The sequence below is a fragment of the Xenopus laevis genome, chromosome 3L (genome assembly GCF_017654675.1).
Source record: "Xenopus laevis strain J_2021 chromosome 3L, Xenopus_laevis_v10.1, whole genome shotgun sequence".
Classification (NCBI taxonomy): Eukaryota; Metazoa; Chordata; class Amphibia; order Anura; family Pipidae; genus Xenopus; species Xenopus laevis.
Genome location: NC_054375.1, coordinates 61,529,322 through 61,673,500, shown reverse-complemented (window position 1 = coordinate 61,673,500; position 144,179 = coordinate 61,529,322). Strand labels below are relative to the sequence as shown.

The window sequence follows — 144,179 nt, the reverse complement described above, 5'->3', positions numbered from 1 at the left end:
ATCTGTTAAAGAAATGCATTTTGCAGTGGTGCTCTGTAGGCCTCATGGCTCTGTCTTTGCAAATGAACCTTTTCTAACCTCAACATTTAGCAAATTTATTTTTATTCGGAATGCAGTGTGTAAAGTGCATACAATGGGCCACTATGGAACTAGTATTCATTTTTAATAAAACAAATTTTATTAATAAAAAATTTAAAAATTGGATACAATTGTATGATAGTTTATGGTCTATATAAAACTTTACAGCTGCTTTTAGTCTGAATGCCAAATAGTTCTATGAATAATTTTAACCTAACAAATATTCAGCTGGGATTCACATACCATTTATCTATCATAACATCTTTTATGTGTGATCTTTCGATTCTTGTGGCATAATAACACAAATAAACACAACAGAAATCCCTCACACACAGACTACTTAATAGATGCAATCACACTGTAATTAAAGCAGGTCTTTTCTCTGAAATGTTAAGGGCTGCTTGAGCAGGGTCATCAAATAATAAGATATGTTGTATGCAGATCCACTCTGGTCTTAAAGTTTATGCTTTTACTAAATAATGAACTGACATCAAAGTGCTATTTAGGTGATCCTTTGTTGCTACAATGATTATAATACTTTACCACTTACTTTATTATACTACTGGAGAAACCGCAGTCAGACAGGTTCTGCTACACAATTAAGACCATCAAAATTCTTTTCTGGTGGTTATTCTCGCTCTTTTTGAATACAGTTGCTTTTATCACCTTCTTTAAACTGCTAGTCTTGCACTCCTGTGTCTAAACTTGTTTCTGTAATGGATTGAGAAACTGATAAATAATTCCATGCATATTAATTACTGACCACTGGCTACGCACTTATGTGGTCTGGTGAGAAAATGTATATAATATATATAATAATAACATTGTAACCAGGGGCATAACTGCGGCTGCAGGGGGACCCAGAAGGTATAGGAGCCCCATGAGGACCTAATTCATATATAGTTTCAATAAATATTGGTAAAACAAGTCAACCTCTTAGCATTTTGGGGGCCTGAAAAATAATTGGCTGTGGAGCCCAGTAATATATAATTAAGCCACTGATAGTAACATAGTAAGTTAGGTAGGAAAAAAAGACACACGTCCACCAATTTCAAACTTTTATGTCTATATATAACCTGCCTAACTGCTAGTTGATCCAGAGGAAGGCAAAAATCCCCATTTTGAGCCTCTCCAATTTACTTAAGAGGGGCAAAAATTTCCTTCCTGACTCCAAGGTGGCAATCGGACCCATACCTGGATCAAATTGTACTATGAGCTAACCCTGTATTCAATAAAAAGAAAAATGCTGTATTGTGGGGAAAAAAAAACGTGGTAATTGCGCTCAAAATCCATGTCATGGCTTCAGGACCAAAAATTGCTTTCTAGTGATATGTGAGCCTTGTGTGTTGTGTTATTTTACATTGGTTCTTCATTGTGGTCAGTGGCATCAAAAGCAGTTGCCAGGGCCCCCCAGCAAAAAAAAATTAGAGCCTGGTGCACTCACCTGCCCTTTTCCTACCTCCATACCTTAGCACCGCCCTAAATCTTAGGCCTTCATTAAGGCACAGTTGAGTTCAAACTGATTCAGATTTGCTTCACATTAAATAAATCCGGTTAATCATAGCAGTAATTGTCTGACAAACTGGCCACACACCTGCCATGAATGGTGTTTATTTTACAGAAACATTTGTTTTATTGTTTGCTTTCAGTTTTTTTGTCTGGTTCAGTGAAGGGTCAGTGTGCAGAAAGAAAACTGTTCTGAGAAACCAGTTTTCAGGCTCGTGCCTGATCAGGGCAGCTGCATTCATACAGCTAGGTGCAAGTCTTTTTTATGTGATGCAATTTGTATGTCAATATTTCATCTAGGTAGCAGAAGAACAGCCCACTCAGTTATATGCACTGCAAATAACACAATGATCTTTGAAATACCAGTGCCATTTTGTTTTACTGATGCTACTGGCATTGCTTTTGTTATGAAATTGACTTTGTTGGAAGGGTCAGTTATACAGTCTAAGTCACAAGTTGTGTAACCAATAAAAGCAGTAGAAAGCACATTTCTGAGACCATTATACCCAGTCCTGGTTTCACAGCTCCCTGGCTACATTCTAACTAAATTTGTCCTCGCCACCCCTTTCTTTATTCATAAACTTACATCCTATTCCTTTTTCTATAACTACCCATTTTGCTTCTGCTTATATCATATTACCACTGTTTTCTATTATTTTTCCATAAAACATATTTTTCCTGTCTGCTGTCTTTAGGACCCTCTTCTCTCATTATAATGAAATAATTCCATATTCCCTCAGCATTCCTATTAAAGTAATATAAATATTTTACCTCTGCAGACACACTGTACAGCATTACAAACCTCCCTGCTCATTATAGAAAGGCAGGAGAGCTCCACCAATCAGCATAGGGCATGGCAGGAATGATTTGAGAAATAACATTCTGCCCTTTACTACTAAATATATTTATGGATTTTGAATTAGATACATTTTATTTTAATGGATTATTGCAATTCTTTTCATTCCCTTTATTGTTTTTATACTAAATGTTGGTAGGACAAAAAATACTGTGTACTAAGCATGCTTGTTAAGGGAAACATAGCAGCAAAGGTCAAAAAGGATTAGTTTGATAAGCATATATTCATTGGCATGTTAAGCCAAAGAAAATCCCATTGTGACAAAATTGTGCTTTATGCCAAAAAAAGAAGGTCTTTGCTTGACTGTATTAAAGGTTGTATTCTTTATTTTAAATACTGACAGTATCCTCCAAGATCTAAGGGAACTTTAAATGTTGCATTAACAAAAATAGCAAAATATGGAATATTTATTTTATCAATCAGACGTTAAACAAAGTTTATATGAAATACATTATGTCTGCATCTGCCTTCATAAAATGAATTGAATGAAACAACATGGTCAATAAAACAACAACATAGCTTTCTTTAGGTGGTCTCCATGGAGAACAGCTATCGAACGTTATTAGTAATAAAACATGATAATTGTAAGTGCGGTGCTTTAACTAAAATGTATAATCTGTATTACACTGACTCTTCACCAGTAAACAAAATTTCCATCTACAACAACTGAGAAATATATCTGTCAGCAATAATTTTTTGCAGTCCCTCTTGTATCAAGGCCAGGTGAGGACTTTTTAATGAACCCTGACAGATGACAAATGATCTGTAACCTAAATTGCTGCTGACTGGTATATGTGCTGGCTTGCTTACTGAACTCGTGCCATTGTTGAAATCAGGTCAGATAATGCAATAATTAAGGTGACAATTATGTCTGCAAGAAACTGAAGGAGCAAAGAAGGTTCTTGGTGATGATTTCTGAAAATGGTTTGAGTTTGAAGTAGCTGTTTATTGAATTTATTGAATGCAAATATTTCAACATATCCCCTGCATAATACGTTTTGGGGTTGATAGCATGGATGTATACGCAACCTGGTCGCAAGTATTTAAAGGGCAGCGTCTGTAAGTCCTCTTACAGATCTATATAGTTTAAGGGAAACTGTTAGAGGTAATATACACACGTAAGGTTGTTGCTTCTTGATTCACCTACTTATTAAAACCACATTCTATATGAATGATCAGTTCCAATGCATATGTAGCATGCAGCATGCATATTACTAATTAGACCTTAAATGTATTTATTTCCAAATATAGTTTCATAATATATTAAAGCAGTGTTTCCTAATTTGGGGCTGCCCCCCCTAAAGGTACCTATAGCTATTGGTAAAGGCCAGTTAGAGTGCGATTCAGAGAAATGTAAAATTGTAGAAGCTAAGCTTAAATGTATGGGACCTGTTATCCTGAATGTTAGAGACCTGGGGCTTTCCTGATAATAGATCTTTCCGTAATTTAGATCTTAATACCTTAAGTCTACTAGAATCATGTAAACATTAAATACACCCAATAGGCTGGGTTGGCTTCCAATAATGATTAATTATATCTTAGTTTGAATCATATACAAGGTATTGTTTTGTTATTACAGAGAAAAAGGAAATATTTTTTTTTAAAATTTGGATCATTTGGATAAAATGCAGTCTATAGGAGGTGGCCTTTCTGTAATTTGGAGCTTTCTGGATAAAGCGTTTCCGGATAATGGATCATATATATATATATATATATATATATATATATATATATATATATATATATATATATGTATATATATATATATATATACATATGTATATATATATATATATATATATATATAAATCTGGTTGAGACTTAAGGTAAGACATGCTTTATAGATACAAAAACACATATAATAGCAGGACATTCAGAGATTTATATGATGAACTTTGTGCTATATGCTCACAGGCATAAGGGTAATATACTAATCAGTATAGGAAAGTAATAATATAATTTGGTTTAGACTAGTATTTTTACTTAATAATTATATAACATATAGTATTAGGAAATTAAGTGTTTTATGGTTGTTCAGTGTAGAAAACTTTAATGATTCACAAATATAAATCACTACCATCTAGTGCTAAAGGTTTCCTTTTAAGTCATGGATTCAATTTAAGCCAGGTGTTGAATATGTGCTGGATTTGTATCAGTTAAATGAAAATAAAGGAAATGATAAGGGCAAATCTTAAAGGTAAAGGCCACCTTTGGAGACACTCAAATCTGTTTTACTAATGGTTCCATACACACAGGTGCAAAACAAAGGGTTTACATATGGCTTTCAAACAATAAAACGGTCTTAAATTATCCATGTGAAACACTTAGAACGTTAGGTGGAATTTTAACTGTGCATGCTGATTATGTTGCATATCTAATAAAATCAATTACCCTCCTGGCATGTAAGATCACTCAAACATAACACGGAAGAAAAACAGAAGTTTAAAAAAGAAATTGTTTTGAAGCACTGAACAAACGTGGTTCTGAACAAAATAATTTAAAAAAAAAGCCACAGATCTGAAGGTAGACTTTTGAGGTCTTCAAAGGGTAACAACCAAAGAGTCACTACTGAATAGAACTATGTCATGCTTGAAGTGATTAAAAGTTGCATGGCCCTCAAAAAAGGGTGCAGTTTCTCATGTAGGTTACACAGAATTTACCAGCATGCAGCATCAGGAAAACACAAATTCAGTAAAGTTTGGATTTTACTGAACGTTACCTCTTTCACAAGAGTTGGCTTTGCTATCTCAGACCAGGCAAAGTGATATAAAGCAGCAGGATCTTCCTCAATCTTCTGTCACAGACATCAGATCCTGTGTCCCGAAAATACATTAAAGTTCCAAAAACGCTGGTGACTTTTCCTTTTTTGAAGCGGAATTGACTGCAAAAGCCCTGACTTGAACTTTTTTTGGATAACCGGTTTTCTCCAGACATTTCATAACATATGGAACATTCATTTTCTAGTGGGCCCATGTGTCTTTATTAAGGTTCCCTAGACATTTGTAATAAAAAGTGGTAACTTCAAGCATTTGCAGCAACATTTATAATAAAGACCTCCATGCAACTTTAAATTACTCGCTGTATGCAAATTGACCTAAGCACAAGATCACTAGTGAATTTTCACAAGGCACAAATGAATGCTATCTACACTATGAAATGCTCGCACTGCTGAAGTAACGCTAGTGAAAAGTCGCCAGCATTCTTCGCCCAGGGTGCAACTTCGCATATTGGCGTAGTAGTATCGAAAATATGCTCCTGGAGATGTGGTGCGATGTGTGCGAAGCCGGTCACTGGCGACAATTCTCCCTTTAGTAAATCTGCCCCTTAGACTTAGATTCACCCACGGATCAAATATGCTGAGAGGATACTGAATGGTTTGGTTCATAGGGAAAAGCTATAATGTACTGATCAGTTTGACTGATCCATGGTGGCAGTTATGCTGGTATTCAGCCAATTCCTGCTTCAGTGGCCACTCTCAAGCTAGAGATTATAGGCAAATTGGATATGATTATTCAAAATGTCAAAACCATATACAACAATTGCAGATCAGCCTACCTATACTTCTGTAAAACTGAAATATATAGACATGGGAATTAATAAGTGCCAAATTCAGAGTACCAAAGAACTGAAGTTCTTGGGTTGAACAGCTTATAGTTTCATTAGCTAAATGTATGTGTAATGCTTGCCACCGTCCCCAGGACGCAAGTATTAAGCGTATTATAAGGTTAGTTCATCAAGCGTCTAGAAAAACTATTTTCTGCATTGGCATTACTTGTACAAAATACTGAGCAAGGTTTTTGGTACTACTGGTATTAAAAGGAACAGCAACACCAAAAAATGTTTTAATGAATTAACATATAATACTGTATATTGTTAGCATGCACTGTTAAAAGCTGTGTGTTTGCTCCAGAAAGACTACTATAGTTTATATAAACAAGCTGCTATGTAGCCATGGGAGCAGTCATTCAAGCTGCTGGAAAAAAGGAGAAAAGGCACCGGTTACATAGCACAGAACATATAAGCCCTGTCCAATACAATGGTGTTTTATCTGTTATCTGCTGTGTAACGTGTACATTTTCTCATTTTTTCTATCTTGAATGACTGCCCCCATGGCTACACAGCAGCTTATTTATACAAATATAGTAATCTTTCTGAATCAAACATGCTAGTTTTACCAGTATAGAGCAACAGTACATTATATTTGAATTACTTTGATGCACTGTTCCCTCAGACTAATGGTGTTAGTGCATATCAAATTGAGTATCATTCTACTAGCATCTTTGAAATCCAGAGGCAAGCAGTGCGGAGCTGCTTAGGCCAAAAGGAAAATCCAGCTTGCTAATCCTCAATTGCATCTACAAACATATTCTTTTTTGAAAGATTAACAAAACATTTGAACACAAATACTGGGGAGTACATGTGGAGCTTTTCATGCTCAAAACTATCATTTCTCCTCTCGCAGCTGTTGGACATTTTATAAACTCTCATTACTGTTTATTTCTATTGATGACTGTAAAAACAGTAATGGTACAAATACAATTTATATTGTCTGACATATTTATATATATGTTTATTCTCACACTGACCGGTTACCCATAATTCCTAGGTGAGATTATGTTGGCAAACTTGACTTTTAGCATCAGAGTGAGTGAACAGTAACGTCAAAAAATAAGTGTTTTAAAGTAATAAAAATATAATGCAGTGCTGCCCTGCACTGGTAAAACTACTATTGTTTATATAATTAAGCTGCTGTGTAGCAATGGGGGCAGCCATTCAAAGGAGAAAAAGCTCAGATTACACAGCAGATAGCAAATAAACTCTGTCTGTCTAATGGTGTTATCTTTTATCCATTAGTTATCCTGTGCCATATAGCCGTTTTTCAATTTCCGCCATTGCTCCACAGCAGCTTGTTTATATGAACTATAGTAGTGTTTCTGAAGCAAACGGATCAGTTTTACCAGAGCAGGCAACAGTACATTATATTTTCATTACTTTAAAACACTTACATTTTTTGGTGTAACTGTTTCTTTAAATAGTTAGAAAGTAATACAATGGGAAAATGGATATTTTAATGGCATTCAAAAAAGCTTAAGACAAAAAATAGTGGGAAATGAGGAATTTATTCACTCTATGAAAGAGCAGACAGTGGATCAAGCATTGCAAACATATCAACTTTCTAATCTGTCTGCGGTCTCTTATTTATTGTTTAAAGGCAGTCAGGCATCCAATGACCAGTGCATGCTCTGCCCCAACTTTTCACTCTCTTTGTAAACCTCTCTCTGCGAGACCTGCAAGATCACATGTGATTCACGAAAAAAATAAATAATTTATGAATTTTGATGTATTATGTACCATAGTAACCACCAACTCATAATGCATTTATTGCTAGATATACTAGTTTAACTAGTAGTTAGCAAGTATGTTAAAATCAAGTATCAAGTTAGTGAGCCCAAAGAGCAAGCCAGGGACATGTGATGGGAGATGTGGTTTGAAGGGGCTGGAGACAGGGAATTAGGGGTATGGTATATATGCAGAAACATGAAGAGGTGGTCAATACCTCATGGACAGATGGAGTGAAGACAGTGTCCAACCCTCTCTTCCCTTTTAAGTAAGTTTTGTCGTGGCCAAAGGTTTGGTGGCATGGTTGGGCTCCCCTGGTGATTAGGCAAAAAGGGGTGAAATCGTTTTAGCGGCAGATGTGTTCAGTATGGGAAGGTTTGGGACTAGGTTTAGGGGAGAAACAGCCAGAGTAGGCAGAGTAGACATGGATTCTTAGAGTGGATGCCTAGTCACAAGCTTGGTATTGGGTTGATCAGGTTTTAATGTTGATGTTAATATCAAGTTAATATTAAGAATCGTAATTTTTGATAAATGTCATGCAGCCTTCAGCAGCTAATTGTTACGTATACTTGTTTAGCTTACTTTATGTATAAAAGTTGTTAATAACAATGTTGATTACTACTAGTTTTGGTAATATTAATAAATTAAGCTGCATCATTTTCATCTTGGGAGAGTTTGTGTGGGGCAGAAGGGTAAAGGCCATAAAAAACGACAGCGTCAATAAAAACTACATTTATCACAGTTTTGAAGACTCTCCAGAGTTCCTTATGTTATATGATACTGCTGTGGAGATGGCTACTCCATGTGTCTGTTGAAGAGTCTGACTATTTAAGTCAATTGGTGGATTACTGAGGAATAAATTCCAGTCTTCAGAAGGGTAAAGGGTTAAGGGCAAATATTTCAATCTCCCCTTATTCATGATAATTATTTTAAATTTTCATTATGATCATGATTATTTTAAAAAAGCTGACAATTACAATTAATGATCTGAAGCTGAGATTTCCTGTTTACATTATAACAAAATCAAGGCCTGGTTCAATATGATTTATATTCAGGTATAATTTATTTCAAATATTGCTTAATGATAAGCTAAGACTATGCATGTGTAATGTTTTTGGCAACTTTCCTTCCCTTGCGTCTCCCCCAGGCAATATTGAGTGAGCGTGGCTTTCATTTCCCAGACTCCTTATTCTCAGGGCATGCCGATATATTCTTCCAAAAAGTTGTAATTAGCATGATGTGCATCACTCACTATTATAAACAGTTGTTAGGTGCCAAAAGTTCTTAGAAAAACGATATATATATATATTTATTTATTCGTCATAAAGCCAAACAGTTTACTTGGCTATGCAATGTATTTAACAAAAATACTAGTAACAGTAATGATTACTCACAACCATCTGTTTATACCACACAATATTAGAGTGCTCAACCTAGTGCAAAATCCTGAAGGACCAGGTGCTCAGCAGCAATTAACCCAACCTGCCACGGGTCAGGAAAATACGATACAAAGTCCAATGACTGCAGCACACTGTTAGCTGTTTTTTTTTTTCAACGTTGTGGTTTTATTAGCTCAATTGTGCAAGTAGACAACCATCTGTTTATTAGTGCTCCTACTCTCTTTCTCTCGTAATAGAATGTACTAGCCATAGTGCTATCTGCACTCTACACCTTTTCCCAGACTAAAGATCCAACATGAGGGGTCAGATTTATCAAGGGTTGAATTGAAAATTTGAATTCAAATTTTATTTTTTTATTTTTTTATGGTCAAAACTCTCAAATTCAAATTGTGAATTATCCAAACTCGATTCCAGTTTTAATTCGAGATTTACTCTATTATACTATGGCCCATTAAGAATTTGACTATTCTCCACCTAAAACCTGCCGAGTTCATGTACAAGTCAACGGAACAGGTCTAGGGACCAATTTGGATATTAGTAGCCTTCCTGACATTCAAGCTTTTTTCTGAGAAAAAACTCAAATCGAGTTTAGTCGAATTTGATTCAAATTGATTTGAGTTTTCGAGTCGGTAAAATTAGGGAGATTTTTAGATATTCTAAAATAAGAAACTTAGTCTTATCCTTAAAGGGATCCTGTCATCAGAAAACATGTTTTTTTTCAAAACGCATCAGTTAATAGTGCTACTCCAGCAGAATTCTGCACTGAAATCCATTTCTCAAAAGAGAAAACAGATTTTTTTATATTCAATTTTGAAATCTGACATGAGGCTAGACATTTTGTCAATTCCCCAGCTGCCCCTGGTCATGTGACTTGTGCCTGCACTTTAGGAGAGAAATGCTTTCTGGCAGGCTGTTGTTTCTCCTTCTCAATGTAACTGAATGTGTCTCAGTTAGACATGGGTTTTTACTATTGAGTGTTGTTCTTAGATCTACCAGGCAGCTGTTATCTTGTGTTAGGGAGCTGCTATCTGGTTACCTTCCCATTGTTCTGTTGTGAGTGAGCAGTAAAGAGTGATTGAAGTCTATCAGAGTACAAGTCACATGACTGGTGGCACCTGGGAAACTGACAATATGTCTAGCCCCATGTCATATTTCAAAATTGAATATAAAAAAATCTGTTTGCTCTTTTGAGAAATGGATTTCAGTGCAGAATTCTGCTGGAGCAGCACTATTAACTGATTCATTTTGAAAAGATTTTTTTTCCCATGACAGTATCCCTTTAAATTCTTTCACAGGATCTGCCCTATGCACAGCCATGCAAAAATGACACTGGAATCTCTTCTAACAACTCTACCCCAGATAAACACCCATTACTCAGATAATATGTATCTCCCTTCTGTCTTGAAATGCTACATATGTTGAGGGGACTTCATAAAGACATTCTTCAGGATTCCTGGACATTTAGATTCCTTTAATTCATACAATTATATTTGTTAAAGTAGCCTGTGCAAATATACTAACATACTGTTTGGGATTCTTGACACATTTCTAACCAAATGTTACTGAACATCATGTAAGTAAGAGAAAGCTGTTTACTACAACTTTTTACTTCCACTACAATAAATGCTTGCTACAAGTTTCTACAAGAGAAAACTTCAAGCGATTTTTGGAGACTGAAGTGACACATGAGTTTTACCACCAGTGATTCACATTATTGTCTATGGGAAAGCTTTTACTGGTGATTACAGGAGATTAGTCGCCTGCTGAAGCAGATATTGATCACTATCGATTAATCTCCTGGTGTGCCATTGCCTTTGTAGGATAACAAGTTAAACAATAATATTCTTAAAACTCCATCAGATGTTTATTTAAGGGCAATGACACACCAGTAGATTAATCACCAGTGATAAATCTCTGCTTCTGTGGGCGACTAATCTCCTGTAAAAGGTTTCCCATCAGGAACAATGTGGTAAAACCCACAAGTCACTTCAGTCTCCCAAAATGGCTTGAAGTTTCCTATTGTACAAACTTGTAGCAAGCTTTTATTGTAGTTGATAGTAAACAGCCTTCTCTTACTTACGACAATAAATGGATTCAGGAGAGTATGGCCCTAATGTGATAATACATTTCTTGAGCATCTAAACCTACAACTTTGGATAGAAATAAAATATTGCATAAGGCAATAGAATTAATTTTAATGTGTTATTGCAGTTTTTTATATTGTTTATGCTCTTATGATTTTATACTGCATATAAAATGGTCAAAAGGTTTTGAACTATGTTCTGTGAGAGCAAAGTGTTACGTCTATGGGCCTCTAAAATAAATTTAACAGTGGCAAGGTGTGTAGTGCAAAACACATGGAGCTTTGCACCTGTTTTTGTATTTTGCACCTTGCACCAAGGCTGTAAATGAAACTGATAATCTTTATACTGGTGCCTGTGTCTGGTGTATTATTTAGCAACAATGCATTATATGACTCAAAGCCATATCATACAGGTATTATATGGATGGATGTCCAGTATATAGGAAAGTGTTGGAAAAGAGTGAAGTTAAAGAACTGTAGCCCAGCCCAATTATAGTCCAGCAGCATCTGGAGACCCAAGGTGAAGAAATGGTGGTCTGTAGTGTGTGTGTGTGTGATTCTACAATATTATAATGTTTATACAAATATATACCTTGAATGTGACCTACATCAGTGTAATTTTTATATCTTACAAGTATGCATGTGTGTGATTTCTAAAAATTGTCTCAAAAGCCTCTGAAGGAGGAATATTTCTTAGAAAATGCCTGTAACTGTGATGTATATTAAAGGTGTTACAGATGATACCCTGGTTGGTTTGGGGGATTAGATTCAGCTGATGCAACCTGCACAACCAACTAATGCATCTCTAACCATCCATTCTATTCAACTGTTGAAAGAGTGTTTTATGCAGATAAAAAAGTGCTTTGTAATGCCTAGCTAAAATTATATAAAAGTGTGGGACTTAAACACTGTAAAAAGCCCATTTATCAAATCTGCACAGGTCTTTGTTGCCTTATTTATTAATACACTTTCCCGAGAATTACGATTTTTTTTTTGGAATTTCAACCCAAAACCCGAATTTTTGCAGAAAACCCCAAAAACTTTGGTTTATTACACGAAACCCAACGCAGATCAAAAAATCGTTGCAACTTCTCCCATTGACGTCTATGCAACCTCAGCAAGTCTATGATGCCGGATTTTCGGATTCTGACTTTTTCTATCCTCAGGGTATAATAAATTCTGAAAAATGTGTGTTTTTTAAAAAATTTCGATTTTATACAAAAAAACACAATTTTTTTGGATTTTTTACATTTGAAGTTTCGTAAATAACCTCCTAAGTGTAATGTGCACCTTCAATGAGCTTCTCTTAGTTAACTTTTTAAACCTTTGAAGGAATCTTCCTTTCTATCAAAAAGAAGCAATCCTGTGCTGTTGTATGGTTCCAAATTCAGATTTTAGCATATACATTCAGGTAAGTAGGGACTGAATTAGTGTTCAGCCCTTGTAGAGAGGACACCATGGAGGTCAGTTATAAATACTGGGCAAATATGTACCTGAGCAGTAACCCATAGCAACCAATCAGTGATTCACATTTTCAATCGGCTGCAGGTAGAACAATGGAAGCAAATATTTGATTAGAAGCCATGGGTTACTGCTTAGGTGCAAAATTGCCTAGAGAGTTAATATCAGTACTGCTTACACAAACTCATGGTAAATTGGCTAGACATTGACTAGCAGGTAGTGCAGTGTTTAGAAGGAGCTTACATGTGCACAATCAGGTTACAGTGTCAGTTTAAAACACTTTGTGAATCATATTGCCCTGAGGTATTTGTTACAATGCCATATCATTTTATCTGCATTGTATTTTTATTAAATTGACTCTTTAAGCTCATGTTGTGACACACTTAAATCATGAATTTATTCATAAGAAACAATAATGAGCAGAATTTAATTGCTGTGCTACTACAAATTTGCCACCTTTCTAGGGAGTTCCCAGTGGGACACAAATAATCACAAATGTACTCCACTTATTTCACACCTCATGAACATTCTAGAGACATTGGAAAATACCTAAATCTTTATCTAGCATTAAAGGGAAAGACGCCTTTTCTCTGATCTAAGATCAATATCAATTCAAAATAAATATAGGGCAATAAAATGCTAGAGGCTATGAAAGTGTCTACACACTCTATTTAAGGGGACTCAGTGGTTTTAATGTTTACTTAAATTGTAATTGTAATTATGTGAAATTCCATGCAACACATGGATAAGAGTTTTCCAGTAGAGATGTCGCGAACTGTTCGCCGGCGAACTTGTTCGCGCGAACATCGGGTGTTCGCGCTCGCCGGAAGTTCGCGAACGTCGCGCGACGTTCGCCATTTTGGGTTCGCCATTGTTGGCGCTTTTTTTTGCCCTCTCACCCCAGACCAGCAGGTACATGGCAGCCAATCAGGAAGCTCTCCCCTGGACCACTCCCCTTCCCTATAAAAACCGAAGCCCTGCAGCGTTTTTTCACTCTGCCTGTGTGTGCTGAAGAGATAGTGTAGGGAGAGAGCTGCTGCCTGTTAGTGATTTCAGGGACAGTTGAAAGTTTGCTGGCTAGTAATCGTTTTGATACTGCTCTGTTATTGGAGGGACAGAAGTCTGCAGGGGTTTGAGGGACATTTAAGCTTAGGTAGCTTTGCTGGCTAGTAATCTACCTTCTACTGCAGTGCTCTGTATGTAGCTGCAGTGGGCAGCTGTCCTGCTTCTGATCTCATCTGCTGACTGCTGCAATAACAGTAGTCCTTGTAAGGACTGCTTTTATTTATTTTTTGTTGTTTTACTACTACTACTACTACTACTACTATAAGAGCCCAGTGCTATTAGTCTAGCAGTGTTGGGGAGTGGGACTGGTGTGCTAATCTGCTGCTCCTAGTAGTTCAGCAGCCAAATGGCGAAAAATTACTATTTTCAGCATTTATATGGCATATTTTTTCTGGCAACTGTGCTTCAGTGGCTGCGTCCAAAAAAACTGGGCAAACAATGCCTACAAGGTCAACGTATGGCAGTTGTTTAAAGAGAACAGTAGATTACTAGCCAGCAAAGCTACCTAAGCTAAAATGTCCCTCAAATCCCTGCAGACTTCTGTCCCTCCAATACAGAGCAGTATCAAGCAGATTACTAGCCAGCAAGCTTACTATCATCTGTCCCTGAAATCACTAACAGCTCTCCCCCTACACTATCTCTTCCAAGCACACACAGGCAGATTTTTCAGATACATTTTTGCCCTTGATCCCCCTCTGGCATGCCACTGTCCAGGTCGTTGCACCCTTTAAACAACTTTAAAATCATTTTTCTGGCCAGAAATGTCTTTTCTAGATGTTAAAGTTCGCCTTCCCATTGAAGTCTATGGGGTTCGCGAACCGTTCGCGAACCGCTCGCATTTTTGCGCAAGTTCGCGAATATGTTCGCGAACTTTTTTTCCGACGTTCGCTACATCCCTATTTTCCATATGAGTTCCTGAGAATTTAATATTGAGAAAAAGAAATAATTAGCTTTAGGACTATGGATGTGTTCAAAGGTGCATGAGTAACTTCTATTTCACATACAGGTATGGGACTTGTTATCCGGAATGCTTGGGACCTGAGGTTTTCTGGATAACAGATCTTTCCATAATTTAGGTCTTCATGCCTTAAGTCTACTAGAAATTCATTGAAACATTAAATAAACACAATAGGCTGGTTTTGCTTCCAATAAGGATTAATTAAATCTTAGTTGGGATCAAATACAAGCTACTGTTTTATTATAACAGAGAAAAAGGAAATCAATTTTTAAGAATTTGGATTATTTGGATAAAATGGAGTCTATGGGAGATAATTCGGAGCTTTCTGGATATCGGATTTCTGGATAAGGTATCCTATACCTGTACTACATTTCTACATGTGGCAGTGCTATTCTATATTTACAGAATTCTGTAAAAAATTATATTCATAAATCTAAAGACCAAAGGGAGGCATATTGGATATTTACTTTGAAGACACACCTCCCCCAAAGGTTAAATCATGATTGGGAAGTATCATGCTTCCTTTAAATATTGTCACTATGTTCCTCTTTCTCCAGTTGTTGTGTTGAGCGTTAAGGCAGATATTCACATGTAAAGGACATGATTTGTAGTTTGTAAATATATATGGTAACAATATATTTTATTGCTGGTTTTAATAGATGTTCGTATATAAGGCATAGAGCAATTACTGACTCCACCTGAAAGACACTTTCCTACTTTTTGGTAACAAAAAAATCCAAAAACCTGTAAAAGTCTGAAAGGTTGAAAGAGGGTCCAATAGGATGAGTGCAGCTCCCATTGACTTCTATGGGACCTCTGTATTAGAGTTTTTCATGGTTTTAACACTGCCTGAAAAAAAACAAATTTTTATAGAAAAATAAGATTTGTGAAAAAAACAGACATGACCATTTTAGTAAATCTACCCCTTTATCTTATATAAGGCTGATCATAAATACATGCTTGTCTACAGTATATATTGCAAATAAGAATTCTACATCTGGATAGGAACTCTTTATTTCTGGTTTTCTTCCACCTCCCACCCATATTACCTGACCCATGTTCTGCATGCTCCTTCTCTAGCTTCCATTAGTCTCTTTCTTTGTCAGTGGTGTAACTAGATATTACTGGGCCACCAGGTTGACCTGTTTTACTAATATGTATTTAGATTGTATATGAATTAGGACCTCATGGGGCCCCTTTACCTCTTGGGCCCCCCTGTAGCCACAGGGTCTGCTTGCTCTGTAGCTACGCCCCTGCTCCTTGTCTAGTTGAATATCACATGAGTGTCTTGGATCAGAATGTCTTTTTAAAGACTTTTTTTAAAAAAAAAATCTATAATCAGCAGTATATTCTTATTGTTTGGGACTTTTGACTTGTTTCGACTTGTTAGGGACCTTAGCCACATTTGAAGCAGTCCAACGTTTCAAAAGAAAGGACACTCTTGCACACCACATATCCATCAGAGTGCTAATCAAGACTCATTTTTATTGTATCCATTAAAAATCATATTGACTTGTATGTTTTGTGCATTTGGCATTTAACCATAGGAACCACATTGTAATTGATGGTATAGAAATAAGGAGACCTGGTAGACATGATTGTTTACTCTCAGTTGCAAAAAAAAAAAAAAAAGGCTTTATGAGGGGCTCATACAACAACAGGAATGCTAATTTTTCATATAGTTTATGAAAATCAATGTCTGCAAGTCATAACTGGTTTTCATATTAAAAAAATTATGATTAGAGAGAAAAGCAGACAAATAGCAAGTTACGTTACACGTTTATATATTTTATATTGTTGCTAAAAAAGGGTATTTTCCACCAAATGTGTCAGGTGAGAAATGAATAAATATGGTATTTAATGTATTAAACATTTACCTTTTTTTTTCTGTTCGCACATAAGGGGAATACAATGCTTTGGCTGTATGAAGAATGCACCTTTTTACGTAGTTCTGCTTGTTATTTAAGTCACCGTGCCAAAGACCATTTTTCCCATGACTCATTTTCAATGCTTCACTCCTAATACACATGCAAACCTATAGTGCCTTTCATTCCTTTTGTAACTGTAGGTTTCTGTAATGTGGTATGTGTTTGTCTAGTGTTAACCCCTTTAATTCTGATGCTTATTTGAAGATAAAAGAAATGTTGTAGTTCAGACAATCAGGAATCCCTGTCAGACTATGTTGTACATGACTTTCATGCTCTTATCCCTTCAGGGGCTAAAAAAAGAACAAAAACTGACTAAGCAGCAGAATACAGACACCTGTCTGGAGATGACCCCACTGAGTATTTTACATAAGGACATTTTACAACCATAGTCAATGTAATATCTCAAAATAAAGTGGATAATTCTCATGTCAATTGGTTTGGTCTTTTACAGAAGAAAGAATTAATACAATTTATTTGTAACACAAAAGGAAAATGTTGCAAAACATTCTTAAATATTTATTTAAGGTTTAAGATTTTAATTGACAGGCTTGTTTCCATCATTTACATGTACAAATAATGTGAAGTAATATATGTTGTGTCTGGGGTTTTGGGCAATTTCACAATGTTTTCAGAGCTTTCGGGTGAAAACTCCAAAAATTCGGAGTTTTCGGGGAAAATTCACGAAAAAATCTTGAAAATCTGAGCTTTTCCCGCAAAGGTAATTTTCGGGAAAATTTAATAATAAATAAGCATTTAGCGGTTAGATCGGAGTTTGTAGCAGCCGATATTGAAATAAATTCGGACCTTGATGAATAACCCCCATAGGGGCAAATTAACTAAGATCCGAAGTTGCGCATTCAACAGCTTAGCCACACTCCGCCGCACTTCGCCAGGCGTAGTTTCACCAGCACTACGCAAATTCACTAAAATGTGAAGTTGCGGTCAGGGAGGCGAACGGTTGCGAAGTTGCTCTAGCATTAATTCATCAAGCAAAGCGAAGTTACGCTAGCGATGCCTACGTTGCATACGGCGGCAAGATAAAGTACAATGGACGTATAAGTTGCAGCAAATACATTACACTACACAAGCTGGGAAAGCTTCATAAAATAAAATAGAGTTGTTATTTTGCCCTATACCTGTTCCCTACTGTATAATTTAGGTGCCATATGTTAGGAAATGTAGGGGGGAAAGAGGGTACCCCCAAAAAAATGTACGATCTTTTTCAGCCTATCACCCTTAAAAAGGAAAAGACGCCAGTGTCTTTTGGGACTTAGAAAAAATTTCAACTTTTTTTGAAGCAAGCCCTATCTACTTTATTGCACTTCGCCTGGTGGCGAAGACAAGTCTGGCGCAAGAGGTAACGTTCAGTAAAATGCGCAAGTTAGTGAATTAGCGTAGTTACGTCCCATTCGCCATTTGCCTGGCGTAAGGGTGTGAAGTAACGCTAGAGTAGGTCCACTTCGTTAGCAAATTTACGCCAGCGCCCGTTAGTAAATCGGCGAAGTAACGAATTGACGTCACACTGGCGAATTTGCGCTAGCGTTAGCCACTTCGCGCTTTAGTGAATTTGCCCCTAAGTTCTTATTGGTTGCCATGAGCTATTGGACAGAAAAAAGGTTTTCTTAACTAATATGTCAACATTTCATCGAAAATTTGTAGAATCATATAGCATAGTTAAAAGTACCCTCCTCCATCACAGTTTTCGCAGCATGTATTTTTTTCTTTTTTTATTTAACCCGGGACAGACAAATTTCCACATTTTCACAACATTTCCAACTCCCTATACTTCATTTCACCCCCACCCAAATTAATATCACAAAGAGTGCCATGGATCAGAATGTCTTTTTAAGTCTTCAAGCATTATAGTGGAGATTATCATACTGATTATACTACTACTATACTATTTTGCCAATATCGGTGCTAACCTTCACCAGCGCTATTATCCAGAGCAGAACATTAGAACTTTGGACTGATTCGGATTTCGAATTTTTTCCATGTAGATGACTGACCAGAACTATGTTATGGTTATACCACTGATGATATTATTAATACAGGCCCTAATAATTGCCACTGGATGTTCTACAATGACAGTAGTGGTAAACTTATCAAGCAATCCTACACCAGGAAATTGTCAGAGTGTGTTACAGATTGAGCACAGTAGACTGGCTCTCTATGGTTGTCCAACTAGAGGCCCTTGAAGCAGATGTTGCGCTTCAAGAGATTGTGATGGCAACCAACATGGCAAATGTCTCTAGAGACCTTTCTGCATGGCATAGTTTGTTTTATAATAGTCTATCTCTCCCCCATACAAATTAAATTAAAGATAACTGGTCCATGTCATTTTAAGTCTTGGACAACACTGATCTAGACATGTACCTTCGAAGCTTATAATACCCCATGTCTATATATTTAAATAGATAATCATCACACCTTTTCCGAATGAAAGCAATGATGTGGCATGCTGTGTCATAGTACGTAAAACATTTATAAATGCCCCTTGCAAGTACTAAGATTATATAGGTGGCTAAAATAGCAAAATTGTGCTAATTTACCCAGCATTTGTGTCTTTTATGCTTATTTAGAAACCCAAGGCATTCCTGGTTTCTTAACCTTAACTCCAGTGTAAGGTGCACATCACAGGATAGGCAGTAAGTAAAGGTCTCCCATCCACCCTGCATCTGCCGGCATTCCCTAACTAGCACCTCAGATTGACACACAAGCTAGAGATAGGTGGAGTTTATATAGGGTACGTCTACTTGTCTCCCACTCTCCGCCTCTCATGAATACCCACTGCCAAATGTTAATTTGTTGATACTAGTGATGGGCAAATGTTTACATCAGGCATGGATTTGTTTTGAATTTCGGCATTTAGCCACCTGCTAATGTTTTCGTGAAACTGCGGTGAAAAAATCAGCACGACAAAATTGTCTGCGGCATAAAAATTGTTGCGCGTCAAAATTGACACCTGTCAAAATTATTTTGACTCCCATTGACGCCGTTTCACAAATTTTTTTTTGGCGAAGTGAAACTGGATAGGTTTACCCATCACTAGTTGATACAATTTGCATTAACTTTAATGATTATTTGTAGCAAAATCCCCTAAAATCAGGTCCAAATCAATAGATTCAAGTAGACCATTGTCCCTTCTGACTGATATGCAGTTTCACAAATCACCTTTCTGAAGATAATAACCTCTGTTGTGAGGTTCTGTAACTTATAGTTATACCTCTGCCACAATGAGGGGGACTAACTCTAATAAGATTTGGGGTATATAACCATTTCCTTTACTAAATATTCCTGCCTGATGGTGGAATTTTTAGGTGACAATACATTCTCTTGTCTCTTGGTAAATCAAAATGAATAGGGAGTAGTGAGAGCTACAGAAAATTTCAGTCAGTTTATATCACAAATCTCTCCCTGTTTTACAAGTATAAATGAGAGTACATGTAACAGAATAAATTGGGGCCTCTGCTCAGTGTGAGTAGATGCTGTTTTTTTAATTTCCATTTGCAGCTGTTTTGTCTACCAAATCATTATTGTACCCATAAAATCTTTATATTCTTCAACAAGAAATAACCATGTAGGGATAATAGGTTTTTTATTTTTAATATTCACGTTGATTATTTAACTTTGATTCATTTGAATAATATATTAGAGGGGGAATTATGAATAATAAGAACTGAAATTAAAAACCCTTTCTACTGGGAAGGAAGATCTGGGATAAATATTTAGAAATAAGTTAATGTTTGATCCATGAGGGTACAGAAAGAAAAGTCAAACTTTTTGCGCTGTTTCCTTTAAAGCAACATTATAAAAAACACACATGGACCCTTATGTGGAAACGACGCATAGATTACTTATTAATGAAAAGTCTTTTAATTCTGCAGATACTTAAAGGTGCCAGAATATTACTAATACTAATATTACATATTGTATATACTAATACAGTATTACATTACTATGAAAACAGTGACAAACAGAACAAGTAGTGATGGGCGAATTTTTACAATAAAATTTGCCGGCGAAAAATCAGCGACAACAAAAAAAATTGTCACGCTTCAGAATAGTCGCTCTTATAAAAATGGTATTGTATAAGAATTATATTGTCTTCATCGCGTTTTGTGAATTTTGCAATGATTTGCGATTTCTTTGCCATTTTCGGTGAAACGAAATTCCACTGATTTGCTCATCAGTAAGAATAAGCCAATGGAAGATCATTTACTAGCACTGTCAGACTGGCCCATCAGGATACCAAGAAAACTCCCAGGGGTCCCAGGCGTTTGTCTTGTGTGACTATACCATGGACTCAATTTTTATAGAAGAACAATGATCATAAATGGAAAGAAGAATAGATGATAGCATGTAAGGAATAGGGATTAATAGAATAAAGAAGGTGAACAAAGAGAGGGTGGGCCTGCAGGCTAAGGTTCAAAGAAGGTGAACAAGAGAGGATGGGCCTGCAGGCTAAGGCCTGCAGGCTAAGGTAGGTTTGAAGGTGGTACTTGGAAGTTGGTGATGGAAGGATGCTAGCAAAAGTAATCCATACCAAAGTTGCGGCCCATTACAGAAAAGGCCTACAGGCAACAGAGATCTTAGTATGAAAGGAATGAATGAAAGGCATTCTTTAATAGATTAAAAGTGACAGACAGGGATATAGCATTTTTAAGACCAGGAATTGTGGTAGCCTCTGAAGAATGATCATTGTAACAGGCAAGGTTTTTTAGGGACAAGCCAAGAGAATATTTATGTTGTCCTACTGCCTTAAGAATATTTTTAATAGGAGTAATACTCATTCCTGCTTTCCATTGATGATTAAAAGCAGAGGAGAGTAACACAAAGGGGGTTATTTATCAAAGTCCGAATTTATTTCAATATTTTCTACTTCTACAAACTCCGATCAAATCCACTTGGGTTTTTTACGCTTATTTAGTATTAGATTTTCACTAAAATTTGCTTTGCGGGAAAAAAAAACAGATTTTCAAAAATTTTTCAGATTTTATCATCCGATTTTCACAACTTTTTCAGAATTTTCATCCGAAAACTCAGAAAACTTCGGGGTATAACACGAAACCCAGCGCACATCAAAAAATCATTGGGACTTTTCCCGTTGACTTATATGCAACCTCGACAGGTCTGAGATGCTGGATTTTCAGATTCGGACTTTTCCGTCCTCAGGGTTTAATAAATTCCAAAAAATTTCAGATTTTTTAAAAGTCAGATTTTATAAAAAAAAACACAAATTTTTCTTGATTTTTGCATTCGGAGTTTAGTAAATAACCCCCAATCTTTGAAATGTGGCTGCATTCATCTCAATTACACATAGTCATACTGTCCTGTTCGCTGATCTCATCAATGACATGAGGTTTTTGGGGATGATCACAATTAATTCTGCTATGTAATTAAACTTTGACTGAATGACATCAGCCTTGCATTGTTATTTTAGACAGTAACACATTAAGGGGCAGATTTATCAAAGGTCGAGATGAATATTTGAATTGAAAAATTTGAAATTCAAGCTAGTTGTACTTTGACTAGGGAATAGTCCTAATGAAATTCAAATTTGAAAAAATGCGTTAATTTGAATATAGAGATTTATCATGTACTGTCTCTGCCATCTAAAACCTGCCGAATTGCTGTTTTAGCCTATGGGGGACCTCCTAGAACCTATTTGGAGTCAATTGGTGGAAAAATCAAAGTTTTTTGGGGGGAAAAACTTTGAATCGTATTTTATCGAATGTGATATTCCTTCAGTTGGTCTTTTTGAATTCGAATTTCGAAGTTTTCTCAAATCGAAAATCGACCCTTGATAAATATGCCCCTTAATGTGTAGGGATGTAGCGAACTGCCGATTTGGTGTTCGCGAACGCCGTTCGCGAACACCGGCAAAAAATGTGAACGTTCGCGAACAGTTCGCGAACTTCGAACACCCGCTAAAATCGTTCGAATCGAACGATCGAAGGATTTTAATCGTTCGATTGAACGATTTTCATTCGAATCGAACGATCGAAGCATTCGATCGAATGCTTTTCATTCATTCGAATGCTTACAATCGTTCGTTCGATTTTTAGCGGTCGAAGGAATTCGAATGGTCGAATGGTCGAACGATCGAACGCGAACTCAAAATGCGAACGTCGCGCGACGTTCGCGAACATTCGGCGGACGCGAACAAGTTCGCCGGCGAACAGTTCGCTACATCCCTATTAATGTGTAAGGGTATGCATACATATTGTTTTTTTACATTTATTTATTTATTTATTTATTTATTTATTTTTACAAGAAAAATAAATTTAGTTATATAGAAAAAGCATTGTAACATCTGCAGCCCACATTAGACAGGAATATGATTGAATCATTTAAATATTCTAAGTGACTCAACAAAGCTTGAAAAGAGTATTTCTCATGCTCGGAAACATGAGGTCATGCTGTAGGGATGGACAGCAGGAAATAGACATAATTGAAGGAACTAAAAGAAAGAGCAGTGGTCAAATTAATTGCAAATGGAAGTAGTTAAAAGTAACACACTTAGAATATAAAAGTTAGAATTAAGCAAAAAAAAACAATGTTACAATTTGTCTAAATTTGCTTTTAACCTTTCATTTTAATTTAATATAGGGCATGTTCATATATAAATGTTGCCTAAAATGCTACATTGAAAAACAAATAAACCAGCATTATAGAGTATGGGACAAACAAAACTTTTATATTTAATTATTTTAATTTGTAGGAACATGTTGGGAAATATATAAAATTGCTGCAAAATTACAGTTACCAATATTTTCCACTGGGGAGGAAGAGATAAAAGATCAATGCTGTTAAGTGAAAGCTAAGAGAATGGTGATGAAGGAGAGTGCATTAACATTGTCAGATGGGACAGTTAAATCATTTAGAAAACATAAGGACCACAGTTTGTCAGAAGACAATCAGGTTAGCTAAAATATATAATCAAGTCAGCTATAGATAGAGTGGCTAACATTTACTAATAAAAGTTACACCCATGCAAATAGAAAAAATTAGGTTATTTTGTATCTGCTTGTACTGATTCTGGCACACACCCTCAATGCACAGAAACAGGATTTCCATTACAGACAGTTATTTTGGTGAGTGAGCTCTAATACATCTTGTGGGCAAAGGGTTCAACACCCCAAAGGATGTATTAGACCTGTCAATCAAAAATGTACGCCGCCTCCTGCATAAAGAGACAGGTTGCTAAGAGGGAAAGAGTGATGAATAACTTAATACATAAACTGCACAGAATATTTAATTTATTAACCTTTCATTTATTTATTTAACATTAACATTTCATTTTAATTATAATTTACTATATTTACATTTTATTTTTGCGATAGATCACCTTTTAAGTAAAGTCTGCATTCATCTGCCATCATACCATTAATGAGCTACAGGGAAAGATACTGGTTTAATTCTGTTTATATGGTAATGATCAAACACAGTGAAGAAAAGATGGTGAAACTATAGGAGTAAAATGGAGAGAGGGGAAAGGGATTGAAGGGTTACTCCTACTTTGCTTTTATATGAATCATAGAAATAGCATAGTTAGCTACTACTAAGGTATAACCTAAAAGCTCAGTGTTTTGCTTTTCACCTCTAAGAATGACTCATTGTTCCCTTAAAGGTATAGGATATATTTTTAGCTTTATTATGTATTAGTTTAATTTGTAAAAAGAGATTTTTCTAATCCAGTTGATTTGTCAATTTCAAGTGGCAATGAATTACAAATTTTTCAACAGCCAGAGGCTCTCATGGGATATTTGTACAGGTATGGAACCTATTATCTAGAATGCCCAGAACCTGGGGGTTTCTTAATAAGGGATCTTTCCGTAATTTGGATCTCCATACCCGAAGTCTTCTAAAAAAATTATTTAAATATTAATTAAATCCAATAGGATTAATTATATCGTAGTTGGTATCAAGTACAAGCTACTGTTTTATTATTAAAGAGAAAAAAGAAAAACATTTTTAAACATTATAAATTATTTGCTTAAAATGAAGTGTATGGGAGATGGCCTTTGTGCATCCAGTTTTCTGGATAACAGGTTTCCGGAAAAGGTAGTTGTTCGCAACCTTGATTATTTAGCTAAACAGCTTCATTTTAATTTGGGTGGACTTCGTGCCTCCTGATATTATTTCAGAATGTCAAACCTAAATGTAAGGTTTCAACTAGGTATGCTGTTTATCATGTTGTGTATAATCCTACATGAAATGTTCAGCAAACATTATAATAATCAAGGTGTAAGCTTAGTGTAAAGAGCTTTCTAAAGCTTGTTTCAGCAGTTACATCTCATGATCTGAGCAGAAAGATGTTAGCACAGCTATTGCAGTCATGGTAATTTCACTCAGTGACGCATTACCCTCTGCATTTATCTTCTGTATCTGCTCCAGGGAATATTACTCAGCATGAGAACCCGTTGTTTCAAATTATACCAGCATATTTAGTAGAATTTACAAAAGGCTGCTAAAATATTGGTTGAAACAAGATTGACCAGTTTCAGAGGCAATTATCCAGGCACTGGTAAAAGACATATCACTTTTGATTGAAACTGGGTTTATCAACAATCTAGTCTGTATTTAGAAATCTGATGCAATTGCTTTGCAAATTTCAGCCTTGAGAATATAGCTCAACTGACTTTTATAAAAATAAAAAATAAAATTTAGCAGCACATGAACAAAAAAAAAAAAAAACATGGTTTGACAAGGAAACCAAAGAAGTCTTCTGTGTTATGCCTGCAAGGCAGGTGTCAAAGTGAGAGCATGGCAGAGGCTATAGTCTGCAAAATTGGCCCTTTCCTTACCTCTTGCCCTATGCCTGGTGGTAAGAACAGGTCTAGCTTGTGCACCTCACATCATATCCCTCATAATGTGCACAAAGCAGCAACTTCCTTGGTCAGAAGCATTTTGTGAATTAGAACTAAGTGCAATAAATATGGCTGCTTGCACCTATTATATGCACTTTGCAGCCTACCCATTGCCAGTAAATTAGCCCATACATATTCATGACTGGCCTCTGCAAAATAAAACTACAGATATTTCTAAATACAATTATACATACAGATTTGATGTATGTGCACAGTAAAAGACAAGGGTGTAAGAAGACTTACTTGGTGGCCCTTCCTCAGCTTCTCCAGCGTACCAATTATCACATCACACATAAAAGTCACAAAGCAATATGACATCATGACACAGTGCAGACTTATTTAAAGTTTCCAAGCACTGCATTTCTTGCCTGGTTATCAAATTGGTCCCTTTTGTGTATGCTGGCTTTTCATTCATTTATCTGTTTGACTCCTGCCTGTTCTGACTCTGCTTGCTTGCTGCCTGACCTGACTTTCTGCCTGATTCCTCACTACAGTTCATTTCTGTCTGTTCTGTCATCCTCTTTTTACATCTTTGGCACCTCAACAACCTCTCTCCACTCTTACATATTCCTGTCACCATTTCAAAATAGCATGGAGCCACTATGGGCTGTTTGTAGGTTGTTATCTACAATTGACCTTCTCATCCATGACACAGGGCTTTTTCATTTCCTTTTCCATTTATGTACTTTGTTCCTTTTAGTTTTGTGGAATGTATTTGTCACCAAGGACATCATTTACCCAGTGATGTACAGAATCAAGAGCAATTCCAATGCATGTAATGAGAAAGATCAAAATATAATGAGTTCTCAAATGATTTCTTTTGTTTTAACTATTTAATGTATTGTTCTGGAATTTTTTTATTTTCTAAACTAAACTGTGATTTTGTATACAAGATCCCACTTACTACAGTAACAGCGCTACCATTTAATGGCCATACTAGAAGATGATGAATAGGATGAATAGGAAATGTTCTGAAAATATGTATGTGATGAAAATTAATATTAGCAATAACAACATATAGTTAGCACATTACATTTAAAGAAATTCAAACTGTTCAAATTTTCAGAACAAATAGTCATAGTAAATTACTGTGTACCTCATGCTAGAATTTACCCTGATGCTTATTTATAAAAACAATAGTAGTGTTTCTGAAGCAAACACATCAGTTTTACCAGTGCAGGACAACACTACATGATATTTTCATTACTTTTATTGTTTGGTGCTGCTGTTCCTTTAATGAGTTGATGTGTTACCCTTTAAAGAGGTTATATATTTTACTGTGTGTTATTGGGTTTTGCTGATCAAAATGCATACATTTTTAATTTGTTAAAAATTTTCTGGATAAGTGATATTTGGATAAGTGATAATATTAGTGATATTAGTGTTTCTGAAGCAAACACATCAGTTTTACCAGTGCAGGACAACACTACATGATATTTTCATTACTTTTATTGTTTGGTGCTGCTGTTCCTTTAATGAGTTGATGTGTTACCCTTTAAAGAGGTTATATATTTTACTGTATGTTATTGGGTTTTGCTGATCAAAATGCATACATTTTTAATTTGTTAAAAATTTTCTGGATAAGTGATATTTGGATAAGTGATAATATTAGTGATATTGGCAAAACACACAAACAATTCTTTGGTTTCTCACTTAAAATAATAGTTTCAGTAAATGCACACCAAACACATTTCAATAAAATATTGGCAAAACCATCCAGTTACTTTTTATAATGAATGTAATAGGAAATACTGAAATTCTGGGAAAACACATTACCTGGTAACTTACATATCAGAAAGCAAACTGATCTTTGCAAAATACAAACATATAAGATACAATAAGTTAGGGAACAAACTATTGTTGCTGTAAGGTTGCCTAATCAACATTGGTTTCACAGTAGTAGATAAAAAAATATAATTTCTATGTACATATATCATATACAAACATCCACATACAGTATAACACATAATCAATTTACTATATTGTGCATGACCGTACATCTTGATGTCATTATCCTCTGTTAAGTAAAATGAATATTACATTATGTCCATTTCCTGTGTCAGATAATTAATTCTAAATGTTCCAATTTCCTGTATGGTCAGGAACAAGTTTACAACCAGTGGCTGCTGATTATATGAGCACCAATAATTATTTCACTTTGCCACTGATTTGCTATCAATATAAAAAATATTTGCATAGGTAAATGTTTTCCTTTCCGAAAATTAACATCAGATGAAGTAGTAGTAGTAGTAGTAGTAGTAGTAGTATTAAAAATTATAACTTTGCTACTGGTCTAGTAACCCATAGCATGTACTGGTCACTGGTTGCAATGGGTTACTAGACATGGGGAAACATTGGCGTTTTATTATATTACCCTGTCAAAGTGTTATCTGTTCCTGACATCAGGGTATGTCTCAACCTGCTTCTGCTGATATTCTACCATACTACCATAGAACCCCCAAAAAAGGCCATCTTACAGGTTGTCACCCTGAGGTACTAAACAATAATCTTGCTCACAATATCGTTGTGGCATGGTAAAATCACTAAGACAGGGCAGATGTTAGAACCATGGCACAATGGTCCTTTAAGGTGACTTTTTAACCAAAATATAGTATTCTCTTTTGGGCAGGGTGACTACATCTGGTGGCACATAATTCAAGTAGATAAGCTATTACTACAGTACTAAAAACAGTATTTTGCTAGTCCTTTTATAATAGTGAAACATTCATTCTTCACTTTTGTTTTCAAAGTTTTATGCTGTGTTTTGGCTTAAACTACACAGAGTTGGAAAACATGATGTGTTTCACACTAAGGGGCAGATTTACTTAAGAGTGAAGTGGCTAACGCTAGCGACTTTTCACCAGCATTGCCACCCACAGGGACATCGCCAATTCACTGACAGGTACAGGTGCCAATTTGCTAGCGAATGGTTCCGTCGCTAGCGGTCATTCACTCTGGCGAACGAATGTTACTACCCAAATTCACTAAAATGCGGATTTTACTGAACGTTACCGCTTTCGCCTCAGACCAGGTGAAGTGCTATAAAGCAGCTAGATCTTCCTCAATCTTCTGTCACTTACATCATATCCTGTGTGCTGAAAATGCATTAAAGTTAAAAAAAAACACTAGTGACAAAAAACACTTTTCCTTTTTTTACACTAGTGACAAAAAACACTTTTCCTTTTTTTAAGCAGGATTCGCTGCAAAAGTCCTAACTTACTTTTTTGGGTAAGCGGTTTTCTTCACACATTTTATAACATACAGATGCAGCCACTTTGGTTTGTCTGTTTGACACAGAATAACTAAACACAGATATCCCATTTATCTCATTTAACACAGAAAACTGTGTCACAACAACCCATCTAATTAAAGCATTCACCATTGTGAACAATGGAGCTTTGGTATGCTAATGAAAAAGGTTAAATGCATTAAATGAGTTAAGATGACTTAAGATAACACAGTTTCTTCAATTACCCCTGAGTCATGACGCATTTAACTCACAAATCCAAGTGGCTTCATCTGTATATACATTAATTTTACAGTGGGCTCATGTGTAGGGCATTCTATTGCTCTCTTGTCTTTATTAAGGTTCCCTGGGCATGTGTAATATAAACCGTTAACTTTTGCAGCAACATTTATAATAAAGACGTCCATACAACTTTAAATTTCCAGCCCTCTGCAAATTGACCTAAGAGCAAGATCACTAGCGCATCTTCACTATGAAATGCTTGCATTGCTGAAGAAACGCTAGCGAAAAGTTGCCAGCGTTCAATGCCCAGGACGAAACTTTGCATTTTAGTGAATTCATATCATATTTGCGTCTGGCGAAGTGGTGCTATGGGTGCGAATCTGATGCTGGCGAAAATTTGCCTGTTACTGAATCTGCCCCTAAGTTCTAGTCTATTAGCACTGGTCTTGTAATAATGGACATTTTTTTTAGCAGCTGTAGACCATTGTGCCATATTCCTGCATTGTAGTTATTTTTTAATTGCAATAACTGAAATTTATACTGTAGCCCTGTGTTTTTCAGCTGATACTATGCCTTCTTGAAAAGTGAAATGGTTTGATCTTCAGATCTGTTCATAATTAAGAGATAAAAAAAAGTTTGTATGTCCCTGTGCTGATATTATACCTCTGTTTAAATACAGATAATGGAACTGGATTGTGCTTAGCATGATACAAAGGGAGAAAAGCAATTGTTGGTTTGTAAGTCAGTGTATAAATGCCAGGGCAAGCTGGTGTCTGAATATATTGATATATGCATGCTATAATAAACTTGACGGCTAATATTGTTCATTCATGTCAACATTAGTATTGATATTGTCATAGTTGCTAGTGCTTTATTTTAAAGTTATTAATTAAAAAATGCTGTTATCTTTGCTCACACAAACATAACAATATTATGAACTATTGTGACTGAGTTTTGGGTGAATAAAATATAGGCACAATAGCCAGGTATATTTCATAATCACTGCCTGATATTTTTGTGCATGTACAGTAGTATATTAATGCTTATTTGTACAACTTATAGAAATGGCAGAAGGAGAGAATTCCAGGTCCGGGTTTTTGGGAAGGCCACAAATGCCCTAGGGCAGCCAGATTTTAGGAGCTGCACAGTGCCTAATTGCATTCTAATTTTCTTGTAAGCACTGGGGACGTGCAGTTCTTCAAATCTCCTGTGTGCCTAATACAACAGTGCTCCAACAGAAACCTGATCATGCATGCACATTCACAGGAGAGGGGAAACCCTCTGGCCTTGGGGTGGCCAAATTAGAGAGGTCTGGAGATTTCTAGTGTTTATATCTATGCCAAAACATTGAAAATCAACTTCCATTGCCCAAACTGAGAAATGCCTGATAAGAACTGGTCCTAGCATTTCAGCAAATTATTATAGGAAACAGTAGAAATATATTACAGGTGTTTAGGCTCAATGGCATACGGTGTGTTTTAGGACAGACATTTTGTTGCCTGTAGCGAGCACAATTACCCATGGGTGACCCAGTGGGGAAACAGAGACTGCAAACTCAGAAGATTTTGGCTAGTGAAACCAAAAAATCAACTTTTTTTAGGAGACCAGGCACCACAGTACTATAGTACTTGCAACTGAAAACTGATTGAGTGTTACAAAATGCTCTGTATCACTATTTGAATGGCAGGAATAAAAATGATTTTTTTTTCATATGTGTTAATTGAAATTCTATCTTGTACTGCTTGTGAAAATATGATTTGATCATACAACAGTGTATTTATCTGATGTATTCATACCAGCATTAGCCAGCTTGGTAAGATCAGGCCATAGAAGTTCAAGAACTACTAAAGCTTGAGAGCACAGATAGGCATGGTGGCATCTATATATTGAAGAAACATTGATTGATTGGTTTTATCATTTCACTCGATTTTATTGTTTATTGTAGTAGATACAACCCAAAGGAATGCATGGCAAAAATCTACTATTATATTACAACCTTGCTCTTGTAGGAAACATTAAATTCTTCTTGCAGGTTGGAGTTTTATGTGACATGTAAAAGTTGTTTAATTATATGCATGTTGACAGGTGCTGAAAATATAAAAGTGCAGTTTTGCTGACTAGAGATGTCGCGAACTGTTCGCCGGCGAACTTGTTCGCGCGAACATCGGGTGTTCGCGCTCGCCGGAAGTTCGCGAACGTCGCGCGACGTTCGCCATTTTGGGTTCGCCATTGTTGGCGCTTTTTTTTGCCCTCTCACCCCAGACCAGCAGGTACATGGCAGCCAATCAGGAAGCTCTCCCCTGGACCACTCCCCTTCCCTATAAAAACCGAAGCCCTGCAGCGTTTTTTCACTCTGCCTGTGTGTGCTGAAGAGATAGTGTAGGGAGAGAGCTGCTGCCTGTTAGTGATTTCAGGGACAGTTGAAAGTTTGCTGGCTAGTAATCGTTTTGATACTGCTCTGTTATTGGAGGGACAGAAGTCTGCAGGGGTTTGAGGGACATTTAAGCTTAGGTAGCTTTGCTGGCTAGTAATCTACCTTCTACTGCAGTGCTCTGTATGTAGCTGCAGTGGGCAGCTGTCCTGCTTCTGATCTCATCTGCTGACTGCTGCAATAACAGTAGTCCTTGTAAGGACTGCTTTTATTTATTTTTTTGTTGTTTTACTACTACTACTACTACTACTACTATAAGAGCCCAGTGCTATTAGTCTAGCAGTGTTGGGGAGTGGGACTGGTGTGCTAATCTGCTGCTCCTAGTAGTTCAGCAGCACCAACTTTAATTTTTTTTTTTAATATTCATTTTTTTTTATTTTACTTTTTTTTATTTTACTACCGCTGTAGTAGTGTATAAGTTGACCTTTTAGGCATTATTTGCCCTGTAGGCATTATTTGCACACTGTTTTCTTCAACCCGCCATCTAGCTGTGTGACCTTGTTCACATTCTGTCTAAATATCCATAATATTACCGTCTCCAGAAAAAACACCGGAGTGACTTTTTTCAAGCAGCCATAATATATTTTACGTAATCCGTATCCACCGCTGTAGTAGTGTATACGTTGACCTTGTAGGCATTATTTGCACACTGTTTTCTTCAACCCGCCATCTAGCTGTGTGACCTTGTTCACATTCTGTCTAAATATCCATAATATTACCGTCTCCAGAAAAAACACCGGAGTGACTTTTTTCAAGCAGCCATAATATATTTTACGTAATCCGTATCCACCGCTGTAGTAGTGTATACGTTGACCTTGTAGGCATTATTTGCACACTGTTTTCTTCAACCCGCCATCTAGCTGTGTGACCTTGTTCACATTCTGTCTAAATATCCATAATATTACCGTCTCCAGAAAAAACACCGGAGTGACTTTTTTCAAGCAGCCATAATATATTTTACGTAATCCGTATCCACCGCTGTAGTAGTGTATACGTTGACCTTGTAGGCATTATTTGCACACTGTTTTCTTCAACCCGCCATCTAGCTGTGTGACCTTGTTCACATTCTGTCTAAATATCCATAATATTACCGTCTCCAGAAAAAACACCGGAGTGACTTTTTTCAAGCAGCATTCATATATTTTACGTAATCCGTATCCACCGCTGTAGTAGTGTATACGTTGACCTTGTAGGCATTATTTGCACACTGTTTTCTTCAACCCGCCATCTAGCTGTGTGACCTTGTTCACATTCTGTCTAAATATCCATAATATTACCGTCTCCAGAAAAAACACCGGAGTGACTTTTTTCAAGCAGCATTCATATATTTTACGTAATCCGTATCCACCGCTGTAGTAGTGTATACGTTGACCTTGTAGGCATTATTTGCACACTGTTTTCTTCAACCCGCCATCTAGCTGTGTGAGCTTGTTCACATTTTGTCTAAATATTGATAATATTATCGTCTCTAGAAAAACCACTTGAGTTACTTTTTTTCAAGCAGCATTCATATATTTTACGTAATCCGTATCCACCGCTGTAGTAGTGTATACGTTGACCTTGTAGGCATTATTTGCACACTGTTTTCTTCAACCCGCCATCTAGCTGTGTGAGCTTGTTCACATTTTGTCTAAATATTGATAATATTATCGTCTCTAGAAAAACCACTTGAGTTACTTTTTTTCAAGCAGCATTCATATATTTTACGTAATCCGTATCCACCGCTGTAGTAGTGTATACGTTGACCTTGTAGGCATTATTTGCACACTGTTTTCTTCAACCCGCCATCTAGCTGTGTGAGCTTGTTCACATTTTGTCTAAATATTGATAATATTATCGTCTCTAGAAAAACCACTTGAGTTACTTTTTTTCAAGCAGCATTCATATATTTTACGTAATCCGTATCCACCGCTGTAGTAGTGTATACGTTGACCTTGTAGGCATTATTTGCACACTGTTTTCTTCAACCCGCCATCTAGCTGTGTGACCTTGTTCACATTCTGTCTAAATATCCATAATATTACCGTCTCCAGAAAAAACACCGGAGTGACTTTTTTCAAGCAGCATTCATATATTTTACGTAATCCGTATCCACCGCTGTAGTAGTGTATACGTTGACCTTGTAGGCATTATTTGCACACTGTTTTCTTCAACCCGCCATCTAGCTGTGTGACCTTGTTCACATTCTGTCTAAATATCCATAATATTACCGTCTCCAGAAAAAACACCGGAGTGACTTTTTTCAAGCAGCATTCATATATTTTACGTAATCCGTATCCACCGCTGTAGTAGTGTATACGTTGACCTTGTAGGCATTATTTGCACACTGTTTTCTTCAACCCGCCATCTAGCTGTGTGAGCTTGTTCACATTTTGTCTAAATATTGATAATATTATCGTCTCTAGAAAAACCACTTGAGTTACTTTTTTTCAAGCAGCATTCATATATTTTACGTAATCCGTATCCACCGCTGTAGTAGTGTATACGTTGACCTTGTAGGCATTATTTGCACACTGTTTTCTTCAACCCGCCATCTAGCTGTGTGAGCTTGTTCACATTTTGTCTAAATATTGATAATATTATCGTCTCTAGAAAAACCACTTGAGTTACTTTTTTTCAAGCAGCATTCATATATTTTACGTAATCCGTATCCACCGCTGTAGTAGTGTATACGTTGACCTTGTAGGCATTATTTGCACACTGTTTTCTTCAACCCGCCATCTAGCTGTGTGAGCTTGTTCACATTTTGTCTAAATATTGATAATATTATCGTCTCTAGAAAAACCACTTGAGTTACTTTTTTTCAAGCAGCATTCATATATTTTACGTAATCCGTATCCACCGCTGTAGTAGTGTATACGTTGACCTTGTAGGCATTATTTGCACACTGTTTTCTTCAACCCGCCATCTAGCTGTGTGAGCTTGTTCACATTTTGTCTAAATATTGATAATATTATTTTCTCTAGAAAAACCACTTGAGTTACTTTTTTTCAAGCAGCATTCATATATTTTACGTAATCCGTATCCACCGCTGTAGTAGTGTATACGTTGACCTTGTAGGCATTATTTGCACACTGTTTTCTTCAACCCGCCATCTAGCTGTGTGACCTTGTTCACATTCTGTCTAAATATCCATAATATTACCGTCTCCAGAAAAAACACCGGAGTGACTTTTTTCAAGCAGCCATAATATATTTTACGTAATCCGTATCCACCGCTGTAGTAGTGTATACGTTGACCTTGTAGGCATTATTTGCACACTGTTTTCTTCAACCCGCCATCTAGCTGTGTGACCTTGTTCACATTCTGTCTAAATATCCATAATATTACCGTCTCCAGAAAAAACACCGGAGTGACTTTTTTCAAGCAGCATTCATATATTTTACGTAATCCGTATCCACCGCTGTAGTAGTGTATACGTTGACCTTGTAGGCATTATTTGCACACTGTTTTCTTCAACCCGCCATCTAGCTGTGTGAGCTTGTTCACATTTTGTCTAAATATTGATAATATTATTTTCTCTAGAAAAACCACTTGAGTTACTTTTTTCAAGCAGCATTCATATATTTTACGTAATCCGTATCCACCGCTGTAGTAGTGTATACGTTGACCTTGTAGGCATTATTTGCACACTGTTTTCTTCAACCCGCCATCTAGCTGTGTGACCTTGTTCACATTTTGTCTAAATATTGATAATATTATCGTCTCTAGAAAAACCACTTGAGTTGCTTAGGTAGCTTTGCTGGCTAGTAATCTACCTTCTACTGCAGTGCTCTGTATGTAGCTGCAGTGGGCAGCTGTCCTGCTTCTGATCTCATCTGCTGACTGCTGCAATAACAGTAGTCCTTGTAAGGACTGCTTTTATTTATTTTTTTGTTGTTTTACTACTACTACTACTACTACTATAAGAGCCCAGTGCTATTAGTCTAGCAGTGTTGGGGAGTGGGACTGGTGTGCTAATCTGCTGCTCCTAGTAGTTCAGCAGCACCAACTTTAATTTTTTTTTTTTTAATATTCATTTTTTTTTTATTTTACTTTTTTTATTTTACTACCGCTGTAGTAGTGTATAAGTTGACCTTTTAGGCATTATTTGCCCTGTAGGCATTATTTGCACACTGTTTTCTTCAACCCGCCATCTAGCTGTGTGACCTTGTTCACATTCTGTCTAAATATCCATAATATTACCGTCTCCAGAAAAAACACCGGAGTGACTTTTTTCAAGCAGCCATAATATATTTTACGTAATCCGTATTATCGTCTCTAGAAAAACCACTTGAGTTACTTTTTTTCAAGCAGCATTCATATATTTTACGTAATCCGTATCCACCGCTGTAGTAGTGTATACGTTGACCTTGTAGGCATTATTTGCACACTGTTTTCTTCAACCCGCCATCTAGCTGTGTGACCTTGTTCACATTTTGTCTAAATATTGATAATATTATCGTCTCTAGAAAAACCACTTGAGTTACTTTTTTTCAAGCAGCATTCATATATTTTACGTAATCCGTATCCACCGCTGTAGTAGTGTATACGTTGACCTTGTAGGCATTATTTGCACACTGTTTTCTTCAACCCGCCATCTAGCTGTGTGACCTTGTTCACATTTTGTCTAAATATTGATAATATTATCGTCTCTAGAAAAACCACTTGAGTTACTTTTTTTCAAGCAGCATTCATATATTTTACGTAATCCGTATCCACCGCTGTAGTAGTGTATACGTTGACCTTGTAGGCATTATTTGCACACTGTTTTCTTCAACCCGCCATCTAGCTGTGTGTATTATCGTTTCCAGAAAAACCAACTGAGTTTTTGTTGTTGTTGTTGTTTTTTTAAAAATAATGCCAGGCAAAGGCAGGCCGCCACGCAGAGGCCGTGCTAGGGGCCGTGCTGCTATGCAATCCTGTGGCCCTAGCAAATTGCCCAGTTTTAAAAAGCCAATGACCCTGAACTCCCAAAATGCTGAAGAGGTAGTTGACTGGCTTACACAGCACACCCCATCCTCTACCGTTTCTAACTTTACCACAACATCCTCCTCATCCTCCACTGCTATGGCCACCCCACGTAACACTTCCTCCACCACCGGTGCCCCTTCTTCACTGGGGTCAGAGGAGTTATTTTCCCATGAGTTTCTTGAACTGAGTAATGCGCAACCATTATTGCCAGAAGAAGATGAAGGAGATGAGGACCTTACACCAGATTTAATTCTGGCAGAGAACACGATAGAGATGGACATAATGAGTGATGAGGAGGAGGTCCCCGCTGCTGCTTCCTTCTGTGATGTGTCAGAAGAAATTGATGCATCTGAGGAGAATGATGATGAGGAGATTGATGTTTTGTGGGTGCCTAGTAGAAGAGAGCAAGAGGAGGGTAGTTCAGATGGAGAGACGGAGAGTCAGAGAGGCAGTAGGAGAATAAGACTTAGAAGAAGCAGGGAGGACAGCCCGCAGGGATCAGTAGGGCAACAACATGTATCGGCACCTGTGTTCAGCCGGCCAACGCACCCGCCATTGCCGCCAATGCCGCCAACTTCTACTGTTACCGCCAGATCGCACACTTCCAAAAAGTCAGCAGTGTGGGATTTTTTTAATGTGTGTGCCTCTGACAAAAGCATTGTAATTTGCAATGAGTGCAGTCAGAAACTGAGCCTTGGTAAGCCCAACAGCCACATAGGTACAACTTCTATGCGAAGGCACATGAGCGGCAAGCACAAAGCACTTTGGGAGCAACACCTCAAAGGCAACAGGCAAACTAAAAGCCACACTCCTTCTGGTCCAGCATCTTACTGCTCTACCTCTGCTCTCCTTGACCCGTCTGAACCACCCTCCACTCCGCCTTCCACCTTGACCACCTGTTCCCATTCCCAGTCATCTGCCACCAGCCAAGTTTCTGTGAAGGCCATGTTTGAGCGTAAGAAGCCAATGTCTGACTGTCACCCCCTTGCCCGGCGTCTGACAGCTGGCTTGTCTGCACTCTTAGCCCGCCAGCTTTTACCATACCAGCTGGTGGACTCTGAGGCCTTCCGCAAATTTGTAGCAATTGGGACACCGCAGTGGAAGGTACCCAGCCGCAATTTTTTTTCTAAAAAGGGAATACCACACCTGTACCAACATGTGCAGAGCCAAGTTACCGCATCTCTGTCACTTAGTGTTGGGCCAAAGGTCCATATGACTACTGACGCATGGTCCTCCAAGCATGGTCAGGGCAGGTATGTCACCTACACTGCCCACTGGGTGAACTTGGTAATGGCTGGGAAGCAGGGAATGGGTAGCTCAACAACAACAGTGGAGTTGGTGTCACCGCCACGGATTGCACGCGGTTCTGCCACCACCTCTACTCCTCCATCGCTCTCTACCTCGTCTTCTTCTTCTTCTTACTCTGCTGCTGGGTCCTCCTTCTCCTCCTCCACACCTGTGCACCCCCAGCTCCCCCTAGGCTATTCGACGTGCCAGGTACGCCGTTGTCACGCTGTCTTGGGGATGACGTGCCTGGAAAGCAAAAACCATACCGGATCTGTACTCCTGTCATCTCTGCAGTCACAGGCCGATCGGTGGCTGACCCCACACCAACTGCAGATCGGAAAAGTGGTGTGTGACAATGGAAGCAATCTGTTGGCAGCGTTGAGACTAGGCAATTTAACACATGTGCCCTGCATGGCACATGTGTTAAATTTAATAGTCCAACGTTTTGTCTCCAAGTACCCAGGATTCCAGGACGTTCTCACCCAGTCCAGAAAGGTGTCGGCCCATTTCAGACGTTCCTACACAGCCATGGCACGCCTTGCTGACATTCAGCAGCGCTACAACATGCCAGTCAGGCGTTTGATTTCTGACAGCCAGACTCGCTGGAATTCAACGCTCCTTATGTTGGAACGTCTGCTGCAACAACAAAGGGCCGTCAACGAGTACCTTTTTGAACTGGGTGGTAGGACTGGATCTGCACAGCTGGGGATTTTTTTCCCCCGTTACTGGGTGCTTATGCGCGATGCCTGCAGGCTCATGCGACCTTTTGAAGAGGTGACAAATATGGTCAGTCGCACCGAAGGCACCATCAGCGACCTAATACCCTTCGCTTTCTTCCTGGAGCGTGCCATGCGACGAGTGACAGATGAGGCTGTAGACCAGCGTGACGAGGAGCTGGAAGCGCACGATTTCTGGTCGGAATCACCAGAACGAACCCAGGCACCTGCTGCAACGCAGGGAGAGGTGCCAGAAGTGGAGTCAGAGGAGGAAGGTGGCTTTGTGGAGGAGGAGGAGGAGGACCAACAGGAGCAGGCTTCCCAGGGGGCTAGTGGTGACCTTTTGGGGACCCCTGGTCTTGTACGTGGCTGGGGGGAGGAGACCGTGGATGATGCAGTCCTTGATAATGAGGAAGCGGAGATGGATAGCTCTGCATCCAACCTTGTGAGAATGGGGTCTTTCATGCTGTCATGCCTGTTGAAGGACCCCCGTATCAAGAGGCTTAAGGAGAAGGACCTGTACTGGGTCGCAACGCTACTAGACCCTCGGTACAAGCATAAAGTGTCAGAAATGTTACCAACATACCACAAGTCCGAAAAGATGCGGCATTTACAAACCAGCCTGCAAAACATGTTGTACAATGCTTTTAAGGGTGATGTCACTTCAGGAACTCATCAACATTCCAGGGGCAGAGGTGCCAGTAATCCTGCCACGAGCACACCTGCAAGGACAAAGCCCTTTGGCCAGTCTGTAACGTCAGACATGCAAATGTTTTTCTGTCCAAGGCAGCGCCACAACCCTTCTGGATCCACCCTCAAAGAACGCCTCGACCGGCAGGTAGCGGACTACCTGGCATTAACTGCAGATATCGACACTCTGAGGAGCGATGAACCCCTGGACTACTGGGTGTGCAGGCTTGATCTGTGGCCAGAGCTGTCACAATTTGCCATGAACCTCTTGTCTTGCCCAGCCTCAAGTGTGCTCTCAGAAAGGACCTTCAGTGCAGCAGGAGGGATTGTAACTGAGAAGAGAACTCGCCTAGGTCACAAAAGTGTCGATTACCTGACCTTTATTAAAATGAATGAGGGGTGGATCTCGGAGGGTTACTGCACGCCGGAAGACTTGTTCTGACTTCTATGCAGCTGTCCTTCTCTTCAAGCCTCATGACTCCACACACAGCTGTCCTTTAGCGTCCTCCTCCTCCCTCCGCCACCGTTACAAACTAGGGTGCAAACCCTACTGGTTTAATTTTTTCTGGCCTCTGTGCTTCAGTGGCTGCAACCAAAAAAACTGGGCAAACAATGTCTACAAGGTCAACGTATGGCAAAAAATGACTATTTTCAGCATTTATATGGCATATTTTTTCTGGCAACTGTGCTTCAGTGGCTGCGTCCAAAAAAATGCATATTTTCTGCATTTATATGGCATAATTTTTCTGGCCTCTGTGCTTCAGTGGCTGCAACCAAAAAAATGCATATTTTCAGCATTTATATGGCATAATTTTTCTGGCCTCTGTGCTTCAGTGGCTGCAACCAAAAAAATTTATATTTTCAGCATTTATATGGCATAATTTTTCTGGCAACTGTGCTTCAGTGGCTGCGACCAAAAAAATGCATATTTTCAGCATTTATATGGCATAATTTTTCTGGCCTCTGTGCTTCAGTGGCTGCAACCAAAAAAATTTATATTTTCAGCATTTATATGGCATAATTTTTCTGGCCTCTGTGCTTCAGTGGCTGCAACCAAAAAAATGCATATTTTCAGCATTTATATGGCATAATTTTTCTGGCAACTGTGCTTCAGTGGCTGCGACCAAAAAAATGACTATTTTCAGCATTTATATGGCATATTTTTTCTGGCCTCTGTGCTTCAATGGCTGCGGCCAAAAAAACTGGGCAAACAATGCCTACAAGGTCAACGACGTTGACCTTGTAGGCATTGTTTGCCCAGTTTTTTTGGCCGCAGCCACTGAAGCACAGAGGCCAGAAAAAATATGCCATATAAATGCTGAAAATAGTCATTTTTTGCCATACGTTGACTCAACGTATATGGCAAAAAATGACTATTTTCAGCATTTATATGGCATATTTTTTCTGGCAACTGTGCTTCAGTTGCTGCGACCAAAAAAACTGGGCAAACAATGCCTACAAGGTCAACGTATGGCAAAAAATGACTATTTTCAGCATTTATATGGCATATTTTTTCTGGCAACTGTGCTTCAGTGGCTGCAACCAAAAAAACTGGGCAAACAATGTCTACAAGGTCAACGTATGGCGAAAAATGACTATTTTCAGCATTTATATGGCATATTTTTTCTGGCAACTGTGCTTCAGTGGCTGCAACCAAAAAAACTGGGCAAACAATGTCTACAAGGTCAACGTATGGCGAAAAATGACTATTTTCAGCATTTATATGGCATATTTTTTATGGCAACTGTGCTTCAGTGGCTGCGTCCAAAAAAACTGGGCAAACAATGCCTACAAGGTCAACGTATGGCAGTTGTTTAAAGAGAACAGTAGATTACTAGCCAGCAAAGCTACCTAAGCTAAAATGTCCCTCAAATCCCTGCAGACTTCTGTCCCTCCAATACAGAGCAGTATCAAGCAGATTACTAGCCAGCAAACTTACTATCATCTGTCCCTGAAATCACTAACAGCTCTCCCCCTACACTATCTCTTCCAAGCACACACAGGCAGATTTTTCAGATACATTTTTGCCCTTGATCCCCCTCTGACATGCCACTGTCCAGGTCGTTGCACCCTTTAAACAACTTTAAAATCATTTTTCTGGCCAGAAATGTCTTTTCTAGATGTTAAAGTTCGCCTTCCCATTGAAGTCTATGGGGTTCGCGAACCGTTCGCGAACCGCTCGCGTTTTTGCGCAAGTTCGCGAATATGTTCGCGAACTTTTTTTCCGACGTTCGCTACATCCCTATTGCTGACGGGGACATGGCATTGTTACTGAAGTATTACATACATTACAATTGTCAATGAATAAGCAGATAACAGGAGATGGACCTAGATTGCACTTGGAATGTAGAAGTAGATGGAGATAAAATCATTTCAAATAATGACAGCTAACAGGTTACATAACAGGGGCAATAGCTTGACATTTCTTACATTTAAGCAGCTCATATTTTAATAACTCTCTTAACCTCCTGGCTCTTGTTGTTTAGGAGAAACCTCCAGGTACTCTTGTTTCTTTTGCTAATGTTAATTGTCCCTCTAGGAATGAATTGCTGATATGTGAATAAGTCTGATATTGCAGTGAAATCAATCAAAGCTTTTAAATAATTCTAAGTTTCATATGCAATGCCTACTCAAGCATTCTCAATCTTGCTCAAGGTAAGTGCGACTGTACGCCGATTATCTTCCGCAACTGCCTTTATGTGCAGAGCCAACTAAAAACTTTATAGATCGATAGTTTCATTATTAACATGGTAATAAAATTTTAGAGTTGAATCATAACAGGCAGACATTATCATCTACATGAATACATATATAGAGAGACACATCCATAGAGCAGTCGTCTTGCAAATGTGTATTAACATAGCATTGCACTGCTCATGTCCTATAAAAATGCATATTCATTATATTAGTTTATTCGTCAGTAAAAAATATATTTTTTTAACAAACTGAGAAGTGTTAAGATATAATTAACCTTTATAGAAAACAATTATATGTTTAGGCAGTTTATTTACACACAGGGGTGTGAAAATCCTGCCCACTGGGCACTACCTTCACATATTTGGTGAGTTTTCTCATTAAATTGAGTCCCTTGTGGACTACCAGTAAGAAAACACTTGTATTGGGGTCACCCCTGTACTCTCTATCCTTCTTTGACAGATTGCTCAGCCTCCTGGCTTTCCTCAGTGTCTCAATCAGACAGACCCTGTCACTTGGTCAAAGGCTCCCTCTGTTTCTAACAGTGGCAGGTAGCACCCCCAGCCCCTCTGGGAGTTCTTTACATAGGCTAGTAGCTTATTTATATACTGTGCTAATATTTTCAATATGCTGGTTGAACTCAAGTTGTAGTAAGATGCAATTGCTTTTTACAACGTGCTACGTTTATCAACATGCTATGATCAACTGATCACAGTATAACTAATCTGCGTGTATCTAAAACAGGTTTAAAACAGGATTTTATGTCTCATCTGCTGCACCCATAAGAATGCAACAGTTCATGAATGTTCAGGATTTTTCGAAAAAATGTCCTCCATTAGCAGCCAGCAAGTTGGGCAAAATGTAAGTAAAAAAGTAGGGATGCACCGAATCCAGGAGTCGGTTCGGGATTCGGCCAGGATTCGGCCTTTTTCAGCAGGATTTGAATCCTTCTGTCCGGCCGAACCAAATCCGAATACTAATTTGCATATGCAAATTAGGGAGGGAGATGGAAATTGTATGACTTTTTGTCACAAAACAAGGAAATAAAAAATGTTTTCCACTTCATGAAGGATTCGGGAGTTTCGGCAGAATCCAAAATAGTGGATTCGGTGCATCCCTATAAAAAAGCCTTAATAAATGGGAATGATGAATCCGAAGATCTAATTATCACATATAAAACATGTTCTGTAATGTTTAATTGGTTAGAAATTAGAAGGTTAATTATTAGAAGTTTAATTGTGAAGCACTAAATAATAAATGGTCAGATTCTATGCACTATATGATCAATTTCCATTCTTTCAGGTATAAAAAAAGGAGACAGAAAGATGACTCTATCACAGAAGTTAAATATGATGCTTGGAATGTTTGGATTGCAATAAAACTTGACATTGTTTTACTTTACACAATGAAAGACAGTAGTAAAGAGCTAACCACTTGACTCTGCAATCTGACCCACTCACTCTTAGAATATTAATAAGCTGCTGGAATGCCATTGATTGCTATATATTCTGCTAAATTAGTTTTCCTTTGTGGCCTTGTAGGGTGGAAATAACATAGTAAAGTGCATAGGGAAAGATCTGCAATTAATGGTACTGACGGAAGGAAATGGGAAGAGGTAGAGATATTGGTATGACAATATACTGTCTTTCCTAACAACAGCTAATGTGAGTGTAAGTACGATGTGTGCCTGCTATACAGTAATCTAAGAGCAAGCAGATATTAAGGTGGCCATACATGGACTGAGAGACAAAGTAGACAGCTTATTGCCCAGTGTATGGGGCTCTCCGATGTTCTTCCACAGGGTTAAAATTCCCGTTAGATCAAGGACAATAACTTACGTTGTACCTGCGTTAGCCCCTCCTGTAACTATTCAAGATTTTGATTTAGACACGTCATCCATTGTATTGGTCAGAAAGTCTCTTCTGAGGAGCAGAGATTCAGAATAATTGTTAAAACACTACACATTTTATGGTTCAGTTAAATGCTTAAGGGACAGAAAAACCATAAAGTAAAACATTTTTATTTTTCACATTTAGGAGTTTTTTTAGTAGCTCTTTAGCAGCATATGCCCTGTTTTATATTAGAAAGGTTTTTTTTATTCTGTAGTCAACTGCTTTATAAACATGTGCCTTTTAGCCTAATTTCCCATTAAATAGCTGCTCACATAGCTGTAATTCAGCTTATTTATATAACCAGTAATCAGTTTCAGTCTGGGGAGCCCACTGGGGGCCCACTGGGGTCCAAAACTCTAGTTATGTGCCGGCCTTAAACCTTCATTTCGGGAGGGGGCAGGTTAGGGTTGGGTATGGGTCGAGAAATTCTCAACCCGTACATCACTATGACACTTGTATCTCAACAGCTGAACACTGGCGATTTCCACTAGCATTACTTCGGCAGTGCAAGCATTTCATTGTGGAGTTTCGCTAGCGTTCATTTCTTCCTAGCGAAACTTCGTTAGTACTCTTACACTTAGGTCCATTTGAATAGGGCGGGTACATAAAAGTCGTATGGACGTCTTTATTAGTGAGGTTGATGCAAATGCTTGAAGTGGCCACTTATTATTACAGATGTCAAAGGAAGCAAAATAAAGACAAAAGAGATCCTCTAATGCCCTAAAAAATGGGCATGCCCCTCAGATGTCTGGAAAAAAAATGTTAACACAAAAATCTTTGATAGTTAGGACTTTTGAAGGCAACCCCGCTTTAAAAAAGTAAAAGTCACCAGCGTTTTTTTTACAACTTTTATGAATTTCTGGCATACAGGATATGATGTCACTGACACAAGACTGAGGAAGATGTAGCTTCATTTTATCAGGTCGCCTCCTCTAAGGTGGGTGAAGGAAACTCTGCCGAAAGAGGTAACGTTCAGTAAAATTCACACTTTGGTGAATTGGTGGAGTAACGACCATTCACCAGAGCGAAAAGTCGCCTGGCGATAGGGTGCAAACATACTCTAGCATCAGTCTCTTTCACTAGCGAATTGTCCTCTACTCCTGTTAGTAAATTGCCGATGTCCCTGCTGATGCGATTTCTGGTAAATTGTCGATAGCCTCTGTGGCATTTTCCTAACTAGTGCTCTTAGTTCCCTATGATAAAATGTAAACCTCAGCAGGGCGTAAACACCTATATTAAAAATGACTTAGGTTTGATGATGCTCTAAATAGTTGCTTCAAGGAAAATACACCCTGTTTTTTTAGATAAGATCTCCCTACTGTTTATATTCATTTGTTCAGACATTGAAGTATTAATGAGGTGACTGGTTAGAAACATAAAGCATGATAGATATTTCGATATAAGGACTTTCGAGATAGACCTGCCTGTTTTTGCTGCCCTACAGACCCATACAGACTATGAAGATAAGCTGCCATATTGCTTGGTTGTGATAGCAATTAGTGATGGGCAAATGTGCCCCTTTTCGCTTTGCTAAAAATTCGCTAAATGGTGAAAATTCGCAGAAATGCATTGAAGTCTATGATGCACGACAAATCTTTTCACTCATTACAGTCTGTTGGTGTCATTTTTGCGGCGAAACTTTGCAAAAAATTTTGCTCATTACTAGCAATAGCAATAACTGTAGAGCTAAAATTAGGGCCAGAACAAAAAGTGAAAGTTCTGTTGTAGCAATGGGTCAATTGAAAACCAGTTCTGAAAGGAGTGGTTAATATGTAATTAGTGATGGGCGAATTTGCGCCGTTTCGCTGAATAATTCGCAAATTTTGCGCGAAATTCGGGAAACGGCGAAAAATTTGCGAAAGGGCGCCAGCATCTCGTCTTTGACGCCGGCAAATTTTTGCCGCAAATTTTCGCGGGCGTTTCGCGAATTTATTCGCTGACGGTGAATCACGCAAATTCGCCCATCACTATATGTAATAGTAAAATCATTCAGGGCACACTCTCAGTGCAAACAAAGCCAGAGGGACTTTAACATAAAGGGGCAGATTTATTAAGGATTGAGTTGTATTTTCCTTGAAAATTGAGTTTTCACGGTTACTTTTTGGTCAAAAATCAATTTTTCTGGTTAAAAAAACCTAGAATTTTTCAAGATTTATTAAACCCCGACCCTGGAAATAGGTCCCTTGAACCATTTGAAGATGTTAATAGCCTTCGTGATGTTTTTTTCAGGTTTCTTTCCCCAAAACTCGATTCGATCGATTCAAGTTTTTTTTGCTGAAAACTTGATCAATTCGAGTTTTTGGGTTGTTAACCCCGAACTCGCTGATCGAGTTTTTTCCAATCAAGTGTATCCTTAAATATGAAACTGTCACGATCGGCACCCAGAATCCAGAACCAATGCTAGGCTCCCTGGTCTCGGCTCTTGCTTCCTCCTTTAACAGCCGCCTTTCACCTTGGGAGGAGCCCTCGGCTAATTGGATGCTGCCAGGTCTTGATAAGAGAGGAGCCAAGCTAAGGATTCTGGACGAGCAGAGGGGCATGATCGTTAAATAAAAGTCTTTGGGCAGAAGGTCACAGTTCAAAGAATATATGTAAAGTGTAGTCCAACAGGCTGGGACTGTGCGGGCGGAATTCAAGCGAAGTCAGACAGGCAAGGGTCAAAGCCGGGAGTACAATCAGAATGGTCAAGACAGGCACTGGTCGGAATACGGATATCAGAATAGTCGGTTTATTAGGCAGAGGTTCGTAGTTGCGCCAGCGTCCGCTTCACCACACTTTGCCGCACTTCGCCACACTTCGCCAGGCGTATTTTCGCTGCGCAAATTCACTAAAATCTGAAGTTGCGCTCAGGGGAAGCGTAAGGTTGCGAAGTTCCGCTAGCGTTAATTCGCCAAGCAAAGCGAAGTTACGCTAGTGATGCTTAATTTACATACGGCGCCAAATTGAAGTTACAATGGAGGTATATGAAGCATCACTACACAAGCCTGGGAAACCTTCAAAACAGCAAATAAAATTTTTATTTTGCCCTACACATGTGCCCACCGTCTAGTTAAGGTGCCATGAGTTATGAAATGTAGGGGGGAAGGAGGGGAGCCCCAAAAAATTTTTCGATCTTTTTCAGCCTATCACCCATATAAAAGAAAAAACGCCAGCGTTTTTTGGGACTTCGAAAAATTTTTAACTTTTTTTGAAGCAATCCCTATCTACTCTATTGCACTTCACCTGGTCTGAGGTGGCGAAGGAAGTCTGGCGTAAAAGGTAGCGTTCAGAAAAAATTACGCTTCAGTGAATTTGCGTAGTTACGTCCGTTGCGCAAATTCGCCAGGCGTAAGGGTGCGAAGTAACACTAGCGAATTTACGCCAGCGTCTGTTAGTGAAACTGCGAATTAACGAAAATGCGCTAAGATAGCGAATTAACGCTAGCGTAAGGCGCTTCGTCCTTTAGTGAATTTGCCCCTCAGTCTTTTGACTTCAGTGATTCAAATTCCTCAAAATCTGAACTGAGTCATTCAAATCAGAAGATTGAGTTGGTTGATTACATTTGGCCTCTGATAATCTAAAATGTGGGGATTTTAGTATTTTACCATAATGAATAAGCCTCCACCAGGCTCCAGGTTGCACTTTTGTTGATAGCACTTGTGTACATTATTACAGTATATATGGAAGTTCTGCACCAGAAAGTACTTACATACAGAATTCTTAAGTCTGTTTGTGGGTCCTGCAAAGTGTACTTTTTCTGGGGAGCTGCAATCAAAATAATTATACCGCATCCACAGCATTGAATGAAAACTCTGTGCTTTGATAATCATATGCTGAAAAATAGTGTAAGTTTAGAAATCACATTAAAGTTTTAAGTAGTTCATGCAAATGAATATTTGCTCAGTGATTCTCTCAAATTATACCAATGGCAGCACTTAAAAGAAAGTATGGTTAAAGGGCCAGACCAAGAAGTAGTGCCTCCCAGGCAAGTACCTCTTCCTATTATCCACTCCCACTTTCCTGCCACTTGTCACAACCCATCCTAACCATCTCACTGCCCCCCCCAACTTACTTGTGGGCTGCTCCAATCTCTTCTTTAGGACATTTCAGTCAGAGTAGACTCGGGGCAGTGGGAGTGGAGGGTACATTTAGAAATTGCTTTGTTTTTTAACTGAATATGATCCCTTGTATAGTATTTCCTATAGAATAGTATCTATGGGTATGAATATAATCAGGAACAGTTAAGTTGCCAACCAAAATAAAAATTATTTGCAAGTCAAGAATAGCAATGCCACTTCCAAAGTCATTGTTTTATCTGCAGCACAACTAAAGGTGATGGCCATTATTTTATAATTATTTAAAAAAAAAAAACATTTTAATGGATAACTGCTGACATTCCAATTGTAAATCTTCAAGTGCTCTGATTACCTGCAAGTTGGTTTAGACCAGTGAAAAGATAAGATGCTACAGGTTGGTTCTAGTTCTATTCACTTTAAACTGAATCCAATAGAAAAAATGCTGTTACAATAGTATTGTCCCATAGGACACTTCTGCAGATGGAATTAGCTAAAGGATAAGAATATTGTCTTGAGTGAAGCAAGCTATGGAGGGGAGTGTATTCCCATTGACAGTGCTGGCACTAAAAATGTGAACAATATAAATCACAGTGCAACTAGCTTTCCCTATGAGGTTGCCTGAGACAGGCAAAGGCAAAGGTATCCCTCACCACACCATCACTACGTGGGCCTCCTGCTAGAAATGCAATGAATGGACCAGGCTGAATCAGGACCACCAAGACAGCTCTCAGTAATGTGTCACCATTGTTTTATAGTGTACTTGTCCTATATGGATTTCTAGTTTTCAAAGACTGCAAACTGGTAAATGTTAATCTAAATCTTCACAGATTGCACCTCTGCCTGAGGGATAACTAAAACAATAGCACATTTAGTAGCTAGTTCTGCTCCTTTTCTCTCAGGTCATCTGGGAGTTTGCTTAAAATGGATTTCTACAGAGAATTTAAACAAGATGGTGAGTGGTAATCAGGCAAGAAGTTTGCTTTAGGGCCTACACAAGTAAGTTCTACAAACAGAAGCACATATTACGGTTGTTTCATGTAAAATAGGTCATTTTGACCTCTAGTTTATGAGTGAATCTCTTTGCTGCAAATGTCTTTAGGGTCTTAAAAACTGTAAAAGTGAAAAGGAAACTCCTTATCTTGTAATTATGGTATAGAAATGAGTCTCTAGTGCTTCCTTAATTACACATATATCCTAACCACAAAAATAGCACAAGCTGCTTGTCCTGTTCAGTACAGTTGCTAATATATTTAGCTCCATTTCTTCTTAAATTGTTTGCATAAAGCGTCCCCATAGTATTATAGGAATGCATTGGTGACAAAAATATCAAGTGTCACAGTGCAGGGATTGGGGAGCATAAGAAAAAGAAACTGTGGAAAAAGATAAAGTAACATTAGGGACTGAGCACTTGTGCTTATTTGCATGAGAGCAGCATCTCAACAAGCTGGGTGTATAGGCTCATGCAGGAAGCCATATGCAACTGAAAGGGCCTCTCTTGTCATGGCAGAATCAACACAGACCCAGTCAAGTTTAAGAATTGATTACAATTTTAGTTTATTTTTAAAAGTGTCAGCATTATACTCAGTCGGGTTACATTATATCACAGGTTTATAGCAATATATAACTACCAAAGAGAATGAAGAAAGCATGTGGCAATAGTTTTTTTTAGATCTTGGTTAATGATGGGTCGAAACGCGAATTTTGACGCCTGTGTCAATTCTGATGCTCTTGTCAATTTTGATGCTGGCGTTAAAGTAAATGCGCATCCAAATAATGGTTTTGACGCAAGCGACTTTTCCGACAAGTGTCCAAAAATTTTTGACACTGGCGAATTTTTCACAGCAGCTTGCAAATTTATTAGCCAGCGCCGAAACGCGGACATTCGCCGCAAATTCACACCTGGAGGATTTATTCACCCATCACTAATCTTGGAAAGGCCATAAAGTAGTACAGAGTAGTCATTAATGTCTTAGTAATGCAGCTCTGCCATGTATTGGAACAGTGCAACTGCAAATACATCCAAGAACAGCATAATAGGAGAAAACATAGATATGCAGGTGTGGGGCTGATAACTGGAAACCTATTATACAAAAAGCTCAGAAATTTTCAGTAATTTTCAGTTTTTGATTGTGTGATTTTCTTTTTCTATGTCATACTAAAACAGTAACAGTACCTTGATGGTAACTAAAGCAACATAAATCCATATTAGTGGCAAATCAATGCTATTGGGTTTATTTAATGTTTAAATGATTTTTAGTAAACTTAAGGTATGGTGATCAAAATTATGGAGGAACCCTTCAAGCATTCCAGATAAAAGATGGGGGTGGTGGGCATAGCGATGCCCAGACCCAGGTGTTGCCAGTTAGATGCTTCATTAAATATCAGTGGATATGCTTCCACATGAGCACACACTAGAAAATGCTTTCATTTCAAGATGCAATATGATGCTGTTAGGGCTCTAGCAGGCCCCAATGGGGTGCAGGCCCAGGTGTGTTTGGACCCATCTGCACCCCCATGATATGTTGTTCATCCATTCCTGTAAGAATGTTAAATGGTAATTCAGTGCAAATGAAACTGCTTCCTACTGCAGCCGGGAGTTCCCTTTTTTTTTCATTAAAGCTGAGGTGTGTGCTTCAATAAAGTGCAAAAGGTGTGTAAAACCATAAAAAGTGCTCCAATACAAGGACACCTTTTAAAGTGAAACTGCAGCTCTAATTCCCAAACCCCAGCCAAAATGCCTGGAGGAGCAAGAGTCTTGAGCCCTCCTTTGTGACAAGGCCAGTGCACTTGCTGCACAATATAGACCACTCTGAGTGCACAATGAGATTCCTGGGATTCTAATGCGTTAACAGGTCTGAGCAGACGGAGCAGGCGTGGCTTCCCCTAGTGCAGGAGGAGGGAATCCTCGCATATATCCAGCTCTGCTGAGGATCAGAGTGCACAAGTAAGGAGCTGCCTGCTCACAGAGACATTTGCCAGGACACTGACAGAGAAGCAGCCCTGTGATTCTGAGATTATTTCTACAAGAGAATCCAATGCACGGATTAGTTGAAATATGCTGGGGCTCCAGAGCAGCTAAGGGGATAATAGACAAGCTACCTAAATTGGATTGCTTTATCTTTTCCTTATGAAGAAGACAAAAGTAAGTAAGATGGAATATTGTATGTCTCAAAAGATTTATGATTGCTCCTGGGGAACCTTGAATGGGGCATAGGACAGAGCCACTTACTGGAGAAAAGCAAGTTGATGGCCTTTAATAATTTCTCCACTGGCTGTAGTCATGCAATTTATAAGTGCTAGCCGAAAGTTTAAAAAGGGGTCTTACAACCCAATACAAAAAAAAGGTCATTCTTGCCAATGACATTAAATTCATTGAACATTTTTAGTGGTTCTAAAGTTATTTGTAAATGCAATTGGTATAGTCAGCAAAATCTGTCTGGTTGTGACTACTATAGCAATGTAGCGGAAGCCAGCTGATTAGCAGACATGGCTGGAACTGACTACTGTTACATTGTTTCAAGTGTCAGAAACAGGACTGGAACCCTTTAATGCTTACATACCCAATTAGGAGAATAGAAGTAACAGTATGCATCCCTAACATGCTGTAACATGTGCACAGGGCAAGGGTTGACCTATTGTAATGCTGCTTTTCTATGTGCAAGTCAGGACAACCAGGTTTGCACTGGCTAAGGGGCTAGTAGCAGCCAGTATTGTGTCTGCGCAGTTGCAACTGGATTTCTACAGTGCATTTTTATTAGACACTTTGTAAGACAATAAAGTTCATACTATCCAGTTTCTAAAAGAAACTTTGCAGCAGTGTTCAGTGGATGCACTACACACCCTCACCAGTGCGTTTGTGTGTTCTCCCTATTGTGTACGTTTCCTCTCATGCGTAGATTGTAAGCTCTTTGGGCAGTGATCTGTTTGTGTTTCCTTTGGGAATTTGCAATACTGTTCTGCTGTTGAGATGACACAATACACGCTGAATTATGTATTTGCTTATTGTCTGCTTTACTTTTTGTTGGTCTCCTCTCTCTCATAAATAGTAAGCTCTTCAGACAAAACACTGATGTGCTCTAGAATCTAGAATTTAAATTCATTACAGTTTTACAGAGTACACTTTTGTTTACACTTTTATATTCCTGTAGCACTTGTTTTATTTTGATTGTAAGCTTTTTGCACGAGTATCAGCTTCTAGTTCCTTTTTTTTGATTTGACTGGTTTTGCCAAATCCCGTATATGTCTGTAGGTAAACCTAGCACTACAGATAACCTTGTGGCATGTTTTAGAAAAAGAGTGTTCAAGCTTCAGTCCTCCAACAGCTCAGCCAAAACTGAAGGAGTGCATTTTGGCCACCCCTGTTTTTGTGACCGCTGTGGTATGGGCTTGCATTTGGCAAGTAATTGGGAACTTGCAGGGAGCTGATGCTTGAAAGGAAATCTGTACAAGTGAACAAACTTTGAAGAGTTCTTGTTTATTCCAAGGAATGTATATTATTTGCTCTTGATATAATTCTTTTTTTTTATTTATTGGCTAGGCTCCTTCTGTACTTGCAATAGGCTGCAGGCATTATGACATTGTAAATCTTAGATTGTGAAAGAGCTGCACACGCAATAAATGCTATTCAGTCTGCCTGATCCATTCACCTGCAAGCTTAACTGCATTGTGTAGACAGAGATATGCAAAGTAGATTGTAAATAAGAGGGCAGAGTAGATTCCAAACAAGAAACTCACTCAAGGTGATCCAGGCTGCTATAGTCCTTACAGCCTATTGCACACTGCAGCTTAAAACTCAAACTCTGTTCGAGTTAAACAAATGATAGTTCACAGAATCCATAGATTTCAGAAAATATGCCTCTGCCTTTTTATTTCTGTACGTTGTCTGTATAGCAGCATTCCACAGTTCAATAGAAAACATTCCTTTTTCATGAATACAGTTCTGTTTCACTTTATTTAAATGTTCTGCAAAGCATTGGCTTACACAGTCTTATCTTTTAGCTTTATACTTATTTATTAAGTTGGGTAGATTTGCCATACTGCTTTCCCTGTCAAGGTTACATGAAGTATCATCTATGAAACAGCTCTCTCTAGTGACCAAATAATGTCTAGTGATGATAAAGGGGAAGTTGTGCTTACCACTAATATTTAAAACCATTAGGGGGGGAGCAATATATATATATATATATATATATATATATATATATATATATATATACACCTTTTTACTGGTCATTCGTAAGAAACTGTCATCATCATCATCAGACTTCTCAATGTCCTTTTAACAGTAAAATAGGAAATACAATGGAGAAAGGGCCTTGCTCCTGAGTGTCTGTGAGCTCTCAAGGGTAGCTAAAAAGTAACTTAGGTATGCGATATTTATAACATGCAAATCTAATGGCTTTCTTGCCTCTGCCTGCTGTAGATTGTGCAAAGTGATATACCACTGGCTAGTTCCGGACTGAACTCGACTGAAGCTTTTCTCCCGTGACCAAGGCATTTTATCTTACCTTTTGTGATGTCTCAGTGATCATCATGCCCGAGGCAGGTAGCTGCAAATCGTGGAGTAATAAAGAGATTTTTGCATTTAATTTGTCTTTTTAGAGTGGTAAAGTGAACATTCACTGTGCAGAGTATTAAATATTTCAGGTTTTCGCCTAATTTGCTCACATCAGCTTGTCAATTTTCTCTGGCAGCAGATCTGAACACAGTAAACATTTTTAAAGATTTTAGGTTTGGAATAGGTGGCCTTTATAACTCAAATTGCAGCAGAACCAACTCATATTATTCCCCCCTTCCACCAAAGAAGCTGCTGGGAGCTGCAGTACTTCAACAGCTGGAATACTCCCAGTGCCATACATGTAGATTGCAAGCTCTTCTGATCCTATATGTTTGCAGAAGAAGCACTATTATAGAAAGAGTACATGCAGGTCCTATATTATGCACATGTAACTGTTTCAAGAATATTACTGGCATGCAAGCAGGTGTGTTAGCACAACACTCACACTTGTCCCAACAATATTTCTTCTATTCTTATTGTTGCCAAAGATTACTAGATCCCTGCTGAGATGCCGAATGAACGGCTGATATACACGCTTGCATTTCTCTGGAATACTTATCTGACAGCTAAGTTTACTGCAGTATTTTAAGAACTGGGAAAAAATATCAAGAATCCCCCTGTAAAATTGTTCTGTGGCTTAAGGTATGTTTTAAATAAACAAACTGAAGAGCATGTGATGAGACGTGGCTACTGCATGTTTATAGAAAACCTTGATTTATTGTTTCAACTGATACACGATAAAATTCAACACACTGCTGTATTTGTAAACCTGCTCTTTTGGGAATTTTTACAATGGCTTAAGGTAAATGTTCAATGGGTTTGTTGTTTATTAAAATGCAGGGAGAGGTACTACCAGTCATCAGTCACATGGGTGCATAACGTTTGCACAGGGGAGCCAGTGGGATCACTTTGAAGTAGGGTAGGATTAACATTTTTTATGGTACATTCAAAACTCATCGCTTTATGGGGGTTACCTTCAAAAGTGGCACGTGTCAGAGGTGAGAGGTAAAATTCACCTCCGGTCTTTAACAATCACAATATATTCTCCTCACATCTGCTGGTTGACCTCGTGTGTGGAATGAGTTAAACTACCAAATCCAGCTTTGTGGGTGCCAATAACATTAACAGTTATCAAAGTTCCCAAGTCGTATTCATATTCTTCCAGAAGACAAATGAGGTGCATTGGAAATTGGCCAAATGTGTGTATCAGCAAGGTCATTGCAGTGGCATTCTAATCTACCAATCATTCTGAAATCAAAGCTGACATTTCACCTACAAATGTAACTTTGGGAAGTAAATGAGGTTTACTGTGTATTATGGAATGTTTCCTATGATTTACTAAAGTGGTTGTTTCAATTAATTGTATCCATATTTCATTGAGTGGTTCAATGGCTGTATGCACCATTGTTGGCTGATAGGGACATGGGTTACTTATGAAACATGTTAAAAATATGAAATAAATATTTAATGTTGAATTTCTTTAAAAAATGTGTTGTAATTTAAAACAACACTGGTATTTTAAATTGATAATGCACAGGTATCATGTATAGGTATGGTGAATTGTAACAATACTGGTTGTTTACAGAGACACTTATTAATAATATCACCTTAAGGGAATTTTAATCAATTGGGGTTCAATTGTATGATGGGATGCTCCTTTTAAGATTCTATTTTTCATGCTGTTGTACTGGAATGTATGTAATTAATTGTTTAAAATAAAAAAAAAAAAAAAATAAAAAAAAAAAAAATGTGTATTGAGAGTGTACTGCTATATGTGCTTGCTATATATTATAGTACTTACACAATATAGTAGATATGAATACGGATACAGAATTTATATGCATATATATATATATATATATATATATATATATATATATATATATATATATATATATATATAATTTATACAGTGGTTTATTTAAATTAATTTGCCTAATTGTAGACGAAGTACTTACAAATCTACCCATGTCAGTAATTAGGTAACAAGGGTATGTTTAAACTCACATAGTTGGCTTGACGTTATGCAGGTTGCCATCATTTGTCAGATTTGGTTACCAAAATAGAGATAATTTATAAACTGCAAACTGCAAGCACTTTATCTTGCAAAGAACTAAGGACTTTTTTCCATCAGCAAGGTTTGGGCCTTCTTGCAAGCGTCAAACTAAGACTCACAAACGTGACCTTTGCAGCTCATAGATATGTGTTTAGCATACATTCTGTACCTAAAATGTTTAGTCTTACTGTCACATTTTAACACAGGTATCCTCTATACCATTTCCAAGATTAGTAAAAGACTAGTCTGTGCAATGCAAAAACCCTAAGCTTGTGGGACATCAAGACTCATAATTCTTCCCTATTGGTTTATACTGCTATGTCTCACTTGTTTGACTGTTGAGTACATTTAATGCTCAGTTTGAAACCATGGATATTTGGTGCTTGGTTGTTCCTGTTGGGAAAATTAATGTTCCTGCCTCAATATGTTGATTTTGTGTTGTACTGGCTAACAGATGTTGTGACTGTTAGGATCATAATGTATTTACTAGTGATGGGCTAATTTGTCCCGTTTAGTTTCGCCACGAAATTCGCAAATTGAAATGGTTGAAAAATTTTGACGCCGGCAACAACTTTGGCACCGGTGACATTTGACGCCCATTAAAGTCAATGGGTGTCCATTGAAAATACTTTGACGCCAGCGAATTTTCAAGGCAAATTTAATCGTAGATGGCGAATTGCGGAAATTTGTGCCTGGCGAATAAATTCGCCCATCACTAGTATTTACATACTGTAGTTGCAGTAATTGTAAAACTAGTATACATAGTGGAATGCTAGATGATGGGCTTGATGCAGTTTTTGTTTTTGGTTGACATATATATTGTTCATTGAAAGAACTGGTTGAAGAATCTGTAACTCTGTGAATTGATTCAAATTGCTTATTTCAACGGTTTACCTGGATCACCAGAAATAGAGAGCTGTCCTAGAAAGTAATGTAAAATGTGGATTTGGGGCAGCTGGGTGGTTGAGAATAAGTATTTCCACGATTATATGATGATTCAGTTGCCTCTGAAATTCAGAAGCAGAATATTCCTCATGACAGACAGGATAACATTTTTTTATTATTAGGTGTAATAGCTCATTTCAGTACTGTATTGGAAATAACTTTAGCTTTGATGGGCCTACTGTTCAGCACTGTACTGTAATATTGGCTGTTCCATTTTGCTCATTATTCTTTTGGCCAAAGGTATGGGATTAAAATAAAACATACAGTTATTTAAGAAGCTGTAATGAATTTATAAAGAGGAGTGGTATGAATAAAGAGTATAGATTTGTCTGGTTTACAAATAAGGTGCCTTCACCTGCCATCACCATACATACAGCTACAGCCAGGCCTCTGCTATTTATCAGTCTACACAGATGCCGTTCCAAAGCTACACCTGATTTTTAGTGCAAAGCAGTTTAAATGAATCCACCAACACTAATTGCCATAAAAAAAGACGCACATGGTCTGAATTGAGTTTCAAAATTGCCCTTAAGTAGGCTCTTAGTCAAACCCTATATAACATTTCCGAGCCTTTGTCAAGTCACTTGTTGACCTGACTTTTAAGATTCTTTGAGACTGGTTTCTGGCAATTTGCCATGTGTTAGTGTGTGTTGACCTTTGTGATTTTCTGGGAGAGAGACGACTTGTGTAGTGGGGCTGCTTAGTTTAGATCTTTTTCTAATTGGAAAAGTGGTGAGGTCTAGAAGAGTGTGGGCAAATCACAAAAGTCAGTGATGGATTTCAAGTCATCAGGAGCATGAACTCAGACATCTACTGATGGATTCCATTTTTCTATGCTAGGTGCTTTATAAATAAAATCTTTTTTCAAACCCAGAATACAAAATATTGTGTTTTTGCCACTGAGCCTACTAAGTATATATATTTTTTATTTTATTAAAGCTCCTTATGAATAAACATCAGTATTTTTCCGAGGTGTACACCAGAAACTGGCTTCATTGTGCATCATTCATATGGTGTCAAGGTCTACCGTTGACCAGATAAACTGAAGTCTCTAGAAACCTGTGTAAATATATGCATTTCAAAATGTTACTAACACCCCTTGCACCCCCAACATTTCTGACTTCAGAGTAGCCCTCTAGGGGTGGTCAGGAGTGGCATAGAACTATCTTGGCTACTGTAGGCTGTACAGGTAACACCCTTAAAGAAGCTAGCAAAGGGATAATAATGATATGATTTTACCTCCTAATGTTTTAATTTGACAAATTCCAGTGGAAAATAAAAATTATGATATACTGAACAAATTAAATTAAGTTAAATTGATTTGTTTTTTCACTTGGAAAACAGGTTATGAAAAAGAGTAAATGCTCTATAAAGAAGATTTATTTGACCCTAATTAGCTGTAAATTTTATTCATTAACAGGAATTTAACTATGGATTTACGCATGACTGAGGTCACATTATTGTGCTAATGCCTTTTTCACAGCCTATGTTACATATTAAGTACTTTTAAGCATAACCAGATCATGGGAATAGTCATAAACAAGAATGTGCTGGATACTAACACTATAAAATCACCTTTAGAAGAAGTATATATTTAGGCTAAGTAGCTAAAAGAATAAAAAGCTCATATACTGAAAGTCTATTATATATGCTATATGTGTTTTGCTGGCTCCCTGGACACAAGTTGTATGACTGAGCTACAGCTCAGCAGAGAAGAGTAGAGACAAAGTCAAATTGCTGTTGGCTTGCAAACATTTACAGTTGTTACCGACACTGTAGTTTGAAGCACATGCCCTGCCCATTTTATTCATTGTAGATCTTATCAGTTTTGAAGTGGATGCCAAGTTTGCACTGGAAAAAAAATGACAGGGAAAGATGAATTGGCAGTTTAGCCTCCCACGCACACAATTCAGATGAATGTCAAAGTCTTTTATCTAGGGTCTGTTACTAATACATGGAAACATATGAAGCCTTTAGAGATGTGTTTTACAGTTTATAGATTACCCATGTATTTAATGCTTGATCTTAACAACCACCACTAAGTAATTAGAATATTAGAATAAAGTTTTTTCAATAATGTTATTTTGCATCGATCTGAAAAATGAACCTAGCAGTATAAGGGTTACAATGGATAGTTGCAGTGTTTATATTACACTGTATTGTCTTAGTTGCATGCTCCCAATTTGCATTGCTCTTCAAATCAGGCATCCAATGCAGCATCTGCTACTCTGTCTGAGCTACATAGGCATCAGAAACAGCTTTTGCCTGAAAAGTAAACAAGAGTAGGCTAAATAATGCTGCATTGTTATTCTAAGTGCTTGTAATATTAATAGCTGCTAAATTGTTTATTCCAGATAGCCCAGTTTCACAAGAATGTATTGTTTAGTGTTGACACTACAAGAGTCCCTTTGGAGCAAAACTATTCCTTTGATTTAGGTAAAGTATTTGTTTTCAATTGGGTGTGGTACTTTATTGTTATTTTCCCAAGAGGAGCTGTAAGTAGCCATAAGATATTGATCTTTTCCTGTCGGTGGACGAGCCAGAATATCCACCCTGAAGACAGCATATCGTTCAAAGATTCAGCATTTACTTGGAGAATGTATGGAAAGCTTCTGTGATATCAAAGGGATAGTGTGACCATAAACAAACACATGGGTCTGGAAAAAATTAGAAAGGTTCCCAAATGTCAGGGTCAAAAGTTATCAGTCAGAAGGAAAAAGTTACTTATCTAATTAAAAAAAGGAAAACTCAATAAATTGCTTTCTGTGAACTGGACTTTGACTTGGCAAGATTATGGGGAATATGGGATTGCTAGATAATCAAATGAAGCAGGCTTCCGCATTGCCTACAGAATAAAATACGAGCAATAAATATGATGCAAAAAAAATTGTTTCTCCTGTGGTTTTGTTGGCTAAAGAGTGAAGATTCTGCAAATCCATCAAAGTTAAATCCTTTGACTTCGAATATTAAAGTCGAAGGATTTACCGCAATTCCATTGATCGAACGATTTTCCTTCGATCAGAAATTGCTAGGAAAGCCATGGGGACCTTCCCCATAGGCTAACATTGGTGCTCGGTAGGTTCGGTGGTCGAAGTTTTTTTTAAAGAGACAGTATTTCGAATGGTCGAACGATTTTTAGTTCGAATCATTCAATTCGAAGTCGAAGTTGTAGTAGTAGTCGGAGGTCGAAATAGCCAATTCGATGGTCGAAAATAGCCAACAAAATACTTCTAAATTCAAAGTATTTTTCATTCCAATCCTTCACTCGAGCTAAGTAAATGTGCCCCGTAGTGTTGCCCTGCACTGGTAAAACTGATGTGTTTGCTTCAGAAACACTACTATAGTTCATATAAACAAGCTGCTGAGTAGCAATGGCGGAAATTGAAAAAAGGTTATATGGCTCAGGATAAATAATGGATAACAGATTATGTTCTGCAGAGCTTATCTGCTATCTGCTGTGTAACTTGAGCCTTTTCTCCTTTGAATGGCTGCCCCCATTGCTACACAGCAGCTTATTTATATAAACAATAGTAATGTTTCTGAAGCAAACACAGCAGTTTTACTAGTGCAGGGCAAACACTGCATTATATTTTTATTACTTTAAAACAATTTCATTTTTTGATGTTACTGGTCCTTTAATGCAAAATAACACAAATAAGAATTATAGTATTCTTTAAGAGATGTTAGCCCTGACTCCTGAATATACAGAACAGCTTGTATTTGCTGCACAATAAAGCCAGAAATCAAACAATGCTTACTGGTACTACTGACAGCTGCTATCTTGCTGTTTGCATCTACAGTTTCTGAACAAAACAATGATTCTAAATACGTGCATTAGAATTTCCTTCTGAAATAACCCCAAAGCAATATTTACCTGTTTCACAAACATTCCTTTCATTACCCTGTCAACCACTTGCCTTTCACTGACAATTAAAATGTTCTTTCCCCTTTGCTTACCTAAAGTCAGAGAAAAACAAATGTATGTACAGGACTTGAAGAGCCAATTCTTGCCTGTGTAGCATTTGTTGGTCTGCTAGACTGTATAGAGCACTCACAAATAATGCTGAACTGGGGCCCTTCATGTGTTTAAAAGCAGCTCCCAGCATCCAACAGTAGCTGAATGTTAAAGCAATCTAAACCCTAACAAGACGCCAAATTAAACTGTTATGCCCCAGAAATGTAATCTTCTGTGCTTTCATGAATAATGCAATGTTACTTCTTTTAAAAACATTTAACAATAACTAGAACATTGAAATAAAAAATGTTATAACATCATAGGACCACTGCAGCCTGGTAAGATGCCTTGGTCAACTATCTGAGACAATAAACAAGCCACTCATGGCTTCACATTGGCCAGTTCAATTGCAATTAGCTTGACTAACCTACTGACCATACAGTCAGATTTTCTTGTGCTTGGCCAAGCATATAGATGGTCAAATGGAAAATGCTGTAATTGTACATGCCAACAAGAGTAGCACAAAGGGGTTGTAAGGGAATCTGTCTTCTTCCATTTTGGATCAGTTAATTATCACCTTCTATGACACTTTTCAGTCTGTACAAACCAACTTGGGAAAGCGTGATTGTCATTGGAGAATACCACCCAATGGCTTCATTTACCCCTAAATGGGCACAGTAGGAATAAACATGTGTTTTAATTACAAACACTCAACATATGCAGAGGATTCTGGGAACTGAAGTTCACAACAGCTGAAGAACCAGCTGGAGAATTCTGAGTGTGATATCCTTGCTAGAAGGGGTTTAACATATGATCCAAGTGTGGCAATTTAATTCTAGAAATAAGAGAACCATGATAAATGAATAGTTCTCATTTAAGAACTGAATAAAAAGTGAATCCAGTTCACAGTAAAGGCAAAATAAGTAATCAGTTACAGAGTTCCACTGGGGGGAGGGGGCTACGAATGAATAAAACCAGATGCACCATAATGGTTTCCATCCCAATGAGTCTCTTCTCCTATTGCCTTAAAATGCTCACTGTTATACCAGTCTACACTTTGCCTTAAAGATACTGTTGCAAAAAACACGATTTGCTACAACTGTATCTGTAGGAGTTCAGCTAAAAACAAACTAATTAAAAATATATGAATCCTTTACACTTTGTAAAGCTACAAAGGCAATGACCAAAGCAGCATCAAAAATGTCTATTTTCCAGATAGACAATGACTAATGTCACTACTAGTAGAGCTGATTATGCAAGAACCCCAACAGGTATCAATATTGCATATTTTGTGCTGTTTACTTACCACCAGGCAATAAATCAAATGCAAGGTCACCAAGGAAGTGTAGCTATGAAATCTCAGCTATTTTCTGCTGCTGTAGTAGTAAATCATTTGTGCACCAAGCCTTTGATAAAAAGGAAAGGAAAGCAGATAAAGTATCCACAGAACAGGAATGCCAACCTTAGGGGCAAATATACTTGTATTTAGATACATATAGCTTTAGTTTTATGGAGCTACTGCATACACAATGTATTTTTACAAAGCCGTTATAGCACAAAAAAAAACATTTTACATATTAACTAAAATGTATTTACACACGCAGTAAAAATGTTTACATCATACATGCTTAGAGAGAAATGAACACCAATATATAACCAATATATATAATGTGGTGTAAAAAACAGGGTTTTATGGTATAAATCTGATCTAACTAAACTTGAAGTTCAGACATACCTCTACCATTTATGGGAGTCTTTAGAATAGAATTCTTTGCCTAGCAAGCATGTAATATTCACAAGTTTAATAAACGTGTATATACCTGACAAATGATAGAATATTAGCTGAAATGTATTTGTATTAGTTATTGCATTATTTTGTCCATTAGCCTGCTCCCATGAGAAGCCAATTAATTATTTTGCTGAAAGCTAAAAAGGGCTTTGCCTTGGATATGTGCCAGGAGACCAACATCAGCAGTTTCACCTAGTATCAGTGTGATTACTCTGGCAGTCATGATAGAAGTGCTTAATTAAAAACTGACCCCTGAATCGGGTCTGTAAAATCCCACCATTATCAAGAAATAGTGGCACCTGAAATTTTAAGGCCTCAAGCTTCATGTGTTGTCATAACTACAGTTCAACCCTGACTGCAAGTCTAATATTTATGATGTAAATAAATTATATCTCAATTCTTTTGCACATTAATGCTTCCTCAGTGTATTAAATACATATGTTAATATCAGAACAAGAATACATATATTATATAAAATACTATCAAATATAGTCTACTTTATATATTTATTTAATCGGTCATTTATCCTCCCATCCTCCCACTGATTGTTTAAAAATTTTGCTACAATGTGTGTAGGAGTTCCATATCATGGCCTGTTGGTTTGTCGGCTTGTAAAACACTATCATAAATCTCTAAACTAAGGGTCTTGTGTGGTGGGGGAATACATGCTTAGCTAGCAAGGAAAATCATTCCCATTTTCCAAAAGGAGCACTATCTGTAAAGGCAATTTAACTGATTTTATAGTAGTAAATTGAGTGCTAACCCCCAAGAGGAATATGTCTTGGAATGGAAAGTAAGTGTGGGTTTGCGGTGAGCTTAATAAGTACCCTGGACAACGTATGCCCACTGGAGAAAGAGTGACATTAATGAGTGTAATGGCTTGTTCCAGATGACTTCAATTACACAAGCAGCTCTGTCTTGGCTCATTTTATTTAACAAATCCTGTATCTTTTTTCTGTGCTTGCTACCCTGGGAATCCAGATAGGAAGTGCATTCCTTACACTGCATTTTAAATGTTGTATAATCTCTGCTCTTCATATGGAAAGAATGAGGGCTAGCAACAGCAAATATAGTTTTATTCATCACAAGGATTATATCTCACTTACAGAATCTACATTTAAGATTATAGGTGTAGAAGTGGAAACATTTTAGGGAAACAATCAATAGTTGCTTTGGCTGGAAATACAGGTTGCCTGACACAACAAAGGAGAATGATGAATGGAGCATGCCATATCTGCATTGATTTTCAAAAACCATTAGCAGATTAAGGGTTGAAAATGTGCCATGATATGAGTGTGAGCATTACACAAAACATATTTGACTGGATTTGCATTTTTTTTTAATTCTATGGTTGCTAGTAGGTTTTGAAAAACCCAAGACATTACGACAGCTTGAAACATTTTACAGGATCTGATTCTAGAACCTTAGAGGCTAACCTTCCCCTTCTATCCACAGTTGTCCATCTGGGCCTTAAGCCAGTTACCTGCACGTTAATGATAGTCAAATTCAAGATGATCAACCCTAGATAACTAGAAGACTGGTAACTAGAAGACTGTTAACTAGAAGACACGTAAGCATGGATCCCAATTAAATCCTGGTAGACCATATCCAAAACCAGTGAATTTGGATATATGGAATGTTTAGCCATGTGAAGCATTTGGATTCAGAACATCTTTTCATCTTGTCTATTCTTCTTTTTAAAAATTCATCAGCATGTATAATCAGTATCATCAGCATGGATTTGGTATCCGAACAACCAACCAGTTCACTAGTCTATATGTGTGTGTGTGTGTGTCTGTGTGTGTGTGTGTGTGTGTGTGTCTGTGTGTGTGTGTGTGTGTGTGTGTGTGTGTAGCTAGTAACACTCTTTTTTGACTTGCACATGATTCCATGTTGCAATGTGTCAAACACTATAGCACATAATAATCAACTTGTATACATGAAGCACTGATTTGTTTTTACAAAAGAAACCCAGACAAAGAAATGAGGCATCAAATATATCAATGTTTAATATCAATGAAATGGCATTGGCCAGTATCACATGTATATCAAGTAGATGTTGTGATGCAATGGTTGCCATTTATTTACTATTGTGTTTTAGAATGTAAAATTTTAAAAGAAATTTAAACAGTTGTCTACTAAATAGTCTCTTAACAATAGACACCTTCTAGCAGTAATATTACAAGTATGCATATTTTGTATATTGTGTCTGCAGGCATGTGCTTCAGTTAGCAGCAAATATACTTAAGGGATTTGTATTCTATTGGTTTTATTTTATTTAAAATACAGCTGTCTGACACACTATTTGTACATTGCTTTGCATTTCATTTTATTACAGACTGTAATGAAAAATCATACTCAAATAGAACTGAAAGACAATACATTGAATACCTGTACCAAATCCAAATCTTGATTTGTTTGAACCCCCATGAAAATCAAGAAAATCAGTTGCTGATAGAAAACACAATTTCATTTTAAATAAAACTAAATGATATTGTAAGACGTGTAGGGACATTCTGAGGTAATTCTGCACCTCTGTTGTTGTCGTTGAATGACATGTTGAAATCCTCGCAACATAATGTGTAGATAATCTATCATGATATTTCTTTGCATTTAGCTTTACCTTGTAGTCTCCAGTATGGCTTATAGTAACTGATATCGTAGGTTACATTTTATTGGCTGAAACATCAAAGCAGAGCCAATAAATATTACTTATAGGTTCTATATTATGTCTGCAAATGGAAGCAGGATATTGCTTTAAGTTTTAGCTTTAAGGAAGGCAAATACAATATTTTATATATTTTGAGCTGAAAAGAACACATCTGGTATGTCTTTGTTATTGGAGGATCAATGTTAAAATTGGTTAAAAGTTACAAAAAAACAAGAAAGGCAAATACAATATTTTATATATTTTGAGCTGAAAAGAAAACATCTGGTATGTCTTTGTTATTGGAGGACCAATGTTAAAAATTGATATATGTCATGTCACAGTGTTCACGGATGTATTTTTAAAAATGATTGTGCTAAATCACCCAACACTTTTAAAAACTATAAAGGCAAATAAACAGCTTTTTACAATTTATAGACCTTCATTTACAAAGATATAATGGAAGTTTCCCTGTGCATACCAAGCTATATGTCTGTCAAATACATAAATAAAAACATAAAGTTAAATATAGAGCTTAATTTTACTGCTAGGATAGGTGCTATGCACAAACAGAGGATAATCATTACGTATGAGATATGGTGGCAAGAAAGCTGAAAATTGGGGTTATGGTATGGTATAAGGCCAGCGCACATAGAGTCATCAGAAAACAACAGAGGTCCCCTCTGTGCTCAATGTGCCTTTTCCCTAAAAATGTCACATAAAATATGTTTTGATCTCAATTGTTAAGACAAAGTACTCACCAGCACACCCTGACCCTTAGAGCTATGGTTCTGCCTGGTGCTCAATGTCTCCCGAGAGATCTGCACCTTCCAATTCGTAGCATGTAGAATGGAAACGGGCACAACAAGGCTCTTACAAGCAGAATAGACTCTGCATGTTTATTAAATGCAAGTGATGTAACAATTTCGGACAAAATGTTACATCACTTGCATATGCAGGGTCTATCCTGCTTATAATACAGCACATAGCAATTGTTAACATTTCCAGATCTGGACAAACCTTGCTCATATCTAACGTAACACTGCCAAATTATGCCAAAGCTGCACACCTTTCGGAAGCCATTCTGCACAGCAAAAGTGAGGAATCCTTTGATTATAGATGTACAGTATCATTCTACTACTCCTAGATCCTGGAGAGCCATATGTACTGCTTACATTATCAGGACAGCCATGCAAACTGCATTGTTTTTGTTAAATAAATATTATATATTCATGTAAAAGTAAAAATATACATATATTAAGAACAATTGGTATTGACAGGTGGATAGGGAAATCTTGACAAATGAATTCTTATGTTTAATGCCATAATATCCCTTAATATAATGGATTGATTGGGGACTAAAATAAAACAATGCATCTACATTTATAGATCTTAAGGTAGGCCTTTAAATATAATTTATACATCTAATTTTTATAGAAAGGACAAACTTTAGTCAATTTTAGTCGTGAGACATATAGTAAAATGATTATATAATGAATTTGTGTCTTTGCTGCCTACAACAAAGAATGACCAGATGACCAGATTGAGGAGGTAGCCAGTCCATGCTATTTAGACATAATTGGGGTTACAATGCAAACTGCATTTTTTTGCAAGTTTTTGTTAAATAAATACCCTCTATTCATTCGATGAACTGAAAATCCTACTCTGCTTTACCGACTACATTCCAATAATGGCTGAGCTGCTTCTGTCAGCATCTTTAACATATTGCATAATGCTTGTTAAAGTGGAATTTTCTAATATGTGTCATAAAGTAACATCTATCAGGTCAATAATTTGGAACTTCTTTGTACCAGTGTAGAGAGTGCTTACCAGAAAGTTCTACATCTCAGCTGATTCTAAACAAAGCTAAATATTTCCTTTGGAATGAGTAGCTTTATACTCTGAACATGCTTATATCAACATTCTTATACTATAAGAGTATATGCGTTTTATGTAAGGACAACGCAACTACAGGCTGGCTAGAGAGGCAACTTGTTGAACCGCTTTCTGTTTAATTCACCCTTAAGTTTCTGTGTCTGCATCAGTGATGGGTCCCTTGTGCTTCGTAGTCTAGTCAAGCCTTAGGTTGCACTCAGTAGGCTTAAATTACATATCTTGTAGAGGCAATAGAATACTGCACATTGGTATAGCTTTGCTGAAGTGTCACTGCAAATGCTGCAGCATGCGTGTTTTCTTCTTTTAAGTTTGTTCCATTTGAACATTTGATTTGGTTCTATTTGTCAACAAATAACATCCTTGAAAAACTAGAATAATCAATAGGATGATGTAAATAATTAATTTTGGGAGCTCATATTTGGTTCATTAGAAAGCTGGTTTTCCTTAGCATATTATCCAACATTTACTCTATTTATATTAACATATTTTATTCCATGTGTTTCCAACAGACTTGGATTATCATATGCATTTATCTTCAACTGTTTCTCCATTGCTTTGGGAATCCATGTGGAAATCCAATCACTGATGCTGTAAATGACATTCAGAAACTGGTAAGAGTTTTACCTAGCCAACCATTTAATGTTTACAACAATGCTCATACCTGGTCAGCTAAATGGGTGTACTATAGAAAAACATATTGTTCAAATAGATTGCACCATAGTTTCCTTTGCTAAATGAAAGATTCACTAACCTTGTTTAATTTACCACATGCAATGGAAGTGCGTATATCGGACACTGTAATAAAACAAACCTATAAATGTTATCTGATATTATGGTACAGTTTTGCTGATGAGCCATTATAATCATGTGTTTGCCATTTTCCCTACAAGCTTGGCAGAGCTAAACTGAGACTATAGCCTAGACATGCATTGCAAACATACATTTACAATACAAATTATTACAGCCAAGAACTTAATTCCAAAAACTTGGCACTGCTCTATCAGTGTCATAAGTAAAGTGTGTTGGATAGGTGTTCCAACAGCTTTATGTAATGGTTGGTTGATGCCTAGTGTTAAAATAAACTTTATCTAATCCCACATAAAATCAGTTTAGCATCATAAGTTATGTATGCAACAAAGATTTCTTACAGCTAAGACTGATTCTTCACAGCTGACCTATGTCCTTTCTGCAACTGCTCGTACCTGAATACTGTGTAGTAGTCTAAGAAAGGACTTTACCTGTTCAAGGGTGTGTGCTTGAATCTGCACCCCTAAAAACTGACTTTTGATATTTCAAAGCAATTAGCAGCAGTATTTACAATGAAAATATAGACACTTGTTTCAACTGTATGGGCACATTTACTAAGAGTCGAATTTCGAAGTTAAAAAACTTCGAAATTCGGCCATCGAATTTGATACTTCGATAGTCGGAGTATTTTTTGATCGAAAACGGATCGATCGATTTTACTACTCAAAACTTAGCCAAACACTCAAAAAGGTTATAGGAGGTCCCCCATAGGCTAAACAGCAATTTGCCAGGTTTAAGGAGGCGAAGTGTCAAATTCGAAGTTCAGTACTTCGATTTTCGAATGTTAGAATTTTCTACATTTTTTGAATTTGAATAGAATTTTGGCCAATTCGATGGTTGAAGTACCCAAAAATTACTTTGAAATTTGAAGTTTTTGCATTCGAAAATTCTCTTCGACCCTTAGTAAATGGGCCCCTATGTGTCTTTCAAAAATATTTAGCAAGTCATTTTTTTGAAATCATGCATGTGCTATTAACATTCATATGTTTATATACATTTTTTAAATTGTTACCTCAAATGGCAAAAGATATTTTGTTTTTCACTGCTCCATTTTGAATGACATTCTGTCATGGAATTGTAAGTGCAGAACATTATCTTGTTTGCTCTTCATGTCATTTACATTTTGGCAACTGCTAAGTCATTTTTTTTTTGGCAAGTTGGCTTAGTATACTGTTATCAGAGCTTAGTACCTTTGCCAATTTACAGTAGTCATGTGTTTGCATAAGTCATAAAAGTTGACAAAAGATTGCAAATTTGACCAGGGATAAGTGCCAATGCTTAACTCAATACTTCTCTAAGGCATGTTTGAATTTGCCTTTTTTGGTTGTGGATTTAGCTCCTCAAATGTAATTTGGATTTTTTGCTCAGTATTGTATCCTAAAAAGAATATATTTTTGTATTTGAAAAAAAAAATCTATTTATCTCACTATAAAAAAAGTTGGAGTATTTAGACACCATTGATTAAAAAATGGGACACCCTTCCTTATATTACTCATTATACATGTTATCTATTTAAGATTTGTACGACCTTAGAAATCAATAGTCCCATATACTATGAAGACGAATGAAGACGAATATTGCCCTAACTAGAATATAGACAGCTTTCCATTTTAGCCTACGATTAATAAAAACCAATGTACAACCACAAAAATTATAATGATAATTATCCATTTTTCCAAGAATTGAAAACTATAATAAAAATATTCTTCTTCATGGTCAATAATTCTGTTACTCTCTTTTTTTTTAGGTAGGAAATCTCCCTAATGATTACATTATGAAATTGAAATATGTTCCAAAAAAGGAGAGTCTGGTAAGAAAATATATTTTTGAATATACATAAATAGTGTGCAATGAGGGAACAGATACATGCTTTTATCGTTGATCTTTGTTTTTCAATATGGATCAAAACAGAGTTAGGTTGATAACTCTAAAAATATATAAATAATCATTGATTGTCCTTCCAATAGAGTGTATTAACTCTAGGCACTGCAAGCTTTAATATATATACATATGTAACAGTGAATAACTGCAGAATGTCTGAAAAAAATCCTTATCTCTGAAATGAATAGGTTAAAACTGATTAATACTTCAGTTTTCTATGGCAAATAAAGGAGTGTTGTGATGAAATGTAGTAATGTAATGATGAACACCAGAACATGGAATCTGTCACTGAGGTCAATTGCAGTTGGCATTTATGTGGCTCATGAATGACCCTTATTGATGCTGTTCAAATTCTACTTTACATTCTTTATGGAGCTTTGTGAAATATACAACTGCACAACTTTTATAGAAATACAATACCCACATACAGCTACTCAGAAACACACACAAAGACACATAAGAATGCAATAGCATACACATTTATAGTTGTATATTATGGGCAGGCAGAAACTAAGATACACATACAGTTTATTAAATGTATTTATTTATTAAATGTGGTTTTCTTTCTTTATTGAGTTTACATTACAGCAGTTCATTTACACTCCTTTGTATTATTTAAACGGTGTGTGTGGTTTGCAAATGAAGTAAGATTTATGTGATATGATAAGATATCTTAAGCCATATTCAAGGGTTTTTCTTTGGTGAATATTGAATTACCAGCTTTAGGACAGTAAAGAGACTGATAAGCAAATGCCTTAGGTCAATTTAATCAGAAATACAGTTTAAGTTGGGGATTAGGAGCAGCAGGTTTTTCACCATGTTAGATGATTGCACGGCTGATCTAAAGCTGTTTAATGATAAAAATCTGTTTCTCAGAACACATGCTGCCATACAGGTTTAAGTCCCCCATCACTAAGGTTCAATAGCCAGGAAATCAGGAAAGATCTTAGCATGCAGAATTAAAGAGACAGTCCTATAGACCTCCCTGGGGGGCTGCATGAAAAAAAGCACTTTTCATGCATTCTTAGAAAATACAAACAGTGTTACATTTCCCGTCTGTCTGGCTCAGTAGCAAAAGGACCTGTCCACACCCTAGTATTCATATTAATCTCTTGTAAGCGCTGCTTTTTTAACAAAATCTGCCTGCCACTCTTGCAATTGAAGGTTTACAAAAGAAGGGTGGGGAGCAATACTATTCAATGAAAGAGTAATTCTCACCTGGACCACTTAGTCCAACAATCTCATGATAATGTCTAAAGGATAACCTTGGGGCTAAACAGTTTATGTTGTCTTTTAGTATTTTTTACATGTGTCTTTCAGACTTGAGCTTCCATTAACCCCTGTGGCTCGTGCCTTCTGCCTCTAAGAAAGTTTTTATAGGTTATAAAAATATCTATCAAAATACATTTTTTATGAAAACAGAGTATGAGCACAAATGTATCTGTGATAATTACAGATTCATTGTGTGAGCCACCAGTTTGACAACTTTCATTTATTTAATTGTTAATTACTAGTGATGGGTGAATTTATTCGTCAGGCGCAAATTCCCTGGCGAATTCCCGTGATTCGCTGGCGGCGAATAAATTCACGAAACTGCCTCGAAAATTCGCCAGCAAAAATGGACGACGGCGCAATTTCTACAAAAATGGACGCCATTTTGCGAATTTCGCGGGAAATTTTTCTGCGAAGCGAAATGCCCCAAATTCGCCTATCACTATTAATTACTCTAATGGTAGGTGTTCCCAAATTAGAGACTTAGTTTTCAAATATTTGTATTTTCATTATGTGTGAAACCCTCCATAACAGCTTTGCTCCACCCAAATTACTTTGCTGCACTAAAAATGTCAGCATTCTATATTATACCCTTCTCATATACAGAGGCTGTATTCACTGTATACACTGTACACTGTAGACTATGTTGGCACTTTATAAATATAAGTTAATAAAATGAGTAATAAAGAGCTCAATAAAGCCCTTAAGCAGACTGTGGGAGGGCCACATGTGACCCCTTGGCATCCAATTGGACATCCATGACTTAACTAAAAATGTCATGTCTAGCTCATTCTGGTATAATTGTATATTCTTTTCTTATCCCGAGAAAGTATTTCTGATTATATTCATCTTAAATTCTTAAAGCTGCAGGTGGTCGAGCAAAGGAATGTTTCTGGATTCCACATTGATTAGTCCTAAAAAAATAGCTGATTAACTAGTATTCCTGGTTTAGTAGTTTCAGGAGGTGACTTTTCATAACAGACTATCAATAAGTAAAAAATGCAGATGGAAAAGAAACCAACTAAATTCAAATTACTATTCTACTTACATTTACATTCCATTCTATATACATTTAGGAAATTAAAAATAGTATTGTATTTTGTATTGTTGATGTTTTTGAACTACTGTTCAAAAAGAATAGTGGTATTACTGTATTATACTGTATTTTGGGCATAAAGTATTTAATTAAACTAGTAGTATGAATCTTGATGACTTTATTTGTTGGTTATTTCATTTTTAATAGAAAGTAAAAGGTGGCTATAAAATTCAGAGTGCTTGTTAAACTTATTAATCATAAGCAATTGCACAAAATGGCAATGCCAAGGACTCATGTAAAATAATAAACTTTCGTAAATACAGTGAAGTGAATAAAATAAAATTGCTTTGATAAATTATGAAATTGCTTTGATAAAACTTGACGTATTGCTTGCCTTGACTGGATCACAGTAATAGACTACAACAGTTCAGTGTAATTTGTTTATAGTACACAAGAGCCAGAAATATCCTGTAAATAGTGATGGGCGAATTTATTCGCCAGGCGCAAATTTGCAGCAAATTTCCGGGTTTTAAAGTATTTTTGGACACTGGCGACAATAACCTGACAAAACCCACCCTAACTTATAATATCATTAAATTTTAGAGGGGGTACTTTATTCACTATATAACCACTGTGCAGTTCTCCTCTATAAAAAACTGTCAGCTGAAGTAAGCAATATGGCATTTGTCACTAAGAATTATTGTATATGCAGATAACTGAAAATGGAATTTGGTAAATACAAAAAAACATCCCTTTGAAACTGACACCCCGAACTTATAATTAGAGTATATTTTTCCTTTAGACTTGATAGACTTAAAAAAAATAGAAAAAGATTTCTCAAACAATTAAATGTTTGGCTCTATTAAGATCATATTTTTGTTATTTATTGTTCCTCTCATTTCTATGGGATATTTTATTGTCTCTTTGTTGGTGGAATCTCTTGACAGTTGCCAGAATAATGATATTTTGTGTATTTTTTCTCATTCTCCAAAGACTTATTTTCATTTTTATTACCATGGATTGTATTTATAGTCATGCAAAAATATATACTTCCAAGTCAAACTGAAGCAGTTGGTGGGAGAAAAAAATTAACATCTGTGCAGAGTTTAAAGGGAAAATATTACAGATGGTAATTGTACTGAGATCCACTGTAATTCTGAATGCATCACAGCATTCTTGCTTTGTAATATACATTCTTATTGTCAGTCTCTTGTGAATGTTACAGTGATTCTGTATCAGGGTTGATCAGCCTCAGATGTGTATGGATACTGCTACTGGAAAGTTTAAATTAGTAGTAACCCATATTTGAGCTACTATTTGCTTAATCTCATGACATTGTAGACTTTTAATGCAGTAAATAGTCTTTCTTTCCTACCTATGTTGTGCATAATAATGGTTTTCTTCTTCTTTTTTCCATTTTAGCCAAAACACTGTTGGCTTTATATGATGGTCGTTGAAATGACTCGTCACCTAGATAACTTATTAACAAAATTTGAGAATACATCACAGAACTTTTTGATTATAAAGAATCTTTCCCTGATTCTTCAAGGCATCAGAATTTGTATCCGACATGATGAAATGGTAATGTATCACAAGAAGTATCTTTGTCTTGATTGCGTTTTAGTAATATACATATAATGGATGGTGGCATCTTTATTTTTATTTCAAACAGTATGGTACAGTTTTATTTTAGATATGAGATGCTGTGTACTGTAATATTGGAACTGGGATTTCTTTCTTTGAATAGGGTGCAAACAGTGCTGCTCAGCCATACATTATCCATACATTGTGCACTTTAAGGGGCAGATTTAGTAAGGTTTTGAGTTGTGTTTTCCATGAAAATTCAAGTTTTTGATTTGGTTTTTTTTTTGGTCAGAACTCTTTTTGAGTTTTTTTAAAAAAAAAAAATATTTTTTGATATTTTTTAACCCTGGAAAAAGCTCAAATCTGAAAACCTATTGAGGTCATGTTGGAGTCAATTGCAGGGGTCCCTTTAACCATTTAAAGATGTTAGTAGCCTGCATGATGTTCAAGTTTTTTTCAGGGGGGTTTTGCCCGAAATCTCAAATGATTTGAGTGATTCCAGTTTTTTCCCAGCAAAAACTCAATCAATTTGAGTTTTCGTGTTTTGCAACTCGAATTGCATAACTTTGTTTTTTCCATTCAAGATTTTTTCTTAAATAACATACCATTTGATTTGTGGGTTCATTCGAGGTATAGAAAACATTAACATTCAACTTTCGATAAATAACCTCCTAAATATTATTAATTATAAGACCTTCTCGATAAAGTAGTCAAGCAAAATGAGGGTTTTCTATTTGGGTTATGCAACTTCTTAATGCAAGAGGCCCTTAATTAGAATGCTTCTGCTTTTGGTAGACCTGGATTTCTGTATTTGTATTCTTAAACATGGAATTGGACAGATTTGGCATATTTGTATAGCACCAAACATCTATATAGGACTGTGTCATCCTTTATGAATATCATCAAGCTAATAAAGTAATCTCCCTATGTTTGGTAAAAGCAAAAAAGATTGAGCAATTTATTTTGCCAAGCTGCGGGTGCACAAAAAAGATTGTTATCCATCTATCAAATTTGGTTTCACAAATGAGAATTGTATAGGTTTCTGATTTTTAATAATTTTTTGGTAGTAGTTACAGGTACAACAAGCAGGAATTATTCTGTTTAAATCAGAGATTGTAAAGGGCTATTATATCTTATAAGAGATAACAACTAAATACTTGGAACGAAAGATTACTCTTTCTAGAAAAGTACAGTAAGTAGCTGTTGGCCAATATATAATTTTAAGGATTAGACAATGCAGTCTTTGTTTCCTGAGTGTGACCTAAAATGAAAGTACGTAATCCAGAAGTGACAACATGCACTGCTGTACCTGCTTTTTCGAATCAATTAAATATACAAAGAAAAACAATTATTAAAGATGTCAAATGTGCACATTCTTTTCATGACATTTGCTATTAATTTCTGGCATGCTGCCCTTTGCAGGCTGTTCTTGTTTATCTACTGGCTTTTAAAATACCAAAAGACCAGTATCTAGTCTTGAGGCAAAACTACTTAGGAAGCTCTAAATGGGTATTAGTGTATGACAAAAGAAAAAATTGCTTACTAACTTCTAAAGCTGCCAGAAATAAAAGTGTGCGCAGAACAAATTTATTTATTTTGCATAACACAAATAAGTTATTTAAATGGTAATGATCAAATTTTCACAAAATCAATAAAACATGTTTGCTGGGATCCTGGGCTCAATGCCAGTCAGGGCACTAGATGCAAGGAGTTTGGTATAGGTTTGCATATGTTTACTCCAGCTACTCTGGTTTCCTCCCACACTCCAAAAATGTACAGTACATACAGGCTCTCGATGAGGAAAAGTTGAACATAGTGTGTGTAGATGTGATAGGAACCTTAAACTGCAAGCTCAACAGGGATAGATATGAATGATGTACAATCTCTGTAAAGCACTGAGGATTTTTTTAGGGCTATATAAACAAAGTATAACAATAAATTAATGTATTTTATTATGGTGGAAGTACCAAACACATACAATTTCCAACATTGGCTCTCAAGTAGTGAAAATAATGCCCATAGACTCCAATGGGTGTAAAAATTGTTATTAGTCCAAAAATATTTGTTGCGCATCAAAAAAGATTTGTCGCCCATAGAATTCAGTGCATTTCAGCAAATGATCGGCAAAGTAAACTGGTCAGATTTACCCATCACTATGATTCTCAAGTACCTGACTGCCAAAACCACAGATTTTTATGTTTCTGAGTTCTTTTCTATGGGGTATACCTAATTTTTGCTCATGAAACAAACAAAAAAAAAACATGGGAATAAAAGCACTGAACATGATTTATTTCTCTTTTATGCTTTGTTTAAGTTTTTACTTAAACTTGTATTCTAAATAGTCTGAGTTGTTTGCTATAACTTTAAAGTCCTGCAATTATTACAACTAGGAAGCCACTGCATGACTTTTACAAGTGCAGCTTAAGAATATAAAATTACATGTATACAAAGTTTTGTAGTTATAGGCATTTAAACTTAAATTGAGTCTGCCAAGCCTTTGATTTTAAATAAGCAGTTATAAAATAAACACAACATAAGGGCAGCCCACTGAAAACATTAGTATTTTATGTGGTTGATTTGGCAAGCTTCTGAACTTTTTTTCACATTGTTTTTTTAAATTGAAAAACATAATGCATTTTGGAGTAATGCTTCCCCTTCTCCTGATGGTTCTGCTAAATAAAATCTTTTTTTCAATACTGCCTCTTTATAAGAAGATGCATTTGATCTTGTTTAATCAAATAAAATCATTGTGTACACAAAAAAAAAAGACTTTATATTGGTGCCAACTGTTTAAATGAGTCCCTCCATTAAGAGGAAGCATCATAGTGTTTAATAAACAGTTTTAATGACACAATTAAATGATAAATAATAGCAATTCTACACGGTCTAAAATATATTACCCAATCTCATTTTTTTCAACATGTTTACTAAGGCAAAAATATTTATTGTTGAATAAAATACAGTCCTTTCATACTCACAAACCAGAGTTTTATTGAGTATATATGCTTATTCACTTTATGTTCATTCAAGTTGCAGTCATGTAGTATTCATTTTGGAAGAAATGTTTTTTGGTACTTTTTCCACTTTTTATGAAATAATTCTTACTGCCATTATTTATAACATATCGAAGTCGAAGGATTTTGCGCAAATACTTCGATCGAACGATCGAAGGAATAATCGTTCGATCGAACGATTAAATCCTTTGAATCGAAGGATTTGAATCCAATGATCGAAGGATTATCCTTCGACCAAAAAAACTTAGCCAAGCATTGGGTTCGGTAGCTTTTAGGTGGCGAACTAGGGGGTCAAGTTTTTTCTTAAAGAGACAGTACTTCGACTATCGAATGGTCGAATAGTTGAACGATTTTTAGTTCGAATCCTTCGATTCAAAGTCGAAGTCGTAGTCTAAGGTCGAAGTTGCCCATTCGATGGTCGAAGTAGCCAAAAAACACTTCGAAATTCAAAGTATTTTTTCTTCTATTCGTTCACTCGAAGTTAATGAATTGGCCCCTTAGTGTCATCAATATTCATATTCAGTTGGCTTCTACAGCAGAAAGTAGAGAACATGGAGTTTAGCAGTATGGAGTTGAAAAACTGAAAAGTTACCCATTATAAGGGATTCTGCAAGAATCCATGCACTTTATGAAACTACTTTGTAACCCCTCTTAAGTATATGAAGCTCAGTATGAGTTCTTTAATTGCTTAGAAATCTCAGTTGGGATTCATTTATCTTTATCTCAATTAATTTAGATAAATTTAGTAATAATTATAACAACAGTGTGCATACCACATGTTTAGCTATTTCTTCTAATCAATGTATCATTTCTTTTACTTGACAGGACTTTGACTCAGTCTCTTCTTTATATCAAGTAGAAGGGTTTAAACCCCGAGATTTTTTTGGTTATGTGACTAGTACAATTGAGGTTTTTAAGGAGATCAACAACACAGAGTATGCAGGACCTTGTACCATGCCTGCAGAATATGATTTTGACTATGATATTGAAGGTAAGCTTTGGAAAAAAATAACATAAAAAACTGCATGTTGACTAAAGTCAATTAAAAACTGACAGGTTTTTTTTTTTAGCTTTTCAGACTCCTAGCACAAATCATGATCTACCATATATTCCAAGCACACGAAAGAATAGTAGCAGATTTGGTAAGTCCATCAGTTCAGTTGTAGCAAAATATTTTTTAACAGATAATGGTAAAAAAAAAACATGGGTATACGCTATGGTAATTAAGAACATAACAACTCAAAATGATGCATTGCAAGTCTGTGGACAAATGATGCCATTATCTCATTGTTGGAGTGCATCCAATAAAATCAAAACTTTTTGGATATCAATATTTATTATGAGTTTTTTTGTCCCACCCTCCACTTGGATATATTGAGACAGGAACCACTAAACAACGGCACAAAGAGCTGTAATTCTTCAGTGGGCAACCAACATTTATAACAGATTCATATCAGTCATAATTTTGTTCAGTGGCTGCAAAATACATGAGCAAAATACAAAAACTTCATTCCAGGTTTCATTTTATTGTTGCTTGTGTAGTAAAAACAGCTTCCAGCAATAATTCCATCTTACATCTAGAGCTAAGAGGTTGCCTATCAACAGAGCCATCTTGTTTATATAGCATTCCATTGTTGTTTTAAATAGAAGTTATTTCTCTGGTATTCTGACTCTGTGTTGCATGCTGGCTTGAAAGGTCATCTAAGGTCTCTTTTTCCGACCACATAAAAACACCTCAATTAACTAAGTCAATTAATGGATAAGGTACAAAATATGCAGTCAAATTTTGTTTCAGTCTCTCTCTTTTTATTTTGACCAAGTTAATCCATATTTAAATTTGAAATACAGTATTAGTGCTAACTGCTTTAATACAGTTGCATTGTTGCAAAATCGCCTCCATCTAAATAGATATAAATAATGTCTAGAAAAGCATAATCCCCAGTATTGACCAGTATTTATTTGTAATCTGTATGTTGTAAACACCCTTCTATTCTACAGGGCTGTGAAATATTTTGGCAAAAATTATACATATTTTATTAACAAACTTTTAAAAAGTGCCAAATTGTTCTATTGTTTTTAGTTTTTTGGACATAGCTTGACACAACCATGCTATTCTAACACAACCACGCACATAAAATCCCTGTGTGGCTCCAAACCTCTTGAATTTAATGATATTTATGTTGCTAGTATTAATGTTATACAATATGATATGCAGTGCTCTATATCTATCTCATGTTCTCCAAATATTTACATTCTCTTTCATAGTCCCGGAGTACAAAATGATTCTCTCTACTCAGAGTAGAAAGATATTTTGAATACTGTACTTCATATAATTTAGAGAGCGTCTTTTCATTTCCTCAAGCCCCTTTTGGATTTACATTGCTTCTGACTACCTTTCACGGTTATTAATCACGTTTTTTAAATATTTATACTGAATCATGCACTTTAGAAAAACATAGAGGTGGAATGCAAAAAGGGCCTATTTTACTATGTCACTGCTATGTTTGGTGTTTTTAAAAATAGATAGACTAAAGCATTTCACTTTTGTTTGCTACTTTTTACTGGCAGTAATTTTTGATCTTCACGACTTTGACTGGGCTCCATCCTCACTTTACTAATAACACTTTCTTTCATGATCCAGATTTTTACTAATACAAACAAGATTTCTCTGATTTAAGAATGAGTTCTTCCACTTATGGGTATGGGAATCATAATGGCACTACCACAGTGGTACAGTATAAGTATCTCTAGAGGATGCTGGAATCATGTTCCTCCACTATAGTTGCTCAATACTAACATGAGCTGCAGGTAGTCAGATTGCCATGTAGGTTGAAAGGAGGCAAAGGCATCTATTTTAGGAATTATTCATAACCACCACATCACCACCACTTCATGTTTAAATGCAACAATATTTGACCGACAACTGACCTGTACTTACTATGAAGATAAACCACCTATAGTTAAATTTTTCAAGATGTGAACAACAGAAGAAACAGTTTAATACCTGTAATTAGCATCAGTTTTGTGACATATTTCGTAAGAAAATACTAAAAGACTAAAAAACATATTCAGGAATCTAAAAATAATTGAAATATACATGCAAGAACCTTACAATTTTGAGGTATGTAAACAATCTGTAACACATACAGTATATACTCAGATATTATCATATTGTGTTGATTTCCTTTAACTCAAATTTTTTGTAGTTTCAAATTAGTAGCAAAACACTTTCCTTGAAGTGGACCCATGGTTTCATTTTCCATGTGCATAAAAAAATATTTTTCTATTCCCGCATGGGAAGGTTTATCTAAAGTTTCTATCATTTTAACTTTAATCAGACCCTGCCAGCAAGCATATATTGCATTTTTTAACATTTCAAAACATCATTTCATGATATTGGGGATAAAGACACTCACAATTTTCCCTTGAGTTAATGTCCTACTTTGTTCATATTTCTGTAGAAAATAATATATGGAACAGGTTTATTTTTTGGATAAACAAAAGAATATCTTACGCAAGCACTGAAAATCCTTTCATTTTTCATATTCTAGCTGTGAACGATCACCAAAAACTAGACTGTACAAAACAGTAAAAATAGAGTTCATAAAAGTCAAGCATGTTTGGCAGTGTTTACACCATATAATGAATAAATATGTCAAGGAAACATGCTAACTGTTGAGTTATGTTGCTTCACCTCTTAACCAATAACCATTGAAAGGGACCCTATGTAAAACATTGATATTTTCATGTCTTTTTGATTATTTCCTAAAGCTTGTGAAATCCAGCTTGATGTATTTATGTTTCACTCATCTACTGAAGAGATTAACTACATTAAACATTTTAAACTACAACCAACTTTTAAAACCATCTGGAAACTATTTTGAAGAAGTGTCTGTCAGTTACTGTTGGGCCATTCCTTTATTAAGTGGTATTGGTAAAGGCTTTAAACACAATATTTCTGCTGATTTCCTATTGACCCCCGTGCTTGTAAGATAATGGCTGAACTGACTACTGAATGCTCAAATCATAATACATTTGTTTTCTTTACAGATTCCTCTGCCAGGTCTGGATTCAACACTGGTGCATCTATACAGTACAGTACAGTGTTAATAGCACTGGCCTGCTTAGTCATTGGATTTTTATTAGGAGTTCTGTTCTGGTGGAAGGTAAGTTCTTGTAATATCTCACTTTGCATTATTGCAAACATATGAGACAGAACATATTCTAATGGCTTAATGCCAAGGCATGCTTAAGTCAAGGATGAAAAGTAACTCTTCAGTATCAACACTTTTCTAAATGATCAGCTTTTACTGTTTGGTTGGCTACAGGCAGATAAAGCTTAAAGGGATACTGTCATGATAATGCACTGAAATCCATTTCTCAAAAGAGCAAACAGATTTTTTTATATTCAATTTTGAAATCTGACATGGGGCTAGACATATTGTCAATTTCCCAGCTGCCCCAAGTCATGTGACTTGTGCTCTGATAAACTTCAATCACTCTTTACTGCTGTACTGCACGTTGGAGTGATATCACCCCCCCAGCAGCCAAACAAAAGAACAATGAGAAGGTAACCAGATAACAGCTCCCTAACACAAGATAACAGCTGCCTGGTAGATCTAAGAATAACACTCAATAGTAAAAACCCATGTCCCACTGAGACTCCTTCAGTTACATTGAGAAGGAAAAACAGTAGCCTACCAGAAAGCATTTCTCTCCTAAAGTGCAGGTACAAGTCACATGACTTGGGGCAGCTGGGAAATTAACAATATGTCTAGCCCCATGTCAGATTTCAAAACTGAATATAAAAAAATCTGTTTGCTCTTTTGAGAAATGGATTTCAGTGCAGAATTCTTCCAGAGTAGCACTATTAACATGTTTTCCGATGAAAGGATCCCTTTAAACTATGGATATAAAAATACACACCAACAAATATGCCTTTTCTGTAAATTGTTATTAGATGCAATTTGAATGGTTACAGCTGATTTGACAGCTAATTTGCAGAATAATTAGGCCCAAGATAAGATAAAATAGTTACTATGGGGGTTATTTACTAAAGGTCAAGTTGTGTTTTCCCCCAAAACATTCGAGTTTTTGGAGGGTAGTTTCAGTAAAAACTTAAATTTTTCAGGATCACAAAAACTTTTTTGAGATTTATTATGCCCTGAAGCAGCAAAAAGCCAGAAAAAGAAAATATTCTAACTAAAACCCGTTGAGGTCATGTAAAATTCAACAGCAGAGGTCCCATGAACCATTTGAAGATGTTTATCCTTCATGATTTTCAGTTTTTTTTTTATGGGTTGCACTTGAAAACTTGATCAATTCAAGATATTAAAGGTTTTTTCACCAACAACTTGATCAATTTGAGTATTTGAGTTTCCCCCAATTGCATTCATTCATGTTAAATAAATAAGCAAACATTAGAGTTTTGAGTTTATTCAAGGTAGAAAAAAAACCTCATAAACTCGACCTTTGATAAATACAGTAACTCTATATATAAGAATTTGTATAAATACTTTAGCCTAATGATGGATCCTTTTATTGCCCACTGGATAAAGATTGGACTTGGAGTGGATATGTACTTATTTGCATTTCACCTTATAAAGATAGAACTTTGCACTATAGATATAATTTTTATAATAATTGACACACCACATGTGCAATAGACACACAATGGATTCATTTTTACTTTGTATTTGATTTGTATTAATAATATTCCTCTGAGCATCATCAGAGCTGTACAGTGCCTTATTTTGGGAGGTGAAGTATGTCTATATAAAATGGTAATGGTGTGATGTGCTTGTTTTCCATGCAGTTTAAGCACAGACAAAACCAGACACAAGATAGCTTGTCGGCAGTTGCAGTCGAACCAAGCGCTGAAAATGAATCACAATAGTAAGTTAATGTTCTATTACTATTAATACATGTATAGTTTTGCCATGTGCAGCTTAAATGGTCAATGGTCTGTCTTAAAATCTCACCAAATTCTGTGAAAACCAAAAATTCCCTGGTTTCACAGAATTCACTCATAATTATGCCTTTCCATTCATATTATGTAATGTGTTATATATTTTCCGTTTTTCCAGTTTATTTTATTTCTCCTTCAAAAAGTACACTTTGGGGCAGATGTATCAAGGGTCGAATATCGAGGTTTAATTAACCCTCGATATTCGACTGCCTAATTAAAATCCTTCGGCTTCGAATATCGAAGTCGAAGGATTTTGCGCAATTCCTTCGATTGAACGATTAAAGAAATAATTGTTCGATCGAACGATTAAATCCTTCGAATCGAACGATTCGAAGGATTTTAATCCATCGATCGAAGGATTATCCTTCGATCAGAAAAACCTTGGAAAGCCTATGAGGACCTTCCCCATAGGCTAACATTGGCTTCGGTAGGTTTTAGGTGGCGAACAAGGGGTCGAAGAAATTTTTAAAGAGACAGTACTTCGATTATCGAATGGTTGAATATTCAAACGCTTTTTAGTACAAATCATTTTGATTAGAGGTCAAAGGTCGAAGTAGCCAAATCGATGGTCAAAGTAGCCAAAAAAACATTCGAAAATCGAATTTTTTTTCCTCTATTCCTTCACTCGAGCTTAGTGAATGGGCCCCTTCATGTTTAAGGTGTGGAGTATCTAATTAAAGTTATTATATATTTGATCTATTATATTCACTTACGCAAAGCTTGTTTGAGATGTTCAATAATCCAACCATTATTTTCCATGTTTTGCATTCATATCTTTACAGTTAAAATGCATAATCTTTAAATGATGATTGACCTTAATTATCATTTCTTTTTTTTGCTTTTTTTAGTATATTGCAACAGGCCACAACTGATGTCGGTGTTATATAATTGGTTTACAAGGCTAAAATTCTGGTAAGTAAAAAATACTTAAATTCAGCCCTAAAATGCTAAAGGGTGGTTTTTGACTCCTCTGTCATAGTAGCAGATGTGTCTACAAACCCTGTTAGGGCTTTGCATTGAAACTGTTTCTATCTGCCCTTATTGTTAATATACCACAATTGAAGAGCATCTTACCATTTAAATGCATACATAAAAAGCACTCTTACATGAATTGCTTAATTCTCATTGTACCATTCTCCATATTGAGTTAATGCATTTGTAATGTACTTTTTCATGTGCCGTACATTAGTGACAGAGTTCAGCGTTAATGTTAGCTCTGTACTGTAAATCAAAACCATCCCTTATTTTTGCCATAAATATGTTTTGAAGTGTTTCTCTAAACATTTTTCCTGTTGCCTTTGATTAACAGAACAAGGGGATTGTGTAGTCAATAAATTTTAGTTGTGTAAGATCTAGTGCCAGCCCACTAATCCTGACAAATTTTTTAATATAAAATATATTAAGAAATAGCTTTATTTGTTTGCTGCTTTAAGTCTCATTGCTCAAAATAAATTCAAAAATAAATGTAATTGCTTGTTCCATTAACCAATTCAATTTTACACATATTTTACAATACCATAGTTTTTTTGTAAATCTTTTTAGTAGAACACTATGAAATTTTACCTACAAATTAGTTATAGGGTAGAAAGTTTGATATGAAGCATAACAAAAGTGGTGTAAAGGTGATACCTTTATTGGCTAACTAAGATGATAATCACAGCAAGCTTCCAGAACTTTGAGGTTCCTTCTTCAAAGCTGATTACAAAGAAGCTATGTTGGCACTAATATATAAACAGCATTATGTAACAAATTTCCCAATTGTTATTATGCCGTACCCTTCTGCATCATTCAGTTTTTATAACATCCACCTTAAAGAACATTTTTGGTCCTGCATGCACTTGTGTCTAGGCACAATAGACTACAGCAAGCATACTGATCAAGTGTGCTGGATAAAAGTACATTACTTTACACACACCCATGGAAATAAAAGTATATTCACTGGTTTCCTAAAGTTGTTGCACTAGAAATCTCAGTGCATGGTGGGAGTTGTAGTCCTTCAATATCTGGGGGCCCAGATTAAGAAATAGAGTTGAATACTGTAATGTATGTGAAGTTCTGTAAAGTCTGTAGAGTCAAGGGCAACTCTAGTCAAACACTGTGACCCCATAGAACTGTCTCACTTCTGTCAGATCAGTTGGGAAACTAAAACAGTAGCACATAAAAACACTGTATATATCTTACCACTTGTATGTAGCTGTTTGCTTACTAAAGTAAGCAAATATGCAGCTTTCTTGCTAAAAGATACATTACACAAATATCTCTCACAGAAACAAGTATCCCATCTGACATTCTTCTGTACATTTTGCTCTACAACTGTTATGTGGCTACCATTGGAAATTAATTGGTGTTGATAATCAAGGATTGGTGTTTTACGCTGTGTTCCTTTACCAAAGTAAATGAAATTACTAAATGTTTTGGTTATATATATTGTAGATGCAGAAATAGATTATTAAAATATATTTGATACTTCAAATATCAAATTATATCTTTTATTTTGACTAAGTTTATGAAATAGTAAGAAATTGCACATAGAGTTTGATTTGATAATATTAATATTATTTATTCATTTTTACCCTAGGTGACAGTGCTAATCCTTTTGGAAACCACAGGAGCTTAAAGCAAGTTCTTGTTTAATATTGGAGCAGCAGACTACTGGGAATGATCCTTTAGGAAATGCTGCAAAAATTCATAAAAAACAACATAAAAAGCAAAAGAGTTTGTACTTCACCGGATTACTAATTTATGCCTGCCATCATTTTGTCTTGTCTGCTGTCTCCTATGGCATAACAAAAAGTGATATGCAAGTCAAGAAGAACAAACAATTCTCTCAAGTTTTTTCATACTACTGGAAGAGTTATGTTGAAATAAGAGCAAGCAAATCATAGGTTCACTGGATGATAGGATGTTTTATATTTTGCTTTGGTTTGTTGTTGTTGTCAAGGGTTCCAAATTACTTCACTTGTTATGAAGATCAAGCCACTTTTTATGTTGGGACTTACACAGGACTATAAAAAGTCAATGACAATCTTGGTACTCCCAAATGTTAACTCTGCTAGATGAACACTGTGAAAGGATGCCACTTGTGATTCAGTTTTAAGAATGAAATTCAGAGACTATAAAACGAAGAGGCTTCCATGGCAGAATCCCAACTCTACAATAACTTTGGATTTTTTAGATAAAGCTCTTCCAAAACTTGCTCCGCAAAGTCAGAACATACATGTATACTTTTTTTAGTTCACATATTAAATATATTTTTTTATAATGGACACACATTTCTGTAAATAAATGTAAGTATTATGATGCATATCAAATTAAATTGGTGACTCAAGAATGGGATGGGAAGAAAGACATTCAATAAGATATATGTGACTAAAATATATGTCACACATTAGTCTCACTGAATTTGTAATGAGAGAATGCTGAGTGTGTTAGAGCTTGATGCATTAACACAAGACCTCAAGGCTAAATAGAAATACAAAAGACATGATATAAAATTTTAGGACTTCACAATGTGAGGCGGGGAAAAACGTAAAGAAATAAAAATCTCCTGTTTCTTGTATAGTATCATACAATAGCCTGTATTTATATACAACTTTAAATTATTTATTGCAGCCATTTATTCTAGCAGAAATGATGATCTTAAATAAATGCATCAAACGAATCTGACATCATAAAATATATAATTCTCCAACATATGCCAGTGGCAATTTTTGTTAACTAGTGCTTTATCTGAACCGTCAATATTTACTTATGACAGGCTTATCTTAATTGCAATAGATATTTCTATGTCCTCCTTTTGAAACACACACACATATATGTGCACCAGTGGTATCTGTACTCCATTGCTCAGTGGTATTACAAAATTACTGAGCACCTGCCTAGTTTCAGAAATGACTATGATAATCAGGGCCGGCCTTAGGCCTATTGGCCCAATAGGGCCCTGCACCTCTGGGGGCCCCGCACTACAGATAATATTTCCCTCAGCTCATGATGCTGCCTGGCCTGCCCCAAACTAATTGGCCCAGTCCACTCTCCTATTTCCTCCCTATCTCTCTTACCCTGTGTGCCCCTATTTCATCCCTCTCACTCTCTTACCTTGTCTGCCCCTTTCCTTTCTATTTTGTGCCTGTATGCCCTTATTTTCCTAAATACTTGGTGTGTCAGTAGCCAGCAACACTTTGTCTAGGGGCCCCGCCAACATGGTCCCAATTGGGCCCCACATTTGATAGGATCAGCCCTGATGATAATAATAATAATGATGTTTGGAATAGACGACTTTGACAGGGTGATGACACAAGCCAAGTGTGAGTCACCAAAATGGACCATAGCCAAAGGCAAGTGAAGGATTACCATTTCATTATCTTATGTCAGGGTTTGTTACCTGTCCACATGAAGGTCTTTATAGAGAAAAAGCATTTATATTCTGGTAAATCATGTTTTCTGTCAATATCCTGTATATTATGTAGTCAGCTAAATCACTTGTTTTGTTACTGATATATAAAGATATATAAAGGGTGTCTTATCACCCTTTGATAAAGATATATAGTATGTAAAGGCTATATATGAGACATTATAATGCATTGTTTTCTTTGGCTCTAGTCAGAAATTACTGCATTTACTCAGTCAGAATCATTACTTTTCCCTGTTATTTTGGGTTTCATTTAATAAATTATACATATATTTTGACTGAGTAAATTCAATAATTTCTTTCTGGTGAATGTTAAAACAAAGTCATCCGCTAAGTCTAACACTCTTATCTATCTCAATCACAGGAACAAAATAGAGAAAAAAGACCATTAACAAAATCAGATTTTTTTGTTTAAGATAAATAAGTAAAGACGCATCATTGTTCATAACTCATTCACATAAATTATGTACTTGCATGCTTACTTCTTAATGGATCAGTGGTTTCAGCCACAAATCCCCCTTGTAAAGTCAATTAAAAGAATAATGGATTTGTATTTGTTTCCTTGGATTTGTTTCTAGTTCGATACAATATGACACTGTTCCTTTAGTATTGTTGTATTAGGTGGTCAAGCACAATCTGAAATGAAATTTCACAGTTGAATGGTATAATTTCTCTAATTTTACATGTATATATATAGAGAGAGAAAGAGAGAGAGAGAGATAATACAATAGTGAGGAGCTTTAAGGTTTATTGCTAGAGATTTTTTGTTAGCCCTGAAATACACCTAAATAATTTAAAAGAAAGGCCTCCCATCCACTAAAGTCTGTTATATGTAGCATAAGCACACAATTTAAGGGGCACATTTACTAAGGATCGAATTTGAAGTTAAAAAACGTCGAAATTCGACCATCTAATTTGATACTTCGATAGTCGAAGTATTTTTTGTATCGAAAACGGCCGTTTTTCGATAAAAGTAAAAATCGTTCGATCGATCGATTAGATCATTTGAATCGAACGATTCAAACGATTTTACAAAAAAATACTTTGACTCCTCAAAACTTAGCCAAAACTAAAAGTTTATAGGAGGTCCCCCATAGGCTAAATAGCAATTCAGCAGGTTTAAGGTGGCGAAGTGTCGAATACGAAGTTTTTTAAAGAGACAGTACTTCGATTTTCGAATGGTCTAATTTGTGAAGTATTTTCAATTCAAATCAAATTTTGGCCTGTTCGATGGTCGAAGTACCCAAAAATTACTTCGAAAATCAAAGTTTTTGAATTCGAAAGTTCACTTTGACCCTTAGTAAATGGGCCCCTAAGTGTCATACCATGTCCTTAGGCCTATACACATACTGTATCACAGACCAAGCAGCCATGACCAGGTACTTCTCTTGCAGCTGACAAATGTTGGCAGATGATATACCATGTGTTGTTCAGAAAAAGTTAACTTGTAGCTCTAAATGTATAGTGATAACCAATGTGGTATTACCATTTAAAGTGTAGAAGATTTGCTTTGCATATTACCACATTACACAATACCATACCATATCATGTCATGTTTAAACATTTTCCAATTATCCATTTCATATTTTAAGAACAAGAAATTCAAGTAGTATATTTAAATAATGCATCCATGTTTTATAATGGATTTTATAATTTTATTCAACTGATTTATGTTCAAATTCAAGTTAAAAATGTCGTCCAGCGAAGAATGTTTTCTGCATCCCAGAAGCCACTTATTTGCACAAAGACTGAATAATGTCAACCAAAGTTAAGATCTCTAAAGGAAAATATAGTTAAAATGTGAAATAGTAGACTATTTCAGCTTCTAAAACTGTAGTTTTAGAATTCAGGAGACTACATCTAACAGTTCTGATGATATTACTGAGCATAAAATATTTATATTTGCTTTTGCTTAGGAGAAAGGAATAATTATTAAGAAACAAAAAAAAAGAGTAACGTGAAAAGGTTATTTCTTGCATAAAATAGATAATGGGCACAACTGGGGTCAAGCTCTACAACTACAATCTCTATCTCTCCAAAGTAGACATCTAAAACTTAATTACAGCTGCAATATATTTGGTGTTAGACCTAGTCACATTATTAACATAAATTAGTATACAAATGTTACTTACCAATATTTTTTGGTAATCGAACTTCTTTGATAAAACCAACAAGACATAGCCAGATATAAACAGAGCATGATTCTCATTGGAGGTTCATTAATTGGGCTGCTGGCACTAAAGGAGTTTTTAAAATCTCTACCGTTTAATGTTAAGACGGTTGCTGGACTAAAATCCCCATCATGCTTCACCCCTTAATAATATGCTGGAGAATTCTGTGACTTTTATTTCAACAACTCAAGACAACAATGTCCACTTCAAATAACATGAGTATTCGCTAAATTTCCAAAATATTTGCAATGTAACAAACCTGGAAAACTGAAAATAAATCTGGAATGCACTGCCAAATTTCCACCAAAATTTTAAGTCTAAACCAAATGGTTGGAATACATTTGTTTTGGTTATAAATGAATGTGTATATATGTAATTGTATTCACAAGGGCATTTCTTTGGTTACAGCAATTTTGTATTAATATTGCAAATACCATAAATGTAGTTTAAAAGGTTGGCAAATTATAATAAAAACTCTCTAGTCTACCCAGCATTCTGTTGCAAATTGCTGGTATAAATGGAAATATGTGCATACAGTATATTATTCAGCTTGAGCACCTATTACGTTTTAAATTGTGGAATAATTCATTACCCAGAAGGGCAAAGAAAAAATGTTTCCCTTTTATACTAAAAGTAAAATGTAGTTTAACAAATGTAAACAATCACTGAATATTATATAAACTTTGAGACTACATTTTTAGCATGTTTTCATTTATACAACATAACTGTTAATAGTTGAAGCTGCATTTTTAAACACCCATTGATAAGTGAACTTGCAGAAGTTTCCAGAAGTTATAAAAGCTGTAATGTTTAGTGATGGGTGAATTTTTCCAGTTTCGCAGGAAAATTCGAGAATTTCCTGTGAAATTCGCGAAATGCGAATTTTGACACCGGCGTCAAAATATTTTTGACGCCAGCGACAATTCCCATTAAAGTCATTGGACGGCTATAATTGTCGCCAGCTTCAGAATTGTCTTGGGCATCAAAAATATTTTGCGCCTGGCGAATAAATTCGCCCATCGCTAGGAATGTTATACACTCAAAAAAAACCTTTGAGTATGCTAGATTTGCTGCCATATAAAATATCAAAATCTCTTCTTACAAATGCTTGTGTGCAACAGATGTTATCAACACAGTGTGATTTCTGGATTTTCCATGCAATTTTATTCTAATGATAATTTGCACAAAAATAATATTTTTCTATGATTATTGATTACTCGTTTGACTGTTAATCACTGTAGTATATTATAAACAAAGAAAATAAATAATTTCAATTTCGTAGAAGACATTTAATGGGGAATGCTCATTTAAAAATCGACATTCAGTAAGCAAAACTCATTTTATATAATTTTTTGCTGGACAAGGTATTTTGTCCTGAAACTTATTTACTTAATTTTTTACATTTTCTTTCTATCTATCTATCTATCTATCTATCTATCTATCTCTAAAAAAATATAGTTACTGTGTCTCCTTACTTTTCTATTTTATTTATATGTAAATATATTGTTTTTTTTTTTTGTCAACAAAGTTTATATTGGTCCTGAAATTGATTTCCTTAATTTTTACATTTACTTTTGCATTTCAAAAAAATACATTACTACTATCTCTTTAATTTCATAATTTGAACGATAATCTGGTTAGGGCAGACCAGAAAAATACCCATAAACCTGAACTACTGTCAATATACTGAAAGGTTTTCTTAGAAGGGCCTACCTTTATATATTAAAACACATTTTTACTGGTAATATGTTAGTAAATTATGTATGAAAGTACCAGGGTACCTGTACAAATTGCAAGGTTTACAACAACAGGACTGGCCATATGTATGCCACTTGATATTATTGTTATGACCACTTGATATTATTGTTATGACCATCCTTCTGATGTTACAGTTTAGAAAACTACATTCTGACCACAGGCCAAAAACATAACATATTTTTTATATATGTTGCAATATGTGTATATTTGTTTGAAATGTTATGTAATTTCTTGATTTAATTTTTTACTGGTTTGAATTTCAAATTACTTTGTATACATAAACTTTATTGTTATAAATAAAGAATTATATGCACTGCCGCAGCTTATCTTTTATCAGACAAAAGCAAGAAAACATGGTGTACTTGGAAGATAACCAAGTATTGTTTTGAAAATGCCCATTTTTATGAAATGTCCTTTAGGCTTAAATTAGTGATGAGTGAATTTTTTTACCAGGTATGGATTTGTGGTGAAATTCTGCATTTTACCATCAGCCAATTTTTTAGAAAAACTGCTGAATAATTTGATTCATCACTAGCTAAAAGCTCACCCCCCAGGTTTTATAACATAGACAGGACAATTGTTGATTATAGCATTCCGTTTCTATACACTTGCCAGAAAATTTGCATAACTAAGGAACATATTTATCAAGGTTCGAATTTCAAATTTGAAAAACTTTGAAATTCAAATTCAAAAAGACCAACCGAAATTAAGTCAAAGTTTTCTTGTTGGCTGAATAGGTCAGTTTTCGATCGAATAGGTCTGTATTCGGGTGAATTCGAATTGTATGAATCGAATTAATAGCAAATTCGATTGGATTCAATTTGAAGTTTTTCCTAAAAAAAAACTTTGAATTTTCAAAGTCCACCAATTGACTCCAAATAGGTTCTAGGAGGTCCCCCATAGGCTAAAACAGCAATTCACCAGGTTTTAGATGGCGAATGGTCAAAGTCAAATTTTTAAAGAGTCAGTACATGATAAATTTTGGTATTTCAATTTTAAATTTTTTTCAAATTCAAATCAATTTTGGACTATTACCTCGTCGAAGTACACAAAAAATAGCTTGAAATTCGAATTCTTTGAATTCAAAAATTCACCTCAACGTTTTATAAATCTGCCCCATAGAGTGCAAATACATGATTAAGGGGCATATTTATCAAGGGTCAAATTTTGAATTGAAAAAACTTTGAAATTTTAATTCAAAAAGACCAACCAAAATTAAGTGGAATTTTTTTTAGGTCAAATAGGTCTGTTTTTGATCGAGTAGGTCCATTTTCGGCCAAATTGACTCCAAATAGCTCATAGGAGGTCCCCCATAGGCTAAAACAGCAATTCGGCAGGTTTTAGATGGTGAATGGTTGAAGTTGAATTTTTAAAGAGACAGTACATGATAAATTTCGATAATCTATTTTTTTCAAAGCACAAAGAAATAGCTTGAAATTCTATTTTTTTTTCATTCGAAAATTCACCTCGACCTTTGATAAACCTGCCCCTAAGTCTTTTGTCTTTTTCTTTTGACAAATAAACAAATAGGTAACATTATTTTCATTAGATATGTGCTGACTTGGCTCATATCTATTTAAAAATTAAATAGATGTATCTTTAAATGTTTTGTCAAGACTGGCTGATTCTAATCATATTTAGGTATATAAAAGTAAAAATTATCTATACATAATGCATGTAAACTATCATGCATAATAATATGCATTTGGGATTACTGTTGTGCTGATACTGGAAGAACACTAACCTAAAGCAAAGTAGTTCTAGTAGTACCATATGCTTGGATTGTGTTGCTATTAACAAGGATTTACTCTAGTTTAGTTGACATAATTGAAAATATGACATGTGACACTGCAAAATACAATTGTGCAATTGAAGCTTTTTGATAAAACAAGTTTTATGGAGGGCCCAGAAGTTTTGTGAAATTCTAAACAACAGACCACTCCAATGAATGGAGCACTATTCACATCAGCATTAAATACTTCTTTTTGTTTTTTCTAGTTCAGATATTTAAAAGTATTAATTTTGCCCTTTTCTGACATACTCTATCACATATGCTGTGACCTGAGTATTCGGTGGGCAATTCTGCTTCAAAAGGATAATCTCCTGAGTATTCACTTTTCCCCAGGCTAACATATTTTTAACAAAAATTCAAAACCTTTGTTAGAGCTTGAGGGATTCATTTTTAAGTCTGTAGCACCAGATTTACTTTTTGGTAACAAATATATTATTTTAGCATTTTCACTTGAGATCAGTAGATTTCTATTTTCTGGCAAATCATTAATAACTTAGACAATATTTATAAAGTGGTAAAGTAGTAGACTCAGCTTAAAGATTGCACAAACTTTTCAAACCTCAACTATTTATCAAGAAATGTATCCAATGCCATTGATATGTGTCTGCTTCCTCTGCCCTCATAATTGGTAATTTCCCTGACAGAGGATGGAGAAAGTTTACAACAATGAAAGAAGTCATGGAGGTGTATATTAGAGTCAGTATTTGTGTCAAAGTTATTGAAGCAAACAAATCATGTTTGTTAGAATGATAAAAGCCAAAAAAGACCTTTCCAAATGCAAGACATGCATTCTTAGCACAGAAAGTTTTCATATTCCTCATGCTATACCTATAGCACTGGTATAAAACCAAAAATGAGAGGCTTTAACCTTCAAGGGGGATTTTACATGGAGACATGCAAATGACTCTTTCATGTCCCTGAGGCCAACTATGCACCCATAACAGCTACTATAATAGCCCAGATACAGACTAATAATTCAGAGCCATATAACCAAACTTGTAGCTAGCCTGTTTAGATCTCATCAGTGCAAACTATTGGAAAATGTATTCCTGAGGGTGTAGAGGTCATTGAAGTATGACATAATGGAACTTGGAATGCATTTTCATTACTTGAATTACTTTAACATCACTCTGACTTTGATGGGACTTTTTGAATCTTTCTAAACTTTTATAAATAGCTAACATTGATATACAAAGTGCGTCAAACAACTTCATGCAATCTCATTGCATAAATTATTTGATAACTTAAATAAGCCAGAATGATATAGGTTATTGAGGGAGAAATATATCCATTATGTCCCCAGAAAGGTGCTGCTTTACTTGGCTGTTGTCCATGGGGAGGACCTAGGAGGAACAAGTTTTGTACCAGAAGATAGTTTATATTAAGTTTTCCCTTTAGTACACAGCACTGACTAGAGACTAACTAGTAACTAACTAACCGGACGATTGTCCATATTCTTGCAATTTTGTAGTTGTGTAATATAAGAAGTGTGTGTTATAATATAAATCTAGTAACGATATCAAGTTTATCTAATATTACAAATCTGGGGGAGCGAGTTCCATCAATCCAACAATCTCTAGTACATTACTTTGCATTGTTTCCTCACCATAATACCTCTCTTGAAGGAAACTCTTATTCTCACCCCTTCCATTATTTCACAGAGAATAGTAGATTGTATACTTAATACAATTCCAGCAATGAATGAAATTGATATGTAGGCTATTTGTAGGCTAATTTACTGACAAGGAACAGGTAGGGACTGCATTCCTTATTTGATCCAAATTTTGGGTTGCTATGAGATTTAAGTTGATAGCACATGAAATATCAGAGAAAAGGCTGATTCAGCCACTGTCACTGCACACATGGGGCAGATTTGAGCTACAAAACCCTAAATTGTGCATTTTCTGGTTAGGCCAGATCTGTAATTTCTCTGCAGCTGTTTCTTCACCGACAGAGATCAGGCATGTGTATCATGAGTCTTTCCAGCCAAGACACCAGACTTAACATATAAAACTGATCACCGTACTACACCCCTCACATGGACTGTTCACGCTGCTCCCATCCGGCAGACGCTTTCGCAGTATTAAAGCCCGAACAACCAGGCTGCGCGAAAGCTTTTTTCCGCAAGCTACCAGACTCCTCAACTCACTGCCTGTCCTCCCACTACATTCCGGACACACCTGAACTGTGAACTTAACTTTGTAAACTGTTAATTTATTTGCACAATTCTAAAGGTTTACCCATGTATATATCAAATTTATGCCTATATATTGCACATTTCATGTTTACATATTTATTGCGTATTTTTAAGTGCCTTTTTGTGATCTGTACTAGCTGGAGCCAGGTCATCTTGTCTCACTGTATATTCGTATACTGCTGAGATGACAATAAAGTTTACATTGACTTTGACTTTGACTTGTCAGCTTCCAGTGAAGCTTCCTGTCAGTTACCAGTGAAATATTCTTGCATGATTTGTTTAAGAGATTACTTTGAATTTCAAAGGGTTTATTGAGTTAATTTATTTTTAAATCTACTGAATAAAAAAAATTAAGATAGCCCCATTAAGATTTTAATCAGGAATAGAATGATAATAGGATATGCAACTATATTATATATTGTGAACAGCTGAACACATTTAGTTCATTTGCATGTAGATATATAGAATATGCATGTATTATAAAAATTAAAGATGATGTTACTTTTGTATTACATTTTCATGTAGATCCCTCAGTTATGTCTACAGTGCACAAAAACATTTCATTACATATCTAAAGGTGAGTTCCCTAGACTATACACTCACTCTCTTGATTATGATTTTGATTTGCACTTAGGAAAAAGAATATCTGCTAAGATATCAGTGAGCAAAAAGAATGAAGAAATCCCATGAAAGAACATTTGAACAGGTTGTTAGCTGAGCCAACAAACAAACTTTCACAATGCACAATATAACCACCCAGAAACTTTCTGGGCCCGTCTTCAAAATGATTTGTGTAAATCAACAGGGATCCAAAACAAAATTACAATATCCAGATAAATGTCATAAAAGGAGAATCCAGCCAGAGGAAAGTGCAGCTATGTCTTCATTTAATATATTTCTGGTAAAATGTACCATATATCTACATTTACTTTAACTTCAAACAAAAATCATGAAACTAACACTATTCTTTAAGAAAACATATTATTTTGCAAACAAATGCATGTGAATTTGTTCTCAGGAGTAACTGGCAGAAAAGTATACCTTGAATTGATTTAGTTATAGGCTAAAAAAAACTGAAATACTTTGAATTGAGTTTTCGAGCACAAACCACAGTTAATAACCAGAAAATCAGGAAGGCAAAAAACAACTTAAGTATCGATTATAAGTAATTATAAAACAACTGGACTTGCTGAGTAATAATTGAAGACGTTTCATTACTCTGAGCAGATTCTTCAGTTTAACTGTCTGGTATGAAAAGTCCTTCTGCATATAAACTCTTCTAATCCAATCACAATGACACATTGTAACTCTTCAGAGAGGTGACATCCGGAACTCACAGAGGTGTTGATTCAGTGTAGTTACTGTTATAGGGTTACCATGTGTCATGCAACTCCTAAAACCAGGTGTTACTTGTGAGAGTTGCATGAATGGATGTGTGAAGTGTTCTGAAACGGCCAGGGTACAGATGTAAGAACAGCATTGTATGTAGCAGTCAGGAGGTGTGTTGCTAGGTTTGAAAAAGACAGGGACGTGGTGTTTGTTGAAAATCCTCCTGAGTTTCTCTGACACTCCACCTAACATATGGAATGCCTATGTTTTGCTTACTATGTGTCTCCGGGCAGTTATTTCTTTTGGTGTTCCTGTTGGTCTTGGTTGCTGCTATTTCGACAAAGGCCCAGTCTGGGTAGCCACACACTTTCAAAGCTCCTCTGAGATGTTTATGCTCCTTGTCCTTGTACTCTGTATCCGTTACCACACATTCCGCCCTGTGGTGCAGAGTTCTAATGACACCCATTTTGTGTTCCAGCGGATGGTGGGAATCGAACAACAGATATTGATCCGTATGAGTGGGTGTCCTGTATACTTCCGTTTTCAAGTTACCCCCCCTCTTGGATGCATTTCAAACAGTCCATAAAGGCAAGTTTGTTCCCGTTGACATCTTACCTTGTGAACTTTACTTTGTCCACTGAGTTAATGTGTTCTGTAAAGGCCGCCACTTCATTGGATCTGATTTTACCCAAGTGTCATACACATATCTGAACCAGTGACCCAGTGTAGTTCCCTAGAATGTAAGTAAGGCCCTCCTTTCCACTTCCTCCATGTACAAGTTAGCTACAATGGGAGAGACTGGAGAACTCATTGCACAACTATAAAAAGTGTTAAGGCACAAAACTAGCAACAAACATATTTGGTTAGGACTGAGCTTCATTCTGCTGGTGAGGGTGTTATCTTGCTACAGTCAATTTCTTACATTCTCAATTGCTTCTGTTGTAGGTATACATGTGAACAATGAAGTGACATTATATGATACCATTGTTTCTTCTGCCTCTAGTGTAACACCATGAATCTTAGTTACAAACTCTTGGGCATTCTGGATATGCCGCTCGGGTGATTAGTAAAACATCTTTAATGATAACTCAGCAAGTCCAGTTGTTTTAGAATTACTTATATTAGATCTACCATGACCTGGATGAATGAAAATCTTCATAGTCAACATCCTCAAATGGTTAAATGGACCTCTGCCATTGATTTCTACATAAACAAATCTCTTGTTTTCTGAACTGTAATGTAATGAACTGTATTGCACTCCATAATGCATTTGAAATCTGATTATTCATTATTATTTTTGCAAATCTTTTAAATTTACAAACTTCCTTGACAAGCATTGACTATAAATACACAAAAATACTTTTAACCTGGCTTCAAGAAGCACAAATATCCCCCCATCTCTGAGAATAGCTCTGTAATTAATTACAATAATTACAATAATTATAGAAAATAGTATTAAATGACATATAAATATGGTAAGTAGAAGAATATTTAATTTGTCTCAAATATTATTCAGATGAACAACGTCACCATCAAAGTAAAATGATGTATGTCCTTCTTTCTTTGCATGTAATATAGAAATGGTTGTGGTTCCCATTTCAAAATTACCTAATTGCTCAACTTCTGCCATTGCCTACAGGAAAGTTTTAGGAACACTTCTGTATAAAGTAAATGTAATTAGGGTACAGACTGTGAGCCAAACCGCTGCATCCTTTTGTGTCTCAGATCACTTTGGTTAAATTAACTGCATGAAATCTCTCTTTGGAGTTAAGAAAGTGAAAATTGATGTTAAAACATAATGGCATATTTCCATTATGAAGATTAAGAAACCCAACAGAACAACAGTAATAAAGGAAGTGAAGGAGTAAAGGGAAGTGGTTTACTCAGAAACATAAACACAATGTCCATGTTCATGTAAACATAAAAGATGCAGGTATTGCTATAACAGCCATACTTTTTGTAGGCTTGTGTAAGCTCTCTACACTACTGCAAATAGGCAGAGTGAGGTGAACAAAAGGATTTAGGTGTTGCACAGGAGGAGTAGACGTTAGGTAATTTATGCTTGAACTTTGCCTGGACTGACCCTAGTCTGCCTGACGTTGCTTGTACCCTGCCTGCCTGACCTTGCGATATTCTCATTTGTCCCTTGATGAGCTGGTGTTGCCTATCGTTCTAAACTCAGTAACGATCTGGTCTATTTGCTTGTCCAGAACTTCTGCTTTTCTCTCTCATTTTAAGACCTGGCAACATTTGAGTAGCTGAGGGCTCCTCCCGAAGCCAAAGGCGGTTGCTAATGCTAGAAGCATGTTGTCCCGATGATGAGTGGTTAGGTGGGGGATACAGCCCTTAAGGCTATAGTGCACCAGTGTTAAGGATGTAAGCATGTAAGTGTAGGTTACGTAGAGGGGACCTATGGTGGAAGCTTGGGCACTGTACATGTGTTCATGGCAGAAAACAGGGGAAGGAGAACCACCCCTGGAACAGCTAACGGCACTCTGGATACACATTCCGGTGGGGGAGGTGGTTCCTATAACTGTCTCTGTGATCCTCTGATATGTGAGGTATATAAATATATATATATATATATATATATATATATATATATATATATATATATATATATATATATATATATATATATATGCAGTCCCTTGTATTTAGCTGGATCTTGACATAGCTTTAGGCAGTGCTATTGTAACAAAGATTAATTGTGGCATTATATACTCAAAATAAAATGACAATAATCATGTTCTAGGTGCATTTATGTCAACTACAAACATATTATTTTAATTGTACTTCCTTAGTAGGGATGTCGCGGACTGTTCGCCGGCGAACATCGGCTGTTCGCGTCCGCCGCAAGTTCGCGAACGTCGCGCGACGTTCGCCAATAGGCGTTCGCGTCAAAATCGTTCGACCATTCGATCGCTAAAATCGAAGGATTTTCGTTCGAATCGAACGATCGAAGCCATTGGATTGAATGAAATCATTCGATCGAATGGCTTCGATCGTTCAATTCGAACGAAAATCGTTCGATCGAACGATTAAAATCCTTCGATCGTTCGAATCGAACGATTTTCGGATGTTCGAAGTTCGCGAACTGTTCGCGAACTGTTCGCGAACTGTTCGCATTTTTTGCCGGTGTTCGCGAACGGCGTTCGCGAACACATTATCGGCGGTTCGCTACATCCCTATTCCTTAGCATGTGTAATCACTGATCCAATAAACCCTCAAAAGTTAAACCTCAAGGTACTTTAAAAATAGTACACGGATATCATAGATTAAGAATAATAGAGCCGTTGCTTTTTTCGCCCTTAGCTCTTATTTTATTATATGGTTTGGTTGGAAGATACTTCTAAAAATATATAAAAGTTGACATGATTGTAAGTGAATAAAGAAGCCATTGTAAGCTGATGTAATTTTAATCTTAAACACTAGAAGATTGTGCTCCATTAGAACACCCATGCACAAATGCAACTGTACAAACATTTCATATGTACTGTATATGGAGAAAGCTTTTTTTGCAGCTCATTTAATATGTGACAAAAGAAAAAATAAAATAAAATGAGCCCAGTAGAAATGCTCCGTTTCTTGCTTTACTCATTTGTATCATGAAATAGTCCTCATGCAAGTGCCTGCTTAAGATGGATAGACAGAAATTTATACACCAAAATAAATAGTAGTAATAATAATATAATAAGGTTTGTTTCTACTTAACAAAAAAAAAACACCAAGACACTTTTAACTTTAAATTCGCAAAGTCTTTATTAAGAGATAACTTCCTGATTCTCTGCTTGCGCTCCTCTTCAGAAAGGCAACAGGATGACGATCCATCGGCAGTGATCCATTTCTCCTCCCTGGCTATCTCCTATAGAATGCAGGGAGGAGAAATCGAGCGCCGCACAATGGATTGTTGCCCTTATTATTTATTTATTAAATATCTCTTTAAAAATGCAAAATCATGTAAAATACATTTTTAAAAGACCTGTCTATATATGTATCAGTCATGAAATATAGATACAAAAATATACAGATACATGTGCATCTATGTGGTGCTAAATTGCAAAAGTTCAGTTGCCAATAGCAATCAGTCTGCATATAGTTTTACACAGTATACAATGTTTAACAATTGAAACTAAGACCTGATTGGATGCTACTGACAACCGTACTTAATAGATTTAGTAACCATGTTAAAAAGTTAACCCTTCTGTGTACAAGCAACTGGATGTAATACAATGTTTATTAATTACCATCTAACTAACAGGACCTAACAGAACTACTCTTTAATAGACAATGGTAACAAGGGAACAATGAAGCATTATATAATTGATTAAATGAAGACATATTTTAAAAGCTGTTAATTACTTTCCATCTAAATCCAGTGTACAAATGTTTTCCACTGAACCCTCCAGCTTTTTGTTCTTTGTGTATCTTCTCTTTTATGCAGTTTTTGCAAACCTTGAAGCTATTTCCCGACAGAATTATTTATTCATTGTAAAGGCTTTAGTATAGCTAGATTTGAAAATGGTTGTTACATCACTAATCAGTGAGTCATAGCTGAAAAACAGTTTTTTTGTACTCAGAATCACCCTATTTAAATAAGAAAGCAAAGAAAGAAATAAAAATAACTTTCTGAATTACTGCAAGAGGCTACAGAAATAAAAGTTTACTTACATATGTTATTATTTTATTTTATATTTCTTCATTTCATCACACAACTGATACCCTACTTTTGCCTGAAGTCAGTTTGGATTTTCCAGAATACCAGCAGCATTTGTACATTTCATGATGCCAGTGAGCAATGGCGCCAAATTTGAAAGTATGAAAGACTTATTAAAGCCACAGGACCTTGCCCGTGATAGTATATGTTTTCCTGTGGTTCCTGAGCTTAAAGCTATTTGTTAATCTGTCTGATTCTTGTTTTGACCCCTGCCTGTCTAACTACTATTCTGAACTCCTGTGTAAGAAAATTACCTGAGTCGCGGCGGCGTGGACGGCCGCCACGCCGCCGCGCTCCTTCTCCGTCGGCTTCCGGGTCCTAGTGCGCGTGCGGCGCGCATGCGCATTATTTAAAGGCGCAGGCGCGCTGACGTCATACAAAGGCGCGAATTTCAAATGTATTTAAAGGTACAGTTTTACTTTATGCATTGCCCGTGATAGGATATTGTTTCCTGGTGCTTCTGAGCCTTGTGCTATATTCTGAACCTGTTTGAATCCGGTTTTTGACCTCTGCCTGTTTCCTGACGACGCTCCCATCTGAATCCTGACCTGTGCCTGTTAACCGACTACTCTATTGCCTGAACCCCTTCTGCTTGTTACCCGGTTTTGACCCTTTCCTGCCTGACGATCCTTGCTATCTGCCTGCCTCGACCCAGCCTGTCTGACTATCCTCTCTGCCTCATCCTTGCCTGTAACCGTGATCCTCGGCCCAAAAGACTCTAGATACCTGCCGTGCCCCATTGCCTGCCAGAACTCTAGCCTTGCCCACTCATAAGTCCAGGTGGCACCCCAGTAGGCGGAGGGCCTTCCCGAAGCCCAAAAGTGGTCACACATACTGGTGAAGAGAGCTCTGACCACGGTGCTTGGCTCTAGTTCTGGTATTGGGTGCCGGCCGTGACATCCTGATTCCTGACCATTGCCTGTTATACCTCTTTCACTGAATCCCTTCTGATTGATTACCTGGTTTGACCCTTGCCTGCCTGATTATGCTTGTTCTCTGCCTGCCCCAACCCGGCGTGATCTGACTACGATTTTGTCTCATGCCTTGTACTGTGACCTTCACCCCAAAGACTCTTGCCTTACAGTTGTGCCCCTCTGCTTGTTTAGAACCTCTCGTCTTGCACCTCTCATTTTAAGACCTGGCAGCATCTGAGTAGCTGAGGGCTCCTCCCGAAGCCAAAGGCGGCTGCTACAGGCAGAAGCACGAGCCGAGACCAGGGTGCTTGCCATCGGTTCTAGATTTAGAGTGCCAACCGTTACATTCTCATAGACATAATTTCTACTGCCTTTTCATTGAGTGGGGATAAGGTCTAGCAAACTAATAGCCCAGAGAGAAGAGGCAAGGACAACCACTGCAGCAAAAAAATATCAAACCCAGAAGTGCGGACCACTATTATAGATGATGCCTGGATTGAGAAAAAACATATGCCCATTACATGACCAAGTTTAAAACATTATGGAACTTTTCAGATTGAAATGATGTGTGAACTTACCAGTTTTAAAACTAAAAATTCCCCATAAATGTTTTATTTCAATACTACAGTACATTGATGCTACTTCTTTTTCACTTGGTTTTACTAAGTTTGCCCTAATGATAAAAACATTACCCTCCACTTTGCCAGCTGAAGATATCCCATTATTCCCATGTTTAATATTTTAACAATCTGCCATGATTTACTCATCTATGAATCTAAATGCACGCAAATTAGGGGGTGGTAGGGTGCATAAGGGAGTTATGCCAAACACAGGCAGTGCTCTATGCATGGGGCAGACACAGAGAACTTGTATGATAATTAATCTTCAGATGTCTGCACATGTGGTTATAATGATCTAGCCTCTCTAAGAGATAGGACATCAATGGCTAACACCCTCAAGGGCAATATATCTTGCTACATGAAGTTTTTCAGTTTGTATGTGCACTACCAAATATTGAAATTATCAACACTTTTGTATGATTAAAACAGTGCTACAATATACGTGACATATGAAGCAGAAGCAGTGAGACAAAGCTTACTTAACAAATAACTGGGATTACATTTTTTGGCTACAGTTTTTTTGATAGGGATGAGCTGCAACTCAGTAATAAATATACAGCTGGGAAATACTGTGGAACACTTTGGCATAGTAGGAGAATATGGGAAAGGACAGATAGATTTTGTTAGCCAATATGACAAGATAGACAAGAAGTCTGAGCATAAGGATATAGGACTGAAATATGCTAACAATGTATAGACATATAGCAGTAAATATATGGTCAATAAAAGCTGCCAATTGATAAGTATGAGGAGAGATTAAGTCAGTGGCACCCAATGGACAATACGATATGACATGTCTGGATATTATGAAGAAACAATTTAACTAGAAAAAAATATTGGCGTGTCTGCATGCTAATTTGGAGCCTAGTATAAAAGAAGTAGCAATGGAGACACCTTCCATTTGACTTGACTTATATGTTTCATTGCACTACACAAATTAATTGCAGGCATATATGATGAACCCTTCAAGGAACTGAAGAGGAAGATGCATTATTCCTATTGCCAAAAAATAGTTAAATGTTTGGGATAAGTCATCAAATAGCAGATTTTATTTATTATACACAAATGACTGAACATCCTTTTTGCTTTTCATAGGATGTATGAGTAATAAAAGACTTGCAAATGGTTTCATTCCTTCTCTTCCAGACTGATGCTGGCAGGTCACTTCCACTAATCTGACTTTTGTGAAAAGTTAGCACTGAAATGTAGTGAACATTTGTACAAAATATTTTTTTTCCACATTTGTTAAAAAAGCAAGTTGCTGCTTTTACCATTTGGAAACATTAGGTTATGACAGTGGTATGTAAACGCTGCAAAATGAAAGCCAGCTTCGATAAAAAGAGGCAAAACAGTTTTTTGTTATTAGCTTTAATTGTGCGTCAGAGATGAAGCAGCACATGTCAATAATAATAAAGGCAGAATGAGTGTCAAATGTCACAAAAACGATAACAGTGCAGACAGCACAGAAGTAGTAATTCTGCATGCAGGTCAGCAAATAAATGTGCCCCTATGGTTGTCTGGAATGCTAAGCTGTCCACCATACTGATAACCTCTGTTAACTGATTAGAATTTCAAAAGGTTTGTGTTTATTTAAACCCTGCATTGCACTGTAGGCCTCAGCTCCTATTCTGCACGTACATATCAGGAATGACTAGAACTATCAGCATGGAATTAATATGAAGACATTGCAGTGAAACACTGTGGAGCTCATTTATAAACACTGGGCAAATTTGCTCCTGGGCAGTAAACTTATCAACTAATCAGATGATTGCTTTCAGTGTTCATCCTGCAGCTGACTGTAAAAAGCTAATCACTGATTGGTTGCTATGGGTCACTGCCCAGGTGCAAATGTGTCCACTGCTTATAAATGAGCCCCTGTGATTGCTATAATGTAGCTTTGCCATTAATAAATACATTCATTTCATTCCTCTTCAGAGAAAAATATACTGGCCAGGTAATTTCTGAAGCAGCTCAGCTTCACCATTCTAATTGTAGTTCACAGGCATCCCTCTGTAGAATGTAGTATACTGTACATGTATATTGCATATTTTTTGGTCTTCCCCTGTGGAAATGCATAAAGTGAAGAAACCTGGTCTAAATAAGCAAGCTGTCAGTGGACAGAAAATGAATACCAGACAAACTGCAAAGCATTTGTATCTTAAATAAATGGTGCAGCACAGACTCACTTTATTAGGGACATGTACAGAGTAGAATAGAGGTTTAGAAAATCATCTTTAATCCTTCGACATGTTTGGCAAATGCCATTCAGTACTCCATAATAAAAGATTTTAGATATTGGTGGTCAGTGTCGGACTGGCCCAGCGGGATGCCAGGAAAACTGCCGGTGGGCCCAGGTGTCAGAGGGCCTCTTGCTTCTAACCATTTAGACTATTTCATGGTCATTCCCTACTTCTTTAAGTGGCGTAATAATGGAAGAATAGAGTATAGCAAGTAGAGATAAGAGACTAGAAGAATAAAGAGGTTGAAAGGTTCTATTTCGTTGATATATAGACACTTAGGGTCGATAGACACTGAGGAACCCTTAAAATATATGTTGGACTGGGAAACTGACCTGGGCCGTACGATTTCCCAGCAAGAATGGAACCTAATCTGGAATACTACTTCAAAAATTTCTCCCAATACTGCCATTAAAGAGTCAACATACAAGGTGATGATGCGCTGGTATATCACTCCGGCCCGGAAGCATAGGTTCGACCCTTCTGCGTCGGACCTGTGTTTCCGGGGTTGTACAGTAAAAGGAGACTTCATTCACATATGGTGGACGTGTCCTGTAGCAGTTGAGTACTGGAAGGAAATGTTTCAGATGATTGGAACTATATTTGACAAAACTATTGATCTTGATGCTACTATGGCCCTTCTAGCTCGTCCAACCAAAGATTTTACTAAAACTCAAAACACTCTATTGGGACAAATTCTAGCGGTAGCAAGAATTAACTTGGCAAAAAATTGGCTCCAACAGACTATCGATACGCGAAGCATTGTAGAAAGAATAAACCACACACAGAATCTGTTGTACTTAACGGCTTTATTGGAAGATGCTGTAGAGAAACATACACATATATGGTCCCCATGGAATGCTTTCATGCAGTCACGAGTACCAAACAGCAGTCAAGACAATTGTAGTAATGAGAATGTTGGGAATTGAAATGCACTGGAAAGAACATTCTAAGGTTGTTATTCTCCTTTACTAACATCCCCTCCCCTATACTGAAGATAATACTGAACTAACCAAAGCTTGTCAATTGTTATTGCATATTTCTTTTTCTGAAAATAAAAGAGATTTAAAAAAAAAAAGAAGAATAAAGAGGTTGAGTGAGGAGAGGAGGAATAGTAGTTTTTAAGCTTTTCTGGTGGGCCCCTGGCATCCTAGTCTGACACTGTTGGTGGTAAAGCTTAAATAAACCCAAAAAAAAGGAAACAGAGGAATTTATGATGAAAACTATGACCAATAGCAGACGTTATACTAAGTAGAGTGTAAGAAGAGAAATGCAAATTTGTGTCTGTGTAAATGTGCAAGGATAATTACTACAGAAGAGAAGCACAACAGATTGCTAAGTGGAAATATGGTGGTTTATAATTTCATATATTCACAGGGGATAGAAATAAATGTCAGAGACAAGCTGATTACACGATCACAAAACAAAGTATAAGTATGTTTGTGTAACAGAATTATACAATCCATGGGAAGATGCAAAATATGTCTGATATTCCACACAAATAAAAGCCATCTGGAATTCTGTTAAGAGATGTTGGATCTGAAATATCATATTCCAGTAACAGCTTTAAGCTATCAACACTTTTGGAGCAAAATATAACTCCCTCTGCACCAATGAAAGAAGCCAGATGCTACAATTCCACCCGTGCCAGCACTGCCAGATTAACTTGGTACATACCTCCACATTATTACATAAAGGTGTGTCCCATCTTTATGAAAAAAATAAATAAAAACAAATAGAGAGATATAGAAGTCTCATGAAAATGTATTCCAGTTCAAATCTCAATGTTGTATCTGTAGTACATGAACAATGAAAACAATAACACCCTGGGGCCCATTTACTAAGGGTCAAAGTGAATTCGAAGTGAATTTTCAAATTCAAAAACGTTGAATTTCTAAGTAATTTTTGGGTATTCCGACCATGGAATAGGCCAAAATTCAATTTGAATTGAAAAAAACGTTGAATATTCGACCATTCGAAAATCGAAGTACTGTCTCTTTAAAAAAACTTCCACAATTTGCCGCCTTAAACCTGCCGAATTGCTATGTTAGCCTATGGGGACCTCCTCGAAGTTTTTAGAAGTCAAAGCTTTTTTTTTTTTTGAAAATCGTTTGATCAATTGATTAAATCGTTCAAATCATTCGATTTGAATTAGATTGAAAACTGATAAATTCAATGGTCAAATTTCGAAGGTTTACCACTTAGAAATTCGACTCTTAGTAAATGTGCCCCTATCTGTTATAAAAGTTTAGCATTAATTTATATGAGGATTATACTCAAATGATTAAACTCAATGTTCTTTCTTGTTAAAAAATATTCTTGGCATTCTGAACAGTGGTCCAAGGGGCACAAAGGGCAATATAATATAAACACTGGCACAAGGTTAATATCTCTGTGTAGTGAGACATGCTGCTTGCATAATCAAACCGCATAATTAAAATATCATGTGGTGGGTTCTTCTCCTTCAGCTGTATCCTAACAAAGCCTGTGGAAAAACATTTTAAATAATCAATTTCAATAAATTATTATTTGACATTCAAATTTTTGATAGGTGAATGTGATGAAAATGATGCAGTTGCAGAAGAATACATTAGAAAAAGTGACAGTGAGTAAAGGGCAAATAAATTCACCAGGCACGAATTCTCTTTATAACTATTTGCTTCACATTTTTTAAAGCACATGTAAGCACAAAAATGTAATCAGTGAAATCTTTAAATACACAATGGGGCACATTTACTAAGCTCGAGTGAAGGATTAGAATGAAAAAAACTTAGACTTTGGCTACTTCGACCATCGAATTGGCTACATCGACCTTCGACTACAACTTCGACTTCGAATCGAACGATTCAAACTAAAAATCGTTCGACTATTCGACCATTCGACCATTCGATAGTTGAAGTACTGTCTCTTTAAAAAAACTTCGACTACCTACTTCGCCACCTAAAACCTACAGAGCATCAATGTTAGCCTATGGGGACCTTCCCCATAAGGTTTCTAAGCTTTTTTTGATCAAAGGAAAATCCTTCGATCGATGGATTAAAATCCTTCGAATCGTTCGAAGCATTTGCGGTAAATCCTTTGACTACGATATTCGAAGTCGAAGGATTTTACTTCGAGGGTCAAATATTGAGGGATAATTAACACTCGATATTTGACCAATAGCCCCAATGTAATAAAAGTCGCAAAGAGCAAAACAATTTGCACAAATAAGAATTAAAATTTATATTTTGCAATGTAATACTCTTCTTTAAACTGTTATTACATTGTGAATTTTCATTGCGCATTGCCCACTTTTAAGAAGTGCTTGAAGATGTCGTAATCTTTTGGAGCAAACGTAACAACTTTTTCTGTAAGTCGTTTTATTACATTCATTGCGCACTGGTGCAAACTATAAAATTTGCAAACCTTCTTCTACTGTCGGAAGTGGTCGCTAATCAGTTTCCGGATTCGCAAAAGCTATATTAAATTTGCGCAAAGGAAAATTTGATTGCAAAGAGGCATGACTTTTCGCATTGTGAATATTTTTCCCATTACCGACCTTTATTACATTCCTCCATAAGTGTTAAAAAGGTAATAGTAAGGCTGCAGCATCCACTTAATCACTTATAGGGATGTCGCGGACTGTTCGCCGGCGAACTTGTTCGCGCGAACATCGGCTGTTCGCGTCCGCCGCAAGTTCGCGAACGTCGCGCGACGTTCGCCATTTTGGGTTCGCCTTACCTGGCGCTTTTTTTTGACCTCTCACCCCAGACCAGCAGATACATGGCAGCCAATCAGGAAGCTCTCCCTCCTGGACCACCCCCACACCCCCTGGACCACTCCCCTTCCATATATAAACTGAAGCCCTGCAGCGTTTTTTCATTCTGCCTGTGTGTGCTTGGAAGAGCTAGTGTAGGGAGAGAGCTGCTAGTGATTTCACTGATTTGAGGGACAGTTGATAGTAAGTTTGCTGGCTAGTAATCTACTTGATACTGCTCTGTATTGGAGGGACAGAAGTCTGCAGGGATTTGAGGGACATTTTAGGGTAGCTTTGCTGGCTAGTAATCTACCTTCTACTGCAGTGCTCTGTATGTAGCTGCCTGCTGTGGGCACTGATCTCTTCTGATCTCATCTGCTGACTGCTGTAATAACCCAATAGTCCTTGTAAGGACTGCTTTTATTTTCTTTTTTGTTGTTTTACTTTGCTACTTTAACAGCCAAGTGCTATTAGTCTAGCAGTGTTGGGGAGTGGGACTGGTGTGCTACTGTGCTGCTCCTAGTAGTTCAGCAGCACCAACCCGAGAATATTTTTTTTTTTAATATACATATAATTTTTTTTTTTATTTTACTTATCTTACTGTTCTTTAAGGTGTCCAGTGCTGTTTGCTGTTCTTCATAGTAGTGCACCAATAGTAGTGCACTTGCAGGCATTATTTGCCCAGTGGCCATCTAGCTGTGTGAGCTTGTTCACATTCTGTCTAAATATCAATAATAATACCGTCTCCAGAAACACCACCTGAGTGACGTTTTTCAAGCAGCAATAATATATTCCGTATCCACCACTGCTGTAGTGTATACGTTGACCTTGTAGGCATTATTTGCCCAGTGTGTTGTTCATTTTCAAACCACTGCCATCTAGCTCTGTGAGCTTGTTCACATTCTGTCTAAATATCAATAATAATACCGTCTCCAGAAACACCACCCGAGTGACGTTTTTCAGGCAGCAATAATATATTCCGTATCCACTGCTGTAGTAGTGTATACGTTGACCTTGTAGGCCTTGTTTGCCCAGTGTGTTCTTCTTCTTCTTCATTTTCAAACAACTCCCATCTAGCTGTGTGAGCTTGTTCACATTTTGTCTAAATATCAATAATAATACCGTCTCTAGAAACACCACCCGAGTGACGTTTTTCAAGCAGCAATAATATATTCCGTATCCACCACTGCTGTAGTGTATACGTTGACCTTGTAGGCATTATTTGCCCAGTGTGTTCTTCATTTTCAAACCACTGCCACTTAGCTGTGTGAGCTTGTTCACATTCTGTCTAAATATCAATAATAATACCGTCTCCAGAAACACCACCTGAGTGACGTTTTTCAAGCAGCAATAATATATTCCGTATCCACCACTGCTGTAGTGTATACGTTGACCTTGTAGGCATTATTTGCCCAGTGTGTTCTTCATTTTCAAACCACTGCCACTTAGCTGTGTGAGCTTTTTCACATTCTGTCTAAATATCAATAATAATACCGTCTCCAGAAACACCACCTGAGTGACGTTTTTCAAGCAGCAATAATATATTCCGTATCCACCACTGCTGTAGTGTATACGTTGACCTTGTAGGCATTATTTGCCCAGTGTGTTCTTCATTTTCAAACCACTGCCACTTAGCTGTGTGAGCTTGTTCACATTCTGTCTAAATATCAATAATAATACCGTCTCCAGAAACACCACCTGAGTGACGTTTTTCAAGCAGCAATAATATATTCCGTATCCACCACTGCTGTAGTGTATACGTTGACCTTGTAGGCATTATTTGCCCAGTGTGTTCTTCATTTTCAAACCACTGCCACTTAGCTGTGTGAGCTTGTTCACATTCTGTCTAAATATCAATAATAATACCGTCTCCAGAAACACCACCTGAGTGACGTTTTTCAAGCAGCAATAATATATTCCGTATCCACCACTGCTGTAGTGTATACGTTGACCTTGTAGGCATTATTTGCCCAGTGTGTTCTTCATTTTCAAACCACTGCCACTTAGCTGTGTGAGCTTGTTCACATTCTGTCTAAATATCAATAATAATACCGTCTCCAGAAACACCACCTGAGTGACGTTTTTCAAGCAGCAATAATATATTCCGTATCCACCACTGCTGTAGTGTATACGTTGACCTTGTAGGCATTATTTGCCCAGTGTGTTCTTCATTTTCAAACCACTCCCATCTAGCTCTGTGAGCTTGTTCACATTCTGTCTAAATATCAATAATAATACCGTCTCCAGAAACACCACCTGAGTTGTTGTTGTTTTTGTTTTAAAAATAATGCCAGGCAAAGGCAGGCCGCCACGCAGAGGCACTAGGGGCCGTGCTGCTATGCTATCCTGTGGCCCTAGGAAATTGCCCAGTTTTAAAAAGGCAATGACCCTGAACTCCCAAAATGCTGAAGAGGTAGTTGACTGGCTTACACAGCACACCCCATCCTCTACCGTTTCTAACTTTACCACAACATCCTCATCCTCCACTGCTATGGGCACCCCACGTAACACTTCCTCCACCACCGGCGCCCCTTCTTCACTGGAGTCAGAGGAGTTATTTTCACATGAGTTTCTTGAACTGAGTGATGCGCAACCATTATTGGCAGAAGAAGATGAAGGAGATGAGGACGTTACACCAGATTTAATTCTGGCAGAGAACACAACAGAGATGGACATAATGAGTGATGACGAGGAGGTCCCCGCTGCTGCTTCCTTCTGTGAGCTGTTAGAAGAAATTGATGCATCTGAGGAGAATGATGATGAGGAGATTGATGTTTTGTGGGTGCCCAGTAGAAGAGAGCAAGAGGAGGATAGTTCAGATGGAGAGACGGAGAGTCAGAGAGGCAGGAGGAGAATAAGACTTAGAAGAAGCAGGGAGGACAGCTCGCAGGGAACAGTAGGGCAACAACATGTATCGGCACCTGTGGTCAGCCGGCCAACGCACCCGCCATTGCCGCCAACGCCGCCGACTTCTACTTTTACCCCCAGATTGCCAGCCTCAAAAAGGTCAGCAGTGTGGGATTTTTTTAATGTGTGTGCCTCTGACAAAAGCGTTGTAATTTGCAATGAGTGCAGTCAGAAACTGAGTCTTGGGAAGCCCAACAGCCACATAGGTACAACTTCTATGCGAAGGCACATGAACGGCAAGCACAAAGCACTTTGGGAGCAACACCTCAAAGGCAACAGGCAAACTAAAAGCCACCCTCCTTCTGGTCCAGCATCTTACTGCTCTACCTCTGCTGTCCTTGACCCGTCTGAACCACCCTCCACTCCGCCTTCCACCTTGACCACCAGTTCCCATTCCCAGTCATCTGCCCCCAGCCAAGTTTCTGTGAGGGCCATGTTTGAGCGTAAGAAGCCAATGTCTGCGAGTCACCCCCTTGCCCGGCGTCTGACAGCTGGCTTGTCTGCACTCTTAGCCCGCCAGCTTTTACCATACCAGCTGGTGGACTCTGAGGCCTTCCGCAAATTTGTAGCAATTGGGACACCGCAGTGGAAGGTACCCAGCCGCAATTTTTTTTCAAAAAAGGGAATACCACACCTGTACCACCATGTGCAGAGCCAAGTCACCGCATCTCTGTCACTTAGTGTTGGGCCAAAGGTCCATATGACTACTGACGCATGGTCCTCCAAGCATGGTCAGGGCAGGTATGTCACCTACACTGCCCACTGGGTGAACTTGGTCATGGCTGGGAAGCAGGAAATGTGTGGCTCAACAACGACAGTGGAGTTGGTGTCAACGCCACGGATTGCACGCGGTTCTGCACCACCTCTACTCCTCCTTCGCTCTCTACCTCGTCTTCTTCCTCTTCTTCGTCCTCTGCTGCTGGGTCCTCCTCCTCCTCCACACCTGTGCACCCCCAGCTCCCCCTAGGCTATTCGACGTGCCAGGTACGCCGTTGTCATGCTGTCTTGGGGATGACGTGCCTGGAAAGCAAAAACCATACCGGATCTGTACTCCTGTCATCTCTGCAGTCACAGGCCGATCGGTGGCTGACCCCACACCAACTGAAGATCGGAAAAGTGGTGTGTGACAATGGAAGCAATCTGTTGGCAGCACTGAGACTGGGCAATTTAACACATGTGCCCTGCATGGCACATGTTCTGAATTTAATAGTACAACGTTTTGTCTCAAAGTACCCAGGATTCCAGGACGTTCTCAGGCAGTCCAGGAAGGTGTCGGCCCATTTCAGACGTTCCTATACAGCCATGGCACGCCTTGCTGACATTCAGCAGCGGTACAACATGCCAGTCAGGCGTTTGATTTGCGACAGCCAGACTCGCTGGAATTCAACGCTCCTCATGTTGGAACGTCTGCTGCAACAACAAAGAGCCGTCAACGAATACCTGTTTGAACTGGGTGGTAGGACTGGATCTGCAGAGCTGGGGATTTTTTTCCCCCGTTACTGGGTGCTTATGCGCGATGCCTGCAGGCTCATGCGCCCTTTTGAAGAGGTTACAAATATGGTCAGTCGCACCGAAGGCACCATCAGCGACCTAATACCCTTTGCTTTCTTCCTGGAGCGTGCCGTGCGACGAGTGACAGATGAGGCTGTAGACCAGCGTGACGAGGAGCAGGAAGCGCACGATTTCTGGTCGGAATCACCAGAACGAACCCAGGCACCTGCTGCAACGCAGGGAGAGGTGTCAGAAGTGGAGTCAGAGGAGGAAGGTGGCTTTGTGGAGGAGGAGGACCAACAGGAGCAGGCTTCCCAGGGGGCTGGTGGTGACCTTTTGGGGACCCCTGGTCTTGTACGTGGCTGGGGGGAGGAGACCGTGGATGATGCAGTCCTTGATAACGAGGAAGCGGAGATGGATACCTCTGCATCCAACCTTGTGAGAATGGGGTCTTTCATGCTGTCATGCCTGTTGAAGGACCCCCGTATCAAGAGGCTTAAGGAGAAGGACCTGTACTGGGTCGCGACTCTACTAGACCCTCGGTACAAGCATAAAGTGGCAGAAATGTTACCAACATACCACAAGTCTGAAAGGATGCTGCATTTACAAACCAGCCTGCAAAACATGTTGTACAATGCTTTTAAGGGTGATGTCACTTCAGGAACTCATCAACATTCCAGGGGCAGAGGTGCCAGTAATCCTGCCACGAGCGCACCTGCAAGGACAAAGCACTTTGGCCACTCTGTAACGTCAGACATGCAAATGTTTTTCAGCCCAAGGCAGCGGCAGAACCTTTCGGGATCCACCCTCAAAGAACGCCTCGACCGGCAGGTAGCGGACTACCTGGCATTAACTGCAGATATCGACACTCTGAGGAGCGATGAACCCCTGGACTACTGGGTGCGCAGGCTTGATCTGTGGCCAGAGCTGTCACAATTTGCCATGAACCTCTTGTCTTGCCCCGCCTCAAGTGTCCTCTCAGAAAGGACCTTCAGTGCAGCAGGAGGGATTGTAACTGAGAAGAGAACTCGCCTAGGTCACAAAAGTGTGGATTACCTGACCTTTATTAAAATGAATGAGGGGTGGATCTCGGAGGGTTACTGCACGCCGGAAGACTTGTTCTGAGTTTCTGATTCTGACTCCCCATGCAGCTGTCCTTCTCTGCACGCCTCATGACTCCACATACAGCTGTCCTTTAGTGTCCTCCTCCCTCCACCACCGTTACAAACTAGGGTGCAAACCCTACTGGTTTAATTTGAATCCAGGTAAATCCTGAGTTTTTCTGGCCTCTGTGCTTCAGTGGCTGCGACCAAAAAAAAACAGAATATTTTCAGCATTTATATGGCATATTTTTTCTGGCCTCTGTGCTTCAGTGACTGCGACCAAAAAAAACAGAATATTTTCAGCATTTATATGGCATATTTTTCCTGTCCTCTGTGCTTCAGTGGCTGCGACCAAAAAAATTGAATATTTTCAGCATTTATATGGCATATTTTTTCTGGCCTCTGTGCTTCAGTGGCTGTGACAAAAAAATGAATATTTTCAGCATTTATATGGCATATTTTTTCTGGCCTCTGTGCTTCAGTGGCTGCGACTAAAAAAAACAGAATATTTTCAGCATTTATATGGCATATTTTTTCTGGCCTCTGTGCTGCAGTGGCTGCGACCAAAAAAAAACAGAATATTTTAAGCATTTATATGGCATATTTTTTCTGGCCTCTGTGCTTCAGTGGCTGCGACCAAAAAAATTGAATATTTTCAGCATTTATATGGCATATTTTTTCTGGCCTCTGTGCTTCAGTGTCTGCGACAAAAAATTTTTATATTGTTAGCATTTATATGGCATATTTTTCCTGGCCTCTGTGCTGCAGTGGCTGCGACCAAAAAAAAATTAATATTGTTTGCATTTATATGGCATATTTTTTCTGGCCTCTGTGCTGCAGTGGCTGCGACAAAAAAAAATTAATATTGTTTGCATTTATATGGCATATTTTTTCTGGCCTCTGTGCTGCAGTGGCTGCCACAAAAAAAAATTAATATTTTCAGCATTTATATGGCATATTGGTTTCTGGACTTCTGGTTCAGTGGCTGCGACAAAAAAAACATAATTTTTCAGGAAAGTACACATGCCTAATTTTTCAGGGTTCTGCAACAGTGGCAAAATCGCATCTTTTATGGTCACCGCAGGTGATCAATAAAGTAGACCAAAACTGGGCCCACACTGCAGAATCAGTGTTTTTTGGTTCGCTTCACTGTACATTGAATTACCTCTGCCTGACCGTGCACGTGCGCACAAGCACGGTGACTGCTAAACACACCACTACAGAAATATTGCCACCAACAGGACGAACATCCTGGAGGTGACAAGCTCAACTAGTAATTAAAAACTATTATTTGCTCACTTGACGGTATCATTCATTAAAGCTCTTTGCGTCTTTTTGCGTTGCAGTAAGCACCGCGTTTCGTCTTTGCGTGTGAACAGGCTGTAACTTTTACACGACTTGATTGGCATGTAGACGCCGGACGTTTTAAAGCATTTTATTACACAGGTTTAGAAATGTAGTGTGATTTCTGCCCTTTACAGCACAAAACGCAGCGCTGTGTCAACAATGGATTTTTTAGAAACATTTTTGCCCTTGATCCCCCTCTGGCATGGCACTGTCCAGGTCGTTGCACCCTTTAAACAACTTTAAAATCATTTTTCTGGCCAGAAATGTCTTTTCTAGCTTTTAAAATTCGCCTTCCCATTGAAGTCTATGGGGTTCGCGACGTTCGTGAACCGTTCGCATTTTTGACGCAAGTTCGCGAATATGTTCGCGAACTTTTTTTCCGACGTTCGCTACATCCCTAATCACTTAAGCCTTACGCTGAAGAAACAAGAAGTATTGTGTTCTACACTAATAAATTACAAATGCTTAAATATTTTAAATTAAGGGGCCCATTTACTTAGCTCGAGTGAAGGAATAGAGGAAAAAAACCTTCGAATTTTGAATGTTTTTTTTGGCTACTTCGACCATCGAATGGGCTACTTCGACCTTCGACTACGACTTCGACTTGAATCGAACGATTCGAACTAAAAATCGTTCGACTATTCGACCATTCGATAGTCGAAGTACTGTCTCTTTAAAAAAAAACTTCGACCCCCTAGTTCGCCACCTAAAAGCTACCGAAGTCAATGTTAGCCTATGGGGAAATTCCCCATAGGCTTTGCTATCTTTTTTAGGTCGAAGAAAAATCTTTGATCGATGGATTAAAATCCTTCGAATCGAACAATTTGAATGATTTAATCGTTCGATTAAATGATTTTTCGTTCGATCAAACGAATTGCGCTAAATCCTTCGACTTCGATATTCGAAGTCGAAGGATTTCAATTCGGCAGTCGAATATCGAGGGTTAATTAACCCTCGATATTCGATTTTAAGTAAATTTGCCCCTAAATGTATAAGTTGTGGCATTGAGTGTTAAATCTTCGATAAATCTTCCAAATGCAACAATTAGACTTTTACTCAATATATTATTTTGTATTTGTTTTTTTGTCAGCAAATGCTCCAACAGATGGAACAGGATTTTTTTCCTTCTAGTGTTTATAGTTCATTTTACTAGATCAAATACGATCATTGTAAACTGCCATTGTACTTTTTACACTAATACAGTACTTATCGTCCAACTAACCATCCTACAACTTAATATGGCCTTCAATACTAACCATGCTTACAGGTGTAGTTTAACTTTACGTTAACATCTAGTGGCAGATTCATCAAGGGTCGAATTTAGAGTTCATGGGACTTTTTTTGAACTCCCTTAAACTCCCATTAACTCCCATGAACTCGAAATTTGACCAAAATTTGACCAACTGCGATTTATGAAATAATTCACATTTTTCAAATTTAGGTGAATGGGATCTACGCACAAACTCGAATAGAATTCGAAAACAACTCCATATAGATCCAAATAGATTCCAGAATTTCCCCCATAGGCTAAAACAGCAATTCAGCAGGTTTAAGGCGAATTGCCAAATTTGAATTGTTTTAAAAAAAATTTAACTATTCCCTATGCAAAACTCGAAAATTCAGATTTCAGAATTTTAAATTCGAATTTTCACTTTGACCCTTGATAAATCTGCCCCTTAGTATATTATAGTGTCCCATTCCTAGCATCTTTTTCATTGTTCTTTATTTTTTAATTATTTGTCTTCCTTTTCTGCCTCTTGCCAGCTTTGAAATGGGGGTCACTGACCCCAATAGACAAAAAAATAATGTTCTGTAGGACTATTATATTACTGTTACTTTTATTATCTGCCTTGCTATTCAGGTCCTCTCCTATTGATTTCCAATCTTATTCAAGCCACTGCCTGTTTGACAGGTAAACTGGACCCTAGTAACCAGATAGCTACAGCTATAAGCCCAGCTGCAAACTGTTTTATAATATCACTGTCTACATCATACTAAAAAGGGAATATAAAGGTGAACTACCCATTTAAAAGTAAAAAAAAACAGATTAATGCTGATTATTATTATTATAATTTATAGAGCAATATTATTATTATTATAATTTATAGCGCAACAACATATTCCGCAGCGCTGTACAATAAATGGGTTTATACAGAGGACACACAGAATTGCAAACAGAGACCAGTAATCAATACAAAAGAAGAAGAGGGCCCTGCCCAAAAGATTTTATAATCTAAAAATTTAACAGTTTTTCAGATATATAACAAATTAGTGACCAGCACACAATACTATTATATTTCAATACCAGCAACATACTGTGCAACATTTTATTCATATAATGGCTGCACATCATGCATTAATTAGCATGTACATATTTCTTGAATAACCTGTAAAATATTTACTTGTATACTCTGTGATATCATTAGTTCTAAGCAATGCTTATGGCTGTGAATTGTGAAAATGAAAATCATGTACTGTATAATAAGAAATGTACCTCCTATTGTAAAATGTCTTATGTCTTTATATGGTAATAGAATTCCTGGGTGACTTTCAATTTCTATATATTTTACAGTAGGGGTTATTATTTCCTGTATAAATGTTACATGTCAAATGCTCCATGTAACTTAAAAACACAGCAACACACTACTACAGATGAAAAAAGCATCATGTCTGAAACAATGCTGCTCAAGTAAACAGCATCACTTTCCCATAAAAAGCAATCTGTGCCAGCAAACTAATTAAAATAACCTTTGCATTGACTGGTTGCTATTATACACTAAAACACAACAAAAAAAAGTGTATATGCGAAAAACAACATAAACACCTCTGCCCTCTGCAGTATTAACTTCAAAGCATCTGCATGGAACTACAGTTTGCCAACAAAACACCTCTGTCCTCTGCAGTATTAACTTCAAAGCGTCTGCATGAAACTACAGTTTGCCAACACAAATGCTGCCTTACAGCTGTCTGAAGCCCTGCACACAAGAACTATTAGTTTATGCAAGTGATTCATGTAAGATAAGTAAAAAAGCAATCCACAACAGTAAATAAAATAAACGCATACTATAGTTAATAAAAAAGGGATACTTTATTTAAAAAATTACCAAACATCACACAACCCCTTAAAAATATGTACACATGCAAATAAACGACTTTTCTCAAATTCAATAAATACATATAAATACATTCACATAAATAAATATGCATGTTTCATATATATTCATTGAATTAATTCATGTATCATTCATTAAAAATCATTTGATTAATTATTGATTATTAATAAATTAATTAATCAAATGTTACAAATTAAGGGGCAAATTTATCAAAGGTCGAGGTGAATTTTCGAATGAAAAAAATTAGAATTTCGAGCTATTTTGTGTACTTCGACTAGGGAATAGTCCAAATTCGATTAGAATTTGAAAAAAATTCAAAAATTAGAATATCAAAATTTATCATGCACTGTCTCTAGTGATGGGCGAATTTATTTGCCAGGCCCGAATTCGCAGCAAATTTGCGCGATTCCCCACCAGTGAATAAATTCGCAAACGGGCGCGAAAATTCACTGCCAAAAATACGCCAGCGTCAAAAAAAAAAAAATGGACGCTCAAATTCGCCCATCACTAACTGTCTCTTTAAAAATTTGACTTCGACCATTCGCCATCTAAAATGTACGTACGACATTATGATATTACAGTATTATTTGTGCAAAGTGCTTTGGAATATATTGTTTAAATTCTTTAAATTTGTATGTGATTATGCAGTGGAGTACCTGGGTAATAGAGACTATTCTCATCTGAAATACATTACAAAACAAGACACTAGGGGGCACATTTATTAAGGTTCGAATTAGAAATTCAAATTTTTGAGTTGGATTTTTGGTCAAAACTCACAAATTTGAGTTGGGAATAACCCAAACATGAATTTGAATTAGAGATTTATCAATCTTGGGCCATGGGAACAATTCGAATTAGACTATTTGCCACCGAAAACCTGCCGAGTTCATGTAGAAGTCAATGGCAAAGGTTCAGTGACCCATTTGAAGATGTTAATAGCCTTCCTGACATTCAATTTTTTTTCAGATTCGAGTTTAGTCTAATTTGATTTGAACTCAATTCAAGTTTTTGGGTCTGTAATATTCATTTGAGATTCATTTTAGATATCCAAGTTTATTCTTAAATAAGATACTATTAGAATTTCTAGGTCATTTGAGTTAATTCAAATTAAAAAAACTCTAGCATTAGACCTTTGATAAATCTGCACCTAGATCAATCAAGATAAATATACAAGGATTATACTTTTTCCATAAAAATTGTTTCATTATAGACAAATAGCAGGGGACCTTTTTACCCATAAAGAGGATCACCGTACCAGAGGCCACCCCTTTAGACTAGAAGAAAAGAACTTTCATTTGAAGCAACATAGGGGGTTCTTCACAGTCAGGACAGTGAGGTTGTGGAATGCACTGCCGGGTGATGTTGTGATGGCTGATTCAGTTAATGCCTTTAAGAATGGCTTGAATGATTTTTTGGACAGACATAATATCAAAGGCTATTGTGATACTAAGCTCTATAGTTAGTATAGGTATGGGTATATAGAATTTAATTAAAAGTAGGGATGGGTGTGTGTATGGATGCTGGGTTTTCATTTGGAGGGGTTGAACTTGATGGACTTTGTCTTTTTTCAACCCAATTTAACTATGTAACTATGTAACTATGTAACTATTGTATAACAATATTAAACAATGAAAGTTCTCAAAATGCTACCAAATGGAAAAAAACAAAGTCCAAACCTATAGTGGGCAAAGTGCAAAAAAAGGCTGGTTCTGGGGCATTGTAAATGCACTCTATTATATGCTGGTGCCAGAAGTACAGGGAAATTAGATGAGTTCTCAAGAGTATGATGTAGTATGAAGATATGGGTATTGTATCTGGACATGCCATGAATAACAGGACTGGATCATTAGGATATCACTTATAATTGTGTTATTTACACCCATTTTTACTTAACCAGTCCACTTAGTTACAAAGTTAAGGAAGATGTGACCAACTTTCTGAACTTTACCAATATATTAATTTCCTACAAATCATCTCTCAGAGCTGGTTGTGCCTTAACAAACGAGTTACTGTATACATGTTTAGTCTAGGAAAAATAGGTTTTGATTGATTTCTTTGCCCACCCCCTCAAAATATTTCCTGACAGTAGTTAAAAACAGCAAAATATTTTTGAAGATGTCACTTAAAAGCAAATGTGTAACATTTCCAAGTTTTTAAAATTGTGCAACCAGTGGCTTTGATTGTGACAGTATAAAATAAAGGAAAGGTTATAAAGATGCATCATCAAACATGCACATCTTTGCCTGAGTTGGGGTACTGAATTGAGTATCCCAAGGCAAATTATTGGGTGTTGCAGAGAAGGCCTATGCATTCCCCAGCTGTAATTTTCTAGCAATTCAACTTTATAGTTGACAAAGTTATTTGAAAATTTCCCTCTATAGTTTGCAATTACGTAAACAGGTAAAGGAAATACAGTTAATAAAAATAATGGATGATCTTAGTTGTATACATAAAGTGACTAAGTTTGGATTATCTGCACTCAGCAGGATCTCTGTAATCACTTTGTATAGATAGGAGAGGAATTCATATTGTTGACCCATGAAGGCAGTTTAAAATCTTGCCTTATAACATACTGACTAGACTGACACAATCAGACAAGAAAGCTTAATCCAATCACCACAACATGATCCTTTTTAAATTCACTTGTCTCTTTTTACAGTCACATATATCATCTGTTTGCTTCTGTGTCCTCTAATTATTTCTGGGTTTTTTTTTGGTCCTTCTCTTCTTTAATTATTTTATGACCTACTGCAATCCTTAACATGTTCACATGTCATTCTGAATGGATTTGTGCTACTGATTGGCCAAGGCTTTTTACAAAACAGCCAACAGCATAAATTGATCTGTGTATAATGTTCTTCTGGAATTTAATATGTATCTTCCATTTTTCAATCTGGGAGTCCATTTGATCAAATCATTGGTGCCTGTTAGAAAAGGTAATGTCAACATAATAGGTGTTCAGACTATGTAAACACACTGTAATACACTATATTATGAATATTTAAAAATATATAGAACATTAAGGGGGTTATTTACTAAAATCCATATGTATCTCATTATTAAAATAAAGAAAGCTTTACCAAACTCCCACACCTGATTTTGCCTTATTTATTAATAATATAACTTGAATAAATTAGATCTCGAAATATTTTAGTTTTTTTCCCAACAAAAAATGTCCTAACATGCAGTTTAGTTAGGATAAAGTATAAGCTATTGTTTTAATATTATTATTTTCTCAATATTGGGATTTTTCTTTTTGACAAGTACCTAAATAAGTTTTAAAATGACAGACTGAAGAGAGCTGGTATAGAAAGGCATATAAAAAAATGCACAAAGACATCTGTTATTGCTTTGGAACAGATTCTAAGTAGAAGTGAAGGGGAAATTATTTAATAACACCTTAAGCACTAGATTTGAACTGATCCTAATGTGTTCTAGAAAAACGCCTCCAAGGCTACAGTAAATGAGCGTGTGGTCAAAATGTATAATTTGGTTTGATCTTTATCTTTCAAAATATGTAAAGCTGCTCCCTAATAATCCGCAAAGCCCTGGAGGACAATTCCTAACCTCTTATCTCGCTTACAGTTTTCATCTTTCTATATAATTGGTGTATACTCCTGTCTAAGTTGCAATATAAATAACTTTTGAGACAATTTGGAATTCATAACAAAATGCTGAACAAATACATAAATAAAAGAAATTCGTATTCAAACTCATGGCTATTTTTTTCTTAGCAAGGAGTGTCTCCCATAACAGCTCCTGCCTACAGGATATCGAGCAAATGGTTCTTAGGCTCTAAGGGTTTAACAGAAATATTCTAAACACCCACTTAAATATTTAAAAGCTGCTATAGTTTGATATTTAGGGGCATATTTATCAAGGGTCGAATTTTGAATTGAAAATACTTCAAAATTCAAATTCAAAAAGACCAACCGAAATTAAGTTGAAGTTCTTTTTTGGTCGAATAGGTTCGTTTTTGATCGAATAGGTCCGTTTTTGGCCAAATTCAAATCGTACGAAGGAATATGACATTCAATCAAATTCGATTCGAAGTTTTTCCCAAAAAAAACTTTGATTTTTCAAAGTCCACCAATTGACTCCAAATGGGTTCTAGGAGGTCCCCATAGGCTAAAACAGCAATTTTGGCAGGTTTAAGATGGCGAATGGTCGAAGTTGAACTTTTAAAGAGACAGTACATGATAAATTTCAATATTTGAATTTTTTCAAATTCGAATAGAATTTTACTATTCCCTAGTCGACGTACACAAAAAATGGCTCAAAATTTGATTTTTTTTTATTGAAATTTCACCTAAACGTTTGATAAATCTGCCCCTTAATATACCCCCCTTCCATTGCCTAGTAAACAATCTTTTTTTTCCCTTTTATATCCTTACATTCTAAGCAGTTTTATCTTTTTTCAATTTATCAATACTTTCCTATTTATCAGTAGTCAAACACATTCATTTCCAGTGGGGTATTAGTCCTCAGTACAGATCAGCAACAATTAGAATTAACACCCATCTGAATTGCTAATTCCCAATGCAAATTGAGTGTGATTAAGAATTCAGTAGAACAAATCATTCCAGTGCATAATATAAATGGATTTAAAGATAAACGAACTGTAAGAATACTGATTGATAATAATTTGGCCCTATACACATTTCAGACGTTAAAAGTGGGGGATGGTGATTGACACTTGAAACTCAGTTTTACTAAGGCTTTGTCTATGATATTAATCTACTGTACAGCACTTCACAATATGTTGGTACTTAATACAGTGTAAATACATATTATGACAATAATTTTCCAGTTGATTTCCACTCCTGTCTAGTACTTGGCTGAGTATGCCTGTGTTTGAGTTTTGGCAACTTTACCCCAGCTTTACTTACTTGTATATGCGATTAGTGTTCCCAGTGAATCTCACCTAAAGCCATTGGCTAGCTTTTTTTTCTTTCCAACAATTTGCCAAATTCTATTCAGTGAGAAAAGGTTATCTCATCATTTAGCATGTGAAAACTCATGGACTCATGGGTGAGATTCAATTCAAGAAGAAAAAACATTTACTATGAAAAAAAGTGGGAAGTTATGTGACAGAAATCACAGTAAAATGTACTTTGTGTATTCATTTTGTTTTGATCTCTATTGTTTGCTTTCAGGTGACAAAACCAATACTAAAAGGAATTTTAAAAACAAGTACACAGCATGACAGTGTTGAATAAATTTGAAATATCACCCTGCCAAACAAGTTTTTGACCATGTGTTCCCTTAAAGCAATTCTGTCATGATTTTTATGATGCCATTTTTATTTCTAAATTACACTGTTTGCACTGCAAATAATTCAATCTGCGATATAAAATTTAATTCCTGAACCAGTAAGTGTATTTTTTTAAAGGAATAGTTTGGTGTGAAAATAAAAACTGGGTAAATAGACAGGCTGTGTAAAATAAAAAAATGTTTCTAATACAGTTAGTTAGCCAAAAATGTAACATATAAAGGCTGGAGTGACTTTATGTCTAATAAAACAGCCAGAATCCAACTTCCTACTTTTCAGCTCTATAACTCTTAGTTAGTCAGCGACTTGAAGGGGGGCCCTAATTATCTCTATTGGCCAATTTGTAGAATATCTAATAAATATTTCTATAAATATTACAAGAAATGTTTTTCCACAGAAGTACAAATTTATTAATATCCAAATGATTTAAAAAAAGATTTTTATATATATAAAGTATGGTACAATATAATTATATAAATAAATATATAAATACATATAACAATACAAATATCAATATAAATACATAAATGAAGGGTTTCATTTAGATAAAGCAAGAGATATCAAATTCAAAATTTAACCCCATTGGTTGTCTGGTAGCTAGGTAAAAAATCCATTTAGCTTCTTTTTTTTAGGAGATCTGAAGTGATACTTCCTCCTCAACTATTTGGAATATATAGACAAAATTGTTCCAAATAGTCGAGGAGGAAGTATCACTTCAGATCTCCTAAAAAAAGAAGCTAAATGGATTTTTTACCTAGCTACCAGACAACCAATGGGGTTAAATTTTGAATTTGATATCTCTTGCGTTATCTAAATGAAACCCTTCATTGATGTATTTATATTGATATTTGTATTGTTATATTTATTTAGATATTTATTTATTTATATAATTATATTGTACCATACTTTATATATATAAAAATCTTTGTACTTCTGTGGAAAAACATTTCTTGTAATATATATAACATTAGGGGGCAGATGTATCAAGGGTCGAATATTGAGGGTTAATTAACCCTCGATATTCGACAGCCGAATTAAAATCCTTCGACTTCAAAAAAAACATTCGAAAATCAAATTTTTTTTCCTCTATTTTCCTCTAATCCTTCACTCGAGTTTAGTGAATGGGCCCCCTAGATATTGTGTATTCTACAAATTGGCCACTAGAGATAATTATGCCTTAGGCAATTTCACTAACTCCTCCTAAGTGATTTCCTATTGACTCCCTATTCTTTAAATACCTTGTCTGTATCCTAAGAAAATTAGCCTATGATTAAGTGTCCCTGCACGACACGAAACGCGTCAGGCATTATCTTTTTAGATGTAATGTAAAATAAAGTATTATATTTTTTATGTACAACTTTTGGCTCTTGGAATCTACTTCTATTGGATGTTCCAGATTGGTGCCTGCCTGGTGTTGTTTTTTCGTGCCTTGCAGTGCAGTTGTTTTTAGATGGGGTCAGTGACCCTCACTTGAAAGCTGAAAAGAGTCAGAAGGAAAAAGCAAGTAATTAAGAAACAATAAAAAAAATAATGAAGATTAATTGAAAAGTTGTTTGGAATTGGCTATTTTATAACATACTTAAAGTTTACTTAAAGGTGAACCACACCTTTAAGCAGGGTTTTCAGGCACCCATTTAGATCCTACGTCAAATTGCTATCTAATAAAAAGTATTAAGTTTTGATGTTTATTTGCAGTTGCTTTTATTTCTAATTAAGTTATCTACAACAAACTTTTAAATGTTGGGGTAAAGGGGATCATACAGGGCCAGATTTTATATCTGGTGTGCCCCTAGTTAGAAATTCCATTCAACTCCCCCCTGTTTGCTCACCCCCCACTCAAAACAAATCTCAAGATGCAAACTTTTTCTTTTCTTTCCTAATGTGGGCCAATGATGGTGGGGGGCACAATTTTTTCAACCCAAATTAACTATGTGACTTTGTAATTAAGTCAGTTGGGGTAGAAATATCACTGAATGTCTTTCTTTTTATGTGTCTTTGGTTCCTTTCACCACTGTGGCACCACAAGGGAAGATCTTTTCGTTTGTTGCTTTCTATTTTTTCATTTTCAATTTCTACCTAGCAACTGGTCAAGGAGGCCTGAAAGTCCAGTGCGTTGGACAACAGATTAAAATGTTCCCTTGACTGTGATACTGTGTGTGGACAAAGCCCTATTGTCCAGTGCTGTCAAAGTGGTTGCCACATGACTGATATACCGTATATACTCGAGTATAAGCCGACCCGAGTATAAGCCGAGGTACCTAATTTTACCTACGAAAACTGGGAAAACTTATTGACTCTAGTATAAGCCTAGACACAACTACAGCCCTGTCTCCCAGCAGCGCACATTCTGCCAAAGCGACCCCCCCAGCGATCAACAGGACTTCTTTGCAAAGTTGATGGTGACAGAGAATTGCCAAACGGATTACTGTGTGCATTGTCCCACTGTCCCACTAGCATGTGCAGAGGGTGCTTTTTGATATTGCCATCACTGTTAATCTTTCGTATAACCAACAGAGGGCGCTGTGTGATATTGCAGTCACTGTTATTCTTTCATATAACCAACAGAGGGTGCTGTGTGATATTGCAGTCACTGTTAATCTTTCATATAACCAACAGAGGGCACTGTGTGATATTGCAGTCACTGTTATTCTTCCATATAACCAACAGATGGCGCTGTGTGATATTGCAGTCACTGTTATTCTTTCATATAACCAACAGAGGGTGCTGTGTGATATTGCAGTCACTGTTAATCTTTCATATAACCAACAGAGGGCACTGTGTGATATTGCAGTCACTGTTATTCTTCCATATAACCAACAGATGGCGCTGTGTGATATTGCAGTCACTGTTATTCTTTCATATAACCAACAGAGGGTGCTGTGTGATATTGCAGTCACTGTTATTCTTTCATATAACCAACAGAGGGTGCTGTGTGATATTGCAGTCACTGTTATTCTTTCATATAACCAACAGAGGCCACACTGTATTCTTTCATATAACCAACAGAGGGTGCTGTGTGATATTGCAGTCACTGTTATTCTTTAATATAACCAACAGAGGGCGCACTGTTATTCTTTCATACAACCAACAGATGGCGCTGTGTGATATTGCAGTCACTGTTATTCTTTCATATAACCAACAGATGGCGCTGTGTGATATTGCAGTCACTGTTATTCTTTCATATAACCAACAGAGGGTGCACTGTTATTCTTTCATACAACCAACAGATGGCGCTGTGTGATATTGCAGTCACTGTTATTCTTTCATATAACCAACAGATGGCGCTGTGTGATATTGCAGTCACTGTTATTCTTTCATATAACCAACAGAGGGCGCTGTGTGATATTGCAGTCACTGTTATTCTTTCATATAACCAACAGAGGGCATTGTGGGATATTGCAGTCTATCCCCAAGTGTACTGTTGGTATAGGAATGATTAAAAGTGACTGCAATCTTAGCTACTCGGGTCGGGTACCACTGACCCAAGTATAAGCCGAGGTAGACTTTTTCAGCACATTTTGGATGCTGAAAAACTCGGCTTATACTCGGGTATATACGGTACTGGTGTTTGTATTGTAGATTATTTTATTACAATGTCAAAATATATAATAAATGTAACGTTTTGAAAAGAGTAAACATATTTAACCATCACTTAATAATTTTTCACATGGTTGTATACTGAAAAAGCAAATATGTTTTCATTTTTTTGTCCTGATATATTCCCTTTAGTGACCTGACCTTGCATGACTGACAATTAACAAATTAGCTGTCACTTTTACAGGAAGCTCTACCTGACTGTGAATACATGTGAAAATCAACATAATAATATGCAATAAACATCTGCAGGACACATGAAAATAAATTAGTGGAAAATTTTTACTGATAGAATGATATTTAAAAATATATAAATCATCAAATAATCCCCTATGCTCAATTTTACTAAATTTTGCTAAAGCATTTGGTATAGTGCCACACAGAAGGTAACTGATAATATTAAGGCATGTTGGCCTGGAACATTTTATTTGTACCTGGATAGAGAACTGGCTAAAAGATAGACTACAAAGGAACAATTTTTAATTGGACCAGTGTTATAATTGGAGTACCACAGGGCTCTGTACTAGGTCCTTTGCTTTTCAACTTGTTTATTAATGACCTGGAGGTGGGCATTGAAAGAACTTTAACTATAAAGGAACTGTAACTATAAAGGAATAAACTATTTAGTTTAAGGTTGTGAAGGGGGACAATATGAATGAGGTATGTAGATAGTGGTAAGTGTAGATCATTTAATAGTACCCTCTAGGCATGTAAGGCAGACAGGATGAGCTAGAAAGAGCAGTTCTGAGCTCCAGTGTAGCAGTAATACATTGATTGGCATTGCCTGTTAGAGTAGAGATACTTAATGGAATGGGAATCGGGTAAGAGGTTTTCCTGAAATTTCCACTGGAGGTAATCTAGGTTCACACAGAGATGAAGTGGAATCCTGTTTGTTATCAGTATGTTATGCTCTGCAAGTGAATATTGCTGTAAACACTTTACCTTAGTTTCTACATTGGTACTGCGTGAGTACTTTGTGAATGCTAAATAAACATGTTATTTGTTCAAGAACATCTGGCATCCAAACTTCTGTTTGTGCAGCTCACAGGTGTAGTTCAACAACACTGTTCCCTTGCTCCACACCCTTAGTGAGGGCCCAGCTAAGAGACAGGGTCCAATGTAACCCATGCTCTGTGTTTGCCAAGCTCATAATGGAATCCGGGCTAAAATAGGGTTACATATTAAATTGTGACTCTATTTGACCCTAAGTTTTTCCTAGTGTACTCTGTACACAAACAAGTGTCTTGTGCTATTTGCTAACCTTTAGTGAAAGGCATTTGTAGTTCAGGTATCATTTATTAGATAAATGAATAAACGTTTCATAAACATGCGTCTTTGTGGTGGTGTGTGGGCTGCGTCACGGCGCCGTGTTTATACGCATGCGACTGATGCCTTGGCATTAAGAGGCAGATATGGGTACGGACCTGTGCCAGCGGGGCCCACGAGAGCCGGGGGCCACCCGGTTTTATCCTGGTGTCCCGCCGGCCCAGTCCGACACTGGGCAGTCCCATCATCCCTACACCAGTTGCTGGCATTTTAACTCTTTCAACAAAAATAAATCAAATGAGCCTATGATAAAGTATGAAATGCGTAAGGCGGTGAGGTTTTATCCTTGAGTTCGACATAGTTAAACTATTATATGTTTTGACAAGCCTGCCTGGAAGACTGGTCTCTGCAAGTGCCTGCCCTTTTTCTTTATACAGTGGTCTGCTATCTAAGCTGAGAGTTCAGGGCGTGCACCTGGGCTTCCCTTCATAACTGGTGAGTTCCACAAGCACCTAAGAATTTTTATAACGTTTTTCCTGACTATCAAAAATAGCGTGTGATTTATAAAAAGAAACCACTCTCTCAATCTCATTGGCTAGACTGTGCTAGCAATTTTGATTGTATATTGCATTTCCCTGTGGAGTGGCTTGTTCTCGTCTACCAAGTCATCTGTTTTAACTGCCTGTCACATCTTGCGCGTGTCCCCTCTGCACTCATTTCTCACTTTATTTCTGGCTGGTCTTAATATTTCTCTCAATCCTAAATCCTGTTCTTTCTTTTTGGAGCTGTTTATTTCCTTTCTGCTAGTCCTGAGAGACCATTCAGACTGCTAAAGTTTAGAGCTGGAACAGAGTTGCAGAAATATCAAATTTAGAAACAATACAATACCACAGCCAAGATTGCTGATTGTGAGCAAACACGAAAGGAAGTACAAAGAAAAAGAAAATCCATATAAAGAATAAAATGACTAACAGAGTCTTCATGAAGTTTATGTCCATTTGTTATGTTTTTTATGAGATAATTTACCTCCTTGATTATTATGATTTCAATAAATAGAATTTGTGCTGAGCACATTTTTTCCTGCTGTTTTAGGGCTAGTCCACACGGGGAGATAGCGACGCGTTTGCGCTCGCGGCGACAAAGCGCCGCGACAGTCGCCGCGACCGGCGCAGGCGACAGTTTTGTATGGGCGCCTATGTAAAAACGCCTGTGCTAACCACACGAGGCGATGCGCTTTTCAACAGTCGCCTGAAAAAGCCTGGCGAGGCATTTTCAGGCGACTGTTGAAAAGCGCATCGCCTCGTGTGGTTAGCACAGGCGTTTTTACATAGGCGCCCATACAAAACTGTCGCCTGCGCCGGTCGCGGCGACTGTCGCGGCGCTTTGTCGCCGCGACCGCAAACGCGTCGCTATCTCCCCGTGTGGACTAGCCCTTAGTCATGAAAAATGATGGGGGCTGTTTAATAAAAGGCGCTACATTTGCCCAGGAGCAGTAACCAAAAGCAACCAATCAACAGGTAGCATTTACTTGCTACCTGTTGAAAAGCATGCATCTTATTAGTTCTATGGGTTACTGCTATTGGTAACTTAATGCCTTTTATTACATATGTAATCCTGTATGTGTTTTGTTATTTCTTGAGATAAACAGTGAAACTGAAGCTACTCCATGTTTGGTCTTTGCAAGGTGGATAATTGGATTCCTAGTAGACAGATAATCCCTCCGTCATAATGGACATCTGCTAACAAAACAGTCACAACAAGAGGGGAAAGAAGGGGGTTGTATTTTGGTAATGTAATTATCTACCTCACAAAGAAGAGACATTGAGCTTCAATATCCAGGTTTGGCCTGTTTAGCTCATGAAATAGCAATACAACATAGATACTTGATTAATTCATTTAACTCATTTTGAACGAGGGGTTCCATCACTTTCCATATTGAAGCTTTAAATACTGGTTGCTGGGGGTCACAAGCTCATCACTACTATTAACATCTTCAAATAGTTCAAGGGACCTCTGCCATTGACTTCTTCAGCAGGTTTTAGGTGGAGAATAGTCAAATTAGAACTGTTTCCAGGGACAAGTTATGAAATATTTCACATTCAAGTTTTCATTTAAAAAAAATTGAATTTACCATTCGAACCTTAGTAAATCTGCCCCTTATTGATTCCGTAATGAAATTTTATATGGTAGAGTGAATTATTTGCAGTGTAAACAATGTAATTTAGAAATAAAAACAACAGTTTTAAAATCACCATAATCCAATCAACAATGCTGGTGTTAGTCATTCCAATTTGAATGAAGAAGATGTGGTTAAAAACATCAGAATGGTCATGTATATGGCTAATAAGTGCTGTTGCATATCAGAATGCAGAATGGCTTTTTCATTTAGACTAAGTTTGCATGAGCATGGTGAGATAGCACATTGTTTTTATTCTTTTGATGTTTTCACTGGATTCCATCTGTCATTTTGACTGACATCATCTCTGCTTGGTTCTTCTGAAGTCTGCTACCAGCCCTGAGATGTTTGGCCTCTGACCTGTGGTCTGCAAATCTTCTTTCAGTATTTACCTTATTGATCAATATAATAAAAGTCATTAATACATAACAAATGCAACATTTTTGCTCTGTGCAATTTTTTTTCTTTGCAAGTATTTTGCACACCCACAAAGACTTAATAAAAATGTATTTCTTTAGAGATTTAGACTAAGAAACTCAGCAGTCCTCCACTGTATTCTAATCTAATTTAGATAATGAAACCTGGAAGTACATTATTATTGAGCCTTAGCTAAATGTGTTGTCTGTACTGTATGATTTTGAGTTAGACAGAATATGCATGTGGAACTGAACACTAACAACTTACCTTGTTGGCAAAAATATACTGGTTTGTATCATTGAGAAAATAATTATATATACAGCTTGGATTTTGCTGAGATAAAGTCTCTATGGCCAGAACCGCAATTTGTACATTTGTATAACATAGTCTAGCCAGTTCCTAACTCCTGTGCCGGCTCCTCAGACAGTTCCAGCTCCTGTGCCAACTCCATTGTTGCTGCCTGCCCCTGACCTCTGGCCTGGTATAAGGACTTGAGTATTTCTTAAGTTTGATCTGAATCTTGGTGTCTTCCTGTTTATGATTAACAATTAGTTTCTTCATTAACATGATGTCTGCTTCTCATCTAATCCTATTTGTGTATTACCTGCATTACTCAGCATTTAGGCTCCAACCAGCCAGTTACCTGCCTGTGTTCCAACCTGAAAAACATAAAGGAGACTGGAGAGCCAGTCAGTGCAGTTACCTTTTGATTTTATTAGAGGAGCAAACAGTGGCATAACTGAAGTGTGCTGGGAAGGGCCCAGTGCACTGCAATCCTCAACTGCCCACTTCCTGTCCTGTGTCCGCCCATTCCCCACCCCACGCCGGAGTCTCCCAGCAGCCTGCATCCCTATTCCCTGCCACAGTTAAAGGGATACTGTCATGGGAATTTTTTTTTCAAAATGAATCAGTTAATAGTGCTGCTCCAGCAGAATTCTGCACTGAAATCCATTTCTCAAAAGAGCTAACAGATTTTTTTATATTCAATTTTTAAATCTGACATGGGGCTAGACATATTGTCAATTTCCCAGCTGCCCCAAGTCATGTGACTTGTGCTCTGATAAACCTTCAATCACTCTTTACTGTTGTACTGCAAGTTGGAGTGATATCACCCCTCCCTCCACCCCCCCAGCAGCCAAACAAAAGAACAATGGGAAGGTAACCAGATAACAGCTCCCTAACACAAGATAACAGCTCACTACTCTCACCAGTGTGAAGCTCCCCAATTGGCTCCCGACCATCACGTGTCCAAGATCCAGCTCCCTGGTAACAGAGTGTCCTCACACATTTCAAAAATGGATTTCCATGGCTCGTTTTTCGTGAAATAATAAAAGCTTCTTTATTTATTGTTATATTAATTACATGTCAGCTTTGACACAGTGCACTTTGTCATTACTACTGACCGGTTTCATACCTCATGGTACATTTTGAAAAAATTTTTTTTTCCCATGACAGTGTCCCTTTAAGAAAGTGGCTGGGGAGGCTTTTCAGCTATAGAGGAAGTAGTCCCCACAGGCCAGGCTCCCCGGTTTCCCATGCAACTGTGGGGTCTGCTTCCTCTATAGTTATGCCACTGGATCCATAGCACTACATGTTTCGGACCACACTGGTGAAAATTACAGTACAGTGAACGTGAATTCCTTTCAATCCATATATCACCCCCCACATCACAGTATTCTCACTAAACCTATTACCTCAAAGGGTCAATCAAAGATGTGAGTAGTGTTGATTTAAAGTATTTTACTTTCACTGTTCTGTATAGTGAAACAGAGGAATGGAGGCAGGAGCCCCTCAAAAGTTGTACACACTACGTACTGCTTGCACAGTATAATTTATAATAAAATATTTTAATAGAAGAAATGTAATTCCCTGTTGAAATATTGCTGTGCTTGACTCTATTCTTTGGTTTTCTAGCACAGTAGAAAACAACAGTACATTAACTGCTTCCTGATATTGTCCCCACATTTTCTGCATTTGAAAAGAAAATTAGGTTAGCAAGCTTCACTATGGCATCTATTATTGTAAAGAAGCAAACATTCTTAGTGAAGCACTTATATTCAAAGTGTATACAATATAAACTCATTTTAATTACTATTTTAATTTAATTAGCATCTATACTGTATTTGTCATATATATGTCATTACATTGTGAACCTACCCAGAATTTGAAACCAATGTAAGTGTATTTGTTGTACATGTGTGTTATGATGCAAGATAATAACAGTATTTGGATATCAAAAAAACGTTGCTTATCAGCAAACATTAATTTTTTTAAAATTACAACTTTATTGGAGGTTCCTAATAATTCCTATAGATCTTCTCTGTAAGGCGTGTGTCCTAATGGTCCTTTCCCCAGAGCCACACTAATAGATGTGCTCTTATCCAACCAGCTAATAGTACCTATTCAACAACCCCTAACTATTTATGGGATTCTAGTGCAGACATCCACTGTAGCCATTTTGTAGCTGTTTTTTTTTTATGATAGTTAGTGATGGGTGAATTTATTCTCCAGGCGCAAATTAGTGGCAAATTCCCGCACTTCACGAAACCGCCGAGAAAATTAGCCAGCGAAATTGCAATAGCGTTCGTTTTTTTGGACGCCGGTGGAGTTTCGCCAAAAACGTACGTCGGCGTCAAAAACGAGAAATTCGCCAATTTTTCGGTGAATCAAAACGCCCCAAATTCGCCCATCACTAATGATAGTGCTAGACCAACTCTTTGCAGAAGTTGTATGACCCTCCAGTGGTACGGTTGGCATTTCTGACTCTATTGTATATCATACATCTTAATCTGGTTATTAAATTTTTAAAAAAATGAACAAAAATAATTTCATGCTATACGCATATTTATTATTTCCTTATTTTCATAATTCGGTGCTTTAATTATTATTTTTTCAATGCATAACTTCAAAACGCTACATTTAAGTGATCTTTTGCGATTACTTCTTTTTAGAATATCTGAAAGGTCTTTTGAGTTGAATCCTTGGAGCTGATAAATAATAATTCTGCTGCTTGGTGGTTTATATGCCTAGTTGTACAGCCATCTCAACACTTTTGCGAAATGCAGAGCAGCTGTCCATTCACACTAGATAGCTTTGCAATGCTTCTAGAGTTTCATAAACCAGACACCTGCACAAAATGGATAATTAATATCTACAATAGACCATTTAAAGTTTCCGTACAAAAAGCAGAATAGCAGACTAAGCATGTTTTAGCCATTATCCTAGGTAACATAACACCAATATTAGCGCTGGATCCAGGCCAAAGACCAAGGCCCACGCATGAACAGTTTTCTGTGACACATCTCATTAGACACCAGACCTGTAATGGCACAATTTGATGGATCTTTATACGGTATTGAAATACCTCTGGAGAAGAATAAAATACTTTAAAAGTATGCACACACCATGTAATGCGTGCAAGCTGGGACTCTGGGGAAGACTCTTGAAAGGAGCTGCCGTGTTTATTAGCTTACTGAACTGGTGGAGAAGGCCGCACACATCCCAACAGTCATTGTTACGAAGAAGACAGATTTATTCATTTAAGTCTTTTTTTTTATATAAAAAATATATTATATATTATCATGACTAACCAGAACATGAAGTCCCAAGTGAATATTTCTGTGCCATATTTCAACAAAATAAATGTGTCTAATGGAGTCTATAGTGAAAAAAAACAGAACCCACTGAAAAGTGTTAAAAGTCCCTTTGATATTTTTCAAGTTTTTTTTGCTGGAGTTGTTTTTCAACAGAATCTTTTGCGGAAATTATAAACATATATTAAAATGTGCTGAGATATTCCCCTCCCAGTCAGATTCAGTTTAATGGGCCTTTGTGTCTAAATATTTCTGCAGTAAGCAAATGTCAAACTCCAGCCAGAACTACTGAGTGCAGATTTATGACTTTATGCTTGTTCTATTTTTTATGCAGAGTACAATTGAAAATGATTTCTGCTAGTGTCAGTTCCCCATAGACTTGAATTTCCTTGCATCAGAGAATCCGTTTTTAATCGATCTGGGATAATGGGTCCCTGCTGCAGCTGAACTGTAATGCCTGATAGAAAGCACTCGAATAAATTCTGACTATGGTTTTGCAAATTTTTTGGAGAAGCAAAATGGGGCAGTTTTGCTCTTCGCTAGTCCTGACATATCAGCACAATTAAAAAAACTTTCAGAAATATTTTACTTTATTAAAACACTTTTTCTGACTGTCAGGAAAGTGGTAATACCTATAATAAATGTGACCTACAAGGAATCTAGTAAAACCAGGTAAAAAACACAAATGAGTTGTTTTTTGCCTGGCTCTTCTTTTTTTCAATCAGCTTGAAAAATGTAGTTCCCTTCATGGGTTTAAACTTTTAGAAAAGGAAAATTCATTGTCTTAATTGACCCTAACACTGTGTTATTTTTGCCAATTATATTGTCTTTAGACAGTAGACTTACAGTATGTTATGGAAAACATGGGAAGCACAAAAACCTACTAAACTATGTTACAAATGTATCCAGTGAAAAAAACAACAATAATAGTTTTGCTTTACTTAAAAACTAGAAAACAAACTTATGGATAGGTAAGAAGCCTTAGAAAGGAATGCAAATCACTGTTATATTATTGAATATGGGTTGAGAAAAATAAAAATACATATACATATATATATATATATATATATATATATATATATATATATATATATATATATATATATATATATATATATATATATATATATATATATAGCTGAAGGGGAGCACTCTGCTTCCATTATGTGCCCAAGTGCATGGTAAATTTTTCATTAGTGATGGGCGAATTTATTCGGCAGGCGCTAATTCGTGGCGAATTCCCACAATTTGCTGCCGGCGAATAAATTTGCAAAATCGCCATGAAAATTCGCCAGCGAAAATTCGCAGGCGTTGTTAAAAAACGAGACGCTGGTGCCGTTTCGCAAATTTTCACCGTTTACCGAATTTCGCAGGGAATTCACAAATTTTTCGGCAAAGCAAAATGCCCCAAATTCACCCATCACTATTATTCATATATTCTCAAAGAAGAAAGGTCCCGAAGTGGACCGAAATATCACGTTGGCTGTTTGTATGCTCACATAAAATATAATCTTCATCTTTTTGCACAAAGTCCCGTTGTTGCTGGTCTTCTTCGAAAAAAAAAACATAAAATAAAAAAAAATATATAGTGAATAAAGTACCCCCTCTTGTAAAATATAAGGATATTATAAGTTACCAAGGAGTTACATGACCATATAAAAACACGAGGCCGAAGGGCGAGTGTTTTTATACAGGTCATGGAACTCCGAGGTAACTTCTAATATCCTCATATTTTGCAACAGGGGGTACTTTATTTATTATAATACACAAGTTTCAGTGAGTCATGTGACAGAAATGACATCAGAACTCACTGTTTATAACTGATGACATCAGAACTCACCGTTTATAAGGATATAATTTACAGGATATTCATGGCTTTTGTGTATTATATATATATATATATATATATATATATACAGTATATATATATATATATATATATATATATATATATATATATATATATATATATATATATATATAAGCAAAATCGAGATCTCTTGTGATATAGTCAATTTATGTTGTGAAATCACATGCAAGCCGACGTGACGTTTCGGTCCACACAGGGACCTTTAGCAAGTGATTCTCCTTGATAAAGGTCCCTGTGTGGACCGAAACGTCACGTCGGCTTGCATGTGATTTCACAACATAAATTGACTATATCACAAGAGATCTCGGTGTTGCTGGTCTTCTTTTTGCTTATAATATATATTACCGTGCACCCGAGGAATGCTACAAAGGCGGAGTGCTGCCCTCACCAAGCAATTATATATATATATATATATATATATATATATATATATATATATATATATATATATATATATATATATATATATAATCAAACAGAATGGAATGCACAACCATTAGTATGCAGAAACCTGGGTGCTAGTCTGAGAAGTATGTAGACAAAATGCAGGGATTGACAGCACTCCAAGGAAATACATCAAGTCAGTAGTTCAAATGAAAGTGGAGATTTATTGGTGATCCAATGTTTTGGCTCCGCACAGGAGCCTTCGTCAGGGAAAGACTTGATGTATTTCCTTGGAGTGCTGTCAATCCCTGCATTTTATATATATATATATACTTGTAGAATGCCGGCATTCATGAAAAAATCAGTCAAATAAATCCCTGGGTGCAATCCTTAAACTTATCGATGTAGTCCTCAAAAAAAGAGCACTCACAGGTCTTATAAATAGCAAAAATATATTTAATGTGGGCACAAAAACTGACGTTTTGGCTGGAACACCAGCCTTTCTCAAAGTGATACAACACTGCACAAAAAACGGTATTATACAGAAAGTATACGGTACGGTAATATATTATGCGGTAATATTATATGGTAATATACAGGAAGTGACAAGTGGGGGTGTGTCAGGCAGGGGATGTGTGACATATCGCCAATTCATTGGATGATAAGTCTCTATACACTCTTCAAATGAGCCAATCACAAACCTCTCATAAGGTAAATCAACACTTTTTCTCTAATATGCACAATATCTACTAAACAGGGGCGCGCCGCCAATGAGGCGAACTGAGCCGCTCGCCTCAGGCGGCAGCGCCTGAAAGGATTCCAGGGGCGGCAAAAAGCCGCTCCTGCACCTTTAAGAGCCGAATTTCCGGTTTTTGAACCGGAAATTCGGCTGTACTATTGCGAGAGAGCGCAATTGCGCTCTCCACAATAGTGTTTCTGCCTCCCCTCCCGACGCGTAAGTTGGTGAGGGGGGGCGGCATTGCAGGAGCCGCCTCAGGCGGCTCCTTAGTCAGAATCGCCGCTGCTACTAAAACATGTAATAAAACCACTACGTGTCTCGTGTGTTGATAATACGTATCTAAAAACATTTAAACAGTGTCCAAATATAAAGCACCAATAAACCTAGATGGAAACAAAGTATCAGTGAACATAATAGCCGTCAGATATATATATGCATAACTGTACAGACCTATAAAAACACTCACATGCAATATACATATATATATATACCTGTACTAACCCAACTGTAAATCTAGAGCTCACTGTAGCCTCCAAACCACTATTAAAGGCAGTAACAGAATCAACCATCACAACATCACCAAGCCTGACATTTCACAACCCTTACCATGAAGAGCCACCTACGCTGCTTCCAATTAAAGTTCATTTTCTCAAGTCTAAAGGTGTGGCCTCTTGTTCTCCAGAGAAAACAACACAAATGTTTCCATCATATTACCAGTTTATTTACACAAATTGAGTCGACTAGTTATATATTACCAGTTTATTTACACAAATTGAGTCGACTAGTTATATATTACCAGTTTATTTACACAAATTGAGTCGACTAGTTATATTTCGTGTGGCTGCAAAGAAGGAAGTTGTGTTCTGGCTGTTATGTTATAGGTTATATGTTATGACATTCATTCACTCCAGCCTTTATAGGTCACATTTTTGGGTTGAAAACATTTTTTATTTTACACATCCTATCTTTTTACCCAGTTTAATTTTTACACTGAATTGTTCCTTTTAGGACTGGTGCCCAAAACTGCACTGCATACTCATGGTAAGGGCTTACTAGGGATTTATAAAGAGGCAAAATTATGTATTTTTATCAATTCACTTTTTATTCGCCTCAGTAGCCCCTCACTGGCATTGAACTGGTGTGGAAAGATAATACTATCTGCTCTATTTATACCTGACTCATTACGTTCAACTTTTTTTCTAGCTGTTTTTTTCAGCACTATATCCACCCTTTTGAAGTTTATTACAGTGTAATATTGGCAAACAAAACTTGTATAATGGCAGTCTGGCTGATTCTGTAATTGGGAGTACTACCTTTGATAGTTGTGGGGAGCAACAAAGTATTTTTTTAGGTAAGATTAATATCCCATAATCTACACGGATTCAAGTGATGAAATGTACTTTTGGGATATTGAATTAAATTTGATTTCTCTAACATAAACTACTAAAATAAATCAGGAGTAAGTTAAAGTTAAATGTGTTTTATCAAAGATCATTATAATGTCTGGCCAGAATAATAAAAATAACTTAAATTCTTCACTCAAGAAACACTTTGTTAGAAGTATTGCCTTTTGTAGTGTCTGAATTTTTTTTAGCTTCAGAGGTTCACAAAAGTATAACTCTAATACAAAGGGCCCATCATTGGGTGCATAAAGGAAGGAAGAACATATTTTCTTTTTGTCTGTTCTATAACACAATGGTGAGAGCTAGCAAGCCTTTGTTTTTCTCAAAGCTAAGCCCCAGACCATAAACTATTTTAAAACTGTTGTAAAATAAATATTTATTTATAAAATCTAGGAAGGGAAAGCTTGTTAACTATCAACAGAAGAATACAGACTGACACAGACTGGCATTTTCTTCGGCATTCCAGGACAAGCATTCATCTAGATTTTGTAGAGACAAAAGTTCTTACTTTTCAAAAAAAATATAAACATTAATATTCAAAATAAAAAAAAAAAGACATGTAGATACAGTACATGGCTTAGACTTTGTGCTGAGATTTCTGGACAGTGGTACCTGCAGAAGCAAAGGGAGGCGAATCTGTCCTATTTTGCTCAGCTAAAAAATTCTTAAAACAGAGTTGATCACTATGCTACAGGTAGTGTGTTTTGGAGAGCAGATTATTTTTGCTTTGCATAATCTACAGTATTGCCATTACATTATACACTAGACTTTGCTATAGGGGAAGCACACACTTCAGTTGTGTGGACTCAGATGTATGGTGGCCTATAATAGATGGAATCAATACATTTCCCTCCTATAATGTGTGATTGCTCCCTCCTTCCTATAGCTGCATGTATGTACAGTATAAACACAGTTGGGTACAGAGGTCACCCATTGTAGGGAGGAGACCCATTTTTTTTAATTCAGTATATGACTTATTATAAAGGCTACTAAATAGCTTCAGCTAAAATTTTTCATTATGACTGACAATTGAAGTAGAACTGTTGTCTTGGCTAAGAGTTCCAAACTTTCCCAGTGCCTGCAGCTTTGGCAGTATTATTGAGGATTGAGTGTCACTGTAGGGCCAAAATGTGATTTTGTTTCTGGGGGTCTATCTCTTAACCTTCCAACTGGCACTGCCCTGACAGCAAGTACAGAAAATTGGGTCTGCACACTCAAAAGGAATTTTCGACTCAGGTGGTGAAATTTAAGATATGCTTTACTTAATAAAAACAGACAATGACATCGTCATCACAGCGAACAAAAAACATTTCACATTGTCATAATATACATACCACCCTTAAGTACAGAGAAGGCAGACAAGGGAATACAAGTAGCGGATACACCTGCCTAAATGAGAATGACCCCAACGTTTCGGCAAAATAGCCTTTGTCAAGGGGATTCTGCCCTGACAGCAAACCAATGTTAGAGTCCAGTAGATATCTCCACTAACACAGGAAAAAAGAGTGAGTAGCAGCAGGCGGAGTGGGGGCTGGTTGTGTGACTTTTGCAAGGTAATGAAAGGGCTTCCTGGATAGCTTTCATAATATCTGGTAAGTAGAACTCAATCACCAATAGATAAAATTGCTGAGAACAACCTAGACGTGTCAGGTATTAGAAATTATAAAAGTTTGAGAGGGGCTGTGCTTGAATGAACTTTTAAGTACACCACATTAATGGGGTGGAGGGGGGTGAGAGAACAATTATAATTCTGTTGAAGTAGAAGAGATGACCTGCTTCCTTGACTCTTACAGAAGAATCATAAAGGCTCATTTATGAGTCTATTAGTGTGCAGTGTGCAAAGTGTAATTTTACAGTGTTTACCCACAATGCAACATCTATTGCCATAATTCCAGAATAACAGCAGTTATGAGGACAGCTCTCAAGCTTCCCTACTATTCTTGGGAGACCTGGGAACGTTTTTCTGCAGTATTGCTCTTAGAATACATTTCTGTAGGTTCTATAAAGGTCATCATGCAGCAATTAATAATAATAATAAGCCAGGAGAATACGGATTATTAGCATCAACAATTAGATGGAAGTTGGTCTGTTTCCTTTAGGTAAATCCACTCATGTAAATAAAAGATTGTCCTGGTCTATGAAAATTGGTCTATTCCTCAACTGGAAATTTAAATTGAATCTGTCAGATTACCCTATCTATGGTTGCACAACTTACAGATGTTCAAAGTTTTTGAGCTGTTGCCATAAATGAATGGAACACGATAATGGCCCCTTGCATGGTAATCATCCGTTCATCCAACTGTCTTATTGGTTGTGCACAGTACACAATCTACACGTGTATGGCTGCCTTCATCATTGACCTTGGCTCTTGTTGCAATGAACTGAATGTTTCAGATAGCTTTGTCCTGTGTTGGTGTGCTCCACTCTCTGGCCATTCTTCAAACTCGCTGTTCCAGTTCAAAAGTAAATCTTCCAATCTGTGTATGTGAATCTGTAATCCTTATGATGAATGAACAATAGTGTGACGCAGGTATTTACTGCCTGCTTATTATCACAACTGAATAAGATTGAAAAACAATACTTTGTCATTATGTATTTCCAAACTACCAGCACTGCACCTTCTCTAGCTGTTTGTCATCCAACTAAAATGTGAAATAAGATTAGACAGAGCCTGAAACTTTCACAGAAATCACTGCATACTTGAATTACCATTAATGGAGACCTATAGCAGTGTTGCTTCGCCCACATTTTGGTAGACATTCTCTGACATATCATCAAGGATTAAAGCATGCTGGGAGCTATAGTCCAGCAACCATATAGATAGGTTGTAAAAGCAAGTTAGCAACACTACAATAAAACATTTTTCAAACCAGTAGGAGACAGTGGCCCGACTAATTCTCATTGGATAATCCTCTTGCATATTTAATTAAGATTGGAATGCCTGCTTTGAAGTATAACAGGAACAACATATACTCTTTTAGTGATGGTTTAGTTTTAGATTCGGAATCCATTTCTATGTTTTGTGGACCACAGCTCAGCATGATGTTGACACTACTGAACTATTTTCAAATAGCATTCAGCACAACATAAAAATGATAATAATTCAAAGAATGCTAGGTGGAGCAAAACTGCTTTCAAAGATGTATTTCTCACTGAGTTTGGGATGCCTACTATATAGAGCTAGGGGGTGCAAAAGACAATATTTTAGGGAAGGTTTACATTACTTTTAAAGGTTTCCTTATACCTCACTCATGCACTGCCCTGCTCTCCAAATTTGGCATCCCAAACTTAAAGGAACAGTTCAGTGTAAAAATAAAAACTGGGTAAATAGATAGACTGTGCAAAATAAAAAATGTTTCTAATGTAGTTAGTTAGATAAAAATGTAATGTAGAAAGGCTGGAGTGACTGGAAGTCTAATATAATAGCCAGAACACTACTTCCTGCTTTTCAACTCTCTTTGTTTACACTGACTGGTTACCCTGGTTACCAGACAGTAACCAATGAGAGACTTGAGGAGTGGCCACATGAGTCATATCTGTTGCTTTTGAATCTGAGCTAAATGCTGAGGATCAATTGCAAACTCACTAAACAGATTTGGACCATGTGGCCCCCCTTCAAGTCGCTGACTAGCTCAGAGTTATAGAGCTGAAAAGCAGGAAGTAGTGTTCTGGCTCTTATATTAAACATCCAGTCACTCCAGCCTTCATACATTACATTTATGGCTAACTAACTATATTAGAAACACTTTTTATTTTGCACTGGTTATCTATTTACATAGTTTTTATTTTCACACTGAACTGTTCCTTTAAGTACACAAGCTTGTACAATAACAAATAACTCTACTAGTTCTCCGGCATTTATCTTACAGCTTTTTATTGTACCCTGGATACCTGTGGGGATGCTTTTACTGTTGAAACACCAGTAACTATCTAAGGTCAAGGGCACAAAGAGTGTAGGCTCCGCTGCTCTCAGTGAATCCACTCCATGCCCCAGCATCATCTATCGGAACTGTTTCCGCTTGCATGCAGTCACACGCACCAGGGTTGAGCAGGAGTCAGCCTGAAAACATCTTCTTTCAAGCTTTCAGGCCAACCTCCGCACTGCTCTGCTGCGTGTGACTGCACCCTAGTGGATCTCATAAAAAAACAATAGAGATGGGGTACGAAGTGGATCTGCTTCTTTCAGCCTGAAAAAAATACGCACATGGAGAGCAGCGGAGCCTAAGCTGTATGTGCCCTTGCCTAAGGAGAGGCCAGGTGTGTGTGAGAGCCTTGTTTCCAATTAAAGCCTGATAGTGCCGTAGAGCTAGATTCTTAAAGTGAACTACCCAATAAAACAAATATAACCACAAGTCCATCAGCAGCTCAAATGATATAAGAAGCTCCTCTAACAAGAAGCTGACCTGCTCTGTTTACGCTGGAATGTCTTCTCTTGGTTTTATATGAATTATAATATTTCTACATTACTGAATGAACTCCTTTGGTGCATCTGGCACATGACATGTCTTAGCAGTTATTCCATCTTTATTCAAAATGTGTTTTGTAATACTATAATGGGAAGAGGGCAGTATTACAGTTTTATGATGATTTTAAAGAAAAACAAAGTATGTATTCAAATCCATCCCTTTTTACTTTTTCTCAAATGTGTTCCTTCTTCCTTCTGGGAAATATGAGGATGCCAAATAAATTGTCAGGTCCTCGCAGGGGGATATTCATTAACAGCTATAGTTTTAAAAAAATGCTTGTTTGAAAAGTTAAAAACACATTTATTTAGCAGATGCTTCCTAGCACAGTATGTCCTCCTGTCTCTATTTTAAAGAGACATTTTCATTTTTCATATTTAAATTTTGATTGTGCTTACTAATTAGAGGTGTGTTTTCTGTAAGTAAAAATAAAAAAAACAAACAAATACAAAAAGTATTGTAGAAGTGATACCTATATTGGCTAACAATAAAAATACATTGCAAGCTTTCGGAGCACCGAGGCCCCTTCATCAGGCAAAATACAAATGAAAGCAAGAAAGGCACAGCATATATACTGTTAAATCAGTGAAAGGTATTCGTGGGCAATAAATCAGGAAGTTACAGATAGATAGAGATCAAATGAAGAGATAATACAATGAATTAGCGTGGGTTGTAAATAGTCCAGGAGTCTGGATTCAGTCAGGTCACATAGGGGCCCATTTACTAAGGGTCGAAGTGAATTTTCGAAGTAAAAAACTTCGAATTTCGAAGTAATTTTTGGGTACTTTGACAACCGAATAGGCCAAATTCGACTTTGATTCGAATTGAAAATACTTCACTAATTCGACCAATCGAAAATCGAATTACTGTTTCTTTAAAAAACTTCGACTTTGACACTTCGCCACCTGAAACCTGCCGAATTGCTATGTTAGCCTATGGGGACCTCCTAGAACCTATAGCCAGTATTTGGCTAAGTTTTGAGAAGTCGAAGGATTTTTTTGTAAAAACGTACGATCATAC

The 144,179-nt window shown here is 36.9% G+C and overlaps 1 protein-coding gene across 5 annotated transcripts; it reads left to right on the top strand.

Annotated features, from left to right (window-relative positions):
- The first annotated feature begins 50,626 nt into the window (after positions 1 to 50,626).
- kitlg.L (KIT ligand L homeolog) lies at positions 50,627 to 87,103 on the top strand. 5 transcript variants are annotated; one of them, XM_018250687.2, is made up of 11 exons: positions 50,627 to 50,877; positions 53,158 to 53,276; positions 67,090 to 67,191; positions 69,135 to 69,197; positions 72,999 to 73,157; positions 77,000 to 77,165; positions 77,245 to 77,316; positions 80,225 to 80,340; positions 81,990 to 82,069; positions 82,991 to 83,054; positions 84,721 to 85,803. In XM_018250687.2, exons 2-10 carry the CDS (start codon positions 53,268 to 53,270, stop codon positions 83,028 to 83,030), a joined length of 807 nt encoding a protein of 268 aa, XP_018106176.1. In that variant the 5' UTR covers positions 50,627 to 50,877; positions 53,158 to 53,267; the 3' UTR covers positions 83,031 to 83,054; positions 84,721 to 85,803.
- The last annotated feature ends 57,076 nt before the right edge of the window (positions 87,104 to 144,179 follow it).

What these genes read in the sequence shown, in the direction of transcription:
- kitlg.L (XM_018250687.2), top strand. An exon ending in GAGTTCTGTTCTGGTGGAAG is followed by an intron (nt 80,341 to 81,989) that starts GTAAGTTCTTGT and finishes TTTTCCATGCAG; the next exon opens with TTTAAGCACAGACAAAACCA. An exon ending in GCTGAAAATGAATCACAATA is followed by an intron (nt 82,070 to 82,990) that starts GTAAGTTAATGT and finishes TGCTTTTTTTAG; the next exon opens with TATATTGCAACAGGCCACAA.